At 39.4% G+C, this 144179-nt stretch overlaps 1 protein-coding gene across 3 annotated transcripts; it reads left to right on the top strand.

Annotated features, from left to right (window-relative positions):
• The first annotated feature begins 22806 nt into the window (after positions 1 to 22806).
• On the top strand, positions 22807 to 141935 carry LOC149173965 (pollen-specific LRR extensin-like protein). Of its 3 annotated transcripts, none has more exons than XR_016257902.1 (4): positions 22807 to 23318; positions 23472 to 23550; positions 140097 to 141248; positions 141499 to 141935. XR_016257902.1 is itself a non-coding variant. In XM_089419130.1 (3 exons), exons 1-3 carry the CDS (start codon positions 23217 to 23219, stop codon positions 140860 to 140862), a joined length of 996 nt encoding a protein of 331 aa, XP_089275256.1. In that variant the 5' UTR covers positions 22810 to 23216; the 3' UTR covers positions 140863 to 141455. The 3 variants fall into 3 exon arrangements, 1 of the variants encoding a protein (XP_089275256.1); XR_016257901.1 differs by having other exon boundaries at positions 22810 to 23318; positions 23423 to 23550; XM_089419130.1 differs by lacking the exon at positions 141499 to 141935 and having other exon boundaries at positions 22810 to 23318; positions 23423 to 23550; positions 140097 to 141455.
• Positions 141936 to 144179: the final 2244 nt, after the last annotated feature.

The raw sequence follows: 144179 nt of genomic DNA, 5'->3' as shown, positions 1-144179 counted from the left end.
ATGTAAAAAGATTTTGTTTTTGGCCTCATATGAAAAACATTGTGACTCGCTATGTAAAGGGTTGTGCGATGTGTTCTGTTTCAAAGCCCTCTAATAGAAAACTTGGGCTCTACACACCACTCCCTATTCTGAGTCGTCCATGGGAAAGTGTGTCAATGGACTTTGTAGGAGGTTTTCCTTTGTCTAAAAAGAGTCATGACTATTTGTATGTCGTCGTTGACCGTTTTAGCAAGATGTGTATTCTAATGCCTTGTAAAAAGCAGATCACTGCAGAGCAAACTGCTTATCTTTTCTTTTAGCATGTTTGGGTCAGATTGGGACTCTCGCTTTCTCAAAGAGTTTTGGACCAGCTTGTGGAAGATGATGGACACCAAATTGAAAAGAAGCACGGCATTTCATCCACAAACTAACGGACAAACAGAGGTTGTCAACCGCACCGTGGTACACTTGTTATGAGGCTATTGTGGGAAACATCCTAAGTTGTGGGATGAGCATCTCCTATATGTGCAGCATTCCTACAACCGAGCAGTGCACTCATCTATGCAGCGTTCACCATTTGAGACATGTTTTGGTTACCTGCCAAGGACCCTTTTGATATGGTCTTTGGAAGGGAAGATGGCTCTAGTGGACGTAATGATAGGGACAAAGCTCAGCAGTCCATTCAGCGAATCTAGTTGATTCACCAAGCAGTACAAGAGCAGTTGGAGAAAAGTCAAGCCCGTTACAAGGATCGACATGACAAACACCAAGTCGACCATCAATTCCAAGTGGGCGACAAAGTGTGGTTCCACATCAGCAAGGACAGGATGAAGGGAGAAGGGAAGAAATTGCGACCAATCCGTTATCGTCCATTCACCATTTTGGAGAAGATTGGGAAGAATGCCGTTCATCTCGACTTGCTGATATATATGCAGATGTACCCAGTAATGAATGTGGAGAACTTGAAGCTCTATGAACCAACATTGATCATGGACACCGATGAGGTGGGCACAGTTCCTACAGTTGATGATTTTGCACCATAATATCTCGATGAGTTACTTGAAGACATCATCCTTGAAAAAAGAACTAGGACTTCACGGCGAGGAGATGTGGAATACCTTCGAGTTGGTTTCAAGGGAATGCACCCCAGTAAGGAAAAATGGCTAGAGAAGGAAAGGGTGAGGGAACAATTCCCTCACTTTCCAATTGACTAATAAAAGCTTTTGGCGGTCCAAAAGCTCCTCAATGGGGAGGATTGATCCAAGTGGATCTTTAGACACAATGGCATGGAAAAGCTCAAAATTCAAAGTGGCAGAAAACAAGTATCTTGACATCATATCGAAGTGCTCGTCACCCTAATTCCAATGGTGTGAACAGCACTCCAATCCAAGTCTGGATGATGAAGTTATGGCAGAAATAAGATTGCCTTGTCCCTTTGGAAAAGGAGGCATTTTCTTTTAAAAAATGGGTTTTTAGCCTTAAAAGGGAAAATCGCAATCGGAGGGTCCAAAGGGGCAAACTTAAGGCAGGCAGATGGGAACCCCCGATCAGCAATCTCCGATTAATCAGGGTCGGGGGCATGCTATGTGCGATATCGAGACTTTAGAACCAGCGACATGCGATATAAAGATTGCCGATATCGGTGTCGGCGATCGGCGTCGGCGGATGCCAAAGGCAGGACCCCTGGGCCATAGCAATGCGATATGCCGATGGCGATGTGCAATCTCAGCCGTCGGATCTGTTATCACTTAAGAAATGATTTCTAAATTCGGAGCATCAGTTCTATTCCAAAGAATTGGTGTTAGACTTGGTCTAGTCTTTCCATGGTTGCTTTAGTGTCTAAGATCTAGAAAAGAGTCTTGTTGGTATGGTCAAATAGGGTCAACACTCCATTCTTTCCCATCACTGGTCCCACATCACACATTATTTCCATGTGTCAAGCTTGTGTCAAGGTTTACATTTTACATTTGTTCCTAAGTCATAATGTTAGATGGTGGTTAAGTCACTTTTATGGTTTTTAGAGTCTAAGTCATAGGGTTAGAGTCTCATTTCTATCATCAAATAAAGCTCAACAACCTTGTTTTACACTTTATGGATCTCATATCATGTTTTGAAAGTCATGTGTTTAGCCATTTTGGAAAATTTTTGAAACTTGCTATGAATCCAAATTTTCGTAGCGCAGACAGCGTAAAAAACTAGTTTTGCGCTACGAAATCACTGAACTAGGAGTTTTCGTAGCGCGCTACGAAACCCCTAAAAAATCCTGTTTCAGCATAAAAAAACTCTGTTCTCTGCGTTTACTAGTCAACTTCCAGAAGGGGTCTTGAGCAGCGGAGAACCCAATTTTGAAAACTGAAAGAGGCTTTTCTTCCTAACATACCAAACTACAAAAACCACTTTCAGTTTCTTCAAATTCGTTCTGAGGTGGGAGGAATTTATGGTTAAACTTGCGCTACGAAACTACTGAAAGTCAAGCTTTGGCTTCTGGTTTTAGCAGTCTTTTTCAAGATCAGTTTCTGGTCACAGGAAAAGGTATTTTGGAATTCTGAAGGAGTTTTCTTTTCATCAACTCTCCAGCTACAATAACCTACCTCACTTTCTTCATAAGTTTTTTCAGTTGGGAGATAATAAGCTTTCTTTGAGACCCTAATTTCAGAGAACAGATTTTTCCTGTTTGACATGTGTTTTTCAAGGATAGATTATGGACAGCTGGAGAAGTGTTTTAAAAAACCAAGAGAGATTTTTGTTCTAGACTACATGGACTACAAAAACATCCTTCAGTTTTGTAAAATATGTCACGAGTGAGAAGATAAGGGCTCTGTCCCACGTGCCATTTTCAAGGATCCTAAGCCTAAAAACAAGGAAACATGTTCCCTAATTTCTAGGGTTTGTCATCAGCAGTCAAGTGACAACGTGGGAGGCTTCATCAAATTCGACTTCATGAGGTTTCAACTGTCAAAAAATGCATTTAAATGTTTATATAAGGTTGTTGTAATCATAATAAGGAGTTACACTCCTAGTTGTATTAGGTCTCTAGGACTGCTAGTTAGCTATCAAATGCATTTAGAGGTTTTTTTTATGGTTAGAATAGGTGTCACTGATGGAAAATTCGAATTCCTCTCATGCTGGAGGAGGAATCTAAGTCATGTAATGAACTCTATATATTGGATAAGATGTGATGCACAAAGGGTTGGAAATTTTCAGAGAAAGACTCATATTGTGCCATTGTAGAAGATTATGTTTTTATGAATGCAGACTTTGGCTTTACTTCTTAGGATTCAGAAAGAGTTCAATGGTGGCTTATTTATGTTTGTCCTTATTTCCTTATTTGCAGTAGTATGAATGTATGATACTTAGAATTCATTGGTTATGCTCTAATTTCCTTCATACATTTGTAGACTGTGTTTTCCTTTATGCTATTGATGTACCCTTCATATGTTGAATTCTAGATGCCCTGACTTCCATGTAAAGCTAATTTTATTGTCATACTAAAGCATTTCTTGACTCCATAAGCCCAATGGATGCTTACTGATCATGTTCAACCATTCATATTTCTTCACTTGTTTCATAGAGTTAGCCATCTAATTCATTATCAAAAAACTTTAATCTTGTGAGAGAGCCCTCTCAGGCTGAGGAGGCTAAGCCTCAGCCAAAAGCTTGGTTTGAAATAGTTACACTAAGATAGTCTAATTAGCAACCTATCAGGGACTTATTTTGGTGATAACATTTTGGTGCGTCTGTCGGGAGCCCGAAGTCTATTCATTCCCGAAATTAAGAAGCTGAACTTCTAAAGGTAGTAGGAGCTCAAACATTTTTTTTGAAGCTGCAAAACTACCTTGGCGACTCCACACATTGAATAACAAATTGGAAGGTGACTCCACTGCTAGAAGATCAGTAGCTTGATGAAGTTTTAAGATGAGTTCCACTGCAAGAATGAATGCCAGGTATGCCCCTATGAATCAGTCTCATATCCCTGGTTTTCCAAATCCTATGCCAAAGGTTGATTAGTTAGATGATCTTCCAATATTCAAAGATGAAAAGAAGGACAATGCTGCTCTTCATTTGGTTAGGTTCCATATGCATGTACGTAGTCTTAAGGTTCATTTCCCTGAAGATTGTCTCATGAAGATTTTTATGACCACTTTAGAAGGAAAAGCATGGTCTTGGTATAAAATCTTGGAAAATGGTTCATTATATTCTCTCGCTGATTTTCACGATGAATTCTATGAGATGTATAAAGAATCTCATCCTTCCTTATTACTGGTAAAAAATTGTTGTAAACATTCTTTGAGTCTTATTCAGTATTTGGAGGATTGTTATGATGATGATGAATTTATGGATGAAGAAATTTTAGAAGCTCTTCATAACAATACATTTCAACACCAAGAAGAAAGTATAACATCCCATGAAATGCAACATGAAAATCAGTAGGGGTTTACTTATGAAAACCATGTTACATCCTCTGATATGAATGAGAAGATGCAGCAAACTTGCCAGTATTTTGATCATAAAGAGTATGAAATTGATTGCAAACACCAAGAAGAAGTACTGGAAGATAGCTTTTATAACCCTCAGGCAGAGGAAAAGGTTGTTCATTTTTGTAATTCCTTGCAGCAGCTTACATCAAAGAATGATCATAATAATGAGGAAAATTACATTGTTTGTAGGAATCATTCAGAAAAGCAGTTGGATAGCATATCAAATAAAGGTTGTCTGACTGAAGATCAGTTGTTAGAAGTAACAGGATGTTATGAGAATAATCAAACTAACCATGTGTTTTTTGACCCTATAGCTAACTACATGGAAAAGATTTACTGTTCAGGCTTCCAGTTGACTGAGCATCTATTTCAGTAGGTGCAGTTTGAATTCTTCTTGCAAAAAATCAATAAAGGCTTGAGGAGTAGATTGGGCAAAATTTCAGAGTTTTATTCTAGAGAATGGATAGCAGCACTGGAGCTACAAGTTCTTAGTGTACCACAGGGGCACACTATCCCAAGTGGAGCCACTATTATCACTTAAGAAATGATTTCTAAATTCGGAGCATCAGTTCTATTCCAAAGGATTGGTGTTAGCCTTGGTCTAGTCTTTCCATGGTTGCTTTAGTGTCTAAGATCTAGAAAAGAGTCTTGTTGGTATGGTCAAATAGGGTCAACACTCCATTCTTGCCCATCACTGGTCCCACATCACACATTATTTCCATGTGTCAAGCTTGTGTCAAGGTTTACATTTTACATTTGTTCCTAAGTCATAATGCTAGATGGTGGTTAAGTCACTTTTATGGTTTTTAGAGTCTAAGTCATAGGGTTAGAGTCTCATTTCCATCATCAAATAAAGCTCAACAACCTTGTTTTACACTTTATGGATCTCATATCATGTTTTGAAAGTCATGTGTTTAGCCATTTTGGAAAATTTTTGAAACTTGCTATGAATCCACATTTTCGTAGCGCAGACAGTGTAAAAAACTAGTTTTGCACTACGAAATCACTGAACTAGGATTTTTCGTAGCGCGCTACGAAACCCGTGAAAAAGCCTGTTTTAGCATAAAAAAACTCTATTCTCTGCGTTTAATAGTCAACTTCCAGAAGGGGTCTTGAGCATCTGAGAACTCAATTTTGAAAACTGAAAGAGGATTTTCTTCCTAACATACCAAAATACAAAAACCTCTTTCAGTTTCTTCAAAATCGTTTTGAGCTAGGAGGAATTTATGGTTAAACTTGCGCTACAAAACTGCTGAAAGTCAAGCTTTGGCTTCTGGTTTTAGCAATATTTTTCAAGATCAGTTTCTGGTCACAGGAAAAGGTATTTTGGAATTCTGAAGGAGGTTTATTTTCATAAACTCTCCAGCTACAATAACCTATCTCACTTTCTTCATAAGTGTTTTCAGTTGGGAGATAATAATCTTTATTTGAGACCCTAATTTCACAGAATAGATTTTTCTTGTTTGACACGTGTTTTTCAAGGACAGATTATGGACAGCTGGAGAAGTGTTTTAAAAAACAAAGAGATATTTTTGTTTTATACGGCATGGACTACAAAAACCTCCTTCAATTTTGTAAAATATTTCACGAGTGAGAAGATAAGGGCTCCGTCCCACGTGCCATTTTCAAGGATCCTAAGCCTAAAAACGGGGAAACATGTTCCCTAATTTCTAGGGTTTGTTATCAGCAGTCAAGTGACAACGTGGGAGGCTTCATCAAATTCGACTTCATGAGGTTTTAGCTGTCAAAGAATGCATTTAAATTTTTAGATAAGGTTGTTGTAATCATAATAATGAGTTACACTCCTAGTTGTATTAGGTCTCTATGACTGCTAGTTAGCTATCAAATGCATTTAAAGGGTTGTTTTTTTGTTAGAATAGGTGTCACTGATGGCAAATTCGAATTCCCCTCACGCTGGAGGAGGAATCTAAGTCATGTAATCAACTCTATATATTGGAGAAGATGTGATGCACAAAGGGTTGGAAATTTTCAGAGAAAGACTCATATTGTGCATTGTACAAGATTATGTTTTTATGAATGCAGACTTTGGCTTTACTTCTCAGGATTCAGAAAGAGTTCAATGGTGGCTTATTTATGTTTGTCCTTATTTCCTTATTTGCAGTAGTATGAATGTATGATACTTAGAATTCATTGGTTATGCTCTAACTTCCTTCATACATTTGTAGACTATGTTTTCCTTTATGCCACTGATGTACCCTTCATATGTTGAATTCTAAATGCCCTGACTTCCATGTAAAGCTAATTTTATTGTCATAATGAAGCATTTCTTGACCCCATAAGCCCAATGGATGCTTACTGATCATGTTCAACCATTCATATTTCTTCACTTGTTTCATAGAGTTAGTCATCTAATTCATTATCAAAAAAATTTAATCTTGTGAGAGAGCCCTCTCAGGCTGAGGAGGCTAAGCCTCAGCCAAAATCTTGGTTTGAAATAGTTACACTGAGATAGTCTAATCAACAGCCTATCAGGGACTTATTTTGGTGATAAAAAGATCGGAAACAGATCAACGGTCAGGATCAAATCGGCGATTGGTGGATCGGCGTATCGGTGATCGGCAATCAGCGATCCCCCAATATACAAGGCCACTAATAGAGTGATACGCGATTGCGATATAGCGTGGACCCGATGGGTCTATAAGCTTTATTTAACGAAATTTGAAGTCCGGGATTTCGGTATTTTCAGTGTTTTCTATGTATTATGGCTTTTGAGTGGAAAAGAACTATTTTGGGGTTTTTGTTGAATGACTTCTATTATAAACAAAGCCGACCCCCGATTTAAGCGCGCTTGTAACAAATCCATGATTATAAAACCTGATGGACGTAGAAAGTGCAGAGGGAGATTATTTTTGGCACGCATTTCGAGGCAGAGCTTACAGAAAAGGGCGAGAGGTCATTTTGTCTGAACTGGGCAAATTTTATATTGTTTCAGCCCCTCTCGACACCAAAAACAAAGTGGTGCTATCCGTTTCTCCATACGAGTTCTCCTTTTCTCAGCCATCTTTTAGAATGAAGGTATAAGACTCCTTTTTTATAACTGATGATTGTATTCTCTTCTTTTCATGCCATTTAATGGCCTCCCCATTGATCGAGCAGGGCCTGGAGACAAAGTCCGAGTTGGACGAACTCCGTTATCAAGTCTTGTTGTCTTCTTTTCGTGCCTTTATGTGTTTTCTTCTTCTTTCTTGTGTGCACAATAAATATTTGTGTTAAGCTGCAATTTTCACATGTGATTCTTTTGATACATCTATAAGCAAAAGATCCCTGGATCAACCGGGATCTGCATAAGGGATGTCTGATGTCGTCTCACTAGAATCCAACCAAGAAAGAAATTGAAGAGTGGTTAGACAGAAAGATTCACGAGTTCGCGGTGCAAGAAAATAGGAATCTGCAAGTATCGAAGGAATAGTGGTTAGAGCGCTACTTATATACAGAAATCCACGAAATTTTCTTTACATCCTTCCCCTCTGAGTTGTACGAGTGGATTGCGAAGATAGCAGACAGTCAAGGAAGGTGTAGGCTTGATAAACTGATTGGGTGGACTCTAGAGTTGGTGCGCAGACTAAAAGCATCGGAAGATAAGATCGCGTACATTGTGGACCATTGGCTCGATCGAATTATAGGAGGGTTTATCACCAAATTCGCAGTAGACACATCAGTCAGCTACAGCAAGGGGGAACGACGCTTCCTCAAAGGATCGCAAGGTAAGTACATGAAATCTTTGAACACTTGGATTAAAATGCTACTATGTGAAAAGCATGTTATACGAATAAATTGATGTTTAGGGCTACACGAAATGGGATGATCTATAGAAACGTAGCTAGCGCAGAGATAGAAAATAGCCCCTTGATTTCGCCTCGGTGAGAAAGCGAGGAAGAGCTCGTGAAATTTTCACCAAGAAGTGTGATCAGTCTGATAAGATAAAAAATTATGCGCCACCTACACTGCCACCAGTTCCACCATCTTCACCCCCATCTCCGCCCACACCACCTCCGCCACCATCACAATTCAATATGGTGAGCGCAATAAAGTTGTCGGTGTTCAAAGGAGTAGGGAACGAAGATCCAAACCAATTTTTGTTCGTGGTAAAGGTTGTACGGGAAGCACAAGGAGTCACAGATGACAACATAAAGAAGGCAACGCTGGTAAGCACATTGCAGGATCACGCACTGACATGGTACATTAAGCATTCTAATGACAATCCAAACGGGAGGATCACGGATATCCATGTCACGCTAAATAGGGAATTTAGCAGGCCAAAATCGGAGACACAGTCGATTATCGGGTTTAAGAAAATCACGTTGCTTCCCGGCGAAACCCCCTGGGAGTTGGAACAGAGACTGAAGGGTATGATTCGCAAAGCTAACATGACCTTGACAGATGGGCAGCACTGTGCATGGTTTGTAGCATCACTAACGGCTCATCTAAAGACCACATTGTCACAGCAAAAGTTATCCACCCAGGCCTAAGCTTTGGAGATTGCAATGAGACTGCACGAGACCCCAATACAAGATCCTAGCCTGGGAGTCCAACAAATCCACGTGCAACTGAAAAATTTGTGTCTGGAGATGCAGAGTTTGAAACAGGACAGGACAACTCGCCCAGAGGCGCATGAGGAGGTATGGTGCATAAAGTGCAAAGGTCAGGGGCATGACAAGGACCATTGTCCAGTTTTTGCGAACTACCTGGCAGGAGGAGGGCCAATGCCATTGAGACCAGAAGCTCAAGCAGGACCAAGCACGACGCCTACATTATGGTGTGCGATTTGTCAGATAAGAGGAAAGCATGCTACAGATAACTTTCATCTATTACGAAATTATATGCAGACGCCCCAGCAATTGTTCTGTAATTTCTGCAGGTTAGTAGGCCATGATGAGCGTACCTGTAGAAGTTATGAACTAATGATGGATTGACTTGTACCTACAGAGTTTAGACTGAAACGTGAGCCCTCGATCAAAATGCAGGGATGGTGCACACTGGATTTCAGGGGCGTGGACGAGGACGAGGTGGAATGGGACCAGGAAGGGGTCACAGACAGCTGATTTGTTACAATTGTAGAGGCCCAGGGCATTATGCCCGCGATTGTACAAATCCGACGAGAGAATCATGTTTATATTGCACCCATTTTGATCATGACACAGAGGACTACCCTACACTGATAGTGAGGCTGCGTGATAAAGGAATACTCCAACCTCCCCCGACTCAGAATCTGCAAATGATGAGGTTTGAGCCACGCGAAGAGGACCCGAATGTAAACATCGTGCTCTGAAGCAGTATCACGACAAGAGATGGCAAGGGCAAGCAGCCTGAAGAGAGTGCTTAGGTTCGCAAGGATCCTACAAAGGAACCAGAGTTCGATTTGGAGTGCGCGAAGGAGACATTCATGGAAGCTAAGAAGAGCTTCATGGAGGCCTCCACTTAAGGTAGTAAAGACAAACTAGAACCGAAGATGGACCCTTCAATGCTTACTACCTTTCTGGAGACATGCATGAAGATACTGCGTGATAGCAAGGCCATGAAGGGACTGCAGGAACTCATCACTAGGTGCACTAGGTCAGGAGAACCACGCGTAGTCCAGATGCTCGAAAAGCACACAATGTGAATAGGAAGGGAGATGAGATTGACTGCGCAAATTGGGGAATATGAAATGGATCAAGTGATTATGGATTTAGGATCAGACACGAACATATTTCCAAAATAGACATGGGAGCGCATGGGCAGGCCCACATTGAAATGGTCTCCTATTCAATTGCGAATGGCAAACCAGCAAAAGATCCTACCGATGGGAAGATTCCAAGGAATAACGATAGATACGAAGGTGCGAGCTCACTTGCAGATTTCGAAGTGATAGAGATTGTTGATGAAAACAATCCCTATCCCGTGCTACTGGGAATGGATTGGGCCACTGATATGAATGGAGTGATAAATCTAAAGAAGTGCAAGATGATTTTTGAGAAAAAGTCACTGCGCATAGTGGTACATTTAGACCCTGTGAAAGGATCGCGCTACACAAAGCCAGTGTGCGACGACGAGAGCGATGACGATCTAGACTGTATCTACAAGATAACCACTCGGGAGAAGGACTGGGTGAATCCAACAGCAGATGGCAGGATTTCGTGGGAATGCGAAAGCTCCTACACATTAGATTCAGACGAAGAAATAGAATGATGGCAGAACCGGTTACACGAGGTAACCATGCTCAATTGCAACATGATGGTAAGATCACTGTGTTGCGTGACAATAGAGGTAAGGGATCTGCCTATGTATGATGGGCTGACAGCGGTGGATGAATTCTTGAACAAATTTGAAAGTGAAGTGCCAGAACAGCATGTTGAAATTTGGTACCGGAGGACAGGTGGTTCCCTCAGGCTTTGATCTTTGGCCTAGGGAAAAGTGTCCAAAAGAATTTAATTTTTCTCCTAAAGTGACTTTATAATTTTACAAAGTTAAATCTAATTTAAAAGTGACTTTAAGTGATAAAGTTACTAAGTCTAATTTTAAAGTGACTTTTATAAAGTCAATGAAAAATTAGAAAGGAAAAGTGACTTTGGAAATAAATGACTAAGTGGGTCTTTATTAAAGTGGGGTGAATTAAAAAATAAAAAGTGAGATTTAAATGAGCATTTAATCTCAGCCTTAGATCTCAATCTATTTCAGCCATTGTATTTAGGGATCACCCAAAAGTCACTTGGATCACCCAAAAGTCACTTGGGGTTAGATTAAAGGAGGAAAAGGAGGAAAATGTCATCAATTCTTTCATGAGCAAATTGAGAGAAGGAGAGCAAGAGAGCAAGGGAGATTTCTGGACAAGTGAGCAGTGGAGTTTCAACAGCGGAGTTTCAACAGAGTGGAGTTTCAGCAGCGGAGTTTCAGCAGTGGAGTTTCAGCAGTGGAGTTTCAGCAGCGGAGTTTTAGCAGGGCGGAGTTTCAGCAAGTCTGTACAGCGGAGTTTCAGTAGGGCGGAGTTTCAGCAAGGCTGAGATAAGTTGTAAAAGTTTGCTTGCTGATTTTTGCTGAATATTTCTCTTACTGTAAAAAGGAATTTTCCAGAAATAAAGAAGAGCTCTCAAACTGGTTTTCCCCAAGAGTTGTAGGGGGTTTTTCCAGGGTCACATTGACCAAAAATCTCAGTGTTTAAATGTGTTTTAATGGCTGTTTATTACTGTTCATTTTTATTTCTGCACTTTCCAGCATTTTGTAAAATTTTCAGAATTTGTGTTTTCAGCAAATTTATTTTTTCCAGCTTGTTAAATGTATGGCTATGGGAAAGGGCATTTAACTATATGGGAGAAATAAGGAGAAACTGAAAATCGGGGTGGGAAATGAGAAATTTCTACATGGTATCAGAGCTTGAGTGCTGAAGGACAGTTTGGGACAGCAAAAGGAAAAATTACAGCTGCTGATTTTTCACTCAGAAAATTCCAGCAAGCTGATTTTTTTCATAAACAACAGTTTTATCTTTACTACAACAGTGCTATTTTTCAGTTTTAGGACAACAGGATGTCATTGGGATTGAGGGTGGAGGATAGGCTGGATAGGCATACAAATTACAGTGTTTGGAAGGAGAGAATGCAAAGTATCTTTGAGGAGGTAGAAGTCTGGGATATCATGGTGCATACCACACAGAACCCTGTTGTTGTGCCTACTGATGCTACTCAGTTGACAGCTTATAATAAAAAGAACAACAAGGGTAAGAGGTTGATTCTAGACGGAATCAAAGACCATTGCATTCCTCATGTGAGAGGAAAGAGCAATGCCCACGAGATGTGGACAACATTGTCCAATCTCTACCAGAGTACCAATGAGAACTGGAAAATGGTCCTGAAGGAGAAGCTGAAGAACATTAAGATGGGTAATGATAGTGCAGCTGGATATCTCACAAAGATTATTAATGTGAGAGATGAGTTGGAAGCGATTGGAGAGGCCATTCCACCCACTGAGTTGGTGCGGATTGCAGTGAATGGCCTCCCCCGTTCATGGTTGAACTTTGCTGATGGGGTTTGTGCACGTGAGACCCTTCCCACATGGGAGAGGTTTTGGGATGATTGCATCCAGACAGAGATCAGGAAAGGTCAGCTTGGGGCAGCCAAGCCAGTTGAGCAGGATTAGGATGTAGCACTGGTGGCAGGAGGCAAGAAAGGCAAAGGGAAGAAGCATGCTTCCACAAGAAGTGGTGGGGGCAAAGGCAAAGGTAAAGGTAAACAGGGGAACACACAGAAGGACTATTCCAAGGTGAAGTGTTGGAATTGTCAAAAGATGGGACACTATGCAGTTGTGTGTCCGGAGAAGAAGAAGAAGAAAGGGAAGAACCAGGACGTGGCAACTTCAGCAGAGATTGAGGACTTTGTAGGTCGTTTTGAACAGGAGCTTGCGTTCACTATGCGTGAGTCCTCTAGTGCAGGATCACCTGCCACACAGGTTCAGAGAGAGCATGCTTTTCCCTCGATTAGCGGAGCATCTTCAGGTATCTGGTATGTGGACAGTGGGGCTTCACGTCACATGACAGGAGTCCGTGAGTACTTCTCAGAGCTTTCAGAGAGTGGCACTAATATAGAGGTAGTACTCGGTGATGACAGAGTTGTTAGAGCAGTCGGGGTGGGGACACTGACATTTTAGAGGGAGTCCAAACCTCCCTTGAAAGTGTCAAATGTTCTTTATGTGCCAGGGATGAGGAAGAACCTCATATCTGTCTCAGCTTTGGAGGACAGAGGATATGAGGTACTGTTCAGGGGAGGACAGGTGTTGATGTATCCTAGGGGCATTCCAGCTGATTCAGCTAGAGTGATAGGTGTACGCCATGCAAAGGTGTACAAGTTTGCATTCCAGCCCCTTTTGGCATTGAGCAGTAGTACCGACAGCAGAGCTAGCAGTTCTGAGTTGTGTGAGATTTGGCACTGCAGGATGGGACATATGTATCATGGAGCCTTGAGGACATTGCGGGAGATCACTACAGGTGTGCCAAATTTCAGTACTGATCACTTTGATACTTGCAGAGGTTGTGCGATGGGCAAGTTTTCCAAATCCCCTTTTCCCAGCAGTGACAACAGAGCGACTGGGATACTTGATTTGATTCATTCCGATGTGAGCGGTCGGATGTCTCATGTTTCCTTGAGTGGATATGAGTACTATGTTTTATTCATTGGTGATCACTCCAGGAGGACCTGGATTTATTTTTTGAAGACCAAGAGTGAGGTCTTCAAGCGGTTTCAGGAGTTCAGAGCTCTTGTGGAGACACAGACAGGTCGAAAGATCAAGTCCCTGAGGTCAGACAATGGAGGAGAGTACACCCTTAGAGAGTTTGTTGACTATTGTGCGGAGGCAGGCATTAGGAGGGAGTTCACTGTTCCTTACAACCCCCAGCAGAACGGGGTTGCAGAGAGGAAGAACAGATCCATCATAGGGGCTGCCAAAGCCATGTTACATGATCAGGGGTTGCCATTGTTCTTGTGGGTAGAGGCCTGCAACACAGTTGTTTACTTGCAGAACAGGAGTCTGCATCGTGCCTTGGGGCACATGACTTCGGAGGAGGCTTTCTCTGGGAAGAAGCCTAATATTGGTCATCTTCATATCTTTGGATGCATTACATACTCCTATATACCCAAGGAGAAGAGGACCAAACTAGAGCCCACCGCAGAGAAGGGTATCTTTGTGGGCTACAGTGAGACCTCAAAGGCCTTTCGGATTTACATTCCTGCACAAAGGAGAGTTGTTGTCAGACGGGATGTGAAGTTCGAGGAGGACAGGGCCTTTAGGAGGTCACGGGAGTTAGAGTATCTTGCTCAGCCAGACCCTTAGCAGCAGTTGAGTCAGTCGCAGGGATCCAGTGGGCAGGGATCAGGAGGATCCGGAGGTACATCTATGAGGATGTCAGGTCCGTCAGTGAGCAGTGGCTCACTGAGCCAGAGGGGTGGTGCTCCGGGCAGCATGCAGAGCAGTTCACAAAGCAGTTCACTAGGGAGTCGACTGATGGACAGTTCACACGATACCTCAACTTCTACAGGTTCAGGTGCAGGCAGGAGGACAGCAGACAGACAGTCAGGAGTTCAGGCTCTTGATGATGATGAGGAGGAGGAGTTTCATTCTCTGGTGGGAGAAGTGCGCTCAAGGAAGAGGAAGCCCAAGTGGCTTCAGAACACCTTGAGAGATGCCTCATCTGTTGTTGAGCCGAAGAGGCCGGTTAGAGAGAGTAGACCACCTGAGAGGTTTTGTAGCTATATGGCGATGGTTACTAGCATCCTTGACTCTGAGCCTTCTAGCTATGAAGAGGCAGCTAGCCAGCAGGTCTGGAGAGAGGCCATGCAGGAGGAATATTCTTCTGTCATGAAGAATAATGTTTGGGAGTTGTTGCCGAGGCCTGAGGGCAAATCCATGGTTACTTCCAGAAGGCTTTACAAGGTAAAGCATGCTGCAAATGGCAGCATTGAGAAAATTCAAAGCATGGTTTGTGGCTAGAGGGTTCTCCCAGGTAGAGGGAGTTGATTATGAGGAGACCTTCGCTCCCGTGGCTCGATATACTTCGATCTGCTCCATTATATCGATAGCAGCAGAGATGGGTTGGAAGATCCACCAGATAGATGTGAAGACTGCATTTCTCAATGGCTTCATACAGGAGGAGGTGTACATTGAGTAGCCACAGGGCTTTGAGGTGCATGGGAAGGAGTCCCATGTGTGCAGATTGAAGAAGGCCCTTTATGGCCTGAAGCAAGCTCCCAGAGCTTGGTACTCCAGGATAGATACATATTTGCAGGGGATGGGTTTCACAAAGAGTGAGGCAGATACGAACCTTTACTTTATTGTGATTGGTGAGGAGCCTCTCATTCTGGTGTTGTATGTGGATGACTTGGTCATTACAGGTGCAGAGAGACTCATAGAGCACTGCAAGAGAGATCTTGCGACGGAGTTTGAGATGAAGGACATTGGCTTGATGCATTACTTTTTGGGCTTGGAGGTGTGGCAGGAGGAGGGGCATTTCTTCCTGGGGCAGGGGAAGTATATTGTGGACATCCTTAGCAGATTCCACATGGAGGATTGTAGACCCATGTCGACACCGATGATCACCAACTGGAAGAAGCTTCATGCTTCGGATTCTGAGTTGGTGGATCCCACATTGTACAGGCAGCTGATTGGTTCCTTGATGTATTTGGTCAACACTAGACCAGATATCTGTTTTGCAATCAACACGATGAGTCAGTTTATGTGTGAGCCTAGGAAGGTTCATTGGGTGGCTGCAAAACACATTTTACGGTACTTGCAGGGGACAGTGGATTATGGTCTGGACTACAGGCAGGGAGATGGAGTGAGATTGGCAGGATACACTGATTCTGATTGGGCAGGTTGTGCTTTTGATAGGAATAACACTTCAGGGTGCTGTTTTGGGTTGGGTTCAACAGTAGTGTCATGGTTCAACCGGAAGCAGCAGTCAGTAGCACTGAGTTCAGCGGAAGCAGAGTATATGGCAACCAGTCTAGTTAGTTGTGAGGCTATCTGGCTTCGCAAGATGTTGTTTGGCTTATTTGGTTAGTTTTTGAGACCTTCAGTGATTTACTGTGATAATCAGAGTTGCATTAAACTCACGGAGAATCCAGTATTTCATGACAGGTCAAAGCATATCGGGATCAGATATCATTTCATCAGAGACTATGTTCAGAAGGGAGCTGTGAAGCTTGAGTATATTTCCACTGATGAGTAGGTTGTAGATATTCTTACCAAAGCCTTACCACGAGGCAAGCATGTCTACTTCAGAGACAAGATGGGTGTGGTGAGGAACACCTTCCTCGGTAAGAGGGAGTGTTGAAATTTGGTACCGGAGGACAGGTGGTTCCCTTAGGCTTTGATCTTTGGCCTAGGGAAAAGTGTCCAAAAGAATTTAATTTTTCTCCTAAAGTGACTTTATAATTTTATAAAGTTAAATCTAATTTAAAAGTGACTTTAAGTGATAAAGTTATTAAGTCTAATTTTAAAGTGACTTTTATAAAGTCAATGAAAAATTAGAAAGGAAAAGTGACTTTGGAAGTAAATGACTAAGTGGGTCTTTATTAAAGTGGGGTGAATTAAAAAATAAAAAGTGAGATTTAAATGAGCATTTAATCTCAGCTTTAAATCTCAATCTATTTCAGCCATTGGATTTAGGGATCACCCAAAAGTCACTTGGATCACCCAAAAGTCATTTGGGGTTAGATTAAAGGAGGAAAATGAGGAAAAGGTCATCAATTCTTTCATGAGCAGATTGAGAGAAGGAGAGCAAGAGAGCAAGGGAGATTTCTGGACAAGTGAGCTGCGAAGTTTCAGCAGCGGAGTTTCAGCAGAGCAGAGTTTCAGCAGCGGAGTTTCAGCAGTGGAGTTTCAACAGTGGAGTTTCAGCAAGTCTGTACAACGTAGTTTCAGCAGGGCTGAGTTTCAGCAAGGCTGAGATAAGTTGTAAAAGTTTGCTTGCTGATTTTTGCTGAATATTTCTCTTAATGTAAAAAGGCATTTTCCAGAAATAAAGAAGAGCTCTCAAACTGGTTTTCCCCAAGAGTTGTAGGGGGTTTTTCTATGGTCACATTGACCAAAAATATCAATGTTTAAATGTGTTTTAATGGCTGTTTATTATTGCTGATTTTTATTTGTGCAATTTCCAGCATTTTGTAAAATTTCCAGAATTTGTGTTTTTAGCAAATTTATTTTTTCCAGCTTGTTAAATGTATGGTTATGGGAAAGGGCATTTAACTATATGGGAGAAATAAGGAGAAACTGAAAACCGGGGTGGGAAATGAGAAATTTCTACACAGCAGTGGTTTGATGCTCTGAAATGGGCACTGTGCGCTACGCCCGCAAGGTGGTGGGGTATGTGCAAGCAGCATTTTGAGGATTGGCACGAATGCAGAAGGGTGATGTTTATATGTTTCAAAAGCCTCAACTGCAGATGAAAGTCGGGTATGATGGACGAAATAGCCTGTGCATCCACCTCTCCAGATGGGTACAGGCGTATGGTACGCAACCTGCATGAATGCACACTGTCCTCACGAGAGTAAACAGGAACAACAAGCAGGAGCGGGCAAGAAGAGGGTGCGAATGACGAAGTATGGTAAGACCAAGCATGCCAAAGATTATACACAAGGAATCCTTTGACAAAGTGTGTGAAGTGATCAACACGGTCCACCATGTGAGACACACTGATTGGGACATGCACGTACCAGCAGTGCTATGGGCTTATAGGACCATGTGCAAAACTCTGACCTAGCGGGCACTTCCGATGTTGAAGTATGAAGTAGATGTTGTGATCCCTATGGAGCAGGAAAATCCTAGTTCGCACATGACAGCACCCATAGATACGATGGTCCGCGAAGCCTAGAACGAAGGAATCACACAGCCGCAAGAAACAGACCATATTAGAATTGAGGAAGAAATCCGACGGGGAAAATTTACACTCCGCGAACTTGAAAAAGAAAGGGTACGATTAAGGAAGAAAAGCGCTATGATGGACGCGAAGGTCAAGAAGCTGGAGGACGAGATAAAGGAAGCATTTTTCGTCAAATAACCTAGGATGGTAAGGCAAGGTGCGTACGATCATACTGACAAGTTTGAGAACTATCGTTGTGAATTGGTTAGGTTGCTGCCTTGGCTTGGAATGCATATCGCCAAGCATAGTGACCAGAGTAGTGCATTGCAAGTGGTTGAGTGCGCGATACTGACCACAATAATAGAAGGTGGGGATTCTCCGCGAACCATGGTGGAGGCCGGGATAGAGCCCCACACGGGTGGTGGGACCACCTAACTAGCTGTGGGAAGGATAGTCTTAGCACTCCAAGTAGTTGGAAGGGAGCGTGGGACTATAAACTATTCTGCCCAGAAGCTACGCGATATTGGGGGTGCGCGCAGAAGCAGAGCATCATAGGGTCCGCGACCACGCACGGAGGGCCGCGCTGCCACGTGGTTTGGCTGGAAAGTGACCATTGAAGTCATTATTCACAATGGGATGCTCGACTTGAGGCCAAATAGAGCGGGCGACGAGCATTTAAGACGCGATTTATGGGCAAGATTTGGGAAAATCTGCCGCCAAGAAAGCATTAATGGACCGAAATTGGGGGAACGATCGAATGAGAATTCAAAAAGTGCTATAAAACACAAAGGTCTGCCCAGCGAACAACACTTGGTCAATTGAGAATTAAGCGATTGCACAGAGCACTAAGCATTGAGAGCCGAGCAATAATTGAGCCCCTAAGTTCACGAGTGATAGAATACAGCCTAGATACGATGACAGCAACTAAGGATGGTTTAGGAATTGAAGAGGTAACTACCGGCGAGGCCGTGCAGACCCCAATGGTGGAGGATGTTCCAAAAGGCATCGGGGTTGTGGTAGAAATCCCCAAATCACCACGAACGCCGAGGCCCAAGAAAGATAAACAAGCAATGGCCCCCGTACGCGTGTCCCCGAGGAACCCACTACGTAGCAAGCTATCAATGGCAGAAAAATGGAAAGTTGTCATGATCGACACAGATGAGGAAGAAGAAGATTTGCAGGCCTTGACCATCACAGCAAAAGAAGACGAAGATATGGAGGAGGATATTCAACCTACATGCTCTGTAATGAAACTACCCGCATCTGTCCCTCCGCGGAAAAGGGAAGACCAAAGTGCCGAAGGACCTAAACGAAACCAAGATTTCACTCCAGACCCCCCTCCTCCTAGATGGCATAGTGTTTTAAGGCACACACCTGGGCCGCGTGCCAACCATGAAGTTTGAAGATTGGGACCTCGTTGACTGCGAGAAGTTCCCTCACCTAGAGACCGAGAACCTCATGAAGCAGAACACTGAGGGGTGGTGACAACGTTAGAGTCGCGGAAGTGGTTGCGCGGTGTGGAAAAGGTCGAGTTGTTGCATTTACTATGGGTACTGCATTTCCACTGCGTGCCCATCACCATTTTCGTCATCAGGCAGCTGCTCTACTTGGTGCATGATGGGTATCTATGGCTGGAGGAGCCTATCCCCATCACGGCAGACCTAATCCACTGCATTTCTCGGCTCCCCTACAAAGGAAAGGACCCTGCAACCATAGCCGAAGGAAAGGGCAGTGATTTGGCCCTTGCAGAAGCCATGAAGACAAAATACAAGCTCGAGAAGAAGAAGAGGGGCTACGTTATCTCTAGCGTCAAGGACAAAGGGGTACACATAGCAACCCAAATCCTAGTCGGCAAAGGTATGAGGAAGTGTCACGCCGATGAGGTACCAGCGCCGGTGGCCGCACTGGCCGAGCAGTGCGTAGAGGGGTCCAGTTCAACTGGTCCACATTCCTCTGCAAGGAATTTTTGAATAACTATCTCGAATCCCAGGAGCAGGGTAAAACCTTCCACAACGCGTGGTTGTCGTTATCCATAATGCTCGTAGCATGGGAACTGTTGGAGGACAGTCAATTCCCCAACGTTGACAAAGAATTACCGGAGGCCGCGAAGTACGCTTCGCTCTGGGCCACAAAGGACGCGAAACGGATACGCGACACCAAAATATTTTGGGTGCTCATGGAGATGAGCATCCAGATGTGGATCAATCGGAGGCCGCGCCTATCGCCCACAGTGTACAACAGTCTGCAGAGTTTTGCAGACTTTAAAGCTAATATGCACAACTTTTTTATCAGGGCGCGTAAGGATCGATGAAGCAGTGGACGAAGCTACCTTTTGTAGCCACTAACTATCAAGAATTACATAACTATATCAACAAAATTCAGATTGCTCCCTCCTATCTAAGAGGATTTCAAAATTTTCCTCATGGAATGAATTTTGAGCAACAAAATGGGGGGATTTCATAGATGTGCAATTTACATAATTGGCCCATCAAAAGCAAATTTCACAATTTCAGTTATGAACCTACTTAAGTCTTGAGTAGGTTCATTTACATTAGAGTAGTTGACAGTGTTGTGATTACTTGAGGTAGCATAATTGCTTGAATCATGTGTAGGTTCGTTAAAATCTGGACAATCGATTGTAATTAGATTACTTGAACTGGCCAAATCATCCATGTCGAGGGATAAACTATTGACCTGTGCTTGAAGCTCTTTAATCTGTCTCTGAAGTGCATCCACTTCATGATCAATTTGTCTATGCTTTTACTTTCAGTTATTGGAGATTTTCCATCATGCAAGAAGTGGAAGCAACGTGCTCATTATGCTTTAATTTTAGCCGAAGGATCTACAATTACAGAGAGTCAAGTCTCTTTACAAGTTGTGTAATTGTTGCCTTATGATTACACCCCAAAGCCTTACTATTGAGGTCACCAACTATAAAATTTGAAAGAAGATAAACTTTGTTATATCTATCCTTGAAACCCAACTATCAATATGTAAATAAACAAGGATTTTGATTATGAATTCTAGGGGGATCACCAACTAGTTGAAAAGTTCTCTGCTCAATAATGAATAATATATGAGACGTAACTTGTGAAGACCCCTGTCTGTAGTCAACGCGAGGGTAGGGATATAACCTTGTATCCACAATTTCACACAAAGATCCCAAATTTTAACCAAATTCAAGTGTTGCCCTGTCAATAGGGGATACACAATTCCACTCACAATTATTCTCTAAGACCAACAAGGCCTTTCCAACATCATATTTTGACATACACTATTTTGTTAGTGCAACATTGAACACACTACAAAATATACTTTTGAAATTTCTCTTAGAGCAACTCACCACAATGACATACCAAACTTGGCAATTAACCAAATCAGGACCTAATTCCAAACACATTTGAGATCGACATCCAGTTCCAAACACATCTAAGATCGACACAGAGAAGAGACACATGACTCCCACTAATTGTTGCAATATCCTGTCCCTAGGTCAAAGCGAAACATCAACTCCTTCTCCCCAAACTCACTGCTCACAATGGAAACTTGCTTAAATTGTGCACAATGCATTCACCTTCTCCTCACTTCCAAATTAACATGCTCATGAACATCATGTGTAGAGAAAGGTGTTGGTCGGATTGACCCAAGCCATCCCTTCAACATATTCTCACATTCACAGATTAACCCAATTCCATCGCACTTCATTATTATCCCACCATGTCAGATAATATCAACCCACAAAAGCATGATCTAGGATGAGCGGTGCTATGTACTTTGATGCTTGGAAAGGAGGGCCTTCTGAAGCTTTGTAACTAGTGAAATTATATAGGAATAAATGCTAAAATACCTTACACGACATCGTTTCAAAGGGGCTGCCATGTTGTGCCATGGGCACCCTCATTTTTTATTTAATAATTGGTCTTTTTGAACCATTTTATTTTTATTTTTAATAAATATTTTTTAGATCACCATTTGCAATTTGCATCCCTCATTTGCACAAAGATCCACTTCTTTATTGAAGTCCCCTAAGATATGAAAGTATGCTATTGAGGAGATTCCTTAAACAACTCTAATTCTTTTTAGAATGTTCTCTAGAAATTTATCCTTTGGGAAGAGCCCTTGACCATATGGTAAAGATTTAGGAGAGAATCTCCCAATATAGTAAGCCACTTAACCTGATTTTCTTTAACTAGTTAAATATATTGATTGCTTGATTATTCATCAAATGACCTAAACCCATAAATACTTTAACACTTTAATTTCTTTGGGATCTTAGAACAACTCCTCTTCGGACCCCTTTTATTTTAATTATTATTGATATAAGATAAAATTAATAATCATTTATTTTGTTTCTAAATTGTTTATTAATAAATAATTATCGCATATCCTAAAATTAAATGATTAAAATTTTTACACTTAATAAATTTTATTTTTGTATTCAAGCTTCTGTGATCCATAATGAATAAACAAAGTCTTTCGGTAGAAATCACATGAGAGAATTTTTTTTGTTTTTGTTTTGTTTTCTTTCGGCCAACGCATTTCAAATCAATAAGTGTGTTTCATCATTAGGACCAAATGAAAAGGCAGACCATGGCAAAGGCTTAAATAGAGAGCAATGTAGAGACATAATTTCAAATATAGCCGTTACTTGAAATTATGTCTCTACATTGCTCTCTATTTAAGCCTTTGCCATGATATGCCTTTTCATCTGATCCTAATGATGAACCACACTTGTTGGTTCGAAACATCGGGGAAAAAAAAGAAAAAGATAAAAAATTCTCTCATGTAATTTCTATAGAAAAACTTTATTTAAATTTTATTTCTCTTAGTATTTAAATTTAAAATAAATTTATATTAACCATATATTTAAAAATATTATAATTCATTTTTTAATCAAAATTTTATGACATCTGATCTTCAAAAAATATCATTTGATTTTGTGAGGAATATATACACACCCAAGTAATCAAAAGGATTACCTGGCGTGAAGGCGATGATGAAGTATATCACCCGCGTCGAGAGGAACACAAGTCTCTCTCCACCCGGGAACACCTTGCTTCTCTCACAGTGAAATTGAATCCTGCAAAGTAGGATGATACGTGGATATATCTCCTGTTATTTGTTGGCAAATTTCCCGCCCTCTCACTCCTCATAATATCCTTTGTTATTTTTTCATGGAACCCAGCGTTGACACCAGTCTCCCAAATTCCGTACAAATAAATATCAAACCTCAAGATATAAAAGAGCTAAAGCATCTAACCCGAACGAAGGTAAAGTGAACTTATGGCGAAATGCGCAGGTTATCCTCTGTGATACGGACTGGGTTAATGAGGGTTACTTTGACAATGCATTGAAATTGAGCAATGTTTTTTCGGGGTTATAGCGAAAGATTTCTATAATTTATCCTGTGCAGAAAAATGGGGTTGATGGGGTTGGAGAACAATGGCAAGAGAGTGCGCGAACCAGAGGACGCCGTTTATTTGGATAATTACCATTCTCAAAAGAGATATCTAAGCGAGGTTTGTCTCAGTAACGATTAACCCTTCTTTTACTAGTTGTCCCCAAGTGTTCAGCGCGTTCGGATCTAGGTTATAAGACAATTATTGGGTATTAATTAATGTAGGTGATGGCGTCAAGCTTAAATGGGTTAACAGTTGGGGATTCTCTCTCAGAAAGTCCCAGGATGTTGTCTCCTTCAAGATTCGATCCCATGGAGTCCCCCGCAAGAACAGAGACCGTTAGTTTCTCCAGGTCAGATTATTCTTCTCTAGTCATCTCAAAGTTGAAATGCTTGCTTATACCATTTTATATTTTCTGATGAAACATTAATTTACTTGATTTATATATTTACTTTATGTTTTACTAATTTCCGTAGATGGTTAGATTAGGCTATATTATTGTAAAATACTAAAATTTAAACATGTTTAATTCCCGATGCTGTTGTCAGATAGACCATGGAATATAGCTTGGCCCGTTGATGTATGTATTTTAATGTATTCTTCATTGCCTAGGAAAAAAAAAAACTATGGGCCATACATAAAGTTGGGAAGCTTGATCAAGAAATGGCGTATTCTGCCAAATCCATATTTAAAACATGCATTATAGCATTAGTCCGCTTCATATCTTGTGTTCTGCTTCACTTGGCGCATGGCACAATTATAAAGCAATATTTAAGATAGTCTATTCAAATTCAATGGTTGACTGTTACAGACAAACCCATTTACACAAGTCTATTCAAATTCAATGGTTGACTGTTACAGACAAACCCATTTACACCCACTATCCACTAGTGGGGACTGATTCTTGCCATTTGGCTATAGTGTTCAGTCGGTCGTTAGGTGTGTTAACTCAAGGAGAAGTTTCATGTAATGCAGTCCTCTCTCATGTTAACTATTTTGCTTATGGAGCTAGAACAGATCCAGGTTAGCTTTAAGCCTTTACATATTTCATTGTTAATATGACAGATGAACATATTACATCACATCGCAACTAATGTTATTGCTTTTATTGAAAAAAATGAACACGGAGTAGAACATTTACGCGACTATTGATTCATTGATAATTTACTAGATTTTCATAATTGTATCATGGTTGCACTATGGCAAGGCATTTGATCCAGACATAGTGGGGATTGGGGCCCTGGTCGATGGGAACTGCAAATGCGCAGGCAAGGAGGATAATAGCACAGTACAGCAATAGACCAAAGTGTACTATTATGTATGCAACAAAATATAACAGATTATAGCACAGTGAAGTGAGTAAACAACTCTACCAGAGAAATAGCATAGAGCACTAAACCCAAGAGACTAAGTGTGTCAGTATCAATGCAGATTCCAGAGATTCAAACCAGGACATGACATCCACAATAGGTATCTTGTGTGGACACAAGAAGACACAAGTCGATCTATAGTATACACTTGATCACCAATACAAAGAAGATTACAAATTTGCTCCGCAACTGTATATTTGTTTGCTGGATCCTTGATGAAGCGTGCAACACAAGTTATGCCACTACATACTACTGTGAGGAAACTAAGAAGATTACAATGTGAAATGACCCGTATTTATGCCAGATATTGCTACAATGATTAATGCCCTAATGTGCACCCGAACGGTCAGCCCTCGATGCTATGTTCGATGTTGATCATTGCCCTGTTCAATGAAATCAGGTCTTTTTTGTGGGTGTTGATTAAGTCTAATGTGATCACTAGCTTGGTGCAAGTTTGTTATTTGTTAGTGTTTGGTTGCTCTGTGTTCTCCTCGGAGGAAGAGGGTGCATGAGTGTTGGAGAGGATTTCTTGCAGGACGGATTTGCCACATGCTAGAGATTTTCTTACATCCCTTTGATGGATTATGCTTCGCATCTTTTACTTTTTGTAACTGTAAGGTTGTGACAGATTCAATGACAGTTACGAGTCACGACAGATTCTTCTTACACAATGATGACAACTTTATAAATTACGATGGATTCCTTACACTGTTACACAATTATAACACATTTATGACATTCCTTTCATGGAATAATGTGTAGGTGCGATTATTAGTAGTTGAGTTTTGTAACCCTTTCCTTCTCGTCAAGTTTAACTAGATGAAGATGTTAAAATATGCAATTGCGGTAAAATTCTACTTTGGACAGCTCACTTGATGGAGATGATGATTTCATTGAATTCCTTTTTTTAAGAGGACCAAAATCGACCTAAGGATCACTCAAAATGGATAAGGGAAAGTGTACTTATGAAGGAAAGCCCACATGTACATATTTGATGAGGTCGGACCTAAAGCAAAGTGGACACCCTTGGAAGCCTATAAATACGAGTGACCTCTACCTCATTTGGACATGATCATGAGACACTTTTCTATCTTGGTTTTTGGCTCGCACAGGTCTGAGGCTCATCCGCAGATTAACAGGTTCGCTCAAAGATGAAATTGCATGGGCCGAAGCTTGCATTTCTATTCTAGGGTTGTGGGCCTTAGTCGCGGGCACAGGACAATGAGATCTCGATTATAGTCGCTCGCTACCAAGCTCATCTGTGCAATCGAAGAATCCCAGTCGCACGTACAACTCGTCCTCTGCGTGACCAACATCTAGGGTTTCAGAATCTTAGTTACAGACTGCAGTCACTCACTTATAGGCTCCAGAGAGCGACTGGAAGCTTCCCAACTGCACACATGCCTCCCCCTCCGTGTGACCAAGACCTAAATGATGGAATTTTAGTTGTCCAAAGATTTCGCTCAGTGACCGCAATGTTCAGTAGTTGACCGTAGACAGGGACAGTTCATTACAAGCTACAAAATCAGAATTATAACTATAAGCATTGTTGGGTTCATTTCATAGTTATTGTGTAGTTGTTTTTTGCTGAATAGTTATATGGATGAATATATGGATTTTTGTACACTCTTTTGCTGAATCATTTGATGACAATTTAATAAGAAGAAGAATTTGAAAGAGATTTCCCCATAGTTGATGACAATTTAATGAGAAGAAGAATTTGAAAGAGATTTCCCCATAGTGGGTTTTGCCCTGGTCTTCGACCAATCCTGATGTCTCTATGTGTGAATGCTTTTCTTCTATTGTTTTTTTATGTTCCGCTACATTGAAGATGATGATATTGTTCTTTCTATATAATTGCATATGCTATCGAATAATGATGTAATTTTGAGTAATGTAATAATGTTATGGGGTGAATTTAATATGTAAATGAAGAAATGCAATTATCAAAGCAAAGAACAATATAGCCCCAAGAAAATTAACATGGTATCAGAGTTGGGCTGAAGAAAAGTAATGGAGATTGCCCCTTGAATTACACCATTGAAGGATGCAAGAAAGGATGGAGGAGACCTAAAATAATTCTAGGGTTTGAAGGAAAACCTAGGCAATTTGGTTATTAGGGTTTAATGGATATTATAAGGTTAGGGTTTGAGAGAAACCCTGGTTTATGGCAAAGTTTTTAGATATGCAATATAGAAACCCTAGCATGGTCAAAGAGAAGATGTTCAAGCACTTGTCTCAAATTTGATGAAGCCCAAGATGGCATAGTCTCTATTAGGCTTGGTTGCTGATAGAGTTGGTTGAAATATTGAAGGAAACATTGTTATATGGACAATGGATAGTGATGCCTCTTGAAGGCTGGTTCAAGAGGGAGATGATCACCTCTCATTGACGATAAGTACTTTTCGATTTATGATGTTTCTTTATGTCTTTACTTTTGACTTATGGATTTAATTATTGTTTTCATTATTACTTATGCTTCCTGCATGTATATTTGAGTATTTGGATGCTTCTAACCTCCTGATGAGTTGTGATAAGTGGATCCCTCTTGAGGATCATGGCTAGTGCAGGAAGAGAAGAACTAGCGTTGGAAACAGTAAAGAGGCACCTAATGAAAAGGTGACAAAGTCCTACTAGTTAAGAAGGTGCACAGGTATCTAAACACTACAAGGTATGTATGACGTTTCAACTGCAATATTGATGATAAGGTAAGCCCTAAGGTATGATGAAAATGTCTCCTTCACAAATGGTTCATGCATATGAAAGTGATTTGGAGTCGTGGTTCTTATAATGAAATGGTGGACTTGGTAGTAAACAAGTATCTTACCTATTAGATATGATGAACTTCTTGATTATATGAAGCTGCTTAATATTGATTTTTGATATAGTGGTATACTTTATGTTTGTCTAACATCTATCATTTTGGATATCTTGATCCCATGAAAAAGGCTAGCACCTTGATTCCAATAGATGGTAACTTGATACTATTGATAATGTTTGTAGAAAGCATGGTAGCCATGATGATAGAAGTATAACAATGAGATTGATATTCAGGTTCTTTTGTTGACCATGGTTATGTTTTGATGTGTTGAGTAAGTATGGCATATGGTAAAATTTAATGCCCTGATTGAGTTATGTGACAAAGAAGTAATGTTGTGATCATGATTCTTGAAGTATACTCCTATTAGCTAACCCTTGATGAAACACTGATGTCATAGATGATGGTAGCATGTTATGACCATGATGGATATATGGTTGACTTTATGATCTAATAGATCTGCTGATGCATGACAGTCTTATAGATACGTTGATGACTTGAACAAAGATGACTGAAGTTGCTTCCCATTCAAAGGGAGAATCTCTCCATAAGATTCTTACTCCTATTATCATTTGCATTATATGTATAAAATATTCTTTACTATTGAAGTAAGATTTATGGAAATGGATAATCAAATATTTGATATTGTTGATCTGCAACAAAGTTCTGATTTGAGAGAGAGAGAGAGAGTTTTCCATTACTCCTAGCCTTAGTCGCACGGATGCAAGCTTACAGATACCACTGTAGCCTCTCAGTGGCACGAAAGTAAGGTCAAGGGTGCGACTGTAGCCTCCCAACCGCTCAGAGGAAGGCCTATGGGTGCGACTATGCCTTTAGGACACAAGAGTGAAGTTTTGTGCATGAATTCAGAAGTTCACCTGAAGGTTGATAGTCCTACAAACATGGAGTAGAAAGTAGGAAGTTCTATGACCAAGGAAGTTTTGATATAAATGTGTTGACTAAACTTGTGTTTCTAGGGGACCAAAATATGCATATCAATATGTCATTATGATTTAACCATTGAAGTTTGTGTTGCAAGAGTTTGACTAGATTTAGCTGATTGATATAGATGAGCAGTGTTCGAAGTTTTAACATGATAATGAATTAGAGCTTTGACTTGATGATTGAGATATGTTCTGGACTATAGATCTCACTATGAAAGCAAATTTGGGATTTGACCCGACTAATGATTTGATTTGACGAGTGATTATGATTTGAAAATGAGATATTAAATCAATATTAAGGTATTACAGACTCGTGCAAGAATGCCTATATTATTTAGTGCAATAGATAAAAAAGATTGCGAATAATATAGACAATGAACAGTTATAAAACATAATAAACACACACATCAACACAACAAAATAATCAAGGAGTTCACCAGACTTCCTGGCTACGTCTCCTGGTCCAGCTTTCAGTGTCGACCTCTATATTATGTCTTTAAGAGCAGAATATTACAAGTGTGAGCTCAAATAGAGTCTCAACACAACAGTGATAAAACAACAGGGATTTACTCGAAATCCTCGAGTCTAAAAGAGTGCACAGACTCTCCCTCTTGCTCTCTGTCTTCTGCTTTCTCTTGCTCTCTTCTCTGTCCCCTCTTTGTCTGCCATAGAGTTGCTTTTAAGCCTCTCGACTTTGTCCGTTCATCTACATTCTTGGGCTTTCTGGCTCCCGACCGCTGTCCGTTCAACTCCTTGTCGAGCGTTAAACAATCATTGTAAAACGCTTAAGGTATGGTGGCCACCTATTTTCAAACGGAAAGACTGGCGCGGTGAAAAATCCCAAAGAATTGCTTCTTTGTTTACATAGAGAAATACACAGGAAAAACTCTAAAACAGAGGAATCGGACGACTGTTATGCCTTGTCTGTTATCGGTCCTTTGGCATCCCACACCGTAGATCTGTTCTCATCCGACGGTTCACATCCATCCCGATCATCCAACCTGCTCGTGCATTCTGCACTGTTGATCTGTGACCATTTGATCTGACGGCTGATGTGCATTTCGGATGGCTTACTTGCGCGGAGATCACCCCCCGAAAAAGCGGTTTTCTCTCTCCTTGCTGCGTGCTACGTGTCGGTCAGTGTATGGGATTGGGCGAAGCCCGTCTAATACCACTTACTGCCTGAAGCCCGCTTGAAATACCATTTACCACGGAACCCAAATAATATAAAGTTGCATTCATAAATCCTTTCGGGTTCGTGTTTTATCACTGTAGCGCCATATGCCATGTCTCCTTTGTATTTCGATTTTATAACGGAAATACACCAATACACAGAAAAAGCTCGACGAAACACTTTTATATCGGAACTCAAATTTTATAGAGCCGCATTTATAATTCCTTTTGGGTCCGTTGATCGTCGATATCGACGTATCGCGGGGTCGCGGGTCCACTGGTATCACCCCTTGTATCGTTGCGATGCGATATTATCATCCTGGCCGTTGATCTGCGCGCTCAATCAACGGTCCACGCTGTGTCGCTGGATCGCGATCGCGATCGCAATTTCCATAGGGCCGCCTACGATATACTCCGCTGGCCTCTCCCGATTGCGATATCCCGATTCAATCTGGGCCATTGATCTGTCTGATCCAACGACTCTGGTGTAACGAGACTGCATTCTCTGCTGAACTTGGTTTTTCCGCCATTCCTTAGTGTTTTCGCTGCGATAATGTTTTTCGATAGTTTTAAAGACTTAGACTTAGAGGTTTTAGGATCCATTTTGGATCATGCCTTCCCACTGAAAAGCTTTTGGACCACCAAAAGTTGGTTTTTAGGCATCGATCAAGTGAGGATACAACTCCCTCACTTGTTTAACTTCTATCCATCGTGCTTTGCTTGGATTTGAACCTTTGAGCCCTACTCTCAGGTACTCAACATCCCCTCGACGCATAGTTCTCACCTTCCTGTCCAGAACTGTGTCTTCCTGTAACTCATTGAGATATTCAGGCAACAGATCCTCAATAGAAGGCAACTGACTTTGCTCTTCAGGATCTTCAATCATTGATGGTTCATACAATCTCAAGTTTTTTGCATTAACGACTGAATAGATCTGGGTACAAGCTGGTAAATCAAGGCGAAAAACATTTTCACCAATTTTATCAAGTATCTTGAAAGGTCCATACCTTATTGGTTTTAGCTTCTTACCTTCACCTTGCATTCTGTCTTTGTTGATGTACAGCCAGACTTGATCACCAACTTGAAAACTATGTTCAGCTCGATGCTTGTCATGTCTTGCCTTGTGCTTGGCTTGACTTCTTTCCAGCTGTTCTTGTACTGCCTGGTGAATTTCCTGGATTTGTTCAATGAACTTGGTTATTTTGTCCACATCACTGTGTCCATCAACTGCTATGTCTTTACCAAAGATAAAATCCAAGGGAGACTTTGGTATAAAACCAAAACAAGTCTCAAAAGGAGATCTCTGAGTAGAAGAGTGTTTGGCACGGTTGTAAGCATGCTGCACATAACACAAATGCTCATCCCAAAGCTTGGGATGCTTGCTGCAATAGCCTCTGAGCAACTGGATCATTGTCTTGTTGACCACTTCTGTCTGACCATCTGTTTGTGGATGAAATGCTGTGCTCTTCTTCAACCTGGTGTCCATCAACTCCCATAAACTTGACCAAAACTTCCCAATAAATCGAGAATCTCGATCAGATATAATAGAAGTGGGTAAACCAAAATGAACCCATACATTCTGAAAGAACAACTTTGCTGTTTGTTTAGCTGTAACCTGCTTGTTACAAGGTATCAAAATACACATTTTACTGAACCTATCCACAACAACATACAAATAATCATGACCTTTCCTAGATTTTGGCAATCCCCCAACAAAATCCATGGAAACACTTTCCCAAGGACGAGAAGGAATTGGAAGTGGAGTGTACAAGCCTAATTTTCTATTACTTGGTTTGCTTGTAGCACACATAGTACACCCTTTGATATATCTAGAAACTGTCTCATGCATTCTTGGCCAATAACAGAACCTTTGCAATTGTGCAATTGTTTTACTTACACCAAAATGACCTGATATTAGAGAAGTATGTGCTTCTTAGATTATGTTAACTCTTTCAGTTTGTGGAATGCATAACTTTCCCAAATGATATAAGAGTTGGTCCTTTACATAATAATCCAATTCTTCTACTTGCTTGCCATGACTTAAAGTTGCATATACATCTTTAAAATCTACATCTTGAGCATATTGTTCAATGTAACTTTCATGCATTATTGAGTTATGCTTAAATATAGTAGATGCATTTATGATATGATTGGTCTTGACAACATATCTGCAACCTTATTGTGTATGCCCTTCTTATATCTGATGACAAGATGAAATTGCTGTAGAAAACCCATCCACCTATAATGTCTTGATTGCTGCAATTTAGTTTGTGAGTGCAAATATTGAAGTGGTTGATGATCTGTATGTATGATTGTTTCTTTACCCATTAGGTAATGTTTCCACTTTTTCACACTTTGTACTAATGCATACAATTATTTATCATATGTGGGATAATTAACTACTGCAGAAGTAAATGTCTCAGAATGATAATATATGGGTTTTCTGTGTTGCATCAACACTGCTCCCATGGCATAGTCACTGGCATCTGTCTCAATCTCAAATGGATGTTGAAGATCTGGCAGTGCTAGTACTGGTGCTGTACTGATTTTCTCTTTTAAGGTGTCAAAGGCTTTCTGCTGTTTGCCTCCCCACTTAAACACTTGTTTCAATCCTATTAAAGCATGTAATGGAGCTGCAATCAAAGAAAAGTTAGCAATAAACTTTCTCCAGTATTGTGCTGCCCGTAGGAAACTCCTAACCTCTGTAGCAGATTTGGGTTTAGGCCAGTTCACAATGACTTCAACCTAAGAGGGATCTATCTTCAATTCACCACCCCCTACAATATTGATATGAAAATGGGGCACTTAGGCTTCTTCTCTAACTTACAAGAACCTCTCCCATTTCCAAAGCTTTAAATATTCCCAAGTCTTATTGATTAACTAGTGCGGAATTAAATATGTGGTTGAATAGAAGGTGTATGCTGGTGTTTGTTATTAAAACTATTTATGTGCTGCTATTTAATGTGCTCAAATTGATATATAAATACATATAACAGTAAATAAAGCAGCAAATACAATGCAGCAACAAGCAATCACACATAACAATAATATTAATTAGGAGTTCACCCAAAACTCTTGGGCTACGTCTTCGTGAGTTCTAGTCAACTCAACTAGGCTCTCTGGGATTATGGCAAAGTCCTTTTTACAAGCTCTTGGCTCAACTCCACCGTTTTACACAAAAATAATGGGTTTAGACACCATTTTATCGCTGGCTCTTGGCTCTGGCTCTTGGCGCTAGTCTGGCTCTTGGCGCTAGCTCTTGGCTCTGGCTCTAGCTCTTCGGCTCTGGCTTCTTTGGCTCTCTGCAATTTACAGCTCTCTAGCTTTTCACTTGACCTCCAAGTGACTCCCTCGGCTGCTTTGCATTCGCTTTTGCTCTCGCGGCCTCTTTTTGCTTCTGCCTTTTCACTCTCTGCGCTCTTGCTCTCAATTGAGCTATTTCTGCTCCCAATTGCCTTAGCTTCCTGCTTTGGCTTCGCTTTCTGCGCTCCTGTCTCAACACTCTCTTTTGTCTCTGTCATTCTGTGGCTTTAAGCCACTCAGCGCTGTCTGTTCGTTCTCCTCTTCTCAGGCTCTCATGGCTCTCGGCCTCTGTCCACTCGAATCCCCTTTTGAGCGTTAGCAATCATGGCATAACGTCTCCAGGGAAGGTGGCCACCTGTTCCGCAACGGAAGGGACCATCGGGCCTTTGAAATCTCCAAAATTGACGTTCTCGGCTTACACAAGAAAATACACTAAACACGGGAAAAATCCGCAGAAACTCTTTCTTTTGGATTTCAAAAATCATCAACTCCACCCTAGACTCCTATCGGGTCCGCCTGAAATCGCTATCGCAAGTCGCAATGCCCCTGTGCCGTGGTTCCCTTTGTATTTATAAAAATACATTAAAAATACTGAAAATCCCGACAATATGGCTCATATTGGACTTGAAATAATTATGCAGTGGCATTTACAACCCTTTTGGGTCTGGTCGCATCGCATCGATGCATATATATATGGCCTCGCTCCGTCGTATTACTCTGACGTGATATTGCGATGCGATTGATCGCAATCACGTATCGCATGGACCTAGGGTTCTGTGCATATGGCATGGCCTATGCCAATGCCGATTGCGATCCGCCGATATTGGCGATCGCGATATCGCTCGTCGCGGGGTCTCGCCTTAAGCCCCATGCCACCGTCGATGCCGATCCGCCGATATCGGTGATTGGCATTTCACATCGGCCCGGGTTCCGCCTGAGGTTATATACACACAAGCCTGCCTCCGACCCGATATGTCAGGGATCGACAATCGGGGGTGCTTCCCCTTTTCACTTAAATCCGCTCTTTTGCCTTGGTCCGATGCGATTTCCCTTTTGAAGGGTTTTTTTGCCATTTTTAAAGGATTTTGCCTCTTTTTCTAAGGAACAAAGGGCATCTTCTTTGAGCGATAACTTCTGCATCCTAAGTCCATTTTTGCCCATTCAATTTGCAGCAGATTCAGAAGGAAAGGATCTCTGCAATGGGGCTATTTCTAGGAACTTCCTTGAACTTTCATTTTCTTCAGTGAGGAACACTTAGACTTAGGAGTCTATCCAAAATCCATTTTGGATCACGCCTTCCCACTAAAAGAGCTTTTGGTCTCCAAAAGACTGATATACTGATCTGAACATTGCTTGAGAGTAACAACACCCTCTTCTCCCATCCTACATACACTTCCCCTGCTTAGTGCCTCTGAACCAAAGCCTTTGACCACTTTCCTTCCTGTATATGCTGGTCCTCCTGGGAAGAGCTGCTTTCTTTGCCTTTCTGCAGAACTCCTGCTCAGATGGTCACAGAAGGTAGTTTGAACTTCTCTACCTTGATCATTGATCCAAGGTGGTTCAAACAGATGTGAAGTACACTTGCTCCACAAAACTTTCATTTGTACTTGTTTGACACGCTGTAAACAACAACTGTTAACAACAACAGGTATACAGACAACAATTGGATGGACTAAACTCCTGCTTCAACAAAAAAAACAGATTTCACATCTTGTGAACACCTCCATGTCTTGTATCTGCATACAAATGATGGATGAGCCAACAAGCCCACAAAACATGCTTTTAAAACAAATGACCCTTCAAGTCAAGCATGTAGAAAAAGACCATTGGGACTCTTTTCAAAAGATGAAACATTTCATTACTATCTCCAGCTTGGAGACCAAGTCAACTTTTCTCAAGTCAATATTGCATGCATGTTACAACAAAGCAATCAACCCTTCAAGTTAATTACACATACATGTTCAAAACAAGGAAAACATCAACATCCCTGTGTCCATGCACATCATGCTCATGCATGCATTTCATCCTTCAACTTTCACTTAAATACACTGTACTTTCGACGTTGAAATGAAATATAATGTTGCAGCAACAAAGTGAGTCTCCTACTCAACCTTTTTCCATTCACCTTCTTGGTAGAAACCTGCAACTCGCATCTCATCAACAAAGAAATGCAAATAGATGCATCAATAGACATGCAATCCTTAATTGGAAAAGAACTCTTCTTACCAATCCAGTTCAAAGGTCTTTCCTTTGTCTGCACATCAACATCAACATGTGAATCATTCGGAAGCACATCATCCATGGAAACTTCATTTCCATTTCTGCCATCTTCTCTTTCCACTTTCTTCAGCTTTTGTGGAAGCATTGTTGGATTCAAAGTCCAACACCTTTCAGCAAAATGCCCTTGCATATGGAAGTAAGTGCAACACATGTGCATCCTCTTGACAACATGATTTGCTTTGTTCAATGGACCTTTGGCTCTTTGCTTCTTTTCTTTCAAAAGTTTCTTGTATATGGCCATTCTCTTCCAACATCTAGAAACATGATGGTTATCCAAACCACAAAAGGAACATGCAATTATTTTCCCATGCGTATGTGGAAATTTATCATGCTTTGCGAAATCAAAAGGAATATGTTTAGAACCAGATTTGTACCTGCCTCTTTCACCTTTATTGCTTTCATGAGGAGGTGAAGCAAATGAAGAAGTGGCTTCCTTTGGAGCACCATCAATCTCTTCAAGGCTGTTAGAGTTTCCACAACTCTCTGGTTCAAGTGTGTGCTTCTGAACACCTGCATCCTGCAAGTAATGTTTCGAGCTATTGCATTCCTCCTGAACATAGTATTCACAATCTGCAATGCAACTCCTCCTTGGAGCTGTTCTAATGGTCTTCATGGCAGCTTTGGAACTCTCTTCATAAGACTGTCCATAGCCAAGACCCAAATACTTAGGCCTTTCCTCAACCATTATTGGTTCAACAATACCTTGTGCATGCTTTCCCAAGCCCTTTCCTTCATAGCCCATCTTGGACATTAGCTTGGAACCTATGCCTCTAGTATGTTTTTCAAAAGAACCAATATAAGCATTCTTAGAAGAATTTGAAGACAAACTGGAATGGTTTACCTCTTCTTCAAGCTGATACTTGACCAAGGCTTCTTTGGCAACAAAGAGCTGTGACTCCAACTCATGCATCCTTTTCAGGTTCATATTTGCAATATGAAGTTGCCTCTCCATTTCCTATAGTCTGTCAGAAAGCAACTGCTTCTCTTCCTTCATGGAATTCAACTGCTCTCTAAGTATGCTGCTCTTTTTTCCATCCTCATACATTTCTCTCACCTTGTCCATCATGATGAATAAGTCTTGTTTCATGTCTCCATCAAAGAGTCTTGTGATGGAGAAGGAATTTGAGGATACACTTGAGGAAGTTGTCATTATGCCAATGGACAAAGAATTTCAAACAAGATTAATAAAGAGCTTATTTAAGCAACCTTTTGCAACAAATCTCTTGTGCTTCAAGGATTGCTTTGGGGTCCTTTGGGATAGAAGAATGCTTTCAGCCCTTCTTCCTTCTTGTCCTTCCGGGACTGAGCTATCAATAGCTTTCCCTTCACCTCTGCAAAAACTCAAACAATAATCAGTCTGCAAACAAGCATACATCAATCAGACAATTAATCTTTGGCTGCCCAAACACCTTTTAGACAAACAATCTTTGCTCTGTCAATCAAGCATTCTGATATAACCTTCTTTGAAGGTGGGGTTAACCAAACTTAGGGTCTGATACCACCTGATCTGAAAATGGGGCACTTAGGCTTTTTGTCTAACTTACAAGAACCTCTCCCACTTCGAAAGCTTTAAATATTCCCAAGTCTTATTGATTAACTAGTGCGGAATTAAATATGTGCTTGAACAGAAGGTGTATGCTAGTGTTTGTTATTAAAACTGTTTATGTGCTGTAATTTAATGTGCTCAAACTGATACATAAATACATATAACAATAAATAAAGCAGCAGATACAATGCAGCAGCAAGCAATCACACATAACAACAATATTAATTAGGAGTTCAACCAAAACTCTTGGGCTACGTCTCCGTGAGCTCTAGTCAACTCAACTAGGCTCTCTGGGATTATGGCAAAGTCCTTTTTACAAGCTCTTGGATCAACTCCACTGTTTTACACAGAAACAATGAGTTTAGACACCATTTTATCCCTGGCTCTTGAAGCTCTCGGCTTTCTAGCTCTGGCTCTGGTTCTTGGCGTTGGCTCTTGGCTTTGGCTCTGGCTCTGGCTCTTCGGCTCTGGCTTCTTTGGCTCTCTGCAATTTACAGCTCTCTAGCTTTTCACTTGACCTCCAAGTGACTCCCTCGGCTGCTCTGCGCATTCGCTTTTGCTCTCTCGGCTTCTTTTTGCTTCTGCCTTTTCACTCTCTGCGTCCCTGCTCTCAATTGAGCTCTTTCTGCTCTCAATTGCCTTAGCTTCCTGCTTTGGCTTCGCTTTCTGCGCTCTTGTCTCAGCACTCTCTTCTGTCTCTGTCATTCTGTGGCTTTAAGCCACTTGGCGTTGTGTGTTCGTTTTCCTCTTCTCGAGCTCTTTGGCTCTCGGCCTCTGTCCGCTCGAATCCCCTTTTGAGCGTTAGCAATCATGGCATAACGTCTCCAGGGAAGGTGGCCACCTGTTCCGCAACGGAAGCAACCATCGGGCCTTTGAAATCCCCAAAATTAGCGTTCTCGTTTTACACAGGAAAATACACTAAACACGGGAAAAATCCGCAGAAACTCTTTCTTTCAGATTTCAAAAATCATCAACTCTGCCCTAGACTCCTATCGGGTCCGCCTGAAATCGCTATCGCAAGTCGCAATGCCCCTGTGCCGTGGTCAGTGTTGATAATATCGCCGAAATATCGGCGATATTCGCAAATATCGCGCCCAAAAAATCGCGATATTTTCTTGTTTTAAATTTCTCGCGCGATTTCCGATATTTCGGCGATATTTTAGAAAATATCGCGAGACGATTGAAAATATCGCCGGTTAGGTTGAAATCGACTCGCGGCCTGTATAAATTGATTTTTTGGTTTTTTGATTCACGTCATTTTGTTTTTGTGAGAGCTGGAGACGGACGCGGTCGATGCGAAGGAGGGTTTGGCTGCGAAGGAGGGTTTGGCTGCCAAGAACAGGTATGAATCCAACATACGTAACTCCAACGGACCAACACCATTAAATCCGATTTTGCAAAATCATCAAAAGGATCAACCACACGTTTTCTTTGGTAAAAGGACTGATAGTAACCAAGCAACACAAACCAAGAGATGCACGATGTCTGCATGAAGAAATGAAGAAGTTACAAGTCTCCATATCTGGCCTTCTTTGATCAGGCTGTTAACCTGAATGCATAAAATTACAGTTATAATTATATGATAGAAATTTGTTGAGAAACAGTAGCAATATCAATTTCTGATTTATGGCTAGTATTTTTAACTTGCAACATCCCTAACACAGTCACCCACAGAACCCTCACTTGCTGTGGCTTCCTCTCAAAGTGATCTCCTTTCTCTAGGCTATAGGTCTGGGCTTGAATCCCTTTCCATACCCTTGTACAACTGCGGCTTCTCTGCACTCCTTACAGCAGAGACTAGGCTCCATGTACAAGTGTTTTTAGGCCTGCGTTATACGGTTTAACCACTAACCTTAGCTCCCCATACAGTGACTCTTCCCTTAGATACAAGCTGACCAACATATGTCCTGTAATATCATAATGATCGGATGAGAAAATGAAGAATTGGCGGTATTAAATACCACAGTAAATCTCAATTAGCAGGAGAGAAAAGAGTACATCTAAAGTATCTTACTTGCATTATCAAACAGATAAAGCATCGGACACACTGACACTATAGTTTCTGTTTTATTACTGAGGTAATGGTCGTTGGAAAATGATTGTCATTTTAATACACCTTGATAGAACAAAATGTAAAATAGAAGTATCTATGAATTATCATGGGTAAATGAGCTTAAGGGAATGACAAGTGAGAGAAAAACTTTGAAATTTTGTTCCTAGTAAGGAGTAATAAAAAGAACAACTTATTTCTATGGCTGGAGACCCACCGTTCAAATCAGTTGGAGGAAAAGAGACTAGCACAATAACTTATCTCGGGAACAACAATAATAAACACATGAGCATTGCAGCGGTGAGTTTCTGATGCATACTATCTTGCAAACAAAACAAATTAACTGTCATTTTCTTAAGAATTTTATATATTAAAAAAACAAGGGTTATATATTACATTTTTTAAAATTTATTTAATCTAGGCTGGGAGCTGTCTCTGAAATTTGAATTATAGATAATAAAAAGTTAAAAACCATTGGCTGTATCAGAAATAAAATTACACAACAGAGTTTAAATCAGAGAGGTCAATCACAAATTGCAAAATCTCAGAAATAAAATTTCTTTCCTCCACTGATCTAAGAGATAAGGATGTTGTTTTGTAAAATGATGTGGTTATTAACTTATTTGTAATTTCGTATTACTTATTAAGTTACTAATTCCAAATTTTTTTTGGTGCTGTAGGTTTCCTTTTGAGTTAGCCCACTACAAAATACAAATATGCCAAAAAACTTGGACCCATTTTGGGAGTATGGGATCCCTGATGGTGGGACAAATCGTGCATATCTTGCATGCAAATTGTGTGGGACCAAGATGATAGGTGGGGTTACACGACTGAAATACCATCTTGCTAGACTCACTGGACATGATGTTGGCATTTGTGAAGTTTCTAGTCCGGAGCTTATACGAAAAGCTCTTGAGGCAATTGAAGAAAAGGACAGAAAGAAGGAAGAGGCGGAAAGAAACAAAGCTGAACGTGCAGGTAGATCTTTCGGGATATCTTCTCCTGATTTTGATGTTGAGGGTAGTGGCCCTACTGGCCCTAGTGGGAGGGGCTCCACAACTGGCACACCATCACATGCTAGCGCTGCTGCTAGTGTGAATGCGAGGTCATCATTTTTTGTTCCACGAACAGGAGCTGGAGCACAACCTGGCATAAAATCGCTTGTTAAAAAAAAGGAGAAGCAAGAAGCAGATAGAGTCATGGGGAGGTGTATTTTTTGGAGCGACTTACCTCTCAGCATCACAAAAACCAATCCATTTTGGCAACCAATGTGTGATGCTATTGCTGTTGTGGGCCCAGGGTACAAAAGTGCCACATATGAGGAGTTGCGGGGGTCAATTCTTCAAGCAGAAAAACAGGACATCAACTCTAGATTGGCGGAGTTGAAAAAGACATGGGAAGTCACTGGATGCACAGTGATGTCTGATGGTTGGACAGATAGGAAGGGTAGGACCCTTCTAAATTTCTTGGTACATTGTCCTAAAGGTACCATGTTTATTAAATCGTTGGATGCATCAGAACATATCAAAGATGCAGCAACGATATGTGAGTTGTTAGATGGGTTCATTCGGGAGATTGGTGTGCAGAATGTGGTGCAAGTCATAACAGACAATGCAGCTAATTATGTGTCTGCCGGCAGAATGCTTATGGAGAGGCATCCCACATTGTTCTGGACTCCATGTGCAGCGCATTGTCTTGATTTGTTGCTTGAGGATATGGGGAAACTCTCCTTCATCAAGGAGGCAGTTGATATGGCTAGGAGCATCCCCAAGTTTATTTATAACCATGCTTTTGTTCTTAGCCTTATGAGGAGGTTCACTAGAAACAAGGAGTTGCGGCGTCCTGCCATCACACGTTTTGCCACAACCTTTATTACTCTTCAGTCTTTGCTTCGATGTCAGTTCGAGTTGAAGCAAATGTTTGCGTCTGATGATTGGCGTAATTGTAGATACAGCAGGAGACCTGATGGGAGAGCCATTGCAAAAATGGTGTACTCTGAGACATTTTGGCGTGGAGTACAAGAAGCATGTGCAGTTAGCGAACCTAGTAAAGGTTCTTAGATTGGTGGATGGAGAGAAGCCTGCAATGCCTTATTTGTATGAGGGCATGGATAGGGCCAAGGAGGCCATTCGTTCCTATTATGCAGACAAGGGTTCTGCTGGCCTTAATAGGCAGATGATGTTATGGGATGTGATCGATAGTCGGTGGACAGGGATGCTTCATCGACCCATTCATGCAGCAGCACTCTTCCTCAACCCTGCATTTGCATACAAATGCAACTTTGGTTTTGATGGCGAGGTGATGGAAGGGCTCCATTCCTGTATTCAGAGGATGGTACCTGATTCTGAGCTTCGTAGCAAAATCAAGCGCGAGGTACAGTGTTATCAGGATTGTGTTGGCCTATTTGGCTTTGATGATGCCATTAAGGAAAGGGACCTCTTCATGCCACGTAAGTGACAAGTCATCACTCATTAGAAATTAGAAATTTGAATTTAATTATGTTTTAACTTTTAACTTTTAACTTTTAAGTTTTTGAATTTTTTATTTCATTATTTTGTTGTAGATATTTGGTGGCGAAGCTATGGTGCAAGGGCACCAAATTTGCAAAAATTGGCTATACGAATCTTGAGTCAAACATGTAGCTCTTCAGGGTGTGAGCGCAATTGGAGTGTATTTGAGAAAATACACGCCAAAAAGCGCAACAGGTATAACTTTGAACTCAAGCCTTCAGTTGAGCAATTACACTTATTGTAATTTTTAATTTTTAATTTATGACCTTCAAGTGTCAAGAGTCAAGAGTCAAGACTCATTACTTTTTTTGACACTCTTACAGGTTGGAGTTCGCACGCCTCAACGATTTGGTGTATGTGCATTACAACATCCGACTTCGAGTGAGGCAAATAGAATCACCAGTGGATCCAGATGCCATTTCCTTAGACAATATTGATGTATTGTCTCCGTGGAGGGTGGAGTCTCAGGAGCCCATATTGGAGGAGTCACCTTCATGGTTAGAGCCAGTGGCAGATGATCCATTAGAGCAGGGGCAACAAGAGGAGGACTCGGAGTCAGAGGAGCAGCAACACTTAGAGGAGGAGCAGGAGGAGGAGGACACTGCGGGAGCATCAGCATCAACACCATCTGCTATAGATATAGGAGAGCATAGCTCCATGCCTAGCACTCATTATTTGACATTAGGTGCAGAGGCAGTCTCAGGGCCTTCTACTACTAGGGGCAGGCCTGGCAAACAGCCCATCATGTTTTCTCGTAAAAGGGGGAGAGGGCAGTAGATAGATAGCTGCTAGTTTTATTTGTTATGCTACATGTAACTCATGATGATGAGATACTTTTATTATTATATGTGATGTTATTTTGTATTGGTTCTCCACATTTGAGTCCTTGAATGGACAATTATCAGGGATTAGCACGATTTGGTATCGCCTTTGATATATCATTTCTATTTGACATCATATATATCAGTGTTTTCTTCATATTTATGTGCCAATGTGTTTATTTCATGTTGTTATTGCTTTATATGTTTAAAAATCTGAAAAAAATGAATATATTATGCATTTTTTATGCTTGCCGATATTTGCCCATATTTTGCCGATATTTTCGCCGATAAGATATTTTCTGGACCCTCGGCGATATTTTCCCGATACCGATATTATCAACACTGGCCGTGGTTCCCTTTGTATTTATAAAAATACATTAAAAATACTGAAAATCCCGACAATATGGCTCATATTGGACTTGAAATAATTATGTAGTGGCATTTACAACCCTGTCAGGTCCGGTCGAATCGCATCGGCACATATATATGGCCCCGCTCTGTCGTATTACTCCGACACGATATTGCGATGCGATTGATCGCGATTGCGTATCACATGGACCCGGGGTTCTGTGCATATGGCATGGCCTATGCCAACACCGATTGCGATCCGCTGATATCGGCGATCGCGATATCGCTCGTCATGGGGTCCCGCCTTAAGCCCCATGCCACCGCCGATGTCGATCCGCCGATATCGGCGATCGGCATTTCACATCGACCCAGGTTCCGCCTTAGGTTATATACACACAAGCCCACCTCCGACCCAATATGTTGGGGATCGACAATCGGGGGTGCTTCCCATTTTCACTTAAATCCGCTCTTTTTCCCTGGTTCGATGTGATTTCCCTTTTGAAGGGTTTTTTTGCCATTTTTAAAGGATTTTGCCTCTTTTTTCTAAGGAACAAAGGGCATCTTCTTTGAGTGATAACTTCTGCATCCTAAGTCCATTTTTGGCCATTCAATTTGTAGCAGATTCAAAAGGAAATGATCTTTGCAATGGGGCTATTTCCAAGAACTTCCTTGGACTTTCATTTTCCTCAGTGAGGAACACTTAGACTTAGGAGTCTATCCAAAATCCATTTTGGATCAAATATGACCCAAATAATTTAAAGATGTTCTGCCAAATTCACATTTTGACAGTTTTACATAGAGATTTTCTCTTTTTAAAACATCTAAAGTCTGCTTTACATGCTTTACATGGTCTTCCCATGTCTTACTAAAAACAAGAATGTCATCTAAATAAACAATTACAAAGTCATCAATAAATGGTCTGAGTACATCATTCATAACTCTTATAAATGTAGCAGGAGCATTAGTTAAGCCAAAAGGCATAACCAACCATTCATAAAGTCCTTGCTTTGTTTTGAAAGCAGTCTTCCATGCATTCTATTCTGCAACTCTGACCTGATGATAACCACTTCGCAAGTCTAACTTAGAAAAGTAAACTGCTTCTTTCAATTGATCTAATAAATCATCAATACGAGGAAGAGGATAACGATTCTTGATCGTTATTTTATTTAGTGCTCTATAATCAATGCACATTCTCCACGAACCATCTTTCTTTCTCACCAGCACGATTGGAGATCCACATGGTGATGTGCTTGGTCGTATAAACCCTTTATCGAGCAACTCCTGTACCTGCTTCTTTATCTCTGCATTCTCTAAAGCTGACAACCTGTACATTCCAATGTTAGGTAATGGAGCATCTTGCTGCAAATAAATATCATGTACTATTTCTCGCTTGGGTGGCAGACCTTTTGGTTCTTGAAATAGAACATCATACTCTGAAACAACTTTAACTAAATCAACTTTCTGTTTAGAATCACAGCCTTCAAATGCATTGGATTTTTCAGGATCTTTTGCATTTACAACCATTAGTAAAAATTGCTTACTTGAATTCACAATTCTTTTCATCTGCCCTGAATTTATGAGAGAATAGTTATCTTTGAGTTTATGAGCTCTTACAATGTATTCTAGTCCATTTTTAGTGAGTTGATACTTATTCTCAGCTCTATAGAAAATAGCTTTCCTATCATACAAGTATGGACTTCCCAAAACAATACCACATATATCAAATGGAACTACATCTAACTCATCCTCATTTACAAATGTTGATCCAATAGCAAACCTAAGTTTACATTGTCTTGTTACTTGTAGCTTTGTTTTAACACACACCCAACCTAAAGGATATGGCTTCTCATGAGGTTTTGTTTCTAATCCCAACTTCTTTACAATTGTTTCAAAAATCAAATTTACTTGTGATCCACTATCAAATAAGGTATCAATCTTGTTATGCTTGGAAATTACTCTAATACGAAAAAGCTCATTCCTTTCCCTCTCATTACTTTCATTATCAACAGATTGTGCAGAATTACTTGTGGATGCTTCAGAATCCTTACCTTTAATTTCTGTGGCTGTAATTGTTGTTTCATCGCTTGAATCTGATCCCAAGTCCTGTTGAATCGCTGCAACATTCTTTTTCTTCTTTCCCACGAACTTCTTAGGTTTCCATTCTGGATGCAAAGACCAGTAGTGTGCCTCATCGTGTCCTTCTTTCTTGCAATGAGTGCATGAAGGTTTATCCTTCTTTACAGTGTTTGCTTTCCTCTCCTTCCATTTCAGTTTCTTCTTTTCCTTACTCTTGCTTATAGAATATTTAGATGATCCCCCAACCTCTGGGTTTACATTCTTACCTCTAGCTTCTAGATGTGTTGCTTGAACTGATACATCATCTAAGCTAGTGGGATTAAACATGAGAATAGTATGCTTTAAATAGCTATGAAGACCACCTATATACTTCAATAAAGTCTCAAGTGAATCTAATGATATACCTAGAGTTAAAGCTTTCTTTCTGAATTCCTGAGTATAACTTTGTTCACTTTGACCCTTCCATTGACGAAGAGTTTGCCAACTCATCATTCCCTGCTGCATGTAAGCTAAAGGATAGAATTGCTTTTTGATAGTAGAAACAAATTCATTCCAGGTAGAAATGATTTTACCATGTTTTTGCAAATCAGCTTGTGTCTTGCCTTCCCACCACACTAGTGCAGTTCCTCCAAGTCGAAGGCTAGCCAGTTGAATCTTCTTCTTTTCTGAATCAACGTTCTGTACCCTGCAATATACATCAATTTGTCTTATCCAATTATCTAGCTTTTCTGCATTGAGTTCTCCATAATAATTTGGCAAATCAAACTTCACATCTAATTTGATTAAGGAAGTTTTCTTATTTTTCTTATTAGGGCTAGTTTTATGCGAAGAAGATGATGAGGATGATAAAGGTGATAATGGAGGAGATGGTGGAGGAGGCATTTCCCCTTTCCCTTTGCCTTCTGGAGGGGCAACTAGAAAAGGTTCCTCTGCTCCTTTGTTTGGTTTGGGTGTTGAAGTGCTTTCACCTCGACCCTTCTTAAATTCCAGATACATCTCTTCCACCATGGCTTGGAGTGCCTTAAAACTTTCTATAAATTGAGATTCTGATCCCAATGGAGCTTCTTCGGCCATTCTCCTCTAAGAATAGACTCTTCCAATCTCTGGATTAGCCTCAACAAGTTCTCCTTCTCCTAGTCTGAGCTTTAATCTAGTTAGCATTCAAAATCTAGCACAAGCTTGTCTAACCTTAACAAAACCAAATGCTCTGATACCACTTGATCTGAAAATGAGATCTTAAATCAATATTAAGGTATTACAGACTCATGTGCAGGAATGCCTATATTATTTAGTGCAACAGATCGAAAATATTGCGAATAATATAGACAATGAACAGTTATAAAACATAATAAACACACACATCAACACAATAAAATAATCAAGGAGTTCACCAGACTTCCTCGCTACGTCTCTTGGTCCAGCTTTCAGTGTCGACTTCTATATTGTCTTTAAGAGTAGAATATTACAAGTGTGAGCTCGAATAGAGTCTCAACACAACAGTGACAAAACAATAGGGATTTACTCGAAATCCTCGAGTCTAAAAGAGTGCACAGACTCTCCTCTTGTTCTCTGTCTTCTGCTTTCTCTTGCTCTCTTCTCTGTCCCCTCTTTGTTTGCCATAGAGTTGCTTTTAAGCCTCTCGACTCTATCCATTCATCTACATTCTTGGGCTTTTTGTCTCCCGACCGTTGTCCGTTCAACTCCCTGTCGAGTGTTAAACAATCATTGTAAAACGCTTAAGGTATGGTGGCCACCTGTTTTCAAACGGAAAGATTGGCGCGGTGAAAAATCCCAAAGAATTGCTTCTTTGTTTACATAGAGAAATACATAGGAAAAACTCTAAAACAGAGGAATCGGACGACTGTTATGCCTCGTCTGTTATCGGTCCTTTGGCATCCCACACCGTAGATCTGTTCTCATCCGACGGTTCCCATCCATCCCGATCATCCAACTTGCTCGTGCATTCTGCACTGTTGATTTGTGACCATATGATCTGACGGCTGATGTGCATTTCGGATGGCTTACATGCGCAGAGATCACCCCCCGAAAAAGCGGTTTTCTCTCTCCTTGCTGCGTGCTACGTGTCGGTCAGTGTATGGGATTGGGCGAAGCTCGTCTAATACCACTTATCGCCTGAAGCCCACCCGAAATACCATTTACCACGGAACCCAAATAACATAAAGTTGCATTCATAAATCCTTTCGGGTTCGTGTTTTATCGCTGTAGCACCATATGCCATGTCTCCTTTGTATTTCGGTTTTATAACGGAAATACACCAATACACAGAAAAAGCTCGACGAAACACTTTTATATCGGAACTCAAATTTTATAGAGCCGCATTTATAATTCCTTTCGGGTCCGTTGATGTGGGTCGTAGATTTAGATCCCCGCTAATGTTTCTCGGGTGGTAGCATTGGGCTCTCCGCTGGCAAAGATTTCGGGTGGTAGTAGTGGCTCCCTGATGGATAGAGGGTGGTAGATTGAGCTCCCCTTCGATGTCAAATTTTTCTTCTTTTAGATTCGAGAATATTCAACATATGAGTAGGGACAATCAAGAGATAAGCAGGAATAAGCAAGAGATGAATTGAGATGATCAGTGATGATACGTGATGATGAGATACTTGAGACTGGATATGATTTGTTGACAGGATACTCATGACATGATGCAGGTGGAATTCTCCCTAGTTGAGAGGGAGTGTTAAAATATGCAATTGCGGTCAAATTCCACTTTTGGATAGCTCACTTGATGGAGATGATGATTGCATTGAATTCCTATTTTTGAGAGGACCAAAATCGACCTAAAGATCACTCAAAACGGATAAGAGAAAGTGTACTTATGAAGAAAAGCCCACATGTGCATATTTGATAAGGTCAACCCTAAAGCAAAGTGGACACCCTTGGAAGGCTATAAATACAAGTGACCTCTACCTCATTTGGACATCATCATGAAACACTCTTCTATCTTGGTTTTTGGCTCACACAGGTCTGAGGCTTGTCCGTAGAGGAACATGTTCGCTCAAAGATGAAATTGCAGGGTCTGAAGCTCGCATTTCTGTTTTAGGGTTTTGGGCCTTAGTCACAGGCACATGATAGAGATATCTCGACTGCAATTGCTCGATACTAAGCTCATCCGTGCGACCGAAGCTTCCCAGTCGCATGCATGCCTCCTCCTCCGTGTGACCGGCATCTAGGGTTTTAGAATCTCAATTACAGACTGTAGTCACTCGCTTGTAGGCTCCAGGGAGCGACTGGAAGCTTCCCAGTCGCATGCATGCCTCCTCCTCCATGTGAACGAGACCTAAATGATGGAATTTCTGTTGTCCAAAGATTTTGCTCTGTGATTGCAATGTTCGGTAGTTGACTGTAGACAGGGACAATTCATTACAGGATTTAGAATCAAAATTTTGAGTGTAAGCATTGTTGGGTTCATTTCATGGTTACTGTGTAGTTTTTTTTGCCGAATAGTTATATGGATGAAGATATGGATCATTTTACTCTTTTTTGCTGAATCATTTGATGACAATTTAATAAGAAGAAGAAGAATTTGAAAGGGTTTTCCCCATAGTGGGTTTTGCCTTGGTCTTTGACCAATCGTGGTGTCTCTATGTGTGAGTGCTTTTCTTCTATTGTTCCTTTATGTTTCGCTGCATTGAAGATGATGATATTGTTCTGTTTATATAATTGCACATGTTGCTGAATAATGATGTAATTCTGAATAATGTAATAATGTTATGGGGTGAATTTAGTATGTAAATGAAGAAATGCGATTATCAAAGCAAAGAACAATATAGCCCTAAGAACAATCAAGTTGAGTATTGTAACCCTTTACCCTCTAGTCAATTTTAACTAGATTGAGGGTGCACTAGATAAGGTTATATATTCCTACATGTGAGGTGTGTGAATATATAATGAGAGTGTGAAGGCTCGAGAGAAGCCATTCTAGTCCCTTGAGGACATTATTGTATTTTTCATGTGTGTTAATGAGAAGATATTGCTTGCTGTTACAGAATTTCATTTCGTTGTTCGCTACATCCAAGCTGTTCATTTCAATGTTCCACCAAGACGCGGGTGCGGGGAGACGCACAGGGGGGACGTGTGGGAGTACCCTCAAATTTTAGGGAAATTTCGGGGGTGCGGGGAGTCGTCGAGGTGTATATATATATAATTCAAGTTCATATTCATTGTTCGCTGTTAAATAATGAAAGCATAAAAATATTAAGTAGACAATTGAAATTTGAATCATTGCTCCATCCTCATCATTCATTTTGATACATACATCATTCATATGAGATACTCAAGTGACAAGTCTCATTATTGAATTAATTATTATTCATACATACCATGAGATTCGAAAAACAAAAATAAAAATCAATAATAAAGTATTCAAATAATTCTCATGTTGTAATCAATGATTTTACACTTGCAGGCTTGCAGCTTGTTGTGTCACTGTTTTAATTTATTTTGCAATTTTTTTTTTTGTTTTTCTGCCCTGCAGGAAGAGTTAAAAAAAAAAAATCATCATATAAATCAAAATTTACAATGCAAATATAGTAGAATTAAATTTAAATTATTAAAATTTAAAAACAAAAGCCTAAGCAAAAAATAAAAATAAAATTCAAGTGACTGTGTTTTGAAGCATTTTGAAGTTTTCATTAAAATTTATATTTAAAAATTATTTAAATTTAAAACATTATAATTATAGTTTAAACAAATGATATCAAATTAAAAAAAAAAATTAAAAATTTTATAAATTACAGCAGGGCCGTAGGCTGTATGTTCACTGTTACAACATTTTTTTTTTAAACTACAACATTAAAACAGTTTAGATTTCAAGCTTTAATGTCTACCTGGAGGTGGAGCCGCACAGCGTCAGGGACAGAGGGTTGACGGCAAAGGACTCAGGAGGTCCGAGGATGCTGGGCTGCGGCTGAAACTTGAAAGTCGTGGTCAAAATTTTAAACAACAGCGGCTGGAGCAACTGCCAACAACAAGCCTGCAAGGGGACGCAACACGCTGTCTCGGCTCAGCGTCTCTCAACGGCAATGACTTAGCTCACCGTCCCTCAGCTTAGACTTTTAAGTTTTAGTTATTTAGTTTAAAAAAAAAAATTAATGGTTTTGATTTTTGAATTTTTGATTTTGAATTTTTAATTTTTAAGTCTTATTAGACAAATTTAAAGGGGGACGCCCAGGCGCACCCTTTTTGGGGAATCTAGACTCCCACACTGAAGGGGGACGCCCAGAAGCACCCTTTTTGGGGAGTCTAGACTCCCACACTGGGGAAACGCACCCCCTTGCGTCTCCCCAAGACTCCCCAAAAAGGGTGCGTGGGGAAACACACCCCCAAGAGACTCCCCGTCCCGGGTGCGTGGGGTGCGAGGGGTGCGCGCACCCGACCCTGGGGGACGCGTCCCTGTGGAACACTGGTTCATTTGTGTTTATTAGATTTTATCTTTTGAAGGGTTGATATCATCTCTTTATATGTGATGCTTGCATTTTTGAGTTTTCTATTTATCACTTTTGTTTATGTAGATCTAAAGCTTTGTTTGGTGTTTCAGTTTTTTGGTTTTGGTTGTGGGACCTACTTTGAGTGTAGCTTTATGTATCATGTGTTAAGAAATAAAATGCGCAATAGGACAAGAGACATGTTGAGAAACAAATTAGGGTTGGTTTCTCTTATTTGATATTTGCTTGTGAATATTTGTTGGCTTAATATCATTTATTATGTTCTCTTCATCCAACAATACCAAATCATATAAAACATGAAGATCACAAGAGACAAAGAACACAAAGATGTAGGCTGCAAGCCAGGGCAAAACCCCACAAGGGGGAAAACCCAAACAACTTCCCTTATAGAATCAGATCAAAGTGAGATATCCAAGACCTAAGACCAAGACTACCACAAAGATCCCAAGTCATCCCTACTTCGTGCCTTCTCAATAAGTCATAGTCAACAAAAGTCAATGCTAGTCAAACTTCTGAATTTTGGTCACTTCCTAAAATTTTGGCCTCTTCCTGTAATTTCGGGCCTTGCAATTCCGACCCTGTACCAACTCTGAAATGCCACAAAAAATATCACACTTGTGGACAGATTAGGGCAGAAAACAAAACTTTGTCTCTCCTTTGTCTTTTGTTGAATTTCTTCCCTTTTTTTTTTCACAAAAAACGAAGTGGTGGTAAGTGCTACAATGAGGTCGAATTGCTCTATATATACACATTCAGGAGGTCGAATAGCTGCCCCTAGGGCCGACTTGTCTAGGAGGGTCGACTTGGTCTTGTGGATGACAAAAATTGGCTTTCGACTCAAATAAAATGATTTTTTTCCTATAAATAGTCCAAATGGGACTTTGACTCAGTAATACTTCTTTGACTCATGACAAATTTTTTGTTCGACTTAAATAACCCTACAAGCATGAAGAACATGCTCTGTCTAATGAAAATAATAATAATAATAATAATAATATACATATTTTTTCTTTCTTTTACATGAAATACATATTGATACAAGTACATTGATAATTATGAAGACCGAACCTAGTTACATTTTCAACAACATGAAGTGGAAAAAGAGGCATCAAGCTTGTTAATAATTGGCACAAGCAAGACATAACAAAAATAATTGGCGGAAAAGGCTTTATGCCATATTCTATTCACTGTATTGATCTCAGCCTCTCAGGATTTGAATTTACAGTACATCAATTAGACCATTTTAGATCTGGATCTTACTGACAACTCATCAGTGGATCATGACAACTCTTTCTTCAAAGGTAAGGTTTACAACTCATCAGTGGATCATGACAACTCTTTCTTCAAAGGTAAGGTTTACAACTCATCAGTGGATCATGACTCTTCATCAAAGGTAAGGTTTACAACTCAATTTGTGGTCTTGGACTTTATGATTGCCTAGGGACTTGAGTCTAACAAAGCCATATTCTCGACTCATTGGTTTCATTTCAATGATACAATTGTATAATACCACCTCAATTGCTTCTATATCGACACCACATCAAAAGATAAGACAAGGTGGAGAGAAATTAGGAATCTAGAAACACACTTAGGATAACAACTATATTCAAGAATGTGAAATACGAAGGTGGTGTACTAGGACTTCATACGTGTATAGAAATCATAGGCTAACACGATACAAAGGTGGTGTACTAGGACTTAATGATTGTATAAAAGTCATAGGCTAATATCATGTGGATGTAAAATTATGACATGATATTAGAACTATGTATCAAGATTCTCTAGATTAGTGAATGAGATTTGTTGCTACTTATGAGAGGGAGTTGTTGGAGGGTATAAGACTTTAGAGATTGGAGGGATTAGTGCCTGTGAGAGGCATTGGGACTTGTGAGAGGTTGTGGGTGAGATGCCCAATTGGTTCTAGTGATTGGTATTCATTTGTTGCATGAGATGGGCATAGTGTTATGTACCAAAAATTAAAATAGGTAACTAGCAAAGAAACTATAATATAATAAAAATAAACATAATAAATAATAAAAATAAAGCGTAGATAATACAATAATAAACACCTTTTCATTAAAAGGGACAAAGGCCCTTTCAAACATACATTCATTATATTTCTTTGTATATCCAATTGAAAACTTTAAGTCAAATTAAGCTTCCACTACAATTGGTATTGTTACCCACCAAAAGTGGGTAACCCCATGGGAGAAAATTTCCCCCTTATGTTGAATAGCTAGCCACCCAAAAACCCCATACATTGCTTAGTTATAATGATATGCCACATTCCTTCGCCATTTGCACTGGTCATATACCTCTCACCATCTAGCATTCCTCTCACCATCTAGCATTCCTCTTGAATGAAGGTGGGCTACCACTTCGTGAGTACTTTAAGCATTTTGGAATCAAGTGCTTTTACTTAATGTTTTTGGCATTCTAACATGGATAAAGGGGTAATTTGGATGGTTGAACGATTTTGATTGTAAACTTGTTCTCTCACCTTACTAGGGGGGTTAGTCTTTAGCCCTAGCCCAATGGGACCTCCCTTAAGGCCTTAGGGTTATAGGAGGGGCACTACTTGGAAAACTTGGATTAAAGTAGCATGCCCATAACCATTCCATACTCACCACCTTTCACTAGTCCCACATCCATACTTTAGGTTTGTCATTGGTTCATTGGGATTTTACTCCCACACATCCCACATCCTTGAGTCACGGTCAAAAAACTTTGCCCTAGAGGTTGATGTAGTTAAAAGAAAAATAAAAGCATAAGATGGCCACAACAAAAGAAAAAAAAGTTGAAATGCATAAGATGGCCAGGACATAATTAGCATGCTGTAAAAGCCTAACATGAGCTCTACCCCCCCCATTAGCCAACACTCGGTTCTTGAGCACTAAATGCTCCATCATATAATAAAGGAACCCTTGCATGTCCCAAACTTAATGATCGAGAAATCAACTCATCCTTAAGGGGTAAGTAATTACATCATTAAGAGCAAGTTTGGACACTTAAGTCATGTTCCTTATCAAAGCATTATAAAAAAGAAGTAAAAAATGCACTAGTGGGTTGGAAAAAGTAGGTTGAGGAAAGGGGTAACTCATGCCTCCCTGATTGCTCCCTCCATACATCCATACACTCAGGATGACAAACTCCAATCTACTGATCCCATTGCCATGGCACCAAGCCATGAAGCCTTTCCCCTCTGACATCAGTATTACCATACACACCTATGAATTGAAGGGTTGACCTTGGACGTGAGACCTTGGACATGTCACGTCCTCTTTAGGGTTGGAAACACATAATAGGGTTGATTACCTAGCCACCTCTAATAGGGTAGGGAACACTTTTATGGGACTTGGTCTAGTTAGATATTTGAAGGTGATCTCGGTTTGAAGTCTTACTATGCCCTTAACAAAAAAGTGTGGTCCACTATGATGCATTTATGGTCATTGTCTCTGATGAGTGGTTTCTTTCACTTGAGTTTGAGATCGTTTTGCCAGGTGGTCCTTCATAGAGAAGTAGAGGCCTCATGGGCACACTCCATGGCTACTCCACATGATGCCCATGTTGTAATACACTCTTGGAGAGTAATGATGACCTCGCAAATACAACATTGCCCCTATACAATGGAGTGTTGGGCACTTTGATGCTAGTAGTTGATTGATGCCTCAAAGTACCCCTAGATGCTAAAACGTTGAGATCACCTTGCTTCTTCTTAGAGATTCTTGATGATGTACCCAACGGACTCAGCATGCCCCCAGACTGGCCTCGACACTATTTGATGGACATGTCTTGATCCAGAGTCCAGATGATGATGATTATTCTTACGACGATTAGGGAGGTCTTGTACCACCTCATGGAACCCTAACGCTGGAAAGAGATTGCACTGTGTTGTCTTGATGGCACCCATGGAGATGGCGTAGGGCACTTGGTAGGCTTTTGGACACATTGAGATGTTTTGAGGCTTGATTTGAGGACTCTTTCTCAATTCATGGTTGATTATGATGGTTGGAGATGCATCTAGCCTATTACCGCTCAAACTAGCAGGGGACCTAAAGGGGATCCCTAAAGTGCAAATGCTAGGCCAAGGAAAACAAATGGAGACTTAGCCCACTGTCATCTCAGTTAAGGCTACCTTCTATTTACGTACTTTCACTGATGGGAGGAGACCTGGTATATTATGGAGTCACTGATGAAGGATCAGTGAGTGAAATGATGTGGGGTGACCAATGTTGCACGAAGTGGGGACGAAACGGGGATGTTTTTTGGAAGCGAGGACGCAAAATCGTCATTTTCCAAAAATCTAGGAAGCGTCTACTATATATATATATTTTTTGCATTTATATTCAAAACAAATATCCCAAATACAAAATTAGTTGTAGAAGACATGAAAACGTGCATATTTTTACATAAATCAAGATAGATATGGCATCCATGATTCCATTGTACATCAATGATTAATTATTTGAGCATCAACCATCTATATTCTAGCAATTGCAAACATACATCAAATTTTTAAGCATATTATAAAACATAAAACATTTAAGCATCTTATAAAACATAAAACATAGAGCATATTATGATTTATCTAGCAAGTGAGCAACTGTCAACATTTGTCATGTCCAAAATTCAAATAATAATGTTTACAAAATAGGTCACTTGGTCACCGCCAAGACAAAAAGGTTCAAATTCACAACAAGCCTACAAGTCTAATGATTAATCTATGACAAAAGTAGTAAATTGTGAATATATCTACTAATCTCGTCCTTCCACCACGAAGAGAACGTGGCAGTGGGCCTCCACATGGTGGCAGTGAAGAAGATGGTGCCTGTGGAAGTTGTGGCTTTGAAACTGATGAAGACAAACCCCCTGTTGTTGGTGTTGAACCATGGAACTTGGGAACCAAGGGACCAGATGTGGGTGGCATCTCAACTTGTTCATCATCATCCTGGAATCGCTCAAAAAATTTATACCAAAAAAAACCACTAGTTAACAAAAAAAATTAAAAACAGGAATTAGAGAAATGCTTTATAAGCAAAATTCATACCACAATGGATATACTTGGATAAGAGCATCCTCTAATTGCTCTAATCGCAACACTCCATCCTCCAAATTGGGCTCCTCTGGGTTCCTGTCCCAAACCTTAAGGTCTTTATTAGTCTTTGCATCATCACAGTAATGGGACAACAATCACAAGTTGTAATGAACATAAACCAAGCTCTCTGCCCGGTCTAAACTCACCCTGTCCCTTTTGGATGAAAGAATAAGAGCTCCAGCCTCCAAAACCTCTCTGCAGAGGAAGTGTTTACCAACTGTGATAGCACCCGTAATGCGAAAGTCTGTAGAAGTGGAATAGCACCTCCACGCATGTTCCACCACTCAAGAGAAGAAAAAGTCTCTCGATCTCTAATTGCATGCATGCTCCCAAATGGACCAGTGCTAAGCATATCGTTGCTCAATTATCTTCGTACGAAACACGTTTCGGAAAAATCGAAACACGGATCAGGAAAACCGAAATGTGGATTGGGCCGTAAGGTTCCGAAATGGCAGGAACCGTATTTTTCAACCCAATTCGCGTTTCGGTTTTTCCGAAACACGTTTTAGAGGGCGGATCACCCACAGATCTGTACAGATCACAGATCAGGCTTTTGATCCGGGGGGGGGGAACGTTTCCTGCAACACTGCGGGTGACCCTAATAATCCCTTTCCTGGAAGGATTAGAAAGATAAGTCTTGCTTGCTTTCTAAGCAAGGTACAATGTCTTCTAGGGAAAGGAAGGGAGGATTTAAGGGTTAGGTTTATGGGATATGACTTATGAAGGAACTTCCCAATCCCTAAAATCCTTATTGTAATTGGTATCTCAGATGGTTCTTGAAGAATTGTCTTTTCAAAGGAACGGGACCACATGGGACCAAGTGGACCCGGTCTAGGATAGGAGGAATGAGTATGGAAACCAATGATGTTCTTACCCTAGACAAGGTGGGGAAAGGATCAAAGAAAGAATTTTCACTTGAAGGTGTTGATTTGATCTTATGAGGTATTAGCCTTAGGGATGCTAAGGCAAAGTTTGATCCCAGAGCTAGGGCTTGGCTTTTCTCCCAACTCCACTATCAGAATGGCTTCAAAATTGGAGGAGACCTTGAGGAAACACCAACGCAAGAGACCCTAAGAGATCGAACTTTTTGGAGGGCTAGCTTGTCGGGAAATTGATGCCCTAGGTGCCCCAACTTGGCTAGACCTGAATGAAGGTGAAAGGATGTGATTTTTGGTGACCACCTCTTGGTAGATTAGTGCCTTAGTCTTGGGAGAATGGAGTCTATGATGAAATATGAGTAGGATTCTTGATTCTTAGTGAAGGAGGCCTCAAGACCACTTCACTAGCGTTCTAGGTCAAGGAAAAGCAATCTTGCAACTTTTATACTTAGATGTGCAAAGAAGATGTCTTATCAAGTTTAATTTTTTTGATAGAATTACCCCTAGGAGGTTTCGTTCACATTACATGGCCCATACATTGAGAGATGCTATAATAGAGACAAAATTCCACAATTTTAAGCAGTAAATGCATGCAACAATTAGCACTAGAAATAACAAAAATACCAATCCAATGTATATGACAAAGTAAAACAGGAATAACATTAAAAACATATACTTACATGTAACAGAGTATATCCAACCATCCACAATTGACAAAAGAGAAGCTCCAAGATAACATAGACCAATATCCACTCATCAAAATTCATCCATAAAGCTCCAATTCATCCTCTAAAAAAAGTGCGAAATTCTCAAGAGAGAGAAGAGATCCAATCCAAAGTGATGATGAGCAAATGAGCTCATCTCACTTGTATTTATACACAAATTAGGAGTTCGAATTAGCCTTCTTGGCCTACAGAAGCCCCAAAAATAAAATAATGTTCTAATAATTCAGTTTTTGGTGACAAGCCTACCAAACTAGCTCATAAATGAAAGAATAAGCCTCTCAAGAGGTCAAATAATAATATATGCATGTCGTAGGGCCCTCAAGGAGGCCTAATGAGGTCCATGGGTGCCACAATGAAGAGTAGGACCCTCAAAAGTAGTGGACAAGAGGTTGGCCCCTTGTAATAACCTGTGGTGCTCCAAATGACATGTGGGGGCACATAAGTGTCCTCATGGGTTTCCAAACAAATCGAAGATGCCTGTAGATCGCCTGCAAGGGCTAGGATGATAGTGTAGGTGATGCCACATCATTGTGCAAGTCCTGGATCATCTGCCAAGTGTATGGTGCAAATCTGGGGCCAATTGGGCATGATGGGTTAGGTGCATCTTCCTCGTCTAATAAGTGAACCACGAGCAATCTTTGAATGGCTGTGGGGATCCATGGAGTGTTGTCTGTTGATGTGGAGGCCCATGGCTCTCAACGCACACCCTACATGTGCCACAGTAGCCCTTAGGAGGATTAGTCTCTCGTTTAGGGACACCAAACCCAAAATGGAGATCAGTTGCAGTCCTGCATAAGATCCAATGCGTCCCCTAGCCTTCCAATACAACAAGTCATTAGAGAAATCGAGTAAATGAGCTTACTAAATCATGGACCACAGGTGGGGACTTCATAATGGCCCGTCCTTCCATAATGGGCTTTGGGATGTTCCAATATCTCCCACACTCCAAATGGGGTTAACCAATAATCCTATTAGGCGATTTCTACTTCTAAAGGGGATAATATAGTCAAGGTACATCCTTCAAAAGGTGGTGGCATGTGATAGATAGGTGAATGAAGTAGGGGATGAGAAGGGGCATCTCTGAGTCACATGATGGGGTACAAGGGTAGCTAATAAGAGGGAAGCCCACACTTAGGTTTATAATATATAGGAGGGAGCAACTGTGGTACATGAGGTGCCCCGACCTTGATTTTTCCACCCTTCTTTATATGCCTTTTGCCTCTTTATGATTTTCTTGGATTAACTGCTTGGGGCTCAAGGGGTGAGAGCATGATGTATAAGATATAACAGTGAATACCCCCTTTTAAGGTGGGGCAGTTCATTGCCCACTAGGGGTTGGGACAATCATGGGTTCTTATATGATGAAGGAGGTTCATAGAACCTGTAGGAACCAGGGTAATGGCCATGATGATGGGATAGAGCTCATGTATTGACTTTTGCCCACGTGCTAAATGTGTTTGTCACGACCATTTTTGCATTTTGTGATACATTTTCTTGTTGAATGTGGCCATATATGCTTTTATCTTTCTTTTTAGTTGCATCAACCTCCGGGCTTCATTTTAGGCCATGACCCAAGGTGTGGGCAAGGGGAAGGGGTATGCTAACCCTATGTGGACCTAGGTGGGAGAAATGATGAATGAGGTAGTAATGAATGGAAAGAGGGTAATAGAAGCGGATAAGGGAGTGGGACCCTACAACCAAAATTTGGGTTTCCCATGAAATACCATCTCTAGAGCCAAATGGTCAGTAAAAGAGATCCCACAGGACTAGAATCCAAGGTTAATACCTAAGAGGGGTCTAGGGGACAAGAGCACAGATCTAGCCCATTCTTTCCCCCGAATCCCTCCATTCAATCCATGCCCAGAAGTGTCCATGATAAGCAAACTACAATGCTCAATTTCCAAATGAAAAGGCATACCTTTAGGTTCGGGAAGCCCAACTTCAAACACACGATCATGGCAGAGGGGTGAGGGACCACATGGCTGAGCTCGCTGGTGGCTGCAAGAGGCTATTGGCTGCCGGATGATGACCATCTTGGAGATTTTTTTTCTCCTAGGGATATTACCCACAAAATGGTGGGTAACATAGCCCTCATCTTGCGTTTTGGAGCTTTATTAGCCCTAAAAGGGTAAGACTTCGTGCATGAGAGTTTCTACCCATGGGCATGGGCAATTAGTGGCTTATTTTACTGTATTGAGCTATTGGGTTGGCTTGTAACCCATTTACTTCATGTTTACTCAAAATTAAACTTGTTATAGGGTTTTCGTACAAATTAATGGAAGTAATTGATCTCATAAATAGAGGATCACTTCATTCTTGTTTCTCATCATCACTTGTGGATTTTGGCCTTCTTTAGAGAGCTCGACTTAGCCTAGCCTAGATGTAACTTGCTACTTGTGGAGGTGTGATCTTTTTGGATCTATTGCTATTGGAGATTGATTTGTGTCTTGGAGATGTCCTTTTGGGTTTGAAAGAAGGCTAATTTTTGGAAGAATTGTAAGTGGAATTGCAGATTTTTATTGTTTTTCATGTGATAAAATTATGTTAGGGTTTTTCTTATTCCATGCCTAAATGCATATCTTATATGGAATATCTTGCATGATTATTGCATGTTAATCTTATCTTCCTCGAATACCATAAAGGACCTCCTAGAGAGCTTTCCTTTATTTAATTTTTCCCTTCATTAAAAAGATCCATCTTAACTTTGGATCTACCAAGCGCAAGAGGGATCAAATCTCTTGATGTGCAAACCTCGTTTAGAGTGAAAAGAGATTTGATCCCTCTCGGCGCTTGGTAGATCTAGAGTTAAGATGGATCTAGGCTAGTTTATATTTTTATTTGTTTTTTATATATAGAGTTGGGTCTTATTTTTATTTAAATAATTGTAAATTTTTAGCTCTAATTGCTTCTAATTATTATCATGGATTTATGTTTGCTTCCATTAGTTTTTAATTTGCAACCTTTGCTTACCTCCCGTCAATGTAAATTTGCAACTCTGCTTGTTTCCAACTATTACCATGGTTTTATTGTTTGCTTTTAACCATTGTTAATTTGAAACCCTGGTTCCCATTGTTGTCAGTTTACAAGTTGAAAATTCTGTATAAGACATTATTAACAATTTAAGTGTTTTTAAAACAATATATTTTTTCCATAATATTAAACCATTACAAAGAAGTCTCAATCTTGATACATTGTAAAATTGGAAAAATAAATAATTTTCATTATATTAAATTTATTATACAAATAAAAAATTTCAATCCACATAAATATCTAAGTTTAAAATATTTCTTAGTCATTATTGAGAAGGAATTCAAAAAAGCTTATGATTAAACTTTACAACATCGGGTCAAGCTTCTTGGTTGAGTCATTAGGAAGTGATCCTTTCAGGTAAATTTTCATGGTACAATATTTTCCATGGACGTAGTAGTCATCATTTTGCAGGAACCATGGACCACATAGAAAAAATAAACTTTACAACAATATAATACCATACACTATCAAGAATTCGATGCTTATAAAAAGATAAAATTTTGACTTCACATTCAATATATTTACATACATTATAATAATAAAATGTTGAAATTAATAAATTTGTGTATAAAGATGATAAAAAGTTTAATTTTAATTAAATTTCATTTTAGAGAAAAGAAATGGAATTTCATTTTATAGGTCAAAGTAAAACTTATGATTTGGTTGAAATGCACTAGTTTAATGAGTTTATTTTTTAGTTTTTTATCAATAAATTTTAAAAGCAAATTTCATTTAAAATTTTAAAAATAAATTTTAATTGAGAAAATAATTAATTTAAAATGTTGAATGTATATAATCTAAATGTATATAACCTAGTTAGATGATATTAAACATAATACTTTGCTAAAGCAGTCTGGTTTATGTTAAAAAATAGAGATGGATTTATTTTGATAACTATGCACAAACATTCAATTTAGATGTTCATGCAAATGGTCATCATATTATTAAAAGCTGGAAGCTTAATTGGTTAATTCCATATACCTATCTTATTGTTTCGCCCATATACCCATCTTATGGTTTCACACTATGGTATTGATTACCATAAATATTTAGAGTAAATAAAAAAACAGAAAACATAAAAAAGCATTGAAAGTGAAAGAGAAATGCAGAAAACATAACTTCGGATTAGAGCTTTAGTTTGATGCTGTGGCTCACCTTTTCCAATAATAGCTGAAGTATAAGCAATGTTGCACAATGGATTTGGAATTTCGATAATCTCGTCATATGGGTATTGCAAGCTATAAGTTGATTTATAGGTTTCTCTACAAAAAACTTCATGCTGCAACTTTCCTTTACCCATAACTGTTGGAGCCTATTAAGAAAACACATGGCAAGAGAAGGATTTTTTCTTTGTCCTAGATTCCAGAGTCATCCATCAACATATGGATCAAATGCTTGATTATTTTTGTGTGGAATTGGAATTTTGTCTTTAAATAGGCTACATTAGAGAATAATCCCATGGGAAAAGCCATGGGTTGTCAAAACGTGGAGTTAAAATGTTTACACAACATAAAAACTGCCAAACAGTAAATGGACTATTTTACCTCAATTCGACTATTTTGCTTCAATTTTATTTTAATTAATAATTTAATGTATTTTATTTTTGAATTTAATTTTATAACCTGGAGTCAAAATGTTTAGCTAACACAAAAACTGCCAATGGTAAATTCACTATTTTATCTCAATTTTATTACGATAAATTGACTATTTTACCTCAATTTGACTATTTTACTTCAATTTTATTTGAATTAATAATTTTGTGTTTTATTTTATTTTATCTTTTAATCTAATTTTATAGCCCACAGTCAAAATGTTTACCTAACACAAAAACTACCAACAACGAATTCACTAGTTTATCTCAATTTTATTTTAATTAATAAATTTATTATTTTATTTTTGAATTTAATTTTAATTTTAATTTTTATTTATTTTGACCAAGTCAAAATATTTATAGGACAAGACATTACAACTTCTCTTCCATATTGGGCTAGAGAGCGCCACTCACCGCAAAGATAGCTAGGGTTTATCAAGTGAAAACTAGGGTTTCCCCCCTCACTCTAAGCATAAATTTAATTTCTCTTAAATTTAGTCCTAAAGACTCCATCATTGAAGTAGGAAAAGGTACTAGGAATCCTTGTGGTGGTCAAAAATCACAAAAAAAACATTTGTTTTTCTCTTTGTCCAACTTTAAGGCAAGCTACTAGGACTAGGACATAGGGTTGAATTCAACTAGGGCTCCTATTGGATAGACATTGAGTCTTTTGTAGCTTAAATTCACCTTGATTGACCTTGCCACTTAAAATCTAACTCTTTTCATGGTTGAATTGCCCTAATAGGGCTGACGTCTTCTATCCTAGGAAATTTGTGCCCTAGCAAAACCCTAACCTTAGCTAGGGCTTATTTTTAAGGTTTGCCTTCTCCTTTTGTTGATAACATCATTTTCAAACCTTTTTTCGGTGGTTGTATACCTAGGCATTCCTTTGTTGATCTATATCTTGAATCCCTAGGTCATAAAACCCTAGGTCACAAGTCCCTCTTTAGGGTTTTGTATGCGGTACATTGAGAACTAAGAAACCAGATTCGTCCCCCAAGGACGACATTTCACGAAGCCATCGAATTGAACACGATTCGTGTCCGAAAATTGGGATACGTCGTGTCCAATTAGGACACGATCAAATCTAGATCGTGTCCCGATTTTTTGACACGAATCCGAAAAATAGTGACCCGCGCAGCGTTAAAAAGCGACTTCTCTCTTTTATTTTTTCACATTCGCTTGTTTACTTTGTTGTGGGTTTGCTGTGGGTGTTTGGGAGAAAGGAGCAAAGGGTGTGGAAGCATTTTCAAGGAGATTCAAGCAACAGGTAAGTGCATTTTCTCTATTTTTTACATTTTTATTACAGCAGTTTGCATATGCATTTCTTTTACAAATTTGTGCATTTTTTGTTTATTTTTTTTTACAACATTCATGGCTCAATCAAGGGCAGTTGGGAAGGGGCAAAGGAAGGGGAAGAATGTTCCCATTGGAGATTCCCTTTCTCTTCCAATTTCATCAGAATTTGTTGCAAGCTTGCAAGTATTCCCTCTATTGCAAGTAATGTTGAGGGGAGACTTCTTTTTCAATGCAACATTGACAAATATCCCTTGTGGAAATATGTCACAAGGGAGCAAGGGCCATCCAACGAGGTGAAGGGAGGAGGCAATGTGAGTTGGAAATGCAACTATTGCCATAATACTTTCAGGAGCACATATTTCCGTGTGAAAGGTCATTTGTTGGCTTTACCATGTTGTGGAATTGGAGCTTGTGCAAATGTGCCTTTACCAAAGAGGAAAGAAATGCTAAGAGAGTTCAATGTTGGTATGGCAAATGTGGCTGCAAAATAATAAAAAAACCAAGAATGATGACCCCCTTCCATTCTTGAGGAAAAACAACAACAAATACCCATTTGAGATAGAGGAGGAGGATGCAACAGAGGAGAGCAGTGGTGACCATGATGATCAGGACATCAATGCTGATTTTGATGATGACTATGAGGATTAATGACTCATGAGTCATGAGCTACCTACTACCTTGAGGCTTGTATACTTGTGGTTGTTTTGTGTTTGCTATTTCTATTTTCCATTGCCATTGCACTACCTATGTAACACATTTTGATTTTGATGACTTAATGAGAAAACTACATTATCTTTATCTTACTATCTTGTCTTTCTCCTATTGGATCATTAATGAATTGAATATATTATATGTATTATGATTTATCATTTATGTCACAATTGTATTTGTATGCATAATGTTACTTTGTAAATCTTACATCTAGATGAAGATCTATGTTTGAAATCAATGCATTTGTATCATGAATGAGAATTTGTGTAAGAAATATCTAATATATATATATATATATTTTAATAAAATCATATATAACGTATCTGAACGTGTCCTGTTCCGGGGCGTAAATGTGTCTGTATTCGACACTCGAATCCCCGTATACGTCAAATTCCGAATCCCCATGTCAGGTGACTTAGGTTGAGAATTGTGCCTTTATTTGCTGAAGAAGTCCCTTTACTTAGAACTTCGAATATCCTTTTAGTGAAAATTGGGAAGCCTCCCGTGTGGTGCAATTCCATTAAAGAGTAGGAGGAGGATTGTTGAGATGACAGTGACAATCCACCCACTGTTGCATCTAGTTTTGGCCCTTGCCTTGGGAGGCCTGTCACAAGACCTGCTAGATTTTGAGGCCTCTTATTCGATAGACATTGAGGCTTTTGTAGCTTAAATTCACCTTGATTGATCCTTTCCACTTAAAATCTAGCTCTTTTCATGGTTGAATTTGCCATAGTAGGGCTGACATCATCTATCTTAGGCAATTTGTGCCCTAGCAAAACCTTGACCTTAAGTAGGGCTTCAACTTAGGGCTTATTTTTAAGGTTTTCCTTCTCCTTTTGTTGATAACATCATTTTCAAACCTTTTCTCGGTGGTTGTATACATAGGCATTTCTTTGTTGATCTATATCTTGAAACCCTAGGTCACAAGTCCCTCTTTAGGGCTTTGTATGCGTTACGTTGAGAATTGTGCCTTTGTTCACTGAAGAAGTCCCTTTACTTAGAAGTTAGAATATCCTTTAGGTGAAAATTGGGAAGCCTCCCGTGTGGTGCAATTCAATTAAAGAGCATGAGGAGGATTGCTGAGGTGACAGTGGCAATCCACCTCATTGTTGCATCTAGGTTTGGCCCTTGCCTTGGGAAGCCTCTCACAAGGCCTGCTAGATTTTGAGGCAACATGTGTTAGACTTAGAGCTAGTTTTGGTAAAAAATTAGTAGGCCTCAATAATTTTTCTAAATAAAATTTGGTAATTTTTTTTTACCTGACCCAACTATTCGTTTTCCGTACTTGCTATTTTTTTTTAACCAGACCTCGTAACTTTTTTATTACCAATGATGAGAATTTTTTTACTAGACATGGAAAAATTTAAAAAGTAATGGAGTCATCAAAGAAAAAACTAGGGCGTGATGATGAAGTAAATTGTCAGGCATGAGGATTGAATTGATGGGCACCATAAATGCCATCTTTTCCATAATTTCGTTTCGTGTTTTTACTACCTTTTCCAATCCATCATAACCATTTCTGAGCCTCTCATTGCCCATAATGATGCATTTTTGTCTCAAGTATGTTTTACCACATTTTGTGTTGATTTAGTGAATTATGCTTGTGTATTTGAGGGAGATAAGCCTTGTTTTACACTTACTCATGAGGTTGGTTGCAAGCTGCTACTCTAGGTTTGCGCAGGATGTTGCTACTCTAGGTTGTTGCATGGTGTTGCTACTTCTAAGTGTGTTGTGGTGCTCCTGTTCTCGGCTTGTTGTAGTGCTGCTACTCCTGGTTTGTTACGGTGTTGCTACTCCTATGACGCTGCTACTCTCAGCTTGTTGCGGTGCCGCTATTCTAGGCATGTTGTGATACTGCTACTCTTGGCATGTTGCGATGCTGCTACTCCTAGCTTGCTGCGACTATGCTACTCCAAGCACATTCCTTGTTTTCTCATGACACTATAATTCTAGGGGAAGGACACAACACAATTGTAAACTCCTATCTCCTTGCAAGGATGAATGGAACAACTATCTCCTCCACTTGAAGATCCAACATGCTATAATGACTATGCTATAAATTTGGAGTGCTTCATGAGGATTGGTTAAGAGCACCCAGGCACCATTACCACATAATACATTCAATTGTAATGGTTGATGTGGATAAAACGTAATAAAAAGAAACTGTGTATTATATTGAGATGGATGTTAGAATAGCTTGAGAATTGTAGATTATCATGGCTGTTCTTAAAATCTTTTCCAAAGTTAGACAATTAGGGAAATGCATAACAACCATCCCTCGAGGAGATTTTATATTGTTAAACCAATTTCTAGTTAATAAAAAGTCTGCATGAATTTTGTGTCTCTGTTTTGCTGTGAATGAAGATTTAACTGAAGCAGTCATTGTTTGTTCCTTCCAATGCTTCCTCTAATGAGGTAGGGTCCCCTCCTTGGTAAGGTAATACTACATTTTTTTTTTTCAACTGTGGTTTAGTCACGAAGTGACCTCTACATCCACGGGTAATAATCCGGGCAGATCCACCTGAAGGGATCTACCCGCTGGCTTATCTGGTCGGGTCTAACCCCAAGGGCGTCGAGGAGATTTGACCCCGTGACCTCCCAATTGGCAGGGTACTTAGCAATGGGAACTCAACCAATTGAGCTATCCCTTGGGGCTTGGTAATACTACATTCTATTAGACTTAGTAGTTTTTATTTATTTATTTAGTTTTTATTTTGTACCAGAGGAATCAACAATTGGGTTGGGCTCATACTCGCTTGACATATGACCGATTTTGATCGCTACCACTATACCTCTGGGGCCTACGACAATCCTCATTTCTATAGACTAGGTGATGCAGGAGCATCCTGCTCAAATGTGGTTGCTTATTTGGTTGATTTAGGGGGTGATGTTTTTCTTAATTATTTTATAAATTATGTACATTTTAAGAGAAAAATCTGAGTGTGTGGTTTATTGTAAATATTCTCTTATAATTGAGAATATGAGAGGAGTTGGGTTGTATAGATATGTTAGGGATTATGAGCTCCTTGAATGGAAATTAGTTGAGTCAAAAGAGGGATAAGATATTTTAGGGATTTAGTTGAGTGATCTATGGAGGAAATCATGGATTTAGAATAATCCATAACTATGTAATTAATTTTATAAATGTAAGCCTGCGTATGAGGATAGATAGGATAGAGAGGATAGGGAAAAAGTAGGATAGAGGAAAAGACAGAGATGGGTGTGAGGAAATGTGTGAGGGCCATTTCAAATGTAGAAATCGGGCCAAGCATTTTATGTATATAGTTTGATTGATGGAAGAAAGTTTTCATTATGTTATTTCATTGATTAAATTCCTGTTGAAGTCTTGGATAAGAGATTAGCTCCTTTAATGTTCTGTGTTGAAGCAATTCTATCATTGTAAAAGACCATTGTAATAAGTCGAATCTTTAGATCTGAAAATATGCATTGAAGAAGCCTGTGATGTCGAGCTGAAGTTATCAATGCAGAAGGTATTTGCAGAGGTCATGAAATTTGACCAGCTATAACGAGATCTCTTAGTAATTGGAGCAGCGTAAAGTGTTTTAAGAATTTGGAGTGCGTATGTGTAATTTCTTTACAGCATTGAAGGAGGTATCTTGTCTGTCCACGGAGATCGAGTCACATCCATGAAGGAGAACTTTGTTTTATGCAGAGTAAGAAGGTGAAATCAAGTTAGGAGTTCGACAATCAAATAAAGTGTCATATATGTATGACATGTCAATTCTCTGATTGGGTAAGGTTGGTAGATGAATCTGTGTCTGTGTGAAGTTTAGTGTGAATCATTAGCTGAGAGCTCCGTACAGGAATCTAGTGGAACGAGAGAGAGTAATCGTGATCATCATGATGATCTGATCGAAGTTAAAGTAGTTGTGTATATTAAGTCATTAAATCCATTTGTTATAGTGATATTTGGATCGGGAGGATCAAAGATTTGGATCTGATTGAGCTAGGAGAACTCTGCTTCACACAATATGTAATTGGGGAAATTCGAACTAGAATGGAATTCGTGCATTTCTTTTTTAGAGACAACTCAATGGAACTACGAACGAAGATCTGCGTTAACACCTGAATTTGACCATTCCAGGAATGAAATCAAGATGCTAATTCTCTATTCGAAACCAAGAGGAAGTCTGTTCAACAACCGCAGTGGGGGTAGGAGAGTACGAGATGCCCTGATTGTGGTTGAAGGCCCGCACTAAATCATAGTCGTCGATCTCACTAGTCAACGCTTATGTCACAGTCAACTATGGGATTAGGCCTGTAATTAACCCATGTGCTAGTTGAAGACCCGTAGGCCGTAGATTTGATGACCGCATGTTATCCAACGGATATCGGCCATAAAGTGATCTAGCGTTAATTGCGATTGCTGTTCAATTGCGATTGTTGTTCAATTGCGATTGTTGTTCAATTGCGATTGCTGTTCAATTGCAATTGCTGTTCAATTCCCGATTGGTGTTCAATTGCGATTTGAGGTCCGGTCTTGTGTGCATTCAGGTGGGATCGATGTTTGTTGGCAGATTTTTTATGTTAAAGCGCTGTTTGGTGATTGGTCGGGTTTGTGTTAAAACCCACCAATGTAAACGCTTCCGATTTGTATAGGTGGGCCATAACCCACAGGTTCACGGTAAGGTGATTATGAAAAGTAGGGAAATTGCCTTTAGGCGGTTTTTCCTGCATCAAAGTGGTATCAGAGCAAGGATGTTCTTGCTTATGGAGATTTATGATTACAAAGGTATGAAAGTTCGCAGTAGTTGAATGAATGGCAAAGTTTGGCACAAGACTACAACAATAAGACTATAGGAAGAACTTTTGGAAGTTCTTAGAGATTGTAGCAGAACCTCATTCTAGTTGAGGCTTGGAATAGACAGGGACAGAGGAGTCCTTAAGAGAAGTGAGTGTAGCAACCAGAGAGAGAGCAAGATTGCTCAATGCAAGTTCTAAGGGAAAGAGGACTTGGAAACTAGGTAGAGGAGAAGCTTGGTGAGAAGATCAACTCAGAAGGAAGTTGATTGGTTGCAGGTGTAGAAGCTCACACAGAAGAGAAGATGGCTATGGAAAGTCATATGGAAGGTTCAGAAGAAGGCTACAAGATGAAGGAAAAGGGTGCTAAAACAATCCGCAGGAAACGGATGAGTCAAGCGGAGCTTGACAAGGAGATGGCTGAGATAAGAGAAGAACTTGATGTGTTAACAATGCTGCTAGAGGAAAACCAAAGACTAGGTTGGGTATTAAAGAAGAAGCCAGTGAAGTGGCATAAGTTACAGAAAAGGCTACAACAGAGGCAAGTAAAGTGGCTGGTGGAAAAACTCAGAGAAGTAGAGTCAGAAATGGAAGTTTCCATTTGTGGACCAGAACAGGGTGAAATTTTGGGTGAAGAGGATAATGGGAGATCAGTTAAAGATCTCATGGACTATTGGAATAGTTCAGAACAATTCGAAGATATGTTGACAAGGGAAGCAGATGAGGCTATGAAGCCTTGTGTTTTTAAATCTCATAGTTTGTGTGTGTTTGCAGGATGTGCAGAAGATGATGGACAGTCTAGTGAAACTGTCACGAAGATGAATAAAGCTCTTGAGGTGAAGTATGATGGAGGATGCCTTTTAGAGGAGGAAGGTGCTGATTTATTGCAGCAAAAAGAATTCATAGATGAATTTCTGTTTGGTGTAAGACAGTCAGTTGAAGTTGTTATGGACCAAAAGCATAATGAAAATGCCATAGTGGTATTCCAAGGAGGTAAACAAATGAATTTGTTTAATGAAATTGATGAAAGAATTTTGCAATGTGATGGTACAAAAAACAGGATAACTTAGGAGGATTACCAGAAAAAGAATGAAGCTGAGAATGAAGATTGTGATGAAATGCTAGAAAAATTTCACATGGAAATAGAGTTCTTGGAAAGATTGCTCAAGGAACCTGAAGGAGAAACGAAGCTTTCAGAACCTGATAAAGAAGAGATTGCGGTTACCATGCATGATAAAGGTGGAATGTCTCTAATGTTTATAGAGTTAAGTGAATGTTTTGACTCTTCGATTAATAATGTGGCTGTAGGTACAAAAGACAACATTAATAAATATGATGCTAAAATCAGAGAAATTGAACATAGATTATTTGAAGATGAGATGAAAGATCAAGAGCAGCAAGAAAGTTATGTCCTTAGAGACATGAAAGAAACATAAGTATTAATCTAGCAGGATAAAGATGGAAGAAACCAACAATTTAAAAGAGATGATCAGCAACATGAGAGTAAATTTGAGGAAGGTATTAGATTGCGGGAGTATAGCAACTGGCAGCAGAATGAAGAGCGTGAAATTAGTCTGGCAGTAATGAGAGCAGAAGTAGATATATTAATGGAATGGCTATAAAGAAAGACAAATGAAGACCGAAGATATAGATGGAGAACGAAGAAATGGGTCAAGTGGAAGCTATTGCAACAGAAGTGGAATGACAAGCCGATAAACGAGTTCAGAGAACTTGAACAAATTCATATTAATTTGTTAAAAAAAGAGAGTCTCAAAGGAATGGAGACACAAAAAAGAGGATCTGCTGAAATCCAGAAGGTCTATGATGGGAGATTGGTGCTTGAAGCATCAAAAGAGGGCGAAAGGTCTTGTATTTTTAAAACTAATAATTTGTTGATGAATGCAGGTACAATATTAGATGAGAAATTTGTTACTATAGGGACAGTCAATGACTATAGCTGTGATCAAGAAGAAGTTCTTGATTATTCTTCATTACAGAAAGTTGAGTGTCCAGTGCAATTGGAGAAGGAAGCAACAGACAAAGAGCCAGAGGTTGAAGAAGATAAGACCAGAGAAATTGCAACGAAAGGAGGAGAAGACACTACAGAAAACATCAATCGTATTGATGTAATTGACAAAGAGGAATTACTCTGAGGAATTGGCGGAAGTAATTGCTGTAAAAACTAACGAAATCCGGTTGACAAAGTGAGTGATGCTGGTGATGGTGAGCTTTCAGATTTAGCTCTTATTAATTTCAACACTACCGAGTTAGCTGATAAAACTATAAGTGCTGATGTAGAGCTAGTTCGAAACCCATTCGAAATTCAGAGACTAGGAAAGTGGGCATTCGAGTTTCCACTTGCGGTTCACAAGTCTATATTTCCAGAGGTAAAGAAGGTGTGGCATGGAAAGTCGAGAATCATGTTCAATAATTCTTTGAAAATACTATTCTGGGAATTTTGTACAAAATTACAGAATGGAGTTGATACTTTAAAGGACCGGTGGCAAAACAGAGTTTGGAATCCTGGAGGTAGCAAGTCACTGAGACTTGTGGCTGTCGCATTATTACAGAAAAGTGACAGACCTCATAGACAAGAGTTTATGGAAACTTTTCTACATGGGGAGTCTGATGTAGGAGCATCCTGCTCAAATGTTGTTGCTTATTTGGTTGATTTAGGGGGTCATGTTTTTCTTAATTATTTTATTAATTATGTACATTTTAAGAGAAAAATTTGAGTGTGTGGTTTATTGTAAATATTCTCTTATAATTGAGAATATGAGAGGAGTTGGGTTGTATAGATATGTTAGGGATTATGAGCTCCTTGAATGGAAATTAGTTGAGTCAAAAGAGGGATAAGATATTTTAGGGATTTAGTTGAGTGATCTATGGAGGAAATCATGGATTTAGAATAATCCATAACTATGTAATTAATTTTATAAATGTAAGCCTGCGTATGAGGATAGATAGGATAGAGAGGATAGGGAAAAAGTAGGATAGAGGAAAAGACAGAGATGGGTGTGAGGAAATGTGTGAGGTCCATTTCAAATATAGAAATTGGGCCAAGCATTTTATGTATATAGTTTGATTGATGGAAGAAAGTATTCATTATGTTCTTTCATTGATTAAATTCCCGTTGAAGTCATGGATAAGAGATTAGCTCCTTTAATGTTCTGTGTTGAAGCAATTCTATCATTGTAAAAGACCATTGTAATAAGTCAAATCTTTAGATATGAAAATATGCATTGAAGAAGCCTGTGATGCCGAGCTAAAGTTATCAATGCAGAAGGTATTTGCAGAGGTCATGAAATTTGACCAGCTATAACGAGATCTCTTAGTAATTGGAGCAGCATAAAGTGTTTTAAGAATTTGGAGTGCATATGTGTAATTTCTTTACAGCATTGAAGGAGGTATCTTGTCTGTCCACGGAGATCGAGTCACATCCATGAAGGAGAACTTTGTTTTATGCAGAGTAAGAAGGTGAAATCAAGTTAGGAGTTCGACAATCAAATAAAGTGTCATATATGTATGACATGTCAATTCTCTGATTGGGTAAGGTTGGTATCTGTGTCCGTGTGAAGTTTACTGTGAATCATTAGCTGAGAGCTCCGTACAGGAATCTAGTGGAACGAGAGAGAGTAATTGTGATCATCATGATGATCTGATCGAAGTTAAAGTAGTTATGTGTATATTAAGTCATTAAATCCATTTGTTATAGTGATCTTTGGATCGGGAGGATCAAAGATTTGGATCTGATTGAGCTAGGAGAACTCTGCTTCACACAATACGTAATTGGGGAAATTTGAACTAGAATGGAATCCGTGCATTTCTTTTTCAGAGACAACTCAGTGGAACTACGAAGGAAGATCTGCGTTAACACCTGAATTCGACCATTCCAGGAATGAAATCAAGATGCTAATTCTCTGTTCGAAACCAAGAGGAAGTTTGTTCAGCAACCGCAGCGGGGGTAGGAGAGTACGGGATGCCCTGATTGTGGTTGAAGGCCCGCACTAAATCATAGCCATTGATCTCACTAGTCAACGCTTACGTCACAGTCAACTACGGGATTAACCTGCGTGCTAGTTATCTCACTAGTCAATGCTTACGTCACAGTCAACTACGGGATTAACCCGCGTGCTAGTTGAAGACCCGTAGGCCGTAGATTTGATGACCGCGTGTTATCCAATGGATATTGGCCTTAAAGTGATCTAGCGTTAATTGCGATTGCTGTTCAATTCCGATTGGTGTTCAATTGCGATTTGAGGTCCGGTCTTGTGTGCATTCAGGTGGGACCGGCGTTCATTGGCGGATTATATGTTAAAGCGCTATTTGGTGATTGGTCGGGTTTGTGTTAAAACCCACCAATGTAAACGCTTCCGTATAGGTGGGCCATAACCCACAGGTTCACGATAAGGTGATTATGAAAAGCAGGGAAATTGTCTTTAGGCGGTTTTTCCTACGTCACTGGGTTACTCAAGGGGGATTTTGAGCTTGGATCTCTTAGTTTACACTATGTTTCATATCATGGCGATTGCCAATTGAGCTGCCCCTTTGGGACAAACTTAGTTTCTTTTGAATTAGCTATTGTTTTCTAATTTTGTGTGCAGTTGAAAGTACCAATTTACAATAACGATTCCAGGGATTAGAGAGTGTTTCAACTGCATTTCTGAATGCAACATTTAATTGGTTTATTGTGTGAATGTTCATAACATTTCTACTATTTGGTTAAATAATTGCTATTGGTAGGATTTAATATAAATGAGTGTGTAATTATTGGTTGTTTTGCTTACATCATGATACAAGAATATATGAGAAGACTCTGGATTAATCGATCAGTTCATATTCTATTTTCGAGTCCAGTGTTTGCTCAGTTACAACCTGAGAATCCATTAATTATTGATTGGCAAGGTCACAATTTAATTCCTTTTCCTGTAGAGTAATTTCCTTTCAAGTTATTTCCCTTCAAGCAAAAGCTAGTTCATTTCCTGCAAATAGATTTGGGTTTCTAAAGGCACAATTGTTTCTCTTTAAGAGTAGAGTGGTTTCTGTCCTTCTTGCAAGCAAGTTTATATCATTGCCATTTATTTTCTAGTTGGATAGTTGATTTCTGCCTGCAAGATCATTTTTTTTCTAGTGAAGTAAGTTTTTTTCAACTGTGGTTCACGGTCATTGAGTGACCACTACGTTCATGGGTAATAATCTGGGCAGATCCATCCGAAGGGATCTACCCGTCGGCTTATCTGGCCGGGCCTAACCCCAAGGGTGTCGAGGAGATTTGACCCTGTGACCTCCCAATTGGCAAGGTATTTAGCAACGTGAACTCGATCAATTGAGCTATCCCTTGGGGCTTCCAGTGAAGTAAGTTATTTCCTCTTGCATTTGCATTTATTTCTTGCAAGCTTGTCATTTCAGTTTTATCAAGAAGCATTAGTTGTTAAGTTTTAGCTTTGTTGACCTTGAAGTTTTTCAAGACACCTTTTTGTAGTCATCATTCTTTCTCCTATAGCTACAACACAAGACCCAAATCACAGCTTGAATGTTGCTATGGAACATACAATGCACAATAGTTCACAAGTCTCTTACGAGCCCTTGGTCAATAATAAAATGAACAATCTTTCTAACTATCTTCTGAGAAATCAGAAAGATAATTAAAATTCCCTATTTTTTGGCACTGTTGTTGGGGAACTGTCAATGGTACAACATTGTTTCTTCCATTGGTTTGGGTTTATGATTTTGTTAAATAGAACAGAATGTTTCTTTAACTCATGAAAATAATTAGGGACCCTAAAGGACAATTTAGTATCACTGTTGATGTCTGCAAAATGCTGGTAGGCTGTTAAAGCTACCGGCATTTTGGAGTTTACCTTTCTCAAATCCTGCAACTGTGTTTGATCATTCAATCAACGCCCCCAATTTATGGAGGTTCAGATTTCCCACAATGATCAACGCCTCCAATTTATGGAAGTTCAGATTTCCCAAAATAATCACTCAGAACCAAAGCTTTATTCCAGAGAGACAATACTCATTCAATGCATTCACAAATTCAAATGAAATAATATAAGGTCTCACCCAACTCATTGCATTAATCATCGATGTATGCTCTGTAACCAAAACAGAGTATTACTCCATCACCACAACAGTGGTACTTCTATGGCCTCTTGTATCCTCAACACACTCACAAATTGTGTATGCAAAATCACTTAATTCAGCATCATTAAGGGATTTTTGTTGTTGTCTAGATTGTGCGCTGCCAGACATGGCTTCAGCCCTCAGTTCTTGTCTACTTGACATTAGTGGAAACCTTGAACTTCCTTGTTCTCTAGAATGCCTCATAATGTTAACCACATCATTTCTAACATTCAGACGCCTCTGTAGTTCTGCCACACACTCTAGAACATAACCATCCAGTGAATTCCATTGTACTACTTCATCAACTGTGATTATATACCTGCTCCACGAATATAACTTCACAGAGTTGGCCGAAAGCATTATCGGCTGAGTCCACTTATATAGGCTGGACGCATTAACAACTGTGTTCACGTCATTCGATCTTTCAACCACCAACTCTAACGCACATCCAATCTCTGCATGTCATCATCTACAGCTGATTCAAGCTGGGTGCTATTACAAATGCTCTGAATTTAAACTAGATTTAAAGAGATGCTACAGAAACCCAGTAGCGGTTACATGAGCACCTCAGAGTTCCAGGAATTGATTTCTAATCATCTGTGATAATAAAAACTGTGTTCTCCTTGCTGTAGCGTATTTTGCAGCTTGAAAACTCCATGGATAAATTGTGTAACTATGGTGATTTCTCCAAGTTTCCAATTTAACAACAATCATGATGCTTTGTTTATTTTCCCACACCTTCACATACTTCAACAGATTTCATTTTAACAAAGTACCCTGTAGAGCTGCACGAAACTTCTAAGAACCCGCCGTTTCGGGCTGTACCCGAAACTCCGAAACTTGGCCAAAACTCGACCATCATTTAATCATCTATGAGAGTTAATATAGGCTTGTTTTTCCTTCCAAATTGTCATCTAAGGGTCTTATTCCCTTTTTTCTTGCAAGATAATGTGTTATTCACTTATATATATATATATATATATATATATATATATATTTATATATACAATGTACATATATGACATTTCGCCTGATGTTTCCATTTTTGGGAGGTGACGTTTCTAAATGTACATGTTTCGGTGTTTCATGCAACTTAGCTGTAGTGAGATTGAATTCATATAAAATGTACTGATTTCATTCACGAGGGAAAGCATTCAATATTCCTACAGGAATCACATATTCCTATAGCCATTAACTACCATCCAACCATCTGGTCATCATAATTCATATATTCAACAACATTGCCATAATTGCACAATAATTTCTGAGCAATCATTTATACACTCATCCAATTGACCATCCACACACAATTCACAAACCTAATTCCAGATTTAATACAAAATATTCATTTAAATCATACAATGATGGGCCTCCTCTAGCCCTGGCTATTCTCTCTCATCTCTTCGGCCTGATTATACATTTTCTTGGCCACCACTCATGCCTACAGGCTTTCAATGATAAACAACATTTGTTTTGAAACAAAGCAGATTTTCTTAAAACCTAAAATCATTCCATGATTTATTCCCTAATTCTCTTGCGACTCAAAAGGCAGATTCACAGGCTAAAATCTTATCTATTCTATCTTTTCTCGATCTAGAGAAATACATTCATTAATTTAGAAAATACAATATTTTCATTTAGGAATTAGAATTCTTCCACATTGTCTAAGATCCCTTCTTTGAAGTTTGAACTTTGTCTTCAATAGCTTGATATTTTTGAAAGCTAGGATGCTCTTGCATCAACTGTTAAAGATCCCCAAGATACTAACATTGGAAGGAGAATTGTCAGAGGAGAAGGGTCCAACCTATTATCACTCCTCCGGATCTCCAAGGCTGAGGAAGAGTCTAGCTGAGGTAACCACAGACCAATCTTTTGACTTGGTAGCTAGCCCTACCAAGCCGGAGAGGGCTCTCTCCAAAGGATCACAACCAAGAGGGCTGGATGGATTAGGGTTTTAGGCTAGATATAGTAGCTCAGGGTTTGTTTGATTTGATTTGGTTGGGGTAGTCACTGGATGAGTGAATTAGGTCAGAGAGTGAACTAGGTCAGGGCAAAAGAGAATCAGAATTGCAGACATCTGATGGGGCAAGGTAGGCAAGTTACTTTAACACTTTGTAGTATAGTGATGAGATGGTTTAGACTAGTGAGGTGCTAAAAAGAGCATGAAAATCATGAATTCTTTTTAAACTAAAGAAATAAAACAAATTATGATGATTTTCCCAAAACAGAGCATAGAAGATGAATTCTGCTTATCACACCTTGAAAATCAAACATATTTAAAGTGAAATGGATCATGAAAGGTACAAAACATTCACACATATGTAACTGAAGAAGAAACAATATCAAAATACCATGCCACAGGAATCCCACCAAAATAGCTGCAACTCATCCAATATATTCCATGCCAAAGTCTGAAACACTAATACAACATCCAATAGAGTCCAACCTGTAGAATGACTGAGAAATTACATAATATAGGCCTCAAACCAACTCATCCTAGCCTCAGGGGTCGAATCCATGAGAGGAGGAGCAGTTGCAACAAAGACTGAACTGATAGCTAGAGTGTAGGGTGGTCAAAGTGACTCATCCCTAACTTAAGCAAACTGATTCATTACAAGTCATAGAGGCCATTTACCTAATGTATTTACCCTAGGTAACAATAAAAACATAATAATTACATCATCCTTATCAATTACATTAGTAAAACACTAATTTTCCATAGGTAAAAATCAAATTGGAGAGAAATAGTGAAAATCTGTGAATCTTCAGGCTAACTTTTACCTGCCTTGCTGATGTCCAAATCTAGCCCAGGATAGCTCATTGGGGAGCTTGTCCTATCTAGTTTCCAAAACTTCCCTTGGTTTTCAAAATGGGCTTGTTTTGCCCCTCCAAAAATGGATTCTGCCAACACTGGTCAAACGCGCAACGCTTGGTCCAAAAATGAGGCAAAAACATGATTTTTTTTTTTGTAGTTTTTTGCCTTTTTCACTTGCCAGTTTTGCATTCCAGGGCTGGAAGCATGGTTTTCCTGGATGTCTTGGTCCTTTTGAATCCATTGGTGGCTTCCATTCCTCCAAAAAGTGTCCCAAAAAAGTGCGTAGCGCCTAGGGCACTACGCATTTGACCATGTAGCTAATATGAAATTGCCTCAAAAAACACAGAAAACATATCTTTGCCAAAATATGCTAAGGGACTTCAAAATTGGTTAAGGAGCTGAGGTTTGGTGTAGCTAGGCTTGGAGTGAAGCCTTTGCAAGTATGTCAAGTTTTTCCTTCTCCTTTTGGTGAGTTAGGGCTTCAATTTTTGCCTTTGTTGCTTTGAGTTTTGGCTTTGCATTTCTTTCTCTGCTAGCATAGTGTTTGGCCATTCTCACTTGAATGTTGTTGTCCGTTTTAGATTTCTTCAATAAATTCTCCAAGTGATCATTGATGGCCTGAAGCCAACCTTCCTTGTCTTCTTTGATCATATCCAAGAATTAATCATCAAGTATAGCTTCATCAACTATCTCTCTTTGCCTTTGCCGTTTAAGTTCCAAGGCTCTTTTCAAACCTCTGGTTCTAGCCCTGCCTCTTGGTGCTTGTTCATCTTTCTCTTCAAGCAAACCATGCTTCTCAAGTGTCTCTTCTAACAAAACCTTGGCTTTTTTTGCCTCACTGTATGGTTTGTTTTCTTCTTTTGCCATGGTGTTTAATATCAAACCCTAGTAGGTATAAGGTAGTTGGAATGTGGTTTTTGGGAATAAGAAATGGGGAAGGGGAATTGAATGAGATGGGTAAAGGGATTTATGTAATGGAGGAGGGGATAGGGAGTATTAATATGATGGATTTGGGGGTTGGGGTTTGGGAGCCCAGGTAGTTGTAGCACCTAGGGCTTAGGGTTTTGGGACAAAGGTTTAGAGGGTATTTGGGATAAAAAGGTTTAGGGCAAGGGAATGAAAAGGTAAGGGGTGTATGAAAGTGTAGGGGGTTTAAGATTTAGGAATTGAGGGTGCAAGGGTAGTTTTTAGGGAGATACTAGGGTTTATATGTGAGAATAACACCAAATCTTCAATCAAATCTTTAAAATACTTTGGGAATGATTCTATGGGGGGAAACATGTGATCTGCAGTGGTTACTTACTTGTAGGAGGTTTAATGCACTGTTGTGGAATTGAGGAGGCAATTTTGGCTCTCCTGGACAAATGCACAGTGCCGAGTAAATGCGCAACACCTGAAGGGAACACGCAGCGCCTGAAGCAAGTGTGCAACGTTGACTTCTGTTATGAAACCAGCTCAAAAAAATATAGAATGGATAGATCAATGTCTTAGAATTCAGCCTCTTCGAGGGGGCAACCTCTTGTACATTACATAAATGAACAATTCTTGGATGATTCAAATGACAAAACCTCCTTTCTATATATAGGAGTCTAAGGAGTCACAATATAACCCAACCGACCTAACAATAATAATATAAAGCCACAAAAATAACAATAGAGGGATTCTATGGGGCACAGTAATAACAATATGGGGACAATAGAGGCACAACAATATTAATAAGGGATACAACTACAATAGTAATGGGGTAATCACTAGTATTATAGGGACCTAACATGCCCCTCTCCTTCAAAAAAGTGTTGTCCTCAACGCTTGAGTAGTTCTGGATGCTTATGTATAAAATTTTCATCCTCCCATGTGGAATCTTCAGCGGATAAGTTCTTCCACTTGATAAGATACTCTGAAATTGATCGATTTCGTAGTTGTCGAGTTCTTGTTTCTGTGACTGCTTCCGGTTCCAATATAATTTTTCCTTCCTTGTCAAGTTCTGGAAATATTGTTTGAACTGGGAGCTTGTCGCCTATAACCTTCTCTAAACATGAAACATGGAAAACTGGGTGCAATCGAGAAGTTTCAGGAAGCACCAATTTGTATGCCATAGTACCAATCTTTTGCAACACCTTGTACGGACCATAATACTTTGGTGATCATTTATTATCCTTCTTAGCTTGCTTGAGGGACATTTGCTTATATGGTTGTAGCCGTAGGAATACCCAATCACCTACATCAAAACTTCTTTTGCTGCGATGTTGATCTGCCTGTTGTTTCATTCTATTCTGTGCCAACACAAGGTTATCCTTTAAGAGTTGGAGGACTTGTTGTTGATGTTTGATGTGATGTTCCACTGCTTGAACCTTAGAATTTTCTCTTAAATATGATGTGATGGATGGTGGCTGATATCCCTAAAGTGCCATAAATGGGGTCATTTTTGTTGCTGTATGGAAGGAAGTGTTATACCACCATTCAGCCAGAGGCAACCATTTGACCCATTGTGTCTGTTTATCAGATACAAAGCAACGAAGATATCCTTCCAAACATTTGTTTACTATCTCAGTTTGCCCATCAGATTGAGGATGATAAGATGAGCTATGAGCTAACTGAGCACCAAGACAAGAAAATAATTCTGTCCAAAAATTTCCAGTGAAAATGGGATCTTTGTCACTTACAATAATCTTTGGGTTTCCATGTAGCTTTTGAATTGTTTCCATAAATGCAGTAGAAACTGTACTGGCTTTAAATGGTTGTGATAATGCACAAAAGTGTGCATACTTGGTAAGGCTGTCAACTACCACCATGATGACACTCTTTCCCTCAGACTTGGGTAAACCTGTGATAAAATCCATTGAAACCTCCTCCCAATGTTGGCTTGGAATGGATAAAGGTTGTAATAGACCCGGTGTCTTAATTGTTTCAACTTTATTTTGTTGGCAAACCAAACATTCCGCCACAAACTTTTGAATATCCGATTTAAGGCCATCCCAAAAAACATCCTTCTTAACCCTGTGGTAAGTTTTTAAAAATCCTGAGTGCCCTCCTAAGGGAGAAGTGTGCAATTCCATAAGAATCTTTTGTTTTAGTTGGGAATTCTTACGGAGGTATAAACGATCTTTGTACCATAACGAATCATTTTGCCAACTAAATGTATCAGATGTACTGGAATCTTGTTGTAACTTTTGAATAAGTGCCCACACTTCTTCATCATTCTTCCATTCCTCTCTTGCTTCGTTTATCCAATCTAGTTGGATAATAGAAATGGCGCACAACAATGCTTCCACATCCTCATCCTTTCTTGAGAGTGCATCTGCCACCACATTTCGCTTCCCTTTTTTGTAGATGATTTCAAAGTCATAACCCAACATCGTTGTGACCCACTTTTGTTGCTCTTCAGAGGATAATCTTTGTTCCAAAAAGTGTTTAAGGCTATTATGATCCGTTTTTACCTTGAAGTGTCTTCCCATTAGGTAGGGTCGCCATTTCTTAAGTGCATGGAGTATTGCCAACATTTCATTCTCATAAATAGCTTCGTGTAAAAACTTTCCCTTGATTGGATGACTTTCAAAAGCAATGGGTCTTTCATCTTACATTAAAACAACACTAATTCCATTTCCTGAAGCATCACATTCCACAATAAAGTTTTTTGTGAAGTCCGGTGTAGCTAAGACCGATGCTTGGCACATTGCCTCTTTAAGATGTTCGAAGGCCTTTGTTGCTTCTGGAGTCCATGAAAATGCATCTTTCTTCAATAATGTTGTTAGAGGTGCTGCTATTCTCCCATAATTCTTAACAAACTTCCGATAATACCCTATCAACCCGAGAAATCCTCGCAGATGCTTTATAGATGTGGGGATTTTCCATTCCTTAATGGCTTTAATTTTGCTAGGGTCTACCTTAACTCCTTCATGAGATACAATATGACCTAGATATTCCACCTCTTGTACTCCAAAGAAGCATTTGGATCTTTTTGCATATAATTGTTTCTCTTCCAATAGTTGTAGCACCTTGTCAACATGTTCAACATGATCCTTCCAAGACTTGCTGTAGATTAGTATATCATCAAAAAATACTAACACAAATTTTCTAAGGAAGGGTTTAAAAATGGAATTCATCAAACCTTGAAATGTAGAAGGTGCATTGGTAAGGCAAAAGGCATGACCAAAAATTCATAATGACCCTCAAGAGTTCTAAATGTTGTTTTCAGAATGTCTTTAGTCTTCATTCTGATTTGATGATATCTTGAACGAAGATCCAACTTGGTGAAGTAAATTGATCCATGCAATTCATCCAGTAATTCATCAATGACAGGAATGGGAAACTTATCTTTAATAGTGAGCTTGTTGAGCTCCCTATAATTCGGACACATGCGCCATGATCCATCCTTCTTGTGCACCAATACTACTGGAGCAGAGAAAGAACTTTGACTAGGTTGAATTATACTAGCCTCTAGCATTTTTGCAACCATACGTTCAATTTCACTCTTTTGGGCATAGGGATATTTGTACGGCCTGATGTTTGGAAGAACACTTCCTAGAATCAGATGAATAGCATGATCATGATCACGAATAGGTGGGAGACCTTTGGAGTCTCAAATACCTTGGAATGATTGTCCAAGGCTTTTTGGAGATCTGGAGAAATAGATGATTCCAATGTGGAAACATCTAGCAAACATAATTGTGCAATTACACCCCTTTGTTCCTTTTTTAGAAGCTTTGTCATATCGTTAGAGCTGACTCTCTTTCCTGGTTTCCTTGCAATACCCCTTAATTCAACTTTCTTTCCTTCCACAGAAAATTTCATGAAAAGTTTTTGAAAATTAAAAGCTATTGTGCCCAAGGATTGTAGCCATTGGACTCTTAGTACAACATCAACACCTCCCATTGGGATGGAAAGCATTGGGCTAGTCAATACATATTCTCCCATGGATAGCTTGATATTATGGCACTTTCCAGAGCAATTTATCGTTCCTCCATTTGCAACCATCACTTGACACTCAGGTGCTGGATATAGGAAGCAATTCATTTCTTTTGCTATTTTACAATGAATAAAATTGTGGGTACTTCCTGAATCAATAAACACTATTACCTTTTTCTTCTTGATTTGTCCTTCTATCTTGATGGTTTGAGGAGTGGTAATTCCAGCCAATGCATTACAAGATATGGTCGGATTCATTTCTTCTTTATCTAGGCTTTGTTCCTGGAGTATATCCTCTTCTTTTGACCTTTCTTGTTCCTTTTCTTCTTTCTCTTCATAATCGATGTAGAATAATTTCTTCTCAGCACACTTATGACCTTTAGTGTATTTGCTATCACAACTGTAACAAAGCCCTTTTGCTCTTTTTTTTTTTTTTCTTCCAATTGTTGTGGTGTCAACCTTATAGGTTGTGGAAGACTAGGGGCAACAACACTTCCATCCTTATAGTTGTGAGTGGTAGGCTTCCTGGTTGCCATAATTTTGCTTTCCATTTTTCTTGTTAACCTGAATGCCTTCTCCAATGAATTAGGTTCCAAAAGGCGAACATCATGTTGGATATGCTCCTCTGGAATATTTTTTACCCTTATGTTCAATTTTTGGAACTCCTCAATGTGCTCCATTATTGAACTCTTTTGTTTGAGACTTATCAATTGGCTAAAAAAAGTGTTGTTTTTTGTATCCTCATAATGTGCTGTCAATTCTTCCGTAAAAATTGCCGAAGTGATAATTTGTTTACGAGAGCAAAGCCATTGATACCATACAAACTGATTTGGTTCCAAATATAAAGTTGCAATACATACCTTTTGTGTGTTTTGCACATTATTGAGATCGAAAAATTGCTCCATTTGTAATATCCATGTTGCGGGATCTTTGCCATCAAACTTCCTCATATTGATTTTTAGAATATGGTGGGTCTTCGGTCTAACATTAGAGTCTATGAAATCATGATTAACATTTCTTTTGTTCTCATCATGAGTTTTCTTTACTACCCTTTCCCCATTAGTAAGCATTTCTTGTAGAAACTTTGTCAAATCTGCCTTCAAATCTTCCATGCCTGTCTTCAAATCTATCTTCAAATCGTCCATCTTAGCTTCCATGCCATTCATCTTAGCTTCCATGCCCTTTATCTTAGATTCCACACCATTTATCTTAGTTTCTGTTAGCTTTTGTGAGAGTGACATTTGTTGCACTTCTTCTTGTAATTTTGATATATCATGTAGCATTTCTTCCTCTTCTTCATGAGTCATGCTAGTGCTTTCAGGTTGCTTACTAGGTGTTTGCATTTTCTTTCTTCGGGGCATCAGTTACTGATAATAATGCTCTACTATGCCCTTCGAATTCTTCAAAATAATTTTTCAAACCAAGCTTAAGAAAAAATTTAAAAAAATCTACATACCTTTTTTCACTTTGTAGGAGCTCGATATTGCCTCTGATGTATCTCTATAATTTCAGATCATCCAGTTCTGAAATTGCGACCTGCAGTAGCCCTCTGTGTCCTCTTTCCAATGCCACCAGTTTGATCCAAGTTGGATTCTCCAAGGAAGAGTTATGTCAAATCTCCCACAATGATCTGATTATAGACTAGTTTAGTAGAGCGAACTTGTATGACATGCCACGAGTCACTGTTTCGACCTTTTTCTCTGAAAATATATATAAGAAACTACAGTCCGTCCTCTTTCTGTACCTTCTTACGAAATTTCAATCTGATGCTCAGAGAGAAAGTTATGACGATTTTCCCCAGGTCACCTGTTTGGAATGTAATTCAGGAGTCTGCAAAAAGACCAATTTCCTCGGATCATATCTCCGCAAATATAGTGCAAAAAGTGCTGAAATTCGGACCCGAGGTTCAGTGCGATTTCTTCTCAAATGGTTTTTTTTTTTTAGTTTCTGAAATGTCGCATAAAAAAAGTTATAGCGAAAATGCCACGATCACCTATTCAGAATGGATAGATCAACGCCTTAGAATTCAGCCTCTTCGAGGGGGCAACCTCCTTTACATTACATAAATGAACAATTCTTGGATGATTCAAATGACAAAACCTCTTTTCTATATATAGGAGTCTAAGGAGTTACAATATAACCCAGCCGACCTAACAATAATAATATAAAGCCACAAAAATAACAATAGAGGGATTCTATGGGGCACAGTAATAACAATATGGGGACAATAGGGGCACAACAATATTAATAAGGGATACAACTACAATAGTAATGGGGTAATCACTAGTATTATAGGGACCTAACAACTTCAAATAGACTTTTGAGTGCTTTCCAAAAGTCCAAATTGAACCCATGATAGTTCGTTGGAAAGATATTTTGCTTGGCTACACAATGGACCTATCAAGCACTGAAAATGATCAATTATAGCCCCTCAAAAATCAATTCTCCCAAGATTGGTCAAAAAGTGCAGAATGAGGGTGCAAAAATGAAGTGTGATCTTGCAGGAAACGTTTGGAGGTCTTTCTCAACTCCAAATTGAGCTCATGATAGCTCATTGGAATCTCTTTCTGTCTAGTTATCATTTGACTCATCAAGCAAGTCATTTGGACACTCCATCTAGAATAAAAATTGATTTTCCCAAGGTCACTCCAGAAGTGTAACAACTCTCTTGTAGCAACTGTATTTTTGACATTTCTCCAAAACCATGACACCTGTGTAAAAAATGAAGGAGGTTTTTCATCCTTGGCCTATGATGGACAAAAACCTCTCTCACTTTTGTCAATTTCATCTTTGTTTGGTCAGAAACATAGTTTGAAGAAAAACTGGCCCTATGTGTGGCAAATGATTTGTCCCTTGGAATGACTTCTTGAAAAATGATGGAGACATGATGTTTATGAGTTGGAATGGCCTCATACTTGCTAAAATGACCTCCCTTATGCCTCCTCTGCTCAGATGTCTCTGATTCCATAGCCAACCCTAGCTCAGTGGGAGAGGAAATTAGGGTTTAGTGCTTGTGGAAAATGATGATTTGGACACCCTTGGGAAGACAACTCCCTTTGGCATTCATTTAACTTTTTGAAACTTTACCCTTTCACTCGACTATTTCCCTTGACAAATTGATCTTTTGATGGTCTTTGACAACTCTTTGAATTTGACTTTGCTTTAATGAAGATGGCATATAGAGATTGAGTTGGCAGCTTAGGAAGAATACTTATTACATATAGTGAACATAAAATTACATGATGAAATAAGCATTTCTCTTTACAAATCATCTTCACATGGTGAAGAGATGTTATTTGATCACCCTTTACTTGCTGGTCTTATGCAATGGAATGGAGTTTTATTGGAACCTTGGAAACCCTAATGACCTAATGAAACCTTGAAAAACCCTAAAAGACCTAATGAGACCTTGAAGGATTGAATTTCAAGATGACATAAGGACATGAACTTTCATGATTGATGTATGCCCAGTAAGACATGAAGATGGGCCAACAAGTATGAATTTTTGAGGGAGAGTGAGGTTTATTTAACTAGGGCTACCATCAGTGAGTAAATTTTTGAATGAGGACCTAGGTGGAATGACAAAAATTTCTGAGCGAGACCCTAATATGAATATGAAAAGAGGAGTTTTGATCACTGACGAAAGTATGCAAATACTGACACTAACACAACCAACCCAACTATTAGACACCCACTGCTAGTTCTCTAGCCAATAAGCTTGAAACTTCCACAATAGAATCCATACCTCAAGCTAATCCTATGGAGGGCACATCTTTAGTCTGAGAAGGAATATTGTTCCCTGAGGACAACACTACTATAAGTGGATAGTCAAATTCTAATTTCCAAGCACCGATTATTCAAGAATTAGCCAATCTTGTCATTACACCTCTAAAACAACAAGAGATAATTTTCTACAGTTTTTAAATAGAATGGCTGAAAAAGCTGTGAAAGTAGAGGCTGCTACTTTTGGCTTCCTAATAAAAAATACTGAAGGAGTGACCAAGGTGAAGAATATTCCACACTTTGCCTTGCCAAACTTTAATGGATTCAATAGTGAAGACTCGTATATATTTCTCTTTGAATTTTGACATTCTCCGCAGGAGCTATGACTATGTTTATGATGCCTATAAATTAAAACTCTTCCCTATGTCTTTGATGCCTGTTACCCACCACCTGTGGGTAGTGTATATGGGAGAATTTTTTTCTTCTAGATGGTCCTCAACCACCAGCAACCCCTTGCAGCCCCCAGATAGTTCGATGTGCCATTTTTTCCGCCACTTGAGCCAGCTATGTGGTCCCTCGCCCATCTGATATAAATGTATGTTTGAACGTGGGCCTCCCGACCCCAAGGGTATGACTTTTCATAGGTATAGTTGACTAGTTTTCCTTGCTTTTCATGGGCACTTTTGGGCATGAATTGGTGGGGGGATTCGGCGGAAAGGGTAGGTTAGGTTTGTATTCTTGTCTCCATTGCCCGATTTCATGGTTACACTTCTATCCTAGTCCCGTGGGATCTCCTTTATTGACCATTAGCTTTAGGGTTGGCACTACATGGGAAATCTCGATTTTGGTTGTGCGTGGTTCCACTTCCCGACACCACCTACATTACTCCCTTTAAAACATAGCAGTGAATACCCCTTTTTAGGGTAGGGCGGTCATTGCCCACTAGGGGTTGGGACAATCATGGGTTCTTATATGATGGAGGAGGCTCATAGAACCTGTAGGAACTAGGGTGATGACCATGATGATGGGGTAGAGCTCATGTGTTGGCTTTTGCGCACGTGCTCAATGTGTTTGTCCGGACCATATTTTGCATTTTGTGGTACATCTTCCTATTGAATGTGACCAAATATGCTTTTACTTTTCTTTTTAAGCCGTATCAACCTCCGGGGCATCATTCCAGGCCTGACCCAAGGTGTGGGCAAGGGGAAGGGGAGAGCTAGCCCTATGTGGACCCAGGTGGGAGAAATGATGAATGGGGAAGTAATGAGTGGAAAGGGGGTAATATATGTAGATAAGGGAGTGGGACCACACAACCAAAATCAAGGTTTCCTGTGAAATACCATCCCTAAAGCCAAATGGTCAGTAAAAGAGATCCCACGAGACTAGAATCCAAGGTTAATATCCAAAAGGGGTCTAGGGGACAAGAGCACAGACCTAACCCATTCTTTTTGTCGAATCCCCCCATTAATCCATGCCCAGAAGTGTCCATGATAAACAAACTACAATACTCAATTACCAAATGACAAGGCACACCTTTAGGTTTGGGAGGCTCACCTTCAAACATACGATCATGGTAGATGGGTGAGGGACCACATGGCTGGCTTAGGTTGCGGAGAAATAGCATAATGAGCTAGCTGGTGGCTATAAGGGGCTGGTGGTTGTCGGCTAAGGAACATCTCGGAGAAAAACAAATTCTCCTAGGGATATCACCCACAAAATGGTGGGTAACAAGTACATAACTTAGGAGCCCAAGCTTTCTTTGTGATTTAACAATTCTCTTTAAAGACGTAGCAGATTCTTGCTCATCAGGGTTGGGACATTCCAGAGTTCCTTTCTTTTAGATGAAGCATTAAATGCTTGAGGAACTGGGTGATGGATAATGAGTGGGGTAGAGCTCATGCTAGGATTTTCCATGCAATAAATAAGTCCTTGCTATCTTTTGCATTTTACATTTTCTTTCCATTGTGGCTGTGTATGCTTTTATTGTTCTTTCAGCCGCATCAACCTCTGGGTCTAAGTTTTGGGGCCCTGACTCTAGGATGTGGATATAGGTTGCCAATCTCAATGTCCAATGACTATCAACCCAAAGAATGGAGATGGATAATCGAGAAAGATGGAAAGTGGTAAGTATGGATTACCTTGGACATGCTATATTAATCAATGCCTCCCCAATAGTGCCCTTCCTAAACTCTAAGGCCTTAGAGGAGGTCCCACTGGACTAGAATCAAAGACTAACCTCCCAAGTGAAGTGTGGGAACAAGCAGCTATCAAGATTAGTCAACAATCCAATTTGCCTTGTGATCCATATTAATATACCCATAACACTAAATGAAAGCACATGATTGCTAGCATGGTAAGTACCAGTTGATATATTACCCACATTCCTTCAAGAAGAATGCCAGATGGATGAGAGCATTGATTGGAGCAATAGGTGGAGAACTGTGGCATAATGCTATCTGTTGACCATCATATGGCTGTTGGTTGGATGACTATCAAATAAGGAGAAAGGTTTTCTCCAATGGGTTAGCCACTTTTGCTGGGTAACAATACCTTTTGTTGATTTGGGTTCGTAGGGATCGATGCATTCAAAAATGAGGCCCCACAAATTGGACCCCCATTTAGGTGTACATTGTTATGATATCGATTTGTTTCCCATGTAAGTCAAAATGTAGGTTAGATAAAAACCTTTTTCAATGCATTGAAGATCATAACCTTGGTTTGACCTATGTTGACCTTCAACTATTGAAGGTCAAAAAAATTGGTCAAGGCATCAATTTATCTCTATAGGGTCTTAAAGGTGGAGGCTAGCAAGATTAGGTCCTTGGCAACGAGTTGGGAGATCAACACATGATGTAGAAGGCAATTGTCTCCCTCTTGAATGTGCTCGTGGAGGAAAGATTCTATCTTGCCAATGTAGATTTTGAAGAGGGTCAATGAGAGTGGCACCCTTGATTTACCTCAGTGGTACTTTGGATGAATTTAGAGAGGTTGTGTATCATCCAGAGACAACCTATAACTAACTCATATAGCCTCATGATGGATGCTAAGAAGGTCTCGAAGTGAATGTGGTGAAGACTCTAGAATAAGGCCTCTTTTGGGATTGTGTTAAACACTTTTGAAAGTCCACAAAGTAGCATAAGACTTTCAAAAAGTGATGGTGAGTCTCCTCAACAATGGCTCTAAATGTGAAGATGTGATGAGTGGTCTGGTTCTTTGGGCAGAAGTAAGCCTACCCATTGGCCCTAAGGTGTTGACTCTAGCTCATCCGAAAGCCGCAAATGCAAAATTGTGGCATATATCTTGGGAATTGATGCAAATCTACTTAAGATTTGCCTAAAATCACCCCCAGGAGTTGGTCCCTCTAAAAAATGCTTCCTTCAATACCCCAGGGATTCTTATTCCTTGTTAAAATTCGTAGCGGAAAGGCTTTAATATAATGGAGAAGTTACAAAGGAAATAGGCGCAAACAACCTCTGGGTGTTGTTCCTTACAAATTCCACTACCTCGGGTCCCCGAAACTCTTCAAAAATACAATTCTTTAGCCAATAATAATACCTCGCCAACGCGTTGGCTTCCATAATCTTCGCTACTTAACAGGTAAGGGGAATGAAAATAATTTCCATCCTGTCACTTGACAGTCCTTGGCTCCCTAGTCCCCGACGCTATTTAAATTAAAGTTACAGGATCCGGGCTTTTCGGGTTAAGTCTCTTTTACAAGATTTCGTCGACAAACAGTCCTAGGCTTCGACAATTGACAAACTCTCTCTAAAAGCAAAAAATGGCTAGGTGTTGGCATTTTTAGTGTTAATTCCAATTCGGCTCTCTGGCTCCTCTCAACCCTCTGCGCTCCTTTGAGTCTCTCCTCTCGGCTTTGCGACACTTTTAAGGTAACTCCTCTCCCTTCTCCGCCCTCCTGCAACGACTCTGATGCAATCTTGTCGTTTTACAGATCTTGGGTTTGATAATTAAAAACACAGGGTTTATTGACTCTGTGTGGAAAATAAAATTGCAGAAGGACTGATTATGCCAATACAGAGCTCTCGTAGGCAAATTTCACTCTCACACTCTAATTGATTTTTCTCATTAATCAAAGAAATATTTAAAATTACATCAATTCGGTTCAGATCCTTGAAGATAGGATCTGAGGACCAATTTGGAGAAAATTAAACAAACTATAACAAATTGTCTAATTTTAATAAATTACATGGCAATTTTAAATAAATCCTAATCTAACAAACCACACCTTGAGGAACCAACTCCTTTAGTAAATGATTTTGACCTCTCGGTCAATGAGAATTACAAATGCCCCTGCATCATACTCCCAAGGAACAAAGATTTCATGGGCTCTTGTCCATGAGTTCTTCAATGGATTTGCCACTTTTTTGTATGAGTGTGGTAATCATCCAGGTTGCATCTGTCACTGGCAAGTTCTTCCACTTAACCAAGTACTCAAATTACTCTGTCCTTGGTCTTCTTGATCAATCTCTTGTCCAAGATCCTCTCTGGCTGCAAAGGTTTAGTTGTTGGCAACTGCTTTTCCCATTGTACTAATTGTTGTTTCTGGTCACTGGTTGGCTATTTTGTTTCAGGCTCGTATTTATACAGATCTGCTACATTAGAATGGTGAAATTCCAACTCCAGGTGGTAATTCAAGTTCATAAGCATTGGTAGAAAATTTCCTCAGAATTTTGCAAGGTCCTATCTTTTTAAACTTTAGTTTGTTGTACTCGCCCTTGGGGAATCTCTCCTTCCTCAAATGTGCAAGTACCAAATCTCCAAACTCAAAATTCTGCTCCCTCCTACTAAGGTTTGCTCTGCTTTTATATTTCAGACTACTGTCATATAATTTCTGCTTGACCTGGTCATGAATTTCTTGTATGGTTGTAGCAAAATCCTCTCTTGTTGCACTCCTCTGTTCTGATCTTCCCAAATTTCTGAGTTCATGTACTCCTCTTGGGTTCATCCCATACACAATTTGGAAAGGGCTTTGTCTAGTGCTTCTGTTAGGAGTGTCATTGTAAGCATATTCAACCTGTGCTAGAATCTGGTCCCACTGTTTAGGGTGGTCTCCAATCAAACTACGCAAAATGTTTCCTAGGCTTCTGTTCACAACTTCAGTCTAACCATCAGTTTGTGGGTGATATGCTGAACTAAATTGCAGTTTTGTGCCAAATTTCTTCCACAAGGTTCTCCAAAAATGTCCCAAGAATTTAGTATCTCGGTCTGAAACAATGCTCTTGGGAATTCCATGTAGCCTTACTACTTCTTTAAAGAACATGTTAGCAATATGGCTAGCATCACTAGTCTTAGCACAAGGAATAAAATGAGCCATTTTTTAAAACCTATCTACAACTACAAAGACAAAATCATTACCTTTTTGTGTTTTAGGCAATCCCAAAACAAAATCCATACTTACTAAATCCCAAGGCCTCTTTGGAATTGGCAATGGGGTATACAATCCAGTGTTCTGGCTATTCCTTTAGCATACTGACAAGTTCTGCATTTCTTCACAAATTTCTGCACATCAGATCTCAACTTTGGCCAATAGTAGTACCTCTTCAACAGATCATAAGTCTTGTCTTGTCCAAAATGTCCTCCAAGGCCTCCACTATGTTTCTCCTTAATTAGGTTCTCCCTCATGGAACAATTTGGAATGCACAACTGGTTGTTTTTGAAAAGCAGTCCATCTTGAATCATGTAATCAAGCCATGGACTCCTATCTTGTGAAGCTGGACTCTTACAAGCTTCAAAGGCCTCCTTGAAGTCTGCATCCTCCTCATACAACTCCTTTATAAAGTCAAATCCCAACACTTGAATTTGACTCTCTTGCAATAAAAGTTGTCTCTTGCTCAAAGCATCTGCAATTTTATTAGATTGACCATTGATGTGATTTAAAACAAATGTAAAACTCTGCAAGTACTCGACCATCTTAATATCTTTTTTGGTTCAACTTAGGCTGCTGCATTATATATTGAAGAGCATGATTATTAGTGTATAAAATAAATTCTCTAGACAACAAGTAATGCCTCCATTTCTTAAGAGCCTGAACCACTGCATAAAATTCTTTGTCATAGGTTGTGTACTTTCTCTTGGCCTCATTCAAATTCTCACTATAATAGGCTATGGGTCTGTCCTCCTGGCTAAGTACTGCTCCAATTGCATCATTGCTGGCATCAATCTTCACTTGAAAAGGCTTGTTAAAATCTGGGAGAGAAAGCACTGGCTGCTCTGTAATCTTCCTCTTCAACATTTGGAACCCTTTTTCAGCTTCATCAGTCCACCTAAATGGTTGTTGATTCTTCTTCACTATCTCTACAATTGGTGCACTCATCTTGCTGAAATTTCTAATAAACTTCCTATAAAAACTCGCCAAACCATGAAAACTTCTAACTTCAAAAACACTTTTAGGAGAGGGCCATTCAAGGATAGCTTTCACCTTACCTGGATCCATCTTCAATCCTTCTCTGGAAATCACAAATCCTAGATATACCAACTCTGACTTCAAAAAGGAACATTTCTTCAAATTTATAAGCAACTTCTCTTGCTGCAACTTTTCTAATACATACCTCAAATGCCTTAGATGCTCCTCCTTTGTTTGACTGTACACTAAAATGTCATCCAGGTAAACAATCACAAACTTCCCTATGAATTCTTTCAGTACTTCATTCATCAACCTCATGAATGTACTAGGTGCATTAGATAGTCCAAATGGCATGACCATCCATTCATACAAACCTTCACTAGTTTTAAATGCAGTCTTCCACTCATCTCCCTCTTAGATGTTGGAATTTCTAAGTCTAACTGTTAGAAACCCTTCATGTACTTTTCTGATTTATTTCTACCTACTTGTTCTGATCAATTAACAAGTTATTTACCATGTAAACACTAAAAATAAATACAAGTACATGCTCAACACATTACAGATCATCAATTGAAGAAAAGAAACAAGAACACAAGTGACACCGTTGTTTTTGGACCAATGTCCCCGGAAAAACCCAATGTGGGAAAACCGGTGTAGCTATCTGAGGGTTTTATTATTATGCAGTTTCTGAATACAATTTGGGTGCCAAAACCGGCTCACCCAACAGAGAATAATCTCGGCAGTAGTACCTCTCTACTCGGAAGCAGATATTCCGGCTGAAACCCCGGATAAACACTCTGACAACTCCCAACTCCAATTTGCCCCACGAAAACCCAGTGTCAACCTCTAGGAACTGTGTCAGCCCTTTCTGGCCCAACGTTTGCTCAACGTCACCCTGTCTTGCCCTGCGTTAGGCTTTGGAGGCCATGCATCAGCCCTTAGAGCCTTTGCGTCACTCACGCTGGCTCTCTGAGGCATTGCGCAACTCCTAGCTGCCTCTGCGTCACTCAAGCTGGCTCTCTGAGGCATTGCGCAGCTCCTGGCTGCCTTTGTGTGAGCCCTGGCTGGCTCTACGTGAACCTCTGGTTGGCTCTACGTCCCTCTCTCCCGACTTCTGCGCTGATCCTCCTGGTACTATCTTTGTCTCTCTGCTTTTGTATTCACTGCCCCTTAGTTGCAACTCTGATCACTCTTTTGACTTCCTCAGCAAACCCTGCCCCAGCAAATCAAAATCTTGATCAACTCGGTGTGCTCTCCAAGTGACCCTCAAGCCTCCTCTTATACTTTCCTCGTTGACATTTCAACGACCGAGATTAAGTCCCTAATCAACGGCTAAGATTAGATCTGACTTGATCCATGCCTTTTGGACCATTCTAACTTAGTTTTATATTAATTCACATTAACATTTTATTTTCCCTAAGTTTAGACTTAGGGACTCCATTAAAAATATTAATTATTTTAATATCTCTCAACCTGGTTAGATTCTGCCCAAACCATTTCTAGGTATTTTTGATCTCATGTGCTTTAGCCTCTCCACCAATTTTCGTGGCTAGAGCACATCCAATGCTACCCCAAATCAACACTCCCTCTTAGCGAGGACTGTGCTCTAGTAATACTCCTCATTGAGCATCACCCTGATCATCCGACATCGGTCCCTGTGCTGATGCTAGGCCTACTGCCCAACATCATCTGCACTGCTGTATCATGTACTGCTACTACCCATGGCTCTGCCAATGCCACTGCTGCATCTATACAGTAGCTCCCTTTGCATCAGTGTTGCTGCCCATTGCCCTGCCACTGTTGCATCTGCACTGCAACCCCTCTCATCATGCTGCCCATAGCACTGCCATTGTTAACTGTTGCACTGCAACTTAGTTATTGAAAAGTAAGTAACTGCCAACTCTGACATTTCCATTAGTCTAGAAACACTCCTGATGCTGAAGCTCCCTCTGTCGTTGACAAGTGCTCCCTCTGTGACCTCTACACTGCTGCAACAACTCTGTGCATCTCACACTACTGCCTCACACTGTCTTGGGACTCCTACACTGTAGCTCCCTTTGTCGCTCCATCTGCATTCGTCTTTACCGACATCTGCCAGTCCTGCTACTCCTCCTTGGGGCTCTCGTAGCAAGGTATAATCCAAGAGGTTGGGTACCTCGAAGATCCTGCCCCTCACCTCCTGTAGTCCGTCTGACAACAACTCGATGTCTCCCCACTTCCGCTCAAGTGGCGTGTGAGCACTCATGGCACAGTGATCATCTGTCTCCACTTCCTTCTTTGCCCTTGCTGGCGCCGCCTTGGTCTCGGAAGCCTCTCCCTTGCTCTTCTTCCTTGGACACTGGGTCGCATAATGACCCCCCACAGTGGAAGCATTTGGCCTTGGAGAGGTCCTTCTTCTTCCGTTTCTCCTGCTTTCCCTCAGATGCTAGGGCAATGTCCACCTCCTCCTCCTTCTCGATTCTGACCCCCTTGTCGCTGCTTCCCGCCTTGCTTAGCCTTCTGATCTCTTCCTGGCGAGGAGCCGCCCACATTTCCTCCTAATCTGGAAGGGTCGCCCTGCCTAGTATGCTCTGGACAAACACCTCCCAGTCTTGTGAGACTGCGTTCAGGGTTGTTCTCACTATCAATTCTTGATCCGTCGTGGCCCCTATGGAAGTCAGTTGATCCCGGATCTCCTTCAATTGACCGAGGAAGGTGTAGATCTGTTCTCCCTTCTGCATCTGGTATGACCGCCACTGATTTTCTAGTAGCATCTTCCTCTGCACGGAGGTATGCTGATACAACTTCTTTAGGACCTCCCACAGCTCATTTGCTGTATTCTTCTCGGCAATGTGTGGTACTACATGGTCCTTGAGCCCGTCAAGGATGATGCTCTTGGCCTTTGCCATTGCATCCTTGTACTTATCGTTATCAGCCGGGTCAATTGGGACCGCTATTGTCCTCAAGGCGAATTGCTTGAGATAGTTCCTATATAGAACGGATAAGATTCTGGCCTTCCAGACTACGAAGCTTGAGGCTCCGTCCAGTCTATCCTGGTCTTTTACCTCGTTCACTGCCATCTCACTGCTCCTCTACTTCCCTCCTGGAAGTTCCCGGTGTGAGTCTCTCTGAGCCTCGATTTCCCTCCTGGAAAACCCTCTGCGAATGTTGAGATGCCCCCACTCTGATCCTTAGTGCAGCGGCACAACTGATCCACGATAGCAACTCCCTCCTCCTTGGTCTTGCCCTGTTAGGTATTGTTCTGACTACAGTACCCCACCAACTTTACTCTGTAACTTACCATAGCCTCCTAAGCCCCAACAAACTGAAGGTTAGAGCTTCTAGGCTCTGCTCAATCCCGGTACTAGCAAAATCTACACCTCTTGGCCACGGGCGTCAATCCTTCCCGACTGAGAAGGATGACCAGGCACTGCGTAGGTTGAGTCTACTCCCCTCTGCCACTGCGCTGTTCCTCTTCCTGGCTCAAACTTGGTGACGCAAGCACTGCATCACCCCTTCCTTGCTGCTTCTCTACTAGGAACAACTTCTGTCACTCGGGACAACTGTTTTTCTGCTGCTGCTGCTCTGCTCGGTTGATGTCCTCAGTTCTCTTGTGATCTGCAACCATGCTCTGATACCATGTTGGAATTTCTAAGTCTAACTGTTAAAAACCCTTCATGTACTTTTCTAATTTATTTCTGCCTACTTGTTTTGATTAATTAACGAGTTATTTACCATGTAAATACTGAAAATAAATACAAGTACATGCTCAACACATTATAGATCTTCAACTAAAGAAAAGAAACAAGCACACAAGTGACACTGTTGTTTTTGGACCAATGTCCTCGGAAAAACCCAATGCGGGAAAACAGGTGCAGCTATATGAGGGTTTTATTATTATGTAGTTTCTAAATATAATCTGGGTGTCAAAACCGGCTCACCCAACAAAGAATAATTTCGGCAGTAGTACCTCTCTACTCGGAAGCAGATATTCCAGCTGAAACCCCGGATAAACACTCCAACAGCTCCCAGCTCCAATCTGCCCCACGAAAACCCTAGCGTCAGCGCTTTCTGGCCTAGTGTCTGCGCAGCGTCACCCTAGCTTGCCCTGCGTTAGCCTCTGGAGGCCTTGCGTCAACCCTTAGAGCCTCTATGTCACTCACTCTGGCTCTTTGAGGCATTGCGTAGCTCCTGGCTGGCTCTGCGTGAACCTCTGGTTGGCTCTACGTCCCTCTCTCCCGGCCCTAATCGTCCTGGTACTATCTCTGCCTCTCTGCTTCTGTATTCACTGCCCCTCAGCTGCAACTCTGATCACTCTTTTGAATTCCTCAGCAAACCCTGCCCCAGAAAATTGAAATCTTGATCAACTCGGTGTGTTCTCCAAGTGACCCTCAAGCCTCCTCTTATACTTTTCTCGTTGACAATTCAACGACCGAGATTAAGTCCCTAATCAACGGCTAAGATTAGATCTGGCTTGATCCATGACTTTTGGACCATTCTAACTTAGTTTTATATTAATTCACATTAATATTTTATTTTCCCTAAGTTTAGAGTTAGGGACTCCATTAAAAATATTAATTATTTTAATATCTCTCAACCTGGTTAGATTCTGCCCAAACCATTTCTAGGTATTGGAGATCTCATGTGCTTTAGCCTCTCCACCAATTTTCGTGGCTAGAGCACTTCCGATGCTATCCCAAATCAACATTAGATTATGATTTGATGGTATCCACTCTTTAAATCAATTTTGGAAAACCAACAGGCACTGCTCAAACAATCCAATAAATCATCAATTCGTGGTAGGGGAAAACGATACTTGATTGTAATTTTGTTCAGGGCTCTGGAGTCTATACACATGCGCCATCCTCCATCCTTCTTTGGAGTCAACACTGTGGGTACAACACATGGACTAAGACTCTCTCTAATCAGTCCCTTATCCAATAATTCCTGCACTTGTTTTCTGATCTCCTCATTCTCTTTAGGTGTCATGCGGTAGGCAACTTTATTAGGCAAACTAGCTCTTGGTATCAAGTCAATGTGATGACTGATACTCCTTACTGGTGGCAACTCACTTGGCAAATCATCCACCACAATATCATGATACTCCTCTAGCATCTCTTGAATTTCTACAGGAAAATCAAAGATAGTACTAGAAGTAAGAATTACTCTAGGCTTACAAACAATAGCAAAATTTACCTCTTTTGGCTTCATCTGCTGTAGAAATTCCTTGCTACTCATCAACACTACCTTTGAATCACTGCTTCTAGAAGTCCCTTCTTCCTGCAATGGCAACAAAGTATGCTTGATGCCATCCTTCTGGAACTTATAAGTGTTCCTCTTGCCATCATGCACCACACTTTTGTCAAATTGCCATGGTCTTCCAAGCAGAATGTGACACACATCCATCAACATTGTTACCTGCTCATATGCACATGGCAGGGAATGAAGACCCCATTGCCAAATGAATGAGGCACTTAACAAATTTTCAAATGTTTAGAATTCCAGCAAGGCACCTATGTTTTTTTTCTCTCATCTCTCTATACTTTCTTCTCTCAAATTCCGTACCCCTATGGGGGAATTGTATAAATGAACGCTAACATGATGAACTTATGTAACAAACTTAGGCCATTTGGGACTCGGTTACTAAGTGAGTCCACTCTAGGGTGTTTTTTCACTGGACTAATTATTTTTGCTCTTTAGCGATAAATAACTAGTCAAGTTTTTCACCCAATATACCTCCAAAGCTAGAGTGCGGCTTAATAACTGGGTCTTGAGTGTGTCTTAATGCCTATGGCTAATGTATATTACTATGCTAGGTCATATCTGTAGTCTTACGGAACTTGACTAGGTATTTTTATGATTTTTAAAAAAATTTAAAAATTCCCGCAAAACGAGATTTTTAATTAAATTTCTATGTAATATTGTAAATAAGTGGCCTTTGAAAATGTTGGTGGCATATAAGAGCTCGAAATTCATGCTCACAATGCCAACATTCTCCTAGTACCCACTTTGGGGGTCTAAAAATAATTAATTCCCCATGAAAACCCACTTTTTCCAAAGTGTGGATGAAAAGTCAAGAAAAATTGCAAGAATTAATATGTGGGGAATTTATTAAAGTCATAATTCCAAATCAAAGAATCAACTTAAGTGATGTGGCATAAAAGTGGAGTTAAGGAGCTGATTTGGAATGCTAAATGGGCCCATGAATTTGGAAAAATATTGGCTGCCACATAGGGGGGCGAATTGCCCTTTTCAATACCTAAAAAAGGGGACCAAATCCCACTTTTTGAGGGCCATTAACAACTAAAAAGAGGGGCTGAATTCGGACTGATATGACAGCAGATTTGGGGCTGCTTATGACAGCCATATTCAGCCAGATTTTAGGGACTGATATGCAGCAATTTAGGGACTGATATGCAGCAAATTAGGGGTTGTTATCTCAGCCAAAAAGAAGGGATACACTCAGCCTAACGAGAGGAGTTTGTTGGGCTTATTGGGTCTCTCTTTTTTCTATAAATTGTAGTCATTTGCTCTCATTTGGAGAGGTTGGAAGCTTGAGAGCTTGGGCATACTATATTGTAATTTCACTACACCTTTTTTATAATTCAAAGACTTTGGAGGTCAATGGTCTCTTGCTTTGTGTGGTTTGCCATATGCTTATGTTGAGGTAACCTTGTTGATTTTATTGCTATTTGCTTTCAAGTTGGTTATCATAGGCCTTGATAGGGACATTGTTGTCCAAGGGAAAGAGTAGCAATTGCTATTCTTTTGAAATTTTTTACACTCTAGATTTAACTACATGTGTTTCTCGGTTGAATAGCATGTTTAGTTTATCATTGTGTAAAATTTCACCTATTTTGCTAATCTTGTGGGCAAGATCTTAAGTGGTTTTTACAGGTATCTCAAGCTTGGAGTTGGGGAAGTTCTTGGTTGAACCATCCACCTCCAAGGATCCTAAAAGGCATTAGTCCCACTTGGACCAAAGACTCTCAAAGGCTTCAAAAGTGTTTTCAAAGAACCCAACATCTCTCATTTCCTTCTCATAAAATTCTATTACAATTCTTGGCTCCACTCTCAAGTGCTTTATGTTGATTCTGGGTAGCATCGGATGTGCTCTAGCCTCGAAATTTGGAGGGGCTAGAACACATGAGATCTCCAAGACCCATAAATCGTTTGGAGAAATTCCACCGGGATTGTATTTTATTAAAATAATTAATATTTTTAATGGGGTTCCTAAGTCTAAACTTAGGAAAATAAAAATATTAATGGGTATTAATGAAAGTATGGGTGAGAAGCTTCTAAGAGACGAGGATCAAGTCTAATTTAATCTTAGTTGTTGATTAGGGACTTAATCTCGGCCGTTGATTCATCAACAAGAAAAGTATAAGAGAAGACTTGAGAGTCATTTGGAGACACACCGGGCAAATACTCAGTAACCTGAGGGAAATCGATTCTCAAGGAGAAGGAGTTCGATTTCAGAGGGAGAGTTGCAGGGTGAAGGAAGAGGAGGGTATCAACATCAGTCAGAGACTGAGGAGGAGGTGACGCAGAGCATCAGAGGGACAACGTAGAGGGAAGATCAGAGAGACAACGCAGCAAGGGACGCAGTCCTCACGCAGAAGTGACGCAGTGAAGGCTGGAGGGTCTCTGGGGTGTCAAAATTTCTCCAGAGCAAGGAGGAAAATTGTCTCAGGTGTTTCTCTCAGAGGTGTCTCTATATTTTGTAAAATCGTTCCTTGTAAAGAGATTGTTGCTGAAGAATAATAAATAAACCCTCATCTGTTGCACCGGTTTTCCCGCATTGGGTTTTTCCGGGGACTATTGTCCAAAATTAACTGTGTTGATGTGATTGATTCTTGTGCTTGTATATCACTGTTATTTTCTCTATGCTATTATGTGACAACTGCAGTAGAATTTATTTTGATGTTTACTGAAGGGTTTTGTAAATAACTTATTGTGGAAAATAAGTAGGAGAAATAAATCAGTTATTGCAGTAGAATTTCATATTAGAAATATTCACACTTTATTGAATATCTAGCAGACTAAAGGCTTGAATTTGTGGCTGTCATAACAGTCACAAATCAGCCAAAAAGAGCTGATTCAACTCAACTCTTCTTGGCTGTCTTAGATCAAAAAATTTCATATAATTCATCTAATATTTACTAATAAATTTTGATCAAGATTTAGTACTGATATTACAGATATCCAAAGTTTGCTTTGGTATCTGGTTTATTTTGCAGATCATAAGTTCCAAGAGGAGTAGCTTTGGTGGATTGAACCAAGCCTTGAAAATCAGAACCATCAAGACTCACTCTCATATCCTTTCTGCAAACCTTAAACTTCTTGATCTTTTCCTTAAATTTTCATTAAAAAATCAGGCACATAAGATTAAATTTAGATTGTTGTTCTAACAACAATCTATTTTGCTAAGAAGGACCAAGTTTACTTGGTCATTCATTAGCAAAACACCATAAAAATCTGATCTTTGGGACTTGGAATTTTTTCTTTATAAGATAACAATTTTAATACGTTTAGATCATCTTTCTTGAGTATTTTACTAACTAATTTGCTTGCTGATATTTTTTTTACAGACTTTGACAATTCAAAAGGAAGTGCTTGTGGAAGAAAAAAACACTAAAAAAAATGCCACCTTTGGACAGTTGATTGAAAACTTCCTTTTGCACTTTGTAAAACCCCTTTAAAGGGCTTCTTCTACCCAAAGATCACTTCAAGGAAACCATTTGAAATCTGTAGAAAAAGGCTCTCTTTTGAGGCTGCCAAAAGAGCCTCTTGTAAATCCATTGTAACTTTGTAAAGAGATTTTTCCTCTCAATATTGGGATTTGCCGAAGGGGCCAATTGTAATATTTTTCTTAGATTGCTTCTAACTTGCTATAAGTCTTTGGAAAAGAGTGTTTGATCCCCTTGAGGGGTCCTATTGTAAACTCTCTCCAAAGCATCTCTACAAACCCTTTTCTTGAAGGGATTCATTGTAAATTATCTTTCTATCCCTCATTCCTATAAGGGGGATCTAATAAAGAATTCATTTTGCCTGGGAGTTAGGGGATTTTCTCCCCTAGGCATCCCCCTTCCCCATTTGGGGAAGTTCTTTTTGTGGTGCTTGAATAATTTCCATTGTTGGCTGAACTAAATAGTGTAGCATAATCATCATTAGAGTAGTTGGGTTAAATTTTTACCTCATACAATCTACTCTCACTTGCAATTTACTTGTGTCTTGCAATTGCTACCTAGTTTAGTAATTTACTTTACACTTCAAGCAATTTTGTGCATTCAATTTAAATCTTTTAAGTTTGTTTTTGCAATAATCAAATTTACCTCCAGCTTTGCTGGTTGAAGTAGTAATTTAGGGACCCTTCATCCCCTATTGACTCCTTATTCTAAGATCGGGGCCTCAGCAAGGATAAGGTCTGGGGAAGAAGTTCAATTGAAACTTGTTCAATTTGCAGCTACTAACCAATTTGCAATCTAACTTAATTTAAAATAAACCAAGATTATATTCCAATACATTCAGCTAGCAACATTGATACTTGGAGTTTCATTTCATTTTGCTTCCTAAGTTCATAAAGTTTATCTATCTCTTTGAAGCAATTGTTATTATTACAAAGCATCTTGTTCTAAGCATTCACTTTTCTAAGTATTTTACATTTGACATTATTGTACTTGCCTATCTTTATTGCCACATTTATTTTCCAAGCATTTGCTTTGAGGCATTTATTGAGTATTTCCTTCCAAGCATTACTTTCAAGACATCTCTTTACTTGGAATATTTACTTTGCAAGTACCTTAATATTTGGCACTAGTCTACTTTGATCCACCTTGTCTATTATTGCAATATCTTAGCTTGTGGATGGTTATTGCTATTATGATGTTTTAAATTCATTTGCTGCAATTTATATATTGATTTAATTTGGATGTATCTTTGATCATTTAATTTTAACTCTTAGAACTTAACTTATCTAGCTTTAGATTAGTTGAACCTTAGTTATTTTTATAGGGTCCAACCCCCTTGGCTTCGCTAGGAGTTAGCCTAGACAAAGGAGTTGAGATTTGAGTGACAACAACTCAACTCGAGACTTGCCCCCAAGGCCACACCAAGTGGAGTTAAAGATTTTCTCCATGATAATCGCAGGTGTGGATTCAGTGATCACTCAAAATCTTGTATTTGTAATTGTGGCTACTAATCACATCACACAAAATCTTGTCTTTGTAGCTACCAATCTGTAGCTCAACCTCACACTATTCATTGACTAAAATCTGATGTCCCTTCTGTAGCCAAGACACCTTGTAGGGTGTTGGGTGCTTTTGTTTCTTCAATTTCAACTTCTCTACAACCTCTATGGACACTAGGTTGTCTGTACTACCACTATCAATCACAACTTTACAACACTTACCTTGGACCTTGCAAATAGTCCGGAACAAGTCTCTCCTCTGAGTTGGCTCAACAACTTCCTTCTCCTGCTTGAGCAACACCTTTTTCATCATCAAGGCTTCTCCTGTCTCTGGCACATTCTCTGCTTCTTGCACCTTTGCCTCCTCCTCTTCTACTGGAGTTGCAACAACATTCCTTTGGCCTGGTTCTCTATTCTCTGGACAATCATACGCCATGTGTCCAAGCTTGCCACACCTGTAGCAACGAACCTCTCTCCCGCCTCTTCCCTGTCCTTTGGAAGAAGATCTGCGACCTCTAGAATCACCTTCTTGCTGTCGTTGTGGACTAGAGCTACTAGCCCCATCTTTAGGTGCAGTAGACCTCCCTTTGCTTTGTTGTTGTCCTCTGCTTCTAGCAACACCTTTGCCTCTGCTTGCTTGTTTCCTTGCAAGCTTCTCTTCTGCTTTCAGAGCCAATTGGTATGCCTCCTCTACTGTCCTTGGTGACAATACACTTATTTCATCTTGAATGTCTAATCTGAGCCCATTAATGTACCTTGCAATCTTCTTTGCAGACTCTTCCACATATCTAGCTCTAATGTTCACTTTGTAGAACTCTGTGTATTCCTTGACTATCATGCTTCTCTATCTAAGGTTCTGCATACTTTTAAACAAAGTCAGCTGGTAATCTTTGGGTAGAAACTTACCTCTAAGTTTTGCTACCATCTTGTCCCAACTCTTGATCTTTTGCTTATTCTTTCTTCTTCTCTCTGTCTGCACACCATCCCACTAGAGAGCTGCATGTCCTTTCAATCTTGTCACTGCAAACTTGACCTTCTTCTCTTCATCCATTTCCTCATATTCAAAGAACTTGTCCATCTCTGTGATCCAGTCAATCAACTCCTCCGGATTCATACTGCCTGTGTAGGAAGATAGATCTGGTTTTGGTTTCATAACAGAACCCAAAATTGCCCTTAGAACCTTAGCCTCTGCTGGTTCTTCTGCTACTTCTTCTTTTGCAGTTTCTTCCTCCTCAAAACTCTCATCTCTAGCTTCTGGTTCTTTGTGTCGACCAATCTCCATTGCTACCATTCTCTCCTCCAGCCGTTGCATTGCCCGCAGTACCTCTCTATTAGCAACTGGCCTCTGTCCTTGTCCTCTTGCGCCTGTCTCAACTCTAGGCGGCATGATTCCTTCTTCTGTTCTCGAAGTAGATGCAGGGTCTGCTTTGATACCCTTTGATGCAAATTTACTTAATATTTGCCTAAAATCAACCTTTAGGAGTTGGCCCCCCTCTAAAAGATGATTCCTTCAATACCCCTGGGATTCTGATTCCTTGTTAAAATTTGCAGTGGGAAGGCTTTAATATAATAGAGAAATTACAAAGAAAATAAGCGCAAACAGCCTCCGGGTGTTGTTTGTAACAAACAAAGCTCATATACACAATGGAGTAATCTTCAAAATACTTCAAAGACAAAGACATCCATTGTAGGACAAGTAATTGTATGTTGAATAGTGTATATTGAATTGATATGAGATGATTACAAATGAGGGTGGGGGCTTGCTTATAGACCTAGGTAGGTATCTCTTCACAAATGGTTATGTTCTTAGGGACATAACTCTTAATTAAATAACTATTTAGTTAATTATTCATTAATTATGATTATTATTGTTTACATTATTCATAACATTGCCTTCCTTTTCAAAAAGCTTTGTCCTCAAAGCTTATTGATGAAAAGGTTTCATCTCTTTTCCTTTTTTGAATATCTTCTTGTCTCAGTACTTTCATCCATAGTTTTAAAAACCGGAATCGGTTACCGGACTGGTCCACCTAATAAACCGAGTTTCAAACCAGAATCGGTCAAACCAGGACTGGTTAGATCTCAATGAACTGGTTTTAAAAAAAATACATTAAATAATTATTTTTTAATGAAAAAAACTATTTTTAAGATTTAAAACCATGATTCCAAGCCAATAGAGACAAAATATGCAAAGTTTGCTCATCTATATACCATGTAAAGGTGAATATATCAAAATGGCACCGAGTGCAATACATATCATTGACAAAATACATAAGCAATGAGGCTCTAAATGGCCTATAAAGTCCAAAAACAATGCTACAAGCTATGAGGCCATTGGCCTACTACAAGACTACAAGTCTACACATGATCAATAATCAAATTCATCACCGCTACTAGACACAAGATCATCAACAAGAGCTACATAAACATCATTTAGATCCGAGTCTGAGGATGCCTCAACCTCATCTACAACCTCAGTAGTAACATTGCCAACAATAACAATAGAAGTGGACCTAATTGAAGCACGATTTGGTTGAGCTGCACGACTAGTGCCTTCCATTGGTTGTTTGCCTTTGCTTGATGCGGCTACTAATCCTGCTTCTGATGGCGCTACCAAATCTGCTTCGTCCCCCCTAACGCCATGTCAATGTCAAAATCAACATCAAACTTAGGATCTTCAGTCTCCTCCACCCATTTTGATGTTGGATCAATATCTTCCAACACAATGGGATCTAGATCAAGTCTTTTGTTCATCATTTGGTTGCGCCTTAGCTAAAGGTTGTATTGCATGGAGACAATATCATTTAACATAGACATCATCTAGATCTGAGTCTGAGGATGCCTCAACCTCATCTGCAACCTCAGTAGTAACATTGCCACCAATAACAATAGAAGTGGACCTAATTGAAGCACGATTTGGTTGAGCTGCACGACTAGTGCCTTCCATTGGTTGTTTGCCTTTGCTTGATGCGGCTACTAATCCTGCTTCTGGTGGCGCTACCAAATCTGCTTCGTCCCCCCTAACGCCATGCCAATATCAAAATCAACATCAAACTCAGGATCTTTAGTCTCCTCCACCCATTTTGATGTTGGATTAGTATCTTCCAACACAATGGGATCTAGATTAAGTCTTCTGTTCATCATTTGGTTGTGCCTTAGCTAAAGGTTGTATTGCATGGAGACAATATCATTTAACCGTTTTTGTTCCAAACAGCTTCTCTTAGATTAAGTCTTCTGTTCATCATTTGGTTGTGCCTTAGCTAAAGGTTGTATTGCATGGAGACAATATCATTTAACCGTTTTTGTTCCAAACAGCTTCTCTTCGTGCGTATGCACTCAAAAACAGACCAATTGCGCTCACAACTTGAAGCACTGCAAGTTTGGCTAAGGACTCTAATTGCAAACTTTTGCAATTGAGGACATTGGCCGCCAAATGACTCCCACCAATGTGCTGCGAAGAAAAAGACATTAATTAGTAACTTAGTTCATTTCATTACTTATTTACAAATTACAAGTGTTTATAGATAATTTGAATTGTAAATTTGTAAACAATTTAACTTGAAAAGAAAAACAAATTGGAATTGCTTACTTGGTTGATCCACATCTCTTGCCATATTTGCCAAAGGTACCAGCTACCATACTGAAAAGAGTAAGTTGTTTATGTATTTCCAACTGGTCTGCATGGTTAGGGATCATGTGTGCCAAGCAATCAGTGAATCCATCTTTGACTTCCCCAACCTGCAGATCTCCTAGCCGAGCTTTATAATGATACTTGGGGTTCAAAAAATACCCAATTGCATCATGCATGTATAGGACGATGGAGTTGATTGTTGCATTGTTATTAACGATCTCCCATATACGACCATATTTAGCTAACTTATCCTTGTAAGCTGCTCGTATCTGCTCCTTTGCCTGATCCATAGCCTCATAAATGTAGCCATGGCCAATTTTTCTCCATTCACCATCCTTAACACCTTAACAAGGGGCTCGGTAATTTTCACAAGCTTTGCAGACCTCTTCCAAAAATAATTGTGAAAAACTTTCTTTTTGGTGTCTTTGCCATCTTGTCTACGAGCCCACCGAGATTTAGTCCAATTATCAGAAGAAAACATTTTCTACAGGTTTTTTTGTTGAGAATTGAGACATTGCAACGTGAGGAAGTGAGTTGCAAATCTCGTAATTGCAGGCCTAACAAGCTCTTTGCCCCTAGTGTTTTTCCACATTAGGCTCAATACCCATGAGTCGTTGTAGATGTATTTTGTAATGTGCTTGGTATGCGCTACAGTGTTTTTTACCCACTCCACTCTGCCTATGTCCTCAAGCATGAGGTCTATGCAATGTGCAACACATGGAGTCCAAAATACGGGCTTATATTTGGACTCAAGCATCTTTCCAACAAGAACATAGTTTGAGGCATTATCTGTGATGACCTGCACAACATTCTGTTCTCCCACTTCCTGAATAATCTTATCCAAAATCTCAAATAGAAGGGTTGCATCCTTCACCTTATTAGATGCATCAACTGATCTCAAAAACATGGTTCCTTAAGGGCAAGAAACAAGAAAATTAATGATAGTGCGATTCTTTCCATCGGTCCATCCATCTGACATGATGGAACAAGTTGTTTCGAGCCATGACTCTCTATACTCATCCAAATACTCGTCAATGGAAGAAATCTCTTTTTTGCAAAAGAGCTCCCCTTAAGTCATGCATAGTACGGCCTTTGAAGCCCTTTCCTGCAACTATAACAGAGTCCCACATAGCTTGGTAATAAGGTGAGCGAGCAACGTTAAATGGGATATCTGCATCATACCACCATCTAGCAATGTATTGATAAGAAGCTTCTTTGCATTGTTTTTTCCAATGTTCATCCAAAGTTGGTTGACGACTTGGCTGGGAGGAAGTGGGATTAACAGAGGTAGTGGTGGCAGAGGATGAGAAATAACTCTAGATGTTTGTTTTGTTTGTTCCTTTAGATTGTTGGCCAAGAGCAAGAGGAACATAGTGAAAGGGGTCATTAGTGGAAGGGATAAAAGAGGAGTCTTGAATCTCATAATCATCATACCCACTCTTTTTCATGGCTTGTAATAGTTCCTTCTTCCTTTAAATTTCTTCTTGGATGGCCTTCTCCCTAGACTTATTCTCCTCAAACTTTTCAAACTTGGCAAGGTATTCTGTCCTAACACAACCTAACACTTCCTTTGGTGCTTCGCATGGCTTTACTTGGCCTCTTATCCCAGCCAAGTGTTGTTTCAATCTGAGAATACCCCCACCTCCAATAGATTTATTGCAAAATTTGCATATCATTTTTCCATCAATCACATCACAATGAGCCTATGCAGTATCCTTGGCTTTTGGAGCCATGTTGGCTTGAAATAATTAAAATTTGCAAAGAAATTTGCCATTTAAAAAAAATTGCAGCTAAGAAAAATGGAAAACCTAAGATAAATTTAGGAAAAAAAATGCAAATGTAGCCTACAAAATTTGATAACATAAAACTAGAGATTTGATAACATAGAACACAAAAAAATTTAATAAATGGACAACAGTGAAATGAGGAATTTCTCAAGTGAAAATCCTTACCCGGAAATGCAAACTAGCTTCCTTTTCCTCCTCTTGAAGATGCCAACTCTACTAACAACTCCAAACTATTTCCAAAATAGCTCCAAGTCCAACTCCAAGCGTCCAAGATGACGACTCCAACAAAAACTCAACTCTCTCCAAGCTCCCAATCAAACTCACAAAAACTCCAAATGAGACGTGTGAGGAAAATAAAGGTGGTGAGCTCATTTTAAATGCTTGGAAAGGGTATTTTTGGAGGGAAACAACCCTTACTTTTCCTCCAAAACACACATGAAGTTTCCAAAAAGAGTCCGTGTGGGTCCGTGATCGTCCGCTACGGCCTTGGCAATGAACCGACCGATTTTTGTGATATTTTGGCGAAGTTAGTCCTTAAACCGGGTTTTTTGCCCGATTCGACCCAATTGCCTTTTGAACCGTCCGGTTTGACCGGTTTCCGGTTCATGCTGTCAGGTTTTTAAAACTATGCTTTCATCTTCGTTGTTACAAGACGATATGATCCTCTAAGTGAAACAAAATTGTCGGACTGAGAGTGGATCTGACCATCCTAGATTAATTTTTTGTGGAACTTTTTGGTGACTGGAATTTTGTAGTGAATTGTTATCATAGGATTGGATTCTGCAAACTTCAACATTCCTTGGAACATAAATCTGTTGCTTCTGTTCTGAATGGTTCAAATATGTAGACTGACTTAGTTGTCTGCTCTTGTGATTCAGATGTCGATGAGGAGCTCTTGTAGTTTGATCCTGCCCTAATCATTTTGTGGTGATTTTCCGATTTACTTCAGGTACTGTTGTTGTTGAGTTGGTTACTGAATTGTCACTTGGAATTTCCATTGTTTGAACTGCATTATTTGAATTGGTTTTAACTTCTATAGGTTTCTCTTCTTCCTTAGTTGTGATATTGACAGGGTTAGTATTTATTTCAACTTGTAGTGAAATGACTGGAGACTTCAATACTTCTTCTTGAAGTTGTTCTAACTTGTCATTTAGTGACTTCTTGTCACTTTTAAGCTTTTTTATTTGCGTAAAAAGGTTTTGGTTATGATTCCTTAGACGTAAAAGTTCGTCATTTTTTAATTGTTGACTTTGTCCTTATTATCCTTTTCTTTATCTTTTATACTTTTAATTTGTTCTAATAACCTTTGAATCGGGGCTTTTAAGCGCAAATTTTCTTCTTCCTTTCTTCTCCAGACATTCATTTTCTTCTTCTAAATTTTTTCTTATATCTTTGGACTTCTTGACCTTCTCAAGTAAATTTTTATTATGATGCCAAATTTCTCATTACTTTTTGTTGATTCTTCATAAAAATGATCTTCGAGATCTTTATATTTCTTTTCCGATGCTTTATTTTTTCGCTGAAGTTCTGCGAGTTCTTCCTTTAATCTTTTTATTTGCATCTGCTCATTATCTTGACGTTCTTTTGTACTAAATAATTTCCTACATGTTGGACAACATAAATTGCATTTTTTTTTAATCCACTAATACCCAATTTTTGTTTTACAAAATGGACATCTAGTCCAAAATATTGACTTGTTTACGGGATTCATCTTTAGTTTAATTTAACTTGATAACTTGATCAACACTATTGAATTTTAGGATTATTTATTAATTTCAATTGACCCCGTTTTTTTTAAACATTTTTTTTTAATAATATAATACTTTTTATTTTTTTTTGTTTTTAATATCTTTCCCACCTTATTTTAATAACTTTTATAATAATTTTTATTTCCTTGTCACCTTTATTGAAGTCAGTCTTTTAATCAGGGCTTACAATATTTAAATTTGACACATTAAAGTATTATATTATAATACCCCTTTTAACCTTTTTTTTTCTAATACCTTATTTCCTATCGATAATATTTTTTGGGATTTAAATTTGACACATTAAAGTATTATATTATAATACCCCTTTTAACCTTTTTTTTTCTAATACCTTATTTCCTATCTATAATATTTTTTGGGAAAGTTAATTCACTGTTTTTATGACCTTTTAATCATTAGTTGCAACCTTAATATAATCTAATAATGCTACTACTTTAGGAGGGCCTTCCCTTCTGAGTATATAATAAATTTTGTCCTTTTGATATAGATTTTTTCTTCCGTTATTAAATTTATTGTTTTGGTTTTGTTGGTAGATGAATGAATGGAGAGTGACATTTGGCTGAAAGGGGATGACCGAAGATAATGCGTTTAGTGAGGAAGGTGTGACGATGAAGGAAGGGATAGGACAACACCGAAGCAAAGAACAACGGATGATCATAGTCAACGATTGTTATGTCGGTTTGCAGGGATAGCTACAATGCTTGTGCCGAATGTGTACAGTGGCTGCATGGGTGTCAGTTGCCAAATGAAGGTTTTCGGTTGTCGAGTGAATTAAATTCGGTGGCAGCGGTGGAGTATGATGGTAGAACAAAGCAGGGGGCATGCTGCGAGTTGTCTGTTCTAGTTTCAGGGTGGCGGTGGTGTTAGTGGAATTGTGGCAGAAAATGGTTGCAGCGACTGCGTTAATGGAGTCGTGTGATCTAGAGAAGGGACGCGATGAAGGGCAGGCGATCTGAGGTTTGGTCGACTGCCCCCTTTTTATTATTATTATTTTTAAAATTTTTCTAATGTTTTTATTTTTTTATTTTTTATAATTGTTTTCGACTAATTTTTTTTAATATTTTAGTATTTTCTTTTTATTTATTTATTTTTTAATATATATATTTTGACTCTTTTTTTGTTATTTTTTTTTTAATATATATTTTTTTCAATTTTTCTATTATACCCTAATGGCTAAAGGCCTGATGGCTAATCCAACAAAATGGAGAACCTCCACTATATAGCAAAACACTTGATCACAACGACAACTATGTTGATGAAAGTTTTAATGGCCAATGGCTGGGATCAGAGAATGTGGCTCTGATGGCACTATAACGAACAAAGTTCAAATACGCAACAGAGTAATCTTCAAAATATTTCGAAGACAAAGACATCCATTGTAGGACAAGTAATTGTATGTTGATAGTGTATATTGAATTGATATAAGATGATTACAAATGAGGATGAGGGCCTGCTTATATACCTACGCAGGTACCTCTTCACAAATGGTTATGTCCTTAGGGACATAACTCTTCATTAACTAACTATTTAGTTAATTTATCATTAATTATGATTATTATTGTTTACATTATTTTCTATTATTTTACTATAAATTATATTCATAACATTGTTTCGTACAAATCCCGCGACCCCGGGTTCCCGAAACTCTTCAAAAATGCAATTAAAATCCCTTACAGGATTTCGATCTTCTGGTATGGCCCACTTACATCTTTAACCAATAATAATACCTTGCCAAAGCGCTTACCTTATGGAGGCCCCACAATCTTTGTCACTTAACAAGTTCGGGGAATGGAAAGAATTTTTGTTGCCGTCACTTGACGTTCCCTGGCCCCCTAGCCCCTGGGGCTATTTAAATTAAAGTTACGGGATCTAGGCTTTCTGGGCTAAGTCTCTGTTACAGGATTCTATCAACAAACAATCCCGGGCTTCGACAATTGACAGACTCTATCCAAAAGCGAAAAATGGCCAAGTGTTGGCCTTTTTAGTGTTATTTCCAATTCGGCTCTCTAGCTCCTCTCAACCCTCTGTGCTCCTTTGAGTCTCTCCTCTCGGTTCTGCAACACTTTTAAGGTAACTCCTCTCCCTTCTTTGCCCTCCTGCAACCACTCCAATGCAATCTTCATGTTTTACAAATATCGGGTTTGATAATTAAAAACACAGGGTTTATTGATTCTATGTGGAAAATAAAATTGCAGGAGGACTGGTTATACCAATGCAGAGCTCTCATAGGGGAATTTCACTCTCACACTCTGACTGATTTTTCTTATTAATCAAAGAAATTTTTAAAATTATATCAATTCGGTTCAGATCCTTGAAGATAGGATCTGAGGACCAATTTGGGGAAAATTAAACAAATTATAACAAATTGTCTAATTTAATAAATTACATGGAAATTTTAAATAAATCCTAATCTAACAAACCACACCTTGAGGAACCAACTCCTCTAGTAAATGATTTTGACCTCTTGGTCAATGAGAATTATGGATGCCCCTGCATCAGGAATGTGTGTCCAAACATGATATCTTGGTAGTTTTTCTGATCAGAAACTTAATCATTGGGGCACACAAAAAAGGCCTTTAAAATGCCAAAATCATGATTTTATATCACATTTTTCACTTATATTTATTTCTGTTCTCTACTGGAAGAATTTGGAGAGTTGTCTAGTGAATTTTCGAGGTGCAAAGAAGAGTGTATGGTTCATCTGCAGATTGGGGATCGATTCCCACTCATTGATTTCAGATTCCAAGTATGTGTAAAATTTCCCACATAGAATTTATTTATTATTATCTTATGTAATATATTAACTGATTCATGCAGGGATTTGCAATGAGCATAGTGCTTCTCTCTCATCGCTGAATTTACCTTTATGATTTGCTGAATGTTTAGGTCTGATTATTTTACAGTCTTAAATGTTAAATTGCTTTTATTCTTTTGCCCTAGGTTTGACACAATTGCCCACAAATATGCCAAAGGTTTTGTATTGATTTTAGAAATTTAGGGAGCCTTTTAAGGAGACAAATCACTATGTTGCAACTATTGGGAAAGGAGATGAATGAAAGGATTAGCCATCTGATATTATACCTTCTAGTCAGAATCCCAGTTAATCAGGTTGATTTATGTCCCAATGCATTCCTGGAAATCTAGTGACAAGCTCATGTATCCACGAACATGCCAAAGGCTTTGCATTGATTTTAGAAATTTAAGGAGTCTTCTAAGGGAACAAACCACTGTGCTGCAAATTTTGGGAAAAGGAGATGAATGAAAGGATTAACCACTTGAAATTCCACCTTGCCAGAATCCCAGTTCATCAGGTTGATTTATGTCTCATTGTATCCCCAAAAATATAGTGACCAGCTCATGAATTTGTTTACGAAAATACAAAGAAGGAAGAAAAATTTCCTATGCAGCTTGAATTTGCTGGTGGAGGAATAACACAAAGTAGAACCAGAGGCGCATTGAGGACAAGCGGAAGTGAGAGGTACTCCAGAAGTTCACCTCTCATAAGAACATTGCCTTTCTTTGTTCTCAATATGGGTGTTAGAGCACAAAGATTAATGAAATTGGTTCTTCAAATAATAGAGAAGGAGAAGCAAAAATGGTGGGTAGGTGTTTCTTGCTATGCACCATTTATCATTGCCAAGAATAATCCATTTGACTAGGCAATGTGGGATTGTGTTGTTATTGTTGGCTCATGATACAAGGTCCCTACTTATGATGTTGAAATTTGGTACCGGAGGACAGGTGGTTCCCTTAGGCTTCGATCTTTGGCCTAGGGAAAAGTGTCCAAAAGAATTTAATTTTTCTCCTAAAGTGACTTTATAATTTTATAAAGTTAAATCTAATTTAAAAGTGACTTTAAATGATAAAGTTACTAAGTCTAATTTTAAAGTGACTTTTATAAAGTCAATGAAAAATTAGAAAGGAAAAGTGACTTTGGAAATAAATGACTAAGTGGGTCTTTATTAAAGTGGGGTGAATTAAAAAATAAAAAGGTGAGATTTAAATGAGCATTTAATCTCAGCGATTGATTTAAATCTATTTCAGCCATTGGATTTAGAGATCACCCAAAAGTCACTTGGGTCACCCAAAAGTCATTTGGAGTTATATTAAGGGAGGAAAAGATCACATTCGATTCAATTCTTTCATGAGCAGATTGGGAGAAGGAGAGCAAGAGAGCAAGAGAGATTTCTGAGCAGGGAGGAGAAGGAGACAGCGACTTGGCACACATTCCAAGGCAGCAGTTGAGCAGATTTGTACAGCTGATTCAGCACACAGTGAAAGGCAGATTTTGGCACGATTTTCGAGGAGAGGTTTGCACAAAAATCGAGGAGCAGTTTGCTGGTTTTTTCTGCACGCAAAACGAGGGCCATACAGCAGCATTTAATGCTGAAAGTGGGCACGAAAATCGAGGAGACCGTACAACATTTATTGCTGTCCTGTTTGCTGTAATTTCTAGTTTGTTGTGAAGCATGGGAAAATATATAAGTTGTAAATTTGCTTGCTGATTTTTTGCTGAAAATTTCTCACTGTAAAAGGCAATTTTCAGAAATAAAGAAGAGCTCTCAAACTGGTTTTCCCCAAGAGTTGTAGGGGGTTTTTCTAGGGTCACGTTGACCAAAAATCTCAGTGTTTAAATGTGTTTTAATGGCTATTTATTACTGCTGATTTTTATTTCTGTAATTTCCAGCATTCTGTAAAATTTCCAGAATTTGTGTTTTCAGCAAATTTATTTTTTTTCAGCTTGTTAAATGTATGGTTATGGGAAAGGACATTTAACTATATGGGAGAAATAAGGAGAAACTGAAAACCGGGGTGGGAAAACAGAAATTTCTACATGGTATCAGAGCTTGAGTGCTGAAGGGCAGTTTGGGACAGAAAAATGAAAAATTACAGTTGCTGATTTTTCACTCAGAAAATTCTAGCAAGCTGATTTTTTTATAAACAACAGTTTTATCTTTACTACAGTAGTGCTATTTTTCAGTTTTAGGATAGCAGGATGTCATTGGGATTGAGGGTGGAGGATAGGCTGGATGGGCATATAAATTACAGCGTTTGGAAGGAGAGAATACAGAGTATCTTTGAGGAGGCAAAAGTCTGGGATATCATGGTGCATACCACACAGAACCCTGTTGTTGTGCCTACTGATGCTACTCAGTTGACAGCTTATAATAAAAAGAACAACAAGGGTAAGAGGCTGATTCTAGACAGAATCAAAGACCATTGCATTCCTCATGTGAGAGGAAAGAGCAATGCCCATGAGATGTGGGCAGCATTGTCCAATCTCTACCAGAGTACCAATGAGAACCGGAAGATGGTCCTGAAGGAGAAGCTGAAGAACATTAAGATGGGTAATGATAGTGCAGCTGGATATCTCACAAAGATTACTAATGTGAGAGATGAGTTGGCAGCGATTGGAGAGGCCATTCCACCCACTGAGTTGGTGCGGATTGCAGTGAATGGCCTCCCCCGTTCATGGTTGAACTTCGCTGATGGGGTTTGTGCACGTGAGACCCTTCCCACATGGGAGAGGTTTTGGGATGATTGCATTCAGACAGAGATCAAGAAAGGTCAGCTTGGGGTAGCCAAGCCAGTTGAGCAGGATGAGGATGTAGCACTGGTGGCAGGAGGCAAGAAAGGCAAAGGGAAGAAGCAGGCTTCCACAAGCAGTGGTGGGGGCAAAGGCAAAGGTAAAGGTAAACAGGGGAACACACAGAAGGACTATTCCAAGGTGAAGTGTTGGAATTGTCAAAAGATGGGACACTATGCAGTTGTGTGTCCGAAGAAGAAGAAGAAGAAGAAGAAGGGGAAGAACCAGGACGTGGCAGCTTCAGCAGAGATTGAGGACTTTGCTGGTTGTTTTGACCGAGAGTTTGCGTTCACTACGTGTGAGTCCTCTAGTGCAGGATCCCCTGCCACACAGGTTCAGAGGGAGCATGCTTTTCCCTCGATTAGCGGAGCATCTTCAGGTATCTGGTATGTGGACAGTGGGGCTTCACGTCATATGACAGGAGTCCGTGAGTACTTCTCAGAGCTTTCAGAGAGTGGCACTGATATTGAGGTAGTACTCGGTGATGACAGAGTTGTTAGAGTAGTCGGGGTGGGGACAGTGACATTTCAGAGGGAGTCCAAACCTCCCTTGAAGGTGTCAGAGGTTCTTTATGTGCCAGGGATGAGGAAGAACCTCATATCCGTCTCAGCTTTGGAGGACAGAGGATATGAGGTACTGTTCAGGGAGGACAGGTGTTGATGTATCCCAGGGGCACTCCAGCTGATTCAGCTAGAGTGATAGGTGTACGCCATGCAAAGGTGTACAAGTTTGCATTCCAGCCCCTTTTGGCATTGAGCAGTAGTACCGACAGCAGAGCTAGCAGTTCTGAGCTGTGAGATTTGGCATCGCAGGATGTGACATATGTATCATGGAGCCTTGAGGACATTGCGGGAGATCACTACAGGTGTGCCAGATTTCAGTATTGATCACTTTGATATTTGCAGAGGTTGTGCGATGGGCAAATTTGCTAAATCCCCTTTTCCCAACAGTGACAGCAGAGCGACGGGGATACTTGATTTGATTCATTCCGATGTGAGCGGTCGGATGTCTCATGTTTCCTTGAGTGGATATGAGTACTATGTTTTATTCATCGATGATCACTCCAGGAGGACCTGGATTTATTTTTTGAAGACCAAGAGTGAGGTCTTCAAGCGGTTTCAGGAGTTCAGAGCTCTTGTGGAGACACAGACAGGTCGGAATATCAAGTCCCTGAGGTCGGACAATGGAGGAGAGTACACCCTTGGAGAGTTTGTTGATTATTGTGCAGAGGCAGGCATTAGGAGGGAGTTCACTGTTCCTTACAACCCCCAGCAGAACGGGGTTGCGGAGAGGAAGAACAGATCCATCATAGGGGCTGCCAAAGCCATGTTACATGATCAGGGGTTGCCATTGTTCTTGTGGGCAGAGGCCTGCAACACAACTGTTTACTTGCAGAACAGGAGTCCGCATCGTGCCTTGGGGCACATGACTCCGGAGGAGGCTTTCTCTGGGAAGAAGCCTGATATTGGTCATCTTCATATCTTTGGATGCATTACATACTCCTATATACCCAAGGAGAAGAGGACCAAACTAGAGCCCACCACAGAGAAGGGTATCTTTGTGGGCTACAGTGAGACCTCAAAGGCCTTTCGGATTTACATTCCTGCACAGAGGAGAGTTGTTGTTAGACGGGATGTGAAGTTTGAGGAGGACAGGGCCTTTAGGAGGTCACGGGAGTTAGAATATCTGGATCAGCTAGACCCTCAGCAGCAGTTGAGTCAGTCGCAGGGATCCAGTGGGCAGGGATCAGGAGGATCCGGAGGTACATCTATGAGGATGTCAGGTCCGTCAGTGAGCAGTGGCTCACCGAGCCAGAGGGGTGGTGCTCCGGGCAGCGTGCAGAGTAGTTCACAGAGCAGTTCACTAGGGAGTCCATTGATGGACAGTTCACATGGTATCTCAACTTCTACAGGTTCAGGTGCAGGCAGGAGGACAACAGACAGACAGTCAGGAGTTCAGGCTACTGATGGTGATGAGGAGGAGGAGTTTCATTCTCCTATGGGAGAAGCATGCTCAGGGAAGAGAAAGCCCAAGTGGCTTCAGGACACCTTGAGAGATGCCACATCTGTTGCTGAGCCGAAGAGGCCGGTCAGAGAGAGTAGACCGCCTGAGAGGTTTTGTAGCTATATGGCGATGGTTACCAGCATCCTTGACTCTGAGCCTTCTAGCTATATGAGGAGGCAGCTAGCCAGTAGGTCTGGAGAGAGGCCATGCAGAAGGAGTATTCTTCTATCATGAAGAATGATGTTTGGGAGGTGGTGCCGAGGCCTGAGGGCAAATCCGTGGTTACTTCCAGATGGCTTTACAAGGTAAAGCATGCTGCAGATGGCAGCATTGAGAAATTCAAAGCGAGGTTTGTGGCTAGAGGGTTCTCCCAGGTAGAGGGAGTTGATTATGAGGAGACCTTCGCTCCCGTGGCTCGATATACTTCGATCCGCTCCATTATATCGATAGCAGCAGAGATGGGTTGGAAGATCCACCAGATGAATGTGAAGACCACATTTCTCAATGGCTTCATACAGGAGGAGGTGTACATTGAGCAGCCACAGGGCTTTGAGGTGCATGGGAAGGAGTCCCATGTGTGCAGACTGAATAAGGCCCTTTATGGCTTGAAGCAAGCTCCCAGAGCTTGGTACTCCAGGATAGATACATATTTGCAGGGGATGAGTTTCACAAAGAGTGAGGCAGATCCGAACCTTTACTTTATTGTGATTGGTGAGGAGCCTCTCATTCTGGTGCTGTATGTGGATGACTTGATCATTACAGGTGCAGAGAGACTCATAGAGCATTGCAAGAGAGATCTTGCGACAGAGTTTGAGATGAACGACATCGGCTTGATGCATTACTTTTTGGGTTTGGAGGTGTGGCAGGAGGAGGGGCATTTCTTCCCTGGGGCAGGGGAAGTATATTGTGGACATCCTTAGCAGATTCCACATGGAGGATTGTAGACCCATGTCGACACCAATGATCACCAACTGGAAGAAGCTTCATGCTTCAGATTTCGAGTTGGTGGATCCCACATTGTACAGGCAGCTGATTGGTTCCTTGATGTATTTGGTCAACACTAGACCAGATATCTGTTTTGCAGTCAACACGATGAGTCAGTTTATGTGTGAGCTTAGGAAGGTTCACTGGGTGGCTGCAAAACACATTTTGCAGGGGACAGTGGATTATGGTCTGGACTACAGGCAGGGAGATGGAGTGAGATTGGCAGGATACACTGATTCTGATTGGGCAGGTTGTGTTTCTGATAGGAAGAGCACTTCAGGGTGCTGTTTTGGGTTGGGTTCAGCAGTAGTGTCATGGTTCAGCCGAAAGCAGCAGTCAGTAGCACTGAGTTCAGCGGAAGCAGAGTATATGGCAGCCAATCTAGCTAGTTGTGAGGCTATCTGGCTTCGCAAGATGTTGTTTGGCTTATTTGGTCAGCCGTTGAGACCTTCAGTGATTTACTGTGATAATCAGAGTTGCATTAAACTCACGGAGAATCCAGTATTTCATGACAGGTCAAAGCATATCGGGATCAGATATCATTTCATCACAGACTATGTTTAGAAGGGAGTTGTGAAGCTCGAGTATATTTCCACTGATGAGCAGGTTGCAGATATCCTTACCAAAACCTTACCACGGGGCAAGCATGTCTACTTCAGAGACAAGATGGGTGTGGTGAGGAACACCTTCCTCGGTAAGAGGGAGTGTTGAAATTTGGTACCGGAGGACAGGTGGTTCCCTTAGGCTTTGATCTTTGGCCTAGGGAAAAGTGTCCAAAAGAATTTAATTTTTCTCCTAAAGTGACTTTATAATTTTATAAAGTTAAATCTAATTTAAAAGTGACTTTAAATGATAAAGTTACTAAGTCTAATTTTAAAGTGACTTTTATAAAGTCAATGAAAAATTAGAAAGGAAAAGTGACTTTGGAAATAAATGACTAAGTGGGTCTTTATTAAAGTGGGGTGAATTAAAAAATAAAAAGGTGAGATTTAAATGAGCATTTAATCTCAGCCATTGATCTAAATCTATTTCAGCCATTGGATTTAGAGATCACCCAAAATTCATTTGGAGTTATATTAAGGGAGGAAAAGGAGGAAAAGATCACATTCGATTCAATTCTTTCATGAGCAGATTGGGAGAAGGAGAGCAAGAGAGCAAGAGAGATTTCTGAGCAGGGAGGAGAAGGAGACAGCAGCTTGGCACACATTCCAAGGCAGCAGTTGAGCAAATTTGTACAGCTGATTCAGCACACAGTGAAAGGCAGATTTTGGCACGATTTTCGAGGAGAGGTTTGCACAAAAATCAAGGAGCAGTTTGTTGGTTTTTCTGCACGCAAAACGAGGGCCATACAGCAGCATTTAATGCTGAAAGTGGGCACAAAAATCGAGGAGACCGTACAACATTTACTGCTGTCCTGTTTGCTGTAATTTCCAGTTTGTTGTGAAGCATGGGAAAAGAGATAAGTTGTAAATTTGCTTGCTGATTTTTTGCTGAAAATTTCTCACTGTAAAAGGCAATTTTTAGAAATAAAGAAGAGCTCTCAAACTGGTTTTCCCCAAGAGTTGTAGGGGGTTTTTCCAGGGTCACACTGACCAAAAATCTCAGTGTTTAAATGTGTTTTAATGGCTGTTTATTATTGTTGATTTTTATTTCTGCAATTTCCAGCATTCTGTAAAATTTCCAGAATTTGTATTTTCAGCAAATTTATTTTTTTTCAGCTTGTTAAATGTATAGTTATGGGAAAGGGCATTTAACTATATGGGAGAAATAAGGAGAAACTGAAAACCGGGGTGGGAAAACAGAAATTTCTACATATGATGAATTAAGAGGGTCAATCCTTAAAAAAGAAAAAGGTACACATCAACACTAGCCTTGACGAGTATAACAGTCATGGTAAATCATAAGATGCATGGTAACGTTTGAAGGATGGATGAATGGGAAGGGTGGGACCCTCATGAACATCTTGTTTAATTGTCCCATAGGTGCAGTGTTTATTTAATCTGTTGACATGTCTGACCATGTGAAAGCTTTCACTTTGTTGTCCAACATGTTGGAAAACTTCATGGGGAATAGCTGACTAGCTTGTTGTACAGGTGGTAATAGACAATGCTGCTATGTGGTGGCTGCCAAAATATTAATGGACAGGCACCCCACCATTTTGCACTCCATGTGCTCTCCATTGCATGAACTTGATGCTTGAGAATATCAACAAAATTTACTTTGTTGATGCGCTGATACAAGTGTTTAAGAATGTCATTAAATTCATATATAATCATGCCACACTTCTTAGCCCAATGAAGAGATTCACAGGGGATAGAGAGATGGTGCATCCTTGCATCACATGATTCTCTACTATTTTCCAGTGTTCCACGGGGACGCGTGCCCCAGGGTCGGGTGCATGCACCCCTCGCACCCCACACACCTGGGACGGGGGGACGTCTGGGGGTGCGTTTCCCCACGCACCCCTTTTGGGGAGTCTTGGGGAGACGCAGGGGGTGCGTTTCCCTAGTGTGGGGACGCGACTCCCTAAAAGGGGTGCTTCTGGGCATCCCCCCTCAAAAGGGGTGCTTCTGGGCATCCCCTTTTGAGGGAGGATACGTCCCCCCCTCGAATTTGTCTAATAACACTTAAGTCTTAATGTAGAGGACCTGTTGACCACTACCGGTCAACTGCCCACAGCAGTACACCCCCTTTTTTCTCTGCAAAAAGGGTAGCGCTTGATCGACATATCCATGCCATTCTACAGTCATCGACAGCTTCATCAATTTATGTTGTAAACCCAGTCTGCATGTATAAATTGTAAATAATCTTAGCAGATATGAGTCATGTCTGTCAATTGCCTAGGTGGACCTAATTTTCTATGTGATAATCTACGTCCCGGAAGGTTTTTCGTCTCACCGATCCATGATCGACAGAGTTTTCCTTCAGCCTAACCCCAAAGCCGGGATGGATTTTGTCACTAGAATCTTAGGAGAATCCTAATGTGTTAATCTGCTAGATTATAGTTGTGTCGCAGAACTTGGTGGTTTATGAGGCTCTATGTTAAATGGGTTTTTCCCCTTAAGATGTAAAGTTGTAAAAGTCATGATGTAAAGTGTCTTAAGGGTTGGAAAATGTTTTAAATCCCCTCATGAGTCCTAAGTCCTAGGTCCTAGGTGATTTTTCCAAAGGCTAAGTTCGAGGATCCATTTAAAAATAAAATAATAAATAAAAAATAATAATAAAAAAAAAAATAAAAAATTATAAAATAAAGCAAAAACCCTAAAAAATAATAAAATAATAATATTTTGAGTAAATACATGCAAAATTTCATTTTTAATGAATTATCAAATTCGACGGATGAGATTAAGAGATGTCTTGATCCTCATCGGCGGTCGAGATCATTTCGACATGGATCACTCGAACTAGCCGTTGGGATTATTTCTTTAAATAGGGTGCTAGGGGTCATTTGAGATCATTCGATTTGTGAGTCTTGTGCTAAAGAAGCTCTCTTGTAATCTGTTTCTGGTTAATAAAAGAAGACTTTGGGGTTCAAATCTTGCTGGTGTTACTCTCTGGAAGTGTTGTGAGCTATTTTATTTTCTGCATATTTTATTTTTTCAGCCATTAATAACAGCTTATTATAGAGTATTGTGAGCACAGGTATCTTGTTCACTTGCTAGGGTTTGAATGATATTAGGGTTTCTGGAGTAATGGCAGGTATCTCCATTGCTTTCTGAAATCTAGTATTATTTTCTCTCTCTTTACTGATGGTTGAAGTGAGCTGTGCAGGAAACCATTACTGAAAAAGACTAGTGGGCGTTTGGGGAAGTTCTAGGCTGAACCAGCCAACTCCCACAAGCTTTTCCTTGCAGAGCCCAGCTAGTTTTTACCCTGGGTTAATCATTTAGTTTCTTTTCTAAGTTTGCATGAAAGATTTTCTGAACTCTTTTTCATAATAAATCTGATATTCTACTGCTGTTATTGCTAAATCTGGCTATTAAAGGGTCAAAATCTGTAAATTACTCAGTTGATTTGGGGTTTCAAATTTTGCTTTATACACAGATTTCATTAGGGTTTTATTTTCTTTTAATTGCAGGTATAGGGTTTTGAGAAATTCTTCAGGATTCTAGAGCTGGAAAGATTGAAAATTTTGTGATCTGGATTTTAAGCACTATTACTCTCATTCTGCTGCCATCTCTGCAATGCTGCTTTCAGGCCATACCAAATCCTTGCATGCAGCTGCCCTTTTTTCACCCATCTGAAAATTTCCACACTGCCTTCCTTGCGTAGCTGTTTTCTGCGTCCCTATTTCCTCAACGCCTGTCCATCTGCGCAAGTAAAAGCTGGTCTGTCTAGTTATTTAATCTCTGCCGCGTCCATCTGTCAGTCGAGCTTTCAAACTGCATTGCAAGCATATCATGCATCATTCTACACAGGCCAGGTGGCATCAGTTTTAGATTTTTTTTTATTTTTACGGTATATGCGTTGAATGGTAATAATCAAGGGTTACGCATGGGCATCAGGTAAGTTTCTTAATCCTAAATACGATCCTCGCTTCGACATTTCCGCCATTAATAAATCTCTGCAACTGCGAAACCATTTCTGCTCACCGCTGTCGAGTTTTCTCCTCCCTTCCGTTGAATTACTAAACCCTCACGCAACTTCCTTCATCTATCAACAATCATCTGCAGCAATATAATATATGCAAGAGATCTCCACGTCGTCTATACCCCTGCTGGTCTTGAAGCCTGGTTTCTTCTCGTCAAAAGCTTGCATACTGCTGCTGTGACTATCCGCATCTCCCTCAGTTTCTTACGAATTTTCCTCCATCTGCAAACCCTTGTCCCCTCCGTCAACCTGCGTACCTGCAAACGTGCCCAAGCCTCCGTTCTCCTACCGTGCGCAGCCTGTAGTCATTTAACGAAAGAAAGATTTCGATATTTCTTTTCTGATATACGTTGCGTGAGCTCGAAAATTTTTCTTACATATTTCATTACTTGAAATCTTTGCTCACGTTTCTTTTATGCAGGTTTAAATTTAAAATCGTAAGTTTTGGTACGTGTAAAAAAGAATCAAAAATAAATTTCGATTTCATTTTTTTTTACTTAGATTTTAGTCGTTATATATTTTGACTTTAGATTTTAATTTTGATTTTAGGCTTAGTTTAGTTTTAGTTAGATGTAGGTTTCATTTAGACTTTAGATTTGATTTAATAAAAAAGAAAAATATAAAAAGTTCAATTTTCATCTTTCTTTTATTTATTTATTTATGTTAAAGTTAAAATTTTGTTTATATTTTTTTTCATGCATTAGATTAATTTTGTCTTAGTTTTATTTTTTTATGTTTTAGCTTTAGATCTATTTAAATTTAGTTTAGTTTTTTTGTTTTAACATCATAAATAAAAAAAACATAAAAAGTTTTAGTCTTTGGTGTTTTAGATTAATTTTTATTTACTTCAAGTTTTGATTATTTTAGATTTTAATTTTAAGCTTTGTTTTAGATAAAAAAAAAAGGAATTTTTTTTTTTTTAGGGTTTTGTTTTTATAGTTTGTTTAACGTTTTTGATTTAAAGCTCTAGTCTCAGATTTAGATTAGATTTCAAATTTTGCCAAATCATAAAAAAGAATATTGTGGAAAATTTTTGCCAGATTCAGTTTTTTGCCTCTGGAACTTATCACGTCCTATTTTCTCCCGCTGAGATTCAAATTTTCGATATTTATCATTTTATGCGAATCTGCACATGAATGATCATCTTGAAGGTTTAGCTGCATGAATATGATATCTGGTTAATGATTCATAATTGCGTGGTTGTTTAAAGCATTTATCTTTTCGAAATTTTTAATTACTGGATATCGTTATTGAGCTTTAATCATTATAAGAACTTTGTGATTTTACTGAATATCTTGCATTGTTCAAGTTATTGGATGATAAATGATTGTCGTACATGGTTTACATATCTGCAATATCTAGTAAGCAATCGTTTAAACATCAAACCCATAAGGCACTGGTCCATTAAATTAATAAAATAATTTTAGTGCTTCGTGTCTCCCAAACCAACTGGTCGACAGTTGGTCACCCATTTTTCTATAGGGTCTACCCCCCTTAGCCGTGGGAGACAGGCTTAAACGGAGAGATCGGGGATCAGGGTGACAGCCCCCGGTCTGAGCGTTGTCGTGTCAATCTGTGCGACAACATTTTTTGGCGCCGTTGCCGGGGATAGAGTTTTTCTGTCCTTGGTTCTTTCATCTCAAGCTATTTCGTGTTTTACTTCTTGTTCAGGTGGCGACTCCACTTCATATATTATCTTCAAGAGTGTACACTAGAAGACATCCAAGCAGTCTGTGCAACCCTACTCCTGATCCTGAAAAGGTCCTCAGGGTACGATTACACAAACTCGCTTCTCGTACACTTCTTGTAGACCTTGGACAAGAAGCCCTCTTTGATATTCATTTGCTATTTAAAGGTCAAGCTAGGCACAACATCATGGATATGTATGCCCCTTGTGATTTTTCTAACATTCCAGGATATCCCAACGATATTCCATCTATTGGGATCGATAAATTGCCTAATTTTCAAGGAAATAATGTGATTAGTGCTAACTCTCATTTGCGAGATTTTAGCATATGGATGGCTAAGTACGCAAGATCTGCTGATTTTGATCATGAGGATGTCAGAATGACTCTTTTCATCTTAACTCTAGGAGGCGATGCTTATGATTGGTTTGCAGAAAAACCTCAGAATTCATTTAACTCTTTACAGTCGATCATTAATGCATTTAAAGAAAAATATGGAGATAAGAGAGAAGGAAGACACCTCGTAAAAGCTCTTAGCCTAATAAAAAAGAGAGAGGATGAAAATGTTGAAGAATTTAATAAAAGGTTTAACGGTATTGTTAGAGAATTACCTCAAGACTATAAACCTACAGATAAAACTCTCCAAGATTTTTACATTGATGCCTTTAGTCCTGAACCATCTTATGAATTAAGGCGTGCTAAACTTAATGATTATAGAGATTGCCAATCCTTAGCTATAGAGCTTGAAAAGGACAAGGCCGCATCTGGAAAGTCTGAGATCCCAGGTTTCGATAGGGCTGCTACAAAACTAAAGGAACCTAAGGGAAAAGCAGTTCGAGAACCTGAAAGTGAGCTTGTTCTCAAATTGCTTCAAAAAATTGAAACTATGGAAATTAATCATAATAAGGAGATAACCACTTTGCAGAATAGGTTGATTCAAATGGAAAGATCGCAAACGCAGAATTTTCAACCCTGAAACAATAATAATAGAAATAACAATTGGCAAAGGAAGGGTCAAACTAGTGAGCAGAGACCTCCTAATCTGCTGACTAATTTGGTTGATAATGCTCCTCCTTACTGTCGGGTTTGTGATGCTCTTCATGAAGAGGCCACTTGTCCCATTGTTAGAAGAATTTTAGATAATGGAATGTTTGGAACAGGTGATCAAATAAATGTAGTAGGCAGCAAGTTTCCTTTGTCTATGGATGATTGGATAGAGGTCAAGGAAAGGAGTCGTGATGTTGTGAATCTTTCATCAGCTTTTAGTATAAATAACCTTGAAAACGAAGATGATATTTTGGCTAGGTTATATGGTGAAAAACCCTCTCCTGAGCAAATCTTGGAAATTGCTAGAGATAAGGGTTTGACCTATCAGAGAAGGGATAAAGATCAAAGCGGGAATCAAATGCCCCTTCGAACTTTTAACCCTGGTGTAAACTCTGGAATAGATGTCGATTTGGGAAGTTGGTATAACAATGCTAAAATCTGGGTTCCTGTCTCCGAGATTGCTAAAATCCCTTCCCAAAGAGACAAGTTACTAAAAGCGATTCAAGGTCCTCAAGTCAATACTTCTCAACAAAAGACTCGGGAAGTTGACTATCATGATGCTCCCATATATCTGCAAAGCTTAGATGCTGATAACAAAGATCACCAGCTTTTCTTCATCACCTTATTAGTTAATGGGTATAAATTGAATAATTTCATGTTGGATTCTGGTGCATCCGCTTGTGTAATGACTAAAAGGGTCATGGAACAACTTAACTTAAGAGTTTCTAGACCCTATTATAACATATGCGCCATGGATTCTAAGAAAATCGAAGTACATGGTTTAATCAAAGATTTGCAAGTTCATCTTTCAGTTTACCCAGACATCATGGTTGTCATGGATATTGTTGTTGTGGATGTGCCTGATGCCTGGGGTATGCTGTTATCTAGAAAGTGGGCCTCTGATCTAGGAGGAAGTATTCAAATGAATTGGTCATATGCCATGATTCCTTCTCCTAGTGGTGATGGTTTTGTAAGACTAAATAGAGAGCCCGAAAGAAAATTTCATGTTGAAGATCCTAAGAGACCTCATAACGAAATAATCAAAGAGCAATCTGACATTGGGAACTATGCCATCATGTCTAATTTTATAATTCCTCCCGATGATAAGATTAGGGGTCTCAAGGATAAAGTTTGGTATATGTACTTTGATGGTGCATCATCTAGGGCTGGTAAAGGTGCGGGAATAGTGCTTAAATCTCCCCTTGGTCACATTTTCAAGTTTGCCTATCGATTAGAATTTGAGGCAACCAACAATGTCGCTGAATATGAGGCTATATTGTTGGGTCTTGAATTGGCCAAGTCCTTGAAGGTTAGATTGCTTAGCATTAAAGGAGATTCTGATTTGGTTATCTTGCAGCTTAAGAATAAATTCACATGCAGAAATCAAAGATTGAGAACAGAGAAACTATAGAAATGCTGTGTGGGATACTATGGAGCATTTTGATGCCCTTGACCTCGAAGCAATTCCAAGAGAGCAAAATAGTTTGGCGGATGAACTTGCCGTGGCTGCTACTACTTTCCAGTTGTCGGAGGAACTAATTAACGATAATATTAAAATGGAAGTGATATTCAGACCATCTGTTCCAGACAACTCAGAGCATTGGCAAGTTTTTAATGACGAAAAACAAGTCATTCGTTTCCTTAATAGTTTGGATGAGTTTGAGGATTTCCGGATAATTTCTGAGGAGGATGGAGTTTTAAATCATGAGCATATCATAAATCCTACTCCTAGGAATGTGGTTGCTCTAGAGCGACACTTTGATCGGCATGATGCTACGACGTTGAAAGAAGAGAACAAGATGGACCCAAGTGAATATCTCGAGATTAACATTGGTACTTCTGAAAACCCGCAAATGGTTAAAATTGGTAGAGGTACTAGTTTGGAGGAAAGAAAGAAGTTAACTGATTTACTTCGCGAATATCGAAATATTTTAGCTTTTTCTTATGATGAATTAAAGGGCTATAGGGAAGATGTTATGGAACATACTATTCCCCTAAAAGATGAAAATGCTAAACCCTTTCGACAGAAACTTAGGCAAATTAATCCTAAGTTAGCCCCCTTGGTCCAGAAAGAACTTGCAAAGATGCTTGCAGCAGGGATCATCGCTCAAACTAGGCATTCGACATGGTGTTCGAATTTGGTGATTGTTAGGAAGAAGAACGGTACAATAAGACTTTGTGTTGATTTTCGAAACCTTAATCTAGCATGCAAAAAGGATAATTACCCTTTGCCAAACATGGAAACTTTGTTGCAAAGAGTAACTGGGTCTGGAATGATGTCGCTGCTAGACGGTTTTTCTGGGTACAATCAAGTATGGGTTAAAAAGGAAGATCGTCACAAAACCACATTCACAACGCCATGGGGTACCTTTGAATACATCAGAATGCCGTTTGGATTAACAAACGCTGGGGCTACTTTCCAAAGGGCTATGGATTATGCCTTCAAAGGGTTAATCGGGAAGTTTATTGAAATTTACCAAGATGATCTTATTGTTTTCTCTAAAGATGGTATCAGTCATATAAATCATCTTAGGCAAGTCTTCGATAGATGTAGAGAATACGGGATTTCTTTGAATCCAGCTAAGTCTGTTTTTGGAGTAACGGAAGGGAAATTACTCGGCCATATCATTTCTAAGGAAGGAATCAAAATTGATCCTGAAAGGATTGAAGCAATCCAAAAGATTCCTCTCCCTCATAATCTTAAATCCCTTCAGTCTTTTCTCGGAAAGATAAATTTTATTCGAAGATTTATTCCAAATTACGCAGAAATAGCTAAGCCTATTCAAAATCTTCTAAAGAAAGATGCGAAATTTGTTTGGCAAGAAGATGGCAAGAAGGCTTTCCAAGAAATCAAATGTGCTATCGCAAGAGCTCCTGTCTTAGTTAGTCCCGATTATTCCAAGGATTTCATGATTTTTTCTTTCGCTTCCGAAGATACCATTGCTGGTGTCCTGCTTCAAAAGAATAAAGATGGTCACGAGCAGCCTATTGCTTTCATGAGTAGAGCACTTCAAAATTCCGAATTGAAGTATAATACCATGGAAAAGCACGCTTATGCCCTGGTCAAGTCTCTTAAGCATTTTAAAACTTATGTGGGTTATTCTAAAATCATTGCTTTCGTCCCACATTCTGCTGTCAAGGATATATTGAGTCACACTGATTGCTTAGGGACTCGTGCTAGGTGGGTGACTAAAATACAGGAATATGATTTAGAGATTAGACCCACCAAGCTGGTTAAAGGCCAAGGTTTAGCTCAAATGTTAACTGAAGGTAATGAAAAGACTCTTGGTTTGTTCTGTGTTAGTGATCTATCTTCGTCGGAGTTGCAAAGATTAGGAGAGCATGAGTGGTACAAGGACATAGTTTATTACTTGATGAATCTTGCATGTCCTAACCATTTAGTCGCTCATAAACGAAGGGTTCTTAGACTAAAAGCCACTAAGTATTGCCTCATGAAGGATGGCCTTGGATGGAGAAATCCTGAGGGCATAGTGCTTAGGTGTGTTGACGACATTGAGTCCAAGAAATTAATCTCTGAGTTTCATTCGGGATTTTGTGGTGGTCATTATGCTGCTAGAACTACCGCCCACAAAATCCTGAGAGCTGGCTATTATTGGCCTTCAATCTTTTCTGATGTGCACAAGTTTGTTAGAGCCTGTCAAGCCTGTCAACTATTCACTGGGAAACAGAAGCTTGCTGCCCTGCCTCTACAACCTGTCATTGTAGAGGCACCTTTTCAGCATTGGGGTCTGGACTTCATAGGGAAGTTCCATGAAAATTCTAGCAATGGCTACTCATGGATTTTGACTGCTACGGATTATTTTACTAAATGGGTTGAAGCCATTCCTGCTAAGAATGCCACTGAAAAGGTTATTATGGATTTCATTGAAAATAACATCATTACTAGATTTGGTGTCCCCGCTAAGATCACTACTGACCAGTGTTCCACGGGGACGCATCCCCCAGGGTTGGGTGCGCGCACCTCTCGCACCCCACGCACCCGAGACGGGGAGTCTCTTGGGGGTGCGTTTCCCCACGCACCCTTTTTGGGGAGTCTTGGGGAGACGCAAGGGGGTGCGTTTCCCCAGTGTGGGAGTCTAGACTCCCCACGACTCCCCAAAAAGGGTGCTTCTGGGCGTCCCCCTTCAGTGTGGGAGTCTAGACTCCCCAAAAAGGGTGCGCCTGGGCGTCCCCCCTTTAGATTTGTCTAATAAGACTTAAAAATTAAAAATTAAAAGAGAGTGACTCTGACTCGGATACTGACATTCCCATTGATGGTCCTGATGACTTCATGCAGCAGATAGATGTAGAGGACCAATCATTGAGAATGAGTCCTTGATGCTGATTTATCATTTTATTTTCAGTGCTGACTATCCATTTTTCATTTTTGAGTTGCGACACTAGATATTGATGACTTGACTCTTCACTCTTAACTATTTTTGAGTTTGAACTTTGAAACTTTGAAGTTTGAGTTATATAAATTTAGTGTTCAAACTTTGAAAATATAGTATATAGTATATACTAGTATGTTTTGCTTTCAATTTAGATTCTAGAATGATGAATGATGAATTTAGTTTTTAAATCAATGTAGATTACTAGATTGTAGAATGATGAACCATTGAATCAATGAATGATGAATGATATCGATCAATGTATTTCAGTATTTGAATATTTTATTATTGATTTTTATTTTTGTTTTTCGAATCTCAATGCTCATGGTATGTATGAATAATAATTAATTCAATAATGAGACTTGTCACTTGAGTATGTCATATGAATGATGTATCATGTATGTATCAAAATGAATGATGAGGATGGATCAATGATTCAAATTTCAATTGTCTATTTAATATTTTTATGCTTTCATTATTGAACAGTGAACAATGAATATGAACTTGAATTATATATATATATATATATATACCTCGACGACTCCCCGCACCCCCGAAATTTCCTTAAAATTTGAGGGTACTCCCACACGTCCCCCCTGTGCGTCTCCCCGCACCGGAGTCTTGGTGGAACATTGCTACTGACAATGCCAAGGCTTTTAGTTCCTTAGAGTTTTCATCTTTTTGTTTCAAGTATGGCATTGTCTTATCTCATTCGTCAAATTACTATCCTCAGGGTAATGGTTTGGCTGAATCAAGTAACAAAAATCTCATAACCATTATCAAGAAGATAGTAGGAGATAATAAGAGATCATGGGACAGCAAAATCAAGTATGCTTTATGGGCAGATAGAATCACTAAGAAGAAAGCTACTGGTAAATCTCCCTTTGAATTAGTTTATGGCTTGGATGTTACTTTACCTGTGCACCTCAAATTGCCGGCTTATCAGCTCCTCCAAAATTTTTCTACTAATAAAGATGTTGTTCACAATAGAATAGATCAGATTGTGGAGTTAGATGAAGCTCGTAGGACAACTTTTGATGCCATATGTAAAAATCAATCTAACATTAAGAAAAGCTTTGATAAATTTTCTCGATCTAGATCTTTGCAGGTGGGAGATATGGTATTGCTTTGGGATCGCAAGAATGAGAAACCAGGAAAACATAAGAAGTTTGACAGTTTGTGGCTGGGACCGTACATCATTAGAGACATAGCTGGACCAAACTCATTCCACTTGAGCAGAGTGGATGGCGAACCACTTGATCTACCAGCGAATGGCCAAATGCTCAAGCTGTTCTTCAAAGATGATATCTGATGCCATGGGGCATCCTTTGTATTGTATTTCTATCCCTACTCCTTGTCTTTTCAGCATTTCATTTCTGTTTCAGGATTAGATTTACTTTTCATGTTACTAGATAGTTAGTAAATGAAGAGCTTTTACCTTTCCTGTGCTTAATGTATATGATGATTTTTGGATGGACGCTACTTATTTTTATATGTGTGTTGCGTGGATGTAGATTCTGGATTCTCACATTCCTACAGTGCAGCAACGTGTCCCCAAGTAGAGTCAGATGTTGACCACTACCGGTCAACTGCCCACAGCAGTACACCCCCTTTTTTCTCTGCAAAAAGGGTAGCGCTTGATCGACATATCCATGCCATTCTACAATCATCGACAACTTTATCAATTTATGTTGTAAACCCAGTCTGCATGTATAAGTTGTAAATAATCTTAGCAGATATGAGTCATGTCTGTCAATTGCCTAGGTGGACCTAATTTTCTATGTGATAATCTACGTCCCAGAAGGTTTTTCGTCTCACCGATCCATGATCGGCAGAGTTTTCCTTAAGCCTAACCCCAAAGCCGGGATGGATTTTGTCACTAGAATCTTAGGAGAATCCTAATGTGTTAATCTGCTAGATTATAGTTGTGTCGCAGAACTGGGTGGTTTATGAGGCTCTATGTTAAATGGGTTTTTCCCCTTAAGATGTAAAGTTGTAAAAGTCATGATGTAAAGTGTCTTGAGGGTTGGAAAATGTTTTAAATCCCCTCATGAGTCCTAAGTCCTAGGTCCTAGGTGATTTTTCCAAAGGCTAAGTTCGAGGATCCATTTAAAAATAAAATAATAAATAATAAATAAAAAATAAAAAATAAAAAATAATAATAATTTTTTTTTTTATAAAATAAAGCAAAAACCCTAAAAAATAATAAAATAATAATTTTGAGTAAATACATGCAAAATTTCATTTTTAATGAATTATCAAATTCGACGGATGAGATTAAGAGATGTCTTGATCCTCATCGGCGGTCGAGATCATTTCGACATGGATCACTCGAACTAGTCGTTGGGATCATTTCCCTTAAATATGGTGCTAGGGGTCATTTGAGATCATTCGATCTGTGAGTCTTCTGCTGAAGAAGCTCTCTTGTAATCTGTTTCTGGTTAATAAAAGAAGACTTTGGGGTTCAAATCTTGCTGGTGTTACTCTCTGGAAGTGCTGTGAGCTATTTTATTTTCTGCATATTTTTTTTTTCAGCCATTAATAACAGCTTATTATAGAGTATTGTGAGCACAGGTATCTTGTTCACTTACTAGGGTTTGAATGATATTAGGGTTTCTGGAGTAATGGCCGGTATCTCCATTGCTTTCTGAAATCTAGTATTATTTTCTCTCTCTTTACTGATGGTTGAAGTGAGCTGTGCAGGAAACCATTACTGAAAAAGACCAGTGGGCGTTTGGGGAAGTTCTAGGCTGAACCAGCCAACTCCCACAAGCTTTTCCTTGCAGAGCCCAGCTAGTTTTTACCCTGGGTTAATCATTTAGTTTCTTTTCTAAGTTTGCATGAGAGATTTTCTGAACTCTTTTTTATAATAAATCTGATATTCTACTGCTGTTATTGCTAAATCTGGCTATTAAAGGGTCAAAATCTGTAAATTACTCAGTTGATTTGGGGTTTCAAATTTTGCTTTATACACAGATTTCATTAGGGTTTTATTTTCTTTTAATTGCAGGTACAGGGTTTTGAGAAATTCTTCAGGATTCTAGAGCTGGAAAGATTGAAAATTTTGTGATCTGGATTTTAAGAACTATTACTCTCATCCTGCTGCCATCTCTACAATACTGCTTTCAGGCCATCCAAATCCTTGCATGCCGTTGCCCTTTTTTCACCCATCTGAAAATTTCCACACTGCCTTCCTTGCGTAGCTGTTTTCTGCGTCCCTATTTCCTCAACGCCTGTCTATCTGCGCAAGTAAAAGCTGGTTTGTCGAGTTATTTAATCTCTGCCGCATCCATCTGTCAGTCGAGCTTTCAAACTGCATTGCAAGCATATCATGCATCATTCTACACAGGCCAGGTGGCATCAGTTTTAGATTTTTTTTATTTTTACGGTATATGCGTTGAATGGTAATAATCAAGGGTTACGCATGGGCATCAGGTAAGTTTCTTAATCCTAAATACGATCCTGGCTTCGACATTTCCGCCATTAATAAATCTCTGCAACTGCGAAACCATTTTTGCTCACCGCTGTCGAGTTTTCTCCTCCCTTCCGTTGAATTACTAAACCCTCACGCAGCTTCCTTCATCTATCAGCAATCATCTGTAGCAATATAATATATGCAAGAGATCTCCACGCCGTCTATACCCCTGCTGGTCTTGAAGCCTCCTTGCGTGGTTTCTTCTCGTCAAAAGCTTGCATACTGCCGTTGTGACTATCCGCATCTCCCTCAGTTTCTTATGAATTTTCCTCCATCTGCAAACCCTTGTCCCCTCCGTCAACCTACGTACCTGCAAACGTGCCCAAGCCTCCGTTCTCCTACCGCGCGCAGCTTGCAGTCATTTAACGAAAGAAAAATTTCGATATTTCTTTTATGATATACGTTGCGTGAGCTCGAAAATTTTTCTTACATATTTCATTACTTGAAATCTTTGCTCACGTTTCTTTTATGCAGGTTTAAATTTAAAATCGAAGTTTTGGTACGTGTAAAAAAAAATCAAAAAATAAATTTCGATTTTCATTTTTTTTTACTTAGATTTAGTCGTTATATATTTTGACTTTAGATTTTAATTTTGATTTTAGGTTTAGTTTAGTTTTAGTTAGATGTAGGTTTCATTTAGACTTTAGATTTGATTTAATAAAAAAGAAAAATATAAAAAGTTCAATTTTCATCTTTCTTTTTTTATTTATTTATGTTAAAGTTAAAATTTTGTTTATATTTTTTTTCATGCATTAGATTAATTTTGTCTTAATTTTATTTTTTTATGTTTTAGCTTTAGATCTATTTAAATTTAGTTTAGTTTTATTGTTTTAACATCATAAATAAAAAAAAACATAAAAAGTTTTAGTCTTTGGTGTTTTAGATTAATTTTTAATTACTTCAAGTTTTGATTATTTTAGATTTTAATTTTAAGCTTTGTTTTAGATTAAAAAAAAAAGAAAAATAAAAATTTTTAGGGTTTTGTTTTTATAGTTTGTTTAACGTTTTTGATTTAAAGCTCTAGTCTCAAATTTAGATTAGATTTCAAATTTTGCCAAATCATAAAAAAGAATATTGTGGAAAATTTTTGCCAGATTCAGTTTTTTGCCTCGGGAACTTATCACGTTCTATTTTCTCCTGCTGAGATTCAAATTTTCGATATTTATCATTTTATGCGAATCTGCACATGAATGATCATCTTGAAGATTTAGCTGCATGAATATGATATCTGGTTAATGATTCATAATTGCGTGGTTGTTTAAAGCATTTATCTTTTCGAAATTTTTAATTACTGGATATCGTTATTGAGCTTTAATCATTATAAGAACTTTGTGATTTTACTGAATATCTTGCATTGTTCAAGTTATTGGATGATAAATGATTGTCGTACATGGTTTACATATCTGCAATATCTAGTAAGCAATCGTTTAAACTTTAAACATCAAACCCATAAGGCACTGGTCCATTAAATTAATAAAATCATTTTAGTGCTTCGTGTCTCCCAAACCAACTGGTCGACAGTTGGTCACCCATTTTTCTATAGGGTCTACCTCCCTTAGCCGTGGGAGACAGGCTTAAACGGAGAGATCGGGGATCAGGGTGACAACCCCCGGTCTGAGCGTTGTCGTGTCAATCTGTGCGACAACAGGACCAATCATTGATATCGACTCGTTGATGTTGATTTTATTTCAGTCCTCATTGTCCATTTTTACTTTTCAGTTTTAACTTTGTGTGACACTAGATATTGATGACCTCAAACCAATTATTGACTCACTCTTAACTATTTTTGAGTTTGAGAGTTTGAGTTATATCAATTTTGAATTTAGTAATTTACTATTCTAGTGTTCAAACTTCAGTATCTAGTATATAGTATATAGTAATATACTACTTTGTTTTGCTTTTAAATTTTAATTTAGATTCTAGAATGATGAATGATGAATTTAATTTTAAATCAATGTAGATTATAGAATGATGAATGACATGGATCAATGTATTTGAATATTTCATTATTGAATCTCATGGTATGAATGATGAGTATGTCATATGAATGATGAGGAGGGATCAATGTATGTCATTATTTAATTTAATTATGAATATAGATTTTATGTGTGGATCAATGTATTTACTATTACTATTAGTTTATTTATGCTTTCATTATTGACTATGAACACACACACACACACACACACACACACACACATATATTTAAAAAATTATATACCCCAACGCCCCCCCGCACCCCCGAAACTTCCCTAAAATTTGAGGGTACTCCTACACGCCCCCCTGTGTGTCTCCTTGCACCCGCGTCTCCCCGCACCGGAGCCTTGGTGGAACATAGCTATTATCATTTGTCTACAGTCTCCACTTGCTTGTATGTTGAAGGTGAAGAGAATGTTTATTTCTGGTGAGTAGGTTGCTAGTCCATTTAGCAAGAAGCTACAAGGGTAGGATATTGCTACCATTGTACCCAGATCAATTTGGGAACGAGTATAGTTATGGAAAATCAGTCAACCTTTTTTAAAGGTTCTTTGTTTGGTTGATGGTTCTGTATGTATACTGCAAAATAAAAACGAAAATCAACTTATGAGAGGAGTGTTTCCAGGTTTATGTATAGAGTCTACTGCATTTGGATTTATACCATAGTTTTAAAATTCGGCCGATTCGAAACTGAAACGGCCGAGTTGATCCATTTCATTGCCTAGGAATGTGACTCGGTGGAGGAAACGGTTCAGTAGGCCGAGTCATGGCTGACTCGGCCAACTCGGCCGTTTCTGTATTGACTCGGCTGAGTCATAACCAGTGGCCTATAACCCCATCAAAACAGCGATTTGACATTTTTTTAATGAAATTTTGAAGTGTTTGCTGATTGGTTTGAACTCCAAAGTGTTTTATGAACTAGTTAAGTGTTATTTGGGGTCCATTTCCTCCTCCCAAATCCTATTTAACACACTCAAATGCTCTCTACTATTGTTATGCTATTCAAATTTCATGGTAATGTTAAATTCTTGAAGTAAAAGTGACATTCTCCTTAATCTTCATTTTCATCCTTTTACTTAAATTTTTAACATTACCATGAAATGACTCAGGATGTTTGAGAGTGGTTTCGGCCTCATTGGAGTTCATATGGAGAAAGTAGAATTTTAGATTTCATTCAAAATCCAACAGACTTCTCAATTTTTCAGGATTTCAGGATTGGAGGATTGCAATGTTTCCATTGAATTTTGTCATGTATTAGGGTATGGAACTCGTATTTAATCAAGAGCACCAATCCCTCTATGTACCTTGATGTTAGTGACATTGGTTGTCGAACTCCTCTAGGATTCGCTCCCAAACCAGGAGCTTTTGAAAATGTCGCTCCCGCTCCCGTTTTCGCTCTCGCTCCCCACATTCGCTCCTGCTCCCAACTTCCAAGTAACACTGAGCTAGATGATGCTGGCAACTCTAGCAGTAGCCAATAGTACTGGTCACAGACTTTTGTTGTAGAGGCCATTTATAGCCTCCTTGGTTATGTGCTTTTGTTTTGATCTCTATATCATCATCGTGTATGTATTGGACAATGCATTGGGTGCCATTTTGATATAATGGATATATTCATGAGCCTACTTTGATCGTATGTTGTCTTCTATCTATATTCTAATGTTGTGTGTTTGGAAACATGAATGAAAATCTTTAAAATTATGTGTTTTTATAAAAAATAAATATTTAATGTATTTTTTACAATGACCGAGTCATTGAAATCGAGTCGGCCGAGTCGATACCGAGTCGGAGTCGGAGTCGGAGTCGACCCTCGGCCGAGTCGGAGTTGGAGTCGGAGTTTTAAAACATTGATTTATACAAGTTGATTTTTTGTTTTTTACGTTATATTTAATTCTATGCTGTTTCCCTGTTTCCAACAATTTTGAAGGTGCCGCTTTTGAAAACTGTAACCTTCTTGGAAACCAAAATTGCTTTCAAGTTTTAGGTAACATAGGTGTACTTATGAATATTTGCAATAATTGCCGGACCACTTCCAGAAGCTGTTGTGTTGATATTGACTATCATTGTGCTGATCTGCCTTTCTTAGTTTAGTAATAGAATTCTGAAGCCATCAAAGTCGTCAATGGAGCATATATCCTTGTGGATTTTTCATTTGCATACCGCACAGGTAAAGCCTTTCTTATTTTCCACATGTTTGGTGGTCTCTCAGGTTACATCTGAAACTAAGGATTTTAATAAAATAAAAATGGATCAACTGTTTGAGTGTTCTATTTTTCCATGATGCTTCTGTTTCTGAATAATTGGTGACATAACCATTGTACAGAGTATCATGAAAGGTTTGAGGATTCAGAGAAGTCAGTTTCACGTGCTTATTTTGTCACATGCAAAGAATAGAAATTTGTTCCAAATATTCATAATTGTAGTAGCTTCAGAAAATGGAGGTCTGGCTCAAGTTAAGGTTTTACATTATTCATCTCTAAATTGCATAGAAAGTGTGGCTTATAATCAATAACGTTTTCTTGGGATTAAATCTGTGAAAAAGAAGCATAAGAGAAGATAGAATGTGTAGTGTCCCACGGTAATTTTTTCGCTAGGGTTTTGCTGTTTGCTAGGTTTACAGTAAATCCACAAGATTAGGCTACAGCAGAATTCATTTATTCAACAGTAGGCATCATTGAAATAGCACAAAATATCCACAGTAATAAATATATCCAGCAGTGATATTATTCTTTCAACAACACAACAATAGAGTCCTTCAACCATTAAAACATAGTCCTGATTTGAAGATAAGTGTTAGTTATTCAACCAATTCTAATGTGACTATACTAATATCACAATTTGATAATCCAGCATTCAATTGTAGCAAAGCTAATACTATCTAATCAACAGTTACTAGACTGGTTGCGACTCACTATCTACTTTCTCCTGGCTGTCCGTGATGAAATGTGTTGTTATAGGGATGATTACAGTTATCTGACTTCCCTGGTTCTTTTCCTCCAGCGATTCAGGATTCCCTATTTTGCTGTCGACGTCCGAAGCTGCATATTATGGAAGATCATGACCCTGTTTATCATTTGTTACCAGAATCGGGGCCTAAGGCCCTCGGCCCTGTGGCCCTGCGGCCTTCGGATCCTAGACGTATTTTTATGCCTCAGACGTCCGCTATACCTTAAGACCTTGACGTCTGCTCCAGATCGAGCTACTGAACCTCAGCGAGCTGATTCCTTGAATTAGGGTAGGCCTTGCTGAGGTCAAAGGGGCCTTGTTGCTTGGCCAGCATTCTGGCAGCCACCAAAAGACCCCGCTGTTCCTGAGACAGAGCCAGATGACTTTGCTGTTGATAGAGACGAGTGGATTGTACTTGATGAATGGTGATTTCTGCTGCTCCTTGACAGAGTTTGTTAACCAAATGATGTAACTAAAGTGAGTTGCTTCAGAATAGGGCCGAGTTGCTTCAATATGGTTTGTTGTGCCAGAACAAGGAAAAGAGAAGTGTCTAGGTAAGGTGGGATCAGCTCCACCGAAATTAGACAAGGAGGATTAGATAGGCTCAGATAAACTCCACCAAAGCTAATCAAAAGAAAGGGGTCTTAAAACTCAGCCTCAGGCTCAAGAAAATCAGAGATATTCCAATCCAAATTGATGATCATACATGACTCCTATTCTTCTTTATTTATAGATTTCCCCATAGGGTTCCTCTAATGTGAAGGGGTGCAAGTGCAACCCTCAATTTTGGCTTAACATGCACCCCCAATTTGGGTTTTTTTGCCCCAACCGACCCAAAATTTACCCAATGTTGCCTCAAACATTGGATAATTAGGTTTTCCCCCCTTTATCAAGACTATAGCCAACGAGGTTGGATTGGCTACTTCGTCCTCCCTTCGGCAATTAATCCATAGGGGGACAGTACAATAGATGCTCGTGTAAAGAGTTCAATGAGAATGGACATCTTGTGCATGTGAAACTTGATAAGGAAGAAATGGAGAAAATGGAGCAAACACTCTACCACTGAATCAAACAGTTTACCTGGCAGAGGAGTTTAATGGTACAATGGTATGTTGGAGAAGCTGAAGGAATGGGGAAAACAAAGGGAAGAAACATGAAAAGAGAGAGGGGTTGCTACCATATATTAAAGATTGACATATTAGATGTAAAGTTTGGTAACGCTATTATTATTTGTTCCTTGTTCAACATCAACAATTCCTTGTTTTTTAGGAGACTTTCCACAAAGAAGATGTGGCCATCTATACGGGTTACAGAGAAATAATAATCAAAGTCCAGTCCTTTCATAGGAGTACATTCTTCATACGTCTGGTAACTTTTACCATGATAATATTCCTTTTCAAATGTTTTTGGGAATGAACTTGTAAGCAGGTTGGAAGATACACTACATGCACTTTGCTGACATTGGGTCCTTGAATATCGGAAGGTGAATATTGAAGTTCTCATGTCATTAACTAGCACTTCTGCTAGCATTGATAATTAATTTTCCTCATCCTCTAAAGAAGTTACTGTTTGTTGGAAGGGACTTGGTAGCAAGGATATTTCTTGTGTGTTTAAACTTTAGATTGCCTTTCTTCTGTATTACAGCCCTTATATTCATAGAAATATCTAGATTAAAAATAGGGGTTGCATTACTTGAGATTGAAGAGAGCTGTAGCTTTACGTAAGAGATTCATCCTCTCAATTGAAGATACAATCCATTTATTGTATGGTCTCAAGTTGTGACTTATGTTGATGAGCAGTTTGACTAACAGTGTATATTTGATGTATTTTGTCTTTCAATATTATAATCTTTCAGTATGATCATTCATCATATGCATAATAGTTATATGAATAAATAATAATCAAACAATGTGATGTGTCTTGCTGTACACAAACAATGCTTACTATTTTCTCCATTTTATCGACAGTATTAAGGGCTGTGCCACATCTTGAAGATAGACGAAAAAAAACAACTTTCATTTTTATCAACAACTATTCTGATCCCAGTCTAGGCATTTGTATCTACCTTGTTATTTTTAGTATAGTAAGTTTTGATGTCGTTGTCTATCATTTTTAAATTTTTATTGGTGCATATAGGGAGGAGCTGGCTGCACAGTATTCTCCAATGTCAGAGGATAGTGATGATTGTGTTGGTTATCGCATGATACGGTATAGTGATTCTCCTCAGCATATTTCAATGACTCAATCCGATCAAGTTATTAGCAGTCCTACGAGCCCTGTTTCACCACAAAGGAACCAAAGGACCATTAATGCTGCTGGAAGCCAGTTTGGATGCTCTTCTTTTACATCATCTACAGGAGCTGGTTTGTCTTCTTCGGGATACATCTCTTCATTTCCATTACCATGTACTCAGCCAAGGCAGCGGAACTCTGACTCTGAGAGTCGTTTCCCTCCATCCCCCAGCGATCCTTGTCAGTCTGCAGATCTGCGCCGTGCTGCTCTTCTACGGTCTTTGCAAATGAGGGCACACCCACCAGTTATGCCTTCATTTGAAATGTCTGTTGATAATATTTCTGAGCAAGGAATGCATCATATTGAAGAGTCTGAGGATCAGTCTTCTCCTTTTGTCAAATCTTTAACGGAACATGATGAATATTCGTTTGGTTCAGCCGCAAATGAGATCTTTTCTGCCCAACCCATCAGAAGCTCAGGCAGAGTTCGAAGTTTACTCCTTGATGAGTGCACACTGAATACTTCTGTTTCCATTGCTGAATTGTCAACATCCTCGCAACAAGAGGGCAAGATTACTGGGATATCATGTACGAATGAAGATAGCTGCTATACTAACATGAATTCAAAGAATACAACTGGAGACATGGCATCTAATGCAAAGGATTTATAATGTGCAGCAAACCTATCTGAAACAGCTCTTCTAGCCTCTCATAGGATGTGTTATGAGAGTGGGTGAACCCAGTTCTTTCAAGTAACTTTAGGAAGCTCTCACGGGTGAATCAAATGGGATCTCTGTGAATTTATTTACTCCCGAGTCGGTGTCAAGTTGAACTTAATCAAGTACGAGCTGTTTGAAGTTGATCCTATACCACATGCATATTCACTGATTTCAAATTGTCATATTCAAAGCAGCGTAGGAGCAGAGTCATCTTTGCCATTTATCTTGCTTTGTGGATGCCGGCCCAAGGATTTATAATGTGATTCTTTATTAATCACAATGTTTAGCATGAAAGACAAGCAGCCAAGAATTCTTGTTCAAGTTCCATACATCTGCAGGTATTATTAGGGCACTATTTTTTTCTGCATGTTTACATTTTATGTCATAGGAATGTTGTCTTTAGGCTGGTCCACTTGCAGATTGTTAGATTTAAACTTGCATTTTATTGCATTCCAGAAAATGTCATTTTCCAAATCAAGATATTCAGTATGACTTACTCCTATTTCTAAGACTCAAAAATGCAAAAATGCTGAATTTATTCACTCCATGAGTTGTTAACATCTTCGTTTTGGTATGGTTGTGGTACAGTTATGAATCTGCAAGTGAATTTCCTAAATACGAGATTTATGAGTAAGCAAAGTGTTATGAACTATTTGCCCAACTTTGCAAGGTTGTTTGTTTTTTGGATTTTGGTAAAATGGGTTAACAGCTTTATTTTGGTGGAGCCTTCAACCCCACTCTACATCACCGTGGAAAACCCACACTAATATGGGGGCTGTCAAACTTGGCCAACTTTTCCCATTGATTGGGGCTCTATACCCTCTGGGGTTTGAACTGGTGTATTTATTGTGGCAATGCCCCAACTCAGTAACTAGACCACAGCCCAACGGACTTTTGCAAGGCTTCCTATTACTATATTGTTTTTGTACTAAAGACTGATGACAGTTTTCTGGAAGTGATGGTGCCAACTGATCCAAAATGTATTAGTTTGAACGCTAATAATAACGAACATGAGTATTGCAGTATCTTTGGGCTACCTATCGAAGTGTCTAATTTAAACAATTTAAAGATTTATTGGTAAATTTAGGTCAAATGTTTCTCAATGTTTAGGTCCCCTTAAATTTGTTGTATTCTTATTGGAAACCTTTCTGACTCTCTGAGTACATATCAAGATGCACATTTATTGTAACATAAAGTCATTCACGTGTGTTTTATTCTCAATTAAGGAATTAAGGTACTTGGAAGTTTCATTGACTTTGGTTCGCCATTTTTTCCATTCATACACTGAAGAAATAGCTGGCAGACACAGGAAAATAACTACGCTTGTCATACATATTGGTAGTTCTCTATTCAACCCTAATAAATAGTGACTAAATCTGATCGCACGTTTATTTTGAAGATAGAATTCAGGTTTTCATTGTGGTCACATCGATACTGCCTTTTACTGATCATTTTAAGGAGGCTAATGATAAGCATAGCAAGTCACGAGTACCGCAAAATCGATGGTTGGGAAATTGGTGATTTCAGTCTAAATAAATAGAGGTATTTTCACCAAGGGTTTTAAGGTTTAATATATTGACTTTTGTATTGCTCCTGAAGTTGTAACTTGTGACACGTGACTTATAAATCTCTGGGAGGTTTTCTTACAAACAGTTAGTGTAGGTAGTATCTATTGGCATGTCTAGTGTGTTAACATTAACCTTATTATTTATATTCCAATTTTTTTGATGTTTGCTCTTCATTTTGGTGAAGAATTGAAAGAGGAAGCACTAGTATGCAAAAGAAACAAGTCACAACACATACACAAGAACTCATTCGTGTAGAGATAGATGCCACCGCACAATGTTCCACTCACCCTTTTAGGAAGACACATGATTATTTGCCACTTCTTGGGCACTTACAAACACTTTGTAACTCCCGTTTAATCTCATGTACACGTAACACATCACTGACTTATTCAGGGGGCTTCAGACATGCTCAAAATTCAATAGTGGCTATGGAAAAACTAAAAAATCAAATTTCTCAGATTGAAGTGAAACCAGGACCAAATCGTAGTGCTTGCCGTCCTGATTCCAACGACGCGAATGACACTCAAATCCGAGTTCATATGATCAAGATATTCACGGTCAAAATTCGGGTCAAATTTGGCCAAGTGGCAGCCTTAATGAGGCAACAATTTGGCAGCAACTTGGTGACTGAATCCGACCACTGGAACTGTTGATTTGGGGTAGCATCAGATATGCTCTAGGCCTCAAATTTTGCAGGGAGGCTTGGGCATATGTATTCCAAAGAACTTAGAAAGCATTTTGGGAAATTCCACCCAGAAACGATTTCATTAAAATAATTAATATTTTTTAATAGGATCCTAAGGCTAAACTTAGGAAATTACAATAATTAATGAGTATTAATCTAAATTGTGGGTGTAACTTATAGAAGAAGGCGAAGATCAAGTCAATATGATCCTAGCCATTGATTAGGATTTAATTTGGCCCGTTGATTGATCAATGAGAGGATTATAAGAGGAGGTTTGATGGGCACTTGGAGAACACACATAGGAAGTTCAGAGAATCGATTTTCTGAAGTAGAGCAACTATCGAGAGATTTTCGATAGTGAGCTTTAGCAGTGAGGGGCAGGGATAGGGATAGTTGGGTTGGAGTATCTTCTCTAGGACCTAGGATCAACAACAACAAGGCAGAGAGACACCAGGAGGAGGCGGCGTAGACCCAGGAGGAGGCAACGCAGACCCAAGAGGGGTTGATGTTGGGCTAGAAGGGCCCATGCAGAGTTGACGCAGAGCCAGAAGGGGTCACACAGTCTTCTAGTGCAGAAATCCGAAATCTGTCGGGGAGCTGAGATTTCTGAGCCGAGAGGGCTGGAAACTACTCCAGAGGGCAGACGTTTCCTAGTTGGGCTAATGCAGAACCTATTGAGGTTGACACAAGGCCTACGCAGGGCCAACGTAGAGATAGTCGGGTATAGTTGGTTCAACTGCCAGAACAATCGGAATTGCTGAGTAGAGTGAGGTAATCTCACTAAGTTTTTCTGCCAGTTCATTTTTCTTTGTAGCTGGATTGTTGGAACGACATCCGGATTTGTATTCAAAAACTACTGCTTAATAATATAAAACCCTCATAGCTGCTGCACCAATTATCCTGCATTGGGTTTTTCTGGGGACATATGTCCAAAAACAACGGTGTCATTTGTGTTGTATTTCCTTTCTTGCTGAGTCTCTTGTTTCAACGTAATATTTAATCAAGTGAAAACTACA

The sequence above is a fragment of the Pinus tabuliformis genome, chromosome 4_1, assembly GCF_031772625.1.
Source record: "Pinus tabuliformis cultivar Carrire ecotype Pingquan chromosome 4_1, CPIR1, whole genome shotgun sequence".
Lineage (NCBI taxonomy): Eukaryota > Viridiplantae > Streptophyta > Pinopsida > Pinales > Pinaceae > Pinus > Pinus tabuliformis.
Note: the sequence above shows the minus strand (reverse complement) of the source record. Positions and strands in the feature narration are given on the sequence as shown.

Excerpts from the sequence above, each read along its gene's own strand:
- LOC149173965 (XM_089419130.1), top strand. The coding sequence starts at position 23,217 with ATGGGGTTGATGGGGTTGGAGAACAATGGCAAGAGAGTGCGCGAACCA. Across the intron at positions 23,319-23,422 it reads AAAAGAGATATCTAAGCGAG|GTGATGGCGTCAAGCTTAAA; the intron begins GTTTGTCTCAGT and ends TAATTAATGTAG. Across the intron at positions 23,551-140,096 it reads GAGACCGTTAGTTTCTCCAG|GGAGGAGCTGGCTGCACAGT; the intron begins GTCAGATTATTC and ends TGGTGCATATAG.